Source organism: Lagopus leucura, unplaced genomic scaffold (assembly GCF_019238085.1).
Source record: "Lagopus leucura isolate 7727_CA_CO unplaced genomic scaffold, USGS_WTPT01 Super-Scaffold_73, whole genome shotgun sequence".
NCBI lineage: Eukaryota > Metazoa > Chordata > Aves > Galliformes > Phasianidae > Lagopus > Lagopus leucura.
The window spans coordinates 16,209,666-16,347,841 of NW_024962252.1; the positions used below are offsets into that span (position 1 = coordinate 16,209,666).

Here is a 138,176-nt window from a genome sequence, read left to right on the forward strand (position 1 = left end):
GTAACAGTTTGCAATAAGGCATGAGCATTCACAGCTGTCCTTACCTATTAAGTTTTAGCACTTCAGAATTAAAATGAAAGCTAGCACAACTCTGAAGTGAGTACACCTGTCGGAAGGCCTCTTGCCAAGGCTTTCATTTTGGGTGCCACAGAGGTGTTCCTTCTGGTTTCAGGGGAAATAAAGCCATCTTGCTCCTAACAAAGTCAGTGGGATGAGGTGCAAGTCCCATTTTTTTTTTTTCTCACTTGAGCTAAAATGCCATGTGCTTATTGAAATGTGAACAACGTTGGGTCTTTTCACATCTGTAAATCTGACCTGGACTTTTAAATGAGCTTTAAATAAAGTTGCTTCCCAACAGGTGTACACATTTATTTCCATGGTTTATTGATGTGATATGATTGCACTGAGTGTTACTTTCACAGCCAAAACAGCTTTCTATATCTGGAAGATGCTTAAATAATTAAGACTCAACCTGGTAGTTTAAAAATAAATAACAGCCTCTGCAACTTCAGATGCAAGAGGAGATGAAGCAGAACACTGGGAATGCCAACACAAGGGCCAGGCTGGAAGGCGAGCAGTACCCTGCATGGAAGAGAGTTCCTTTCTTCCTGCCTGAGATGTGGCCAGCACAGGAGGGAAGATGAAGCTGGAGAATTTGGGCATTGCCAGCGTGGTACCACCTCCCTGATCAGCTGCTTCTTTTCCTCACCTGACCTCTCTAAAGTTCTTGTGCTCTTATCAGTCAGAAAATAAGAACAAGGTCGTGGCATAGGAAGCTTTGTTTCAGAATAACCCTGTTAGGAGAACTAAGTAAACAAATGGGTTGTTTGTTCATGTTTTAAGAGTTTTAAATTTGCTGAGTAGTTTTATCACCGAGCGAGGAGTTAGGGGCAGGCCAGTGTCGTTTTGGGCTGCGTATGTACTGAGTCTTGGATTCCTTAGTGTTTTGTTAGAAAATCTGCAAGTTTTCCACAAGTGAAAACATCACCCTTGGCCTCACTGCTGAGTGCTGATGGAAATGCTATCAGTGTGTTTGCTCAGGATGGACTTCATAGACCTCGTTATCAGAGCGGGATCGATGAGGCTGGAGTTCAGAAGAGAGACAATTAAACATTATCGAGGATTCAGACAGAAAGATAGCAAGGACAGGCATATAATGCAATTTATGCCTTGCATTTGGATAACTTATTTCATCCAGAGGTCCCCGACCAGGGGATTTATGTGCGTCTCAGGTCTATCGTAGTCCTGAGAGAAGAGGCAGAATGCTGAGGACTGTGAAAAGCTGAGCCATGAATGGCTCATCCTAGGTATCTGCAGCAGAGATGACAAGGGGCCTCAGCAGACACAGTTGTCCTCACTAAACCAACTTGCTACTTTTGCAATGATAAGCAAAGAGAGCAGGCTAAAAAGCTGCTAGTGCTTGAGAATGCAGATAGGAGGGCAACAGCTGGAACAGCCATAAGTAGAACTGAGAGTCAGTGAGCTTTAGCACTGCATAAAGAGTTTGGAGTAAAAGGTCCATTGGTGTTTTGCTTGAAATTAGCCTGGATAAAGTGATGGAAGTGTGCATTGCAGGGAAACAAGCCTACATCTCTTTTTCTTTTTTTTCTGGGGGACGGGGGAGGTGAGGAACCAGAACTTTTCTAAAATCAACTAGATATCCATGCCATGCATATTTAGTAGTGGTTCATCATGCACATTATAATGAAGAGGTCCCCACTGAGATTTGAAACAAATCAATTTTTCTTGATTTGAATGAACAACCATCACTTGTGACAGTCATCTCAATTCAAATTCTCAGTTCTGCTTGAGTTTGCTTTGGCTTCTGTCCAGGCTGACTGTGGCAGTCCCATGTTTTTTATCAGTGAGATAAGTGGTATATGATTACTGTTCACTTTAAATCAAACACCAGACTAAAGAACCAGGCATGGAGTTTCAGTATCTCTTTGCTCAGAATATGGCAATTTCTTCTGTGCAAAGCACAAATGATTTATGCTGTAAAATTTTGTCTAAGTCTTTTGATTACTTGATTGTTGTGCAGAAAACTTCTGGATGGGGTTTTCTTGTCAGTTCCTTACTTGGCAGGCACTATAAAAAGTGGCAGGGCGAAGCTGAGGGTTTGAGACTTCAGCACAGAACTGGTGTGAACACACTGGCTCTATTCTGAGGGATGATTGTGTTACCAACTGCTGTAACTTTTGAGAGTGCTTTTGCTTTCTGCCATCAAGGGCAAAATTCTCCCATGCAAGACTGGAGACAAGGTTCTGCCCCATATTTCTAATCCAATTTCATGCATTTCGTATTAGCAAGTTACTTTCCTGCATTTCCTGTTCTTATATCTCCCTTCAGTGTTCAGTGCTGTAGGTAAATGATTATTTTCTAAGACTGTATCAACTCAGCAAACCTGTGATGTATGTTAAGAGCCAGGCTTACCCCAGAGGCAGAACAGATGGTGTCCTGCGATAGCAAAATGTTTCATTTCTAGCCAAACAGAACATATGTTAAATAATTGGAAAGTTTTCTATGCTGTTGTTGATAGTATGCTTTTCTCTCTCACAGTGCTGCATGTCAGAGAGAAAATTTGGGGAAAATCCACTCTTGTCAATGCTGCTTATCTTAGTTACATGCATTTTTCTTTGGTGTCGTCAGTTGGCTGCTAAGCTTCGATTGCCCTGAGCTTAGAAAATAACAAGCCCTGGGGATCTTGCCACTGTACACTAGCTGTTTTCCCCCTGTGACACTGCTAGATGGCTGTCACTGTCAATAGGAGACGTTAAAGGTGTTTCTGATGAGCAAGTAATAAAGGAGCAGGTAGTTACAAAAGTAATGAAGATAAGACACAAGGAAAAGAACAGTCAGTTAACCAAGAGGCACACATACTCAGCTAGCTGTGTAGGCAGTGCCCACACGTCATTCTGCACCAGTTGGTCCTGCATTAGAAATGGCAGTCAGAGGCATCTGATTTTCAAAACTGCTCAAAGCGTGCCTTTGTCTGGTGCAAATCCAGCCTCTAGTGGGGCATAAGGCACTGAGCCTGTATGGAGTCTTGCTGGTTGATGGAGGGAGTGGGATGTGGGATGGGAGTGCAGAGGATCATCTCAGCCCTAATTGGAACTGCAATCAAAGGATGAACTGCATTATTTTATGTTAGTAACAGGATGCTTACTCCTTGACTGTTCCTTTTATGGGATCTTTTTGTTGGCTTACTGTATGGATTGCAACATCTAATCCTTCAAACAACATTTATTCTTCCAAAACAACATCACAGTCCACTGCAGCCTGTCTGCTTTATCTTTCATTACTATCTCTACTCAAAACTAGTGGGAATGGCATCTGGACTTGTTACATCACTCAGTATAGCAGAGCTGGTAGGAGTACACCTCTATTTCCACTGAAAGTCTCAGATGTACTGGTTAAGAGGAGCAGCTTTAGACAGCATTTGTTTGGGAAGGGGAAACACGAATGTAACTTTTTGTTAGGCTTCCTTATAGATGGCTGTAGGCTAAGACAGCTTTCCATAGGAAGTGAAGGAATGAAAGAGTGAAAAACAGAGAATAAGAGAATGAGGAGGTGAAGTGGGTTGTCCTCACTGCTGAGATAAGGTTGATACAGATACTGGATCATTTACCATCCGAGACACCTATTTGACCTCAAAGCCCTAGGAATGGTTTGTTTTCCCAGTTTCAAAAAGGCAGTTCACCAAACATCTCCAGACATTCACTCCTTATTGCCTGGATAATCAGTCCTGCCGGTTGGAGACTTGCTTTACAGAGAGCACAGGCAATCGGGTGTGCTCCCACATAACCTCAGGTAGAAAACATCAGTGACTGTACCTCTGAGAGGGATGTGATCCTGTCTGTGTGCCGTGCTCCCTGTCCACTTCTCTTTAACCATAGCCAGTGTAAACCGTTTGAGATAATTCTGTTGTTGAGAGAAAATACTGACCCACTGCTTAGAGCTAAGAGCAAATCGTACCATCTTCATGCAAAAGAGGCAGGCAAAAGTATTTTTGTAAATACTCTAAATTATCTAGAGCACATACATAAGTCTGAATGGTTGTTGTTCCTTTTTGGAATTTTTCATGTATTAGATTTTAATTAATTTTTCAAGTATTAAATCCATTCAAATTGCCCTGCTGCTAAAATTTGTGCCACCACCTCTTACCTGAACCATCATTAAATATTAGGTCATTACTGCAGCCATCTTATTGAGTAGGCTGTTTCCTGACAGCCCTTAAGTTCTGCTACAGTTCCTCTCCCTTTTTAATCTGTTGTATTTACAAAAGATCTTCTCCCTTAAAGAAAACCATTATATCTGTACATTTATCCTCTAGAACTACTGTGTGTGATTTTAATAGCCTGTTTTATTCTGGAATCACCGTGCAGACCAGCTTTAGGCCTCCCTCCCTGGTTGCAAGACATTGAATCCTCAGCACACAAAACTGCCTTCTGCATATCTTCTTCCCAGGAGATGAGTTCTCTGCACACCCAATGCGCTGTCTCTGTGGCTTGCTTGTTGACTACTCAGAGAGGAAGAGTAGTAGATCTACACATAAGAGCAGCAACTTTTATGAATGCATTGGGATTATGACACCCAGTTCTTGATGATGTTGGTTTTTTTTCTTTTTTCTTTGTCTTTATTTCTCTAGCATAAGTACATATTAAACTAAGTTCCTCTTTTGGGACAGTTTTGTCTTTTGCACGTAAGGTTAATCTTTTCAGTGATTTCTGAGGTAAAGGGTTCTATTCTCAACTTACCTGCATCAATATGTCTAATAGCTGTATTGTTATTATTTACTAACTGTATATACCATGTTCTTATCTGATCAATTATTAAAAATTCTCTATGGTATGCAATTCTTATAATTGCCTTTTTCTCATTCAAAAGGTGGAGATTCAGTATTATTGGCCTACCATCTTCTAATTTTATTATTGGAGTAATCTTATGCATTGACTTTCTAAAATGGAAAGCTGTAGCAGCATATATCCAACCTCAGACTGCTCTTGTGTTTTGAAACAGAAACCACAACTTCTTTTCTGCACTCTGAGAAGCTGGCTGAAGGAGCCCGGATACACTGAAACTGGCAGTTGAGTGTTGCAGAACTGCAAGGCAAATAACTCGTGTAATGTGTGATTATCTCCTGGAGTGTGACAAAGCTGTAGGCTTGCAGGAGTTTGTTTCTCTGGCTGCTTTGTTTTGTTTTTAAGAAAGATATTAAGTATCGTTAGGTTTATTTTCCTTCAGCTCTGCAATCCCAGATTTCATGAGCCTTCAGCTCTTGTCAGGTTCCTGCCTGAAGGTCTCCTTGTTGTCACATATTTCAATAAAACACGGTAAGGACCAAACATTTCTGAGCAGTTGCTGTGGCTCAGTTCCTGCTGCATCCAGCTCCAGTGTGGGGATTGCTGTGCAGGGATGTCCCCAGACCCTTTTGTCTCTGGTAGGGCTTCACTGGGACAGAGGGAAACAGCTGGAACTCAGAAAGTCCTTTCTACTGCCATTCAGTGAGTTGCCAGGCATCATTTCAACCATGGAAATAAACTGTTTGTGCTCTTATTTCCTGTTGGAAGTGAGAAATGAAGTATATTAGCATAAATCTCCATAGGTTGAAGCTGGCATGCATTGCTCTCGCTCTGGGCCAGGCTTCTAGCTACTGTTCATGCACAGGGACTTTTTTGCCTGCAGGGACTCACTTATGGTGCCTGAGCCCTTATATGTATTTTAACTACACCTAAATTAGCAGTGTGTATAACAAGGGCACTTATAGCTGCTAACAGCTCATCTTGGCACCAGAAGCTCATCTAGGCATATGTATGAGAGTGCCTCAATGCTCTTAATTACAGTATCATAACAAATAAGCTATAATTAGATGAGTTAAAAATTGTCTGAACTCCTACTTATTGGTGAAATGCACTACATTCCGGATGCAGTTTCTGCTGAGAAAAAAGACTTTGAAGCTGTAGCTTAGCATAGGCGGTATCCTCACACCCACCTCACCTTTCACTTGAATGGAGATTTCTGTGTGAACTTAACCACGCATGAATGGTCTTTGTAAACAACTCTGTTGTCTTTTTGTTGTATACCAGGAGAAGCTGAATGGGGTGTGTTTTTTTTAAATAATTCCTTTATGTATGGACACCCACCAGCATTAAACCTCAGGATTTTGTTATTTTATACAGCAGTTTCACACTGTTTCACACGCTCCCTGAATACGTTTCTTCCATGCTTGGGCTGTGCAGAGCATCCTCTGTCACTCAGGAGGAATAAGCAATTCCTCCCTTTATTCTGTGCAAAGACGCCGTGTCCCTCATCCTTTACCTTTTGCACATAGCAGGTGCACACATCAAAAAGTGTGAGCAAGGTCCTTGCTTTGAACTGCTGCCAAACAATACACCGCCAGCTCCAATATGTCTTGCTTACTTCAATCTACTTTTATGAGGAAAAAAAAGCATCACCAAAGCCTATTTTCTTTTTACTATATGCTGCTCCTCCTCATGTCATTTTGACAAGGTAATTGCCTTGTTACATGTCTTGTATGGATCATTGATTGTGTCTCCTTCTATAAACATCACAGCTTTGCTCTAGCTCTGTAGCTGGAGCACTAACCCCACAGGAAAGGCAGCTCAGAGTTTTGACTTCTGGCCCAGTTCTCATGACTGCAGCAGCAGTGCATTAATCATCAAAGGCTCTCATTTGAAGTCCCCATTCTTCAAATAGTTTCTTATTTGTCTCTTCACTCTTGGCTGGTTTTCGGCTTCCACCCACATGGTAAAGTCTTGTCTAATAATGGCAACAGCATGAAGTCCATTAGGATTAGGACTACAAGCAAACTCACCATAACTCACCCTTTTGTTGATATAAGGTTGTCTTCTTTAAAGGATAGTAGGAAAGTGCATTTTGTTTAATAATAATACAGTTCTGACACTTGGGCCTGTGAGTGCCTGGAGCCATGGCGCTCTACCCTAGATGTTCCTGTGCTGTGTCTGGTACAGTGAGGTACTGCTTCCTCTCTGCAGAGCTCCCATGGGCCATGACCAAGGGCAGGGCTGTTAGCTGCCCCACTGCTTCCAGCAGATAGCTTTGTTATACTTAGATCCTGCATTTATTTCAAGACACAGTACTTGCCTTTCCTCTGCCCTTTCCCCAGCCCTAATCTCTGCAGGACCAACTGGAAAGTCGCCGTCACGTTATCCCACGTGTGGTGATGGCTCTGGGGAGCAAGCTTAGCATTCCCACAACCAAAGCTTTGGGGATGGTTGTTCAAGGACAACACAGAGGGCTACAGAGGCACTGGAAGGCTTTGAACTCTGCCATCTGTATGTTAGCACCACATCTTTGTTCCTGTGTTTAATATAGCTCATATTCATCATAATGTAGTTTCTTGCTACACTATTGCACTCTACAATGTGTAGTATGGATTTTGTCATGAATCTGTGGGAAAAAAACATAGGCTCTCAAAATGAACAAATGTGTGTAACTTCACTTTGTAAAACACAATTCCTGGTTTGATATCACAGCACAACATCCTATACCTAAAAGAACACAGCGAGAACCAAGAAAGAAGGCTCAGAGGAGGTAGGCAAAGATGATGTTCTTAGGAAGTTCAGGAAAGAGTGTAGGAAGTGACCACAACTATTGGGAAGAAATCATAGAATCACAGAGTCAGTAAGGTCAGAAAAGACCTCTCAGGCCATCTAGTCCAACCATCAACCACCATGACCACTAAGTATGTCCCCCAGTGCCTATGTAGAAGATGAACTTAACACAAAGGGGGGTGGAAGGTAGCCATTTTTATAGCTAATCAACTACAGTTCAACAGTATCAGTTGAGCAGGTCAACTGCTTGTGTAAATGGTCTTCCCTAAGATGGTCAGTAGAAAGCATTATCTTCCTGAGCCAACCAGACCAGCATGGGAGAAGTGTATAGCTGGCTGAGCCCAACACGGACTACCAAAATTAAACAACCATCAAAATGAGGTTTGAAGAGAACAGCCCACCTATTCTTTCCCAGCAATTGGGAACACACAGAACTGTGATGGAAAACACGTAGGTACCAGTAATAGCAATCGTGTTTGTATTGTGAAACAACTGAATATTAAAATTGCTGTATTATACATGTGTTATAATTTCAGTATAGGGGTGCATCACTCTGGATAATCAAAATCCTGCATAATGTCAAATAAATAAATTTGGTATTGAAACATTACATTCTATTCATGCAGAATATCTGAAGGAACCTGCTCAGAAAGCAATGGGATCTGGCATGCTGCATGAACGTTTGTGCAGATGCAATGGAGGATGGGACTGAGAACTGTGAGCAGGGGAAGACAGTTTCACCCTTTTCTGCTCAAGTGGGCGCTTCGCTGGGTTAAGGAGCAGTGAAACTGCAATGTCAGTTGTCAGTGCAGAGACAGGTGCTGTAGTACTTACTGCAGCGTGCTACTCACATTCCAAGCAGACTTCTCTGCTTTAATTGCTTGCAGTCTCTCAAAAATGGGCACTTAATTCATTTTCTAATTTTGCTCTTTTGTGCTTGTTGTTGTTGGCTTTACCCAAAGAACGCTTACTTCCCTGCATTATCTCTTCTTTCTTTGGCTGAAATTGCAAGGAGAAAGAAAACCATGCTAGTCAATCTCATACAACTAGAGCTGAAAGAACAGAACCCTATAATAGCAGGTATTGACTGGACCTCAATTAATTTTTCCATTTGTCAGTGAAGCCTTCGAGCAAATGAATGCTGTGACTGGCCCCTGTGAGTTGTAGCAAGTCCACATCAGGTGGAAGCAACGTCTGCACTTTGAAGGCTCTCAGAAATGTCTCTGAAGCTCGTTAGAATGTGCAGGGTAAGATCCCCACAGTCACACAGCAGTGAGAAACAATCACCTGTACTAAAGCTGTCCAGCTCTCTGTACTTTGGAAAATTCATGTAGAATTGTTGAGAGCCCACAGATCCAAATGTATGGGTAAGACGATGTAAAGAAAACGTTTGAAGCAAAAGAGTGAAGTATGTTTGGAATTATCTTTAGCAACATTTATTTAGAACTGAACGAAGCTTAACATGGCATAGGTTTGCTTATTTCATCTGTAAAAAGGAAGAGACGCGAGAGAGAACGATCTGGTTTAGATTTTCACAGAAAAAGGTCCCAACTTCTTAAATTGCCATTGATTTTTGCAGCAGAAAGAATGAGCCTCACATTGATTTAGACAAAAAAAAAAATTGGATTTTATGTGGCAAACTGTCCTTGGGTCATGACAAATTACATCACTTTGGGTAAAACTATTAAGAACACTGCATTTGTTATGTTCCCTTTTAAAATGCCATTTTATCCGATGTAACTTCCTATGAAGAAAAAAAAGAAACTGCATTCAGTTCAGTTTTAATTACCAAACAATAGTTCTGCATTCTGTACAGAAATAGAGAAGTGAAATTACAGATACCACAGATCATGACTGGAGAGCTGTCACCCTGCCTTAGTAAGAAATCAGAGCTCACCAGCTGAATAACAAAACACGCCAAAGTGCAAACAGAACACGTCATTTTAAAACTCCTTGACAAGACTGGGAACATTGCCTCAGGCACTTCTTTACATTCAGTTGACAAAGGCTCATTTGCCAAACCGTAGTCCCCCTACTGCTTGCAATTCCCAAGTGCCAGCCCACAAGCCCTTCTCAGAGCTCAGAGCACTTCAAATCAAGAATAATTCCATTAAAGCTGTGAGATACATTTTGGTGCTTGTTTCAGTACATGAAGACTCTCACCTAGGTTTCAGTCTAGGCATTCCCAGCCCTCCTTTCCTTCGCTTTCCATTACTGCCTTAAAACTCTTATCTAAATCAAAACGTTATCAAATGTAGCCCCACAGTTTTGGATCCGGCACCAGGGCTCAGAAGCTTTCCAGCCTTGTCTCTGAAAGGAAAAATGCATTATTCTTAACAACTTGTATCAAAGGCTGCAGTGCAACCAGTTGCCCAGTGCAGAGCCACAAGCCTGTGTTCGGGAGCATTTTGTTCTGAGATGGGTTGAAAATGAAATCTCATTATGTGAAGTAATGAGGATTTGTTTATTTGCAGTTTTGTTTCTCAGCTGTTTTGTTACTAAGCTGACAGTTTTGATACCAGAACTGAAATAGGCTGTTAATACTGAAGAAGCCTCTTGCAAAGCTCCTCCTCCTGGGGATGATAAAGACACATGGCCTTTCCCTTGCAAAACTCCATGGTGGTTGGGGTATGTATGAATTCCAGTGCGAGGGGGCAGGCTTGCCCAAATGCACTATTACCTGGGAAACAAAGGAGGGGCACTAAATTCCCTCTTTGATGAGGGTTTCAGGCAATCAAAGATGATTTAGGGCCCAGCCGTGCTGATGCCATCTTGTTGTCCCAGGTGTTAGAAGGGGATTCAGCCAACCACCACCACTGCTGGTGCCTGCCAAGCTCAGTGCCATGACATATCATTCTCTGCCCACCTGAAGAAATCTCAGACTTGAAGAAAATGATGAGTGCAGTTTGTACCACTGGTCCCAGCAGGAGCATTTACCATTTGCATAGAGCTCAACACCAGCAGGCAGGACAGGATACCTCTTTTCCAAGAGCATCAATGCAAAGTTAAAGCAGGTAACCATCACTGAGGTCACTTGGTCATGCACAGCATAGGAGACGAGTGAAACAAGCAGCATTTCCAGTGCAGTTTGCTCTCCAAGGGATGGTGTACTTCAGGTGTGGGCTGGGCCCAGCCCTTGCCTGGAAGTGATAGCTGTTTTCCAGGCTGTGAGTCAGGGCTGCCTCTTGCCTCAGGATGTGTCACTGCAGGCTGCACTCTGAGGTACTGCAAGGCATGTTTTTACTGGGAAGGTGAAGGTATTTGGGTTAAATCCTCAGACAAGGAACTGGCTTGGTTCAAGCTCCCTCCTTTCCCCAGCTGCAAGGCACTTGAAGGCACCACAAGATGCCAATAATATCTCTGGTGGAGACCCAAGACGTTACAGGAGATTTGTAGGGACCAATTGTTCATGTTTTTTTATATCGCTTTGGCCTTTGCCAAATGAGGTGCCCTGTGCTGCCTCAGGGCAGGAAACACCAAAGCCTTTCCCTGAGGTGCAAGGTGGAGGTGGGACAAGTGCATATTTCATGCAATAAGTATGGTTTTGCAAAGGGAAATAAGGAATGGAGAGGAGATATCTCATGAGGCTTCTGCTGACAGCCATGGGTCTAAAAGAATTAGGTATTATTCAGAGCCCACTGCTCTGCTAGCATGATGTTTGTGCACTAGTTACTGTTAGCAGAAGCTTTGCTTGGTGGGAGAGGCACAAGTCTCTACTGATGTTTAATTTGTCCAGAATTTTATTAAAAAATAATTTTAGTCATTTAAATCCTAACAGCCAGTGCTAGACATGGCCATCCTTATGCCCCAGCTGGGGATGTAGCCCAGCAGAACACTGCAGCCTGCTTCATTACCAATACTTGCTCTTACTTGCTGGGAAGAGCAGTGGGCTGAGATGGAGTATACATGAACTAATAGAAGTTGGAGCACAAACTGCCTCCATCCTTGTCTAGTATCTAATCTGTTGGTCTCACCCATTTGCAGGGCAGTTTTGTATTAGTAACACGAGCACCTCCTTGGGATTTTCTGTCTGCACCAACTGTCCCTTCCAGGCTGATGCCATGCCCTCCTGACCAAGGCAGTTGGCTGCAGCCTTTCGGCCTGGCACTGGAACGTGTGAGGTTAGTTCACCAGACCAATACAGAAGTCTCCTTCTTCACATTGAAACTATGTGGTCATGTTGTCACCTCAGGAACAAACTGACCCTTGTGGTCAGGAGCTAAGTTCCTCCATCAGGCCAGGATTCATTGCTCAGATGAAATTAAATCATAAAAGCATCCATCCATTCTACATACAATTCTTTCAGCATCAGCATGGTAAGCTTCTCTCCGCAGGTACTTTCACAACATCCTCTTCTTCTAAAAATACATACTTCCTTCCTGTGTCTCCATTCTTTTTATGAAGTATCACTTAAATTACATATATTTATGGTGTTGGCAGTTCTTTTTAGTTAGCTGGGAAAAAAAAAAATCAGAAAAGAAACTCCTTCCTTGGTCCCTTCCAGCCCATATTATTCTATGATTCGATGGAAGTAAAATTGAAAAGCGATGGAAATGATTCAGTGAAGAAAACAAAGGAAAGGCACTTGAAAAACAATAGCCACAGAGCAGAAATTAGATAAGGTTTAAAAAGAGATAATAACAAGGAAGTTCTGCCTGAAAAAGCAGAGGAAGTGTTGACTAAACTGTAAAACTGTGAAGAATACAACCATTCATACCAAACCTGTTTTAACATTCTCTTTTGAAATACCAGTGGTGAAAAATAGAACCATAAATATCTTATTCTAAACCAGCAATAGAAGCTGTAGCTCAGCTTTCTTGGAAACGCTTCCCAGCAGTAGCAAAACAGCCAGCCAAAGGCAGAGTTCCACAGACGGCACCGAGGCTGAATCCTGCTCCCAAAGAAAGGCACAAAACAAGAAACAAAACATACCAGGGGCTGTCGCGCTCAGGCCATGGTACAAAGGGCAATCCTTTATGTGCCAGCAGAGCTTTACTTTCCTGGGAAAGAGGGTGCCCTGATGTGCCTGCCAGCCCTGCAGAGGGGGCACGTAAGGGCAAGCACCAGGAGAGCCACCAAGCACAGTGAGAAAAACACAGCTCTGCATGCAGAGTGGAGCAGCAGCTAATCAAATAGCCCTGATTATTAGTGATTCCCTGTGGCTTTCTGTAGGGCGCTAATCAGCACCTTGGCAATTTTCCAGCCTGCATGATTACATTCCACCTGCTGAAATTTAAACCAAATTTGGTATCTTTCTTCATTTACCAGCCTGACCCGCCGGGTAGAAGCATCTGTGTCACAAAGCAACTGCAGCTCCCAACCGATGGGATGGGCACACTGCAGGGTAGGAAATGTCCTCGTGCCTGTTTTCCATGTGTTAGTAGAGCAAGTCAGTTAATATTTTTGTTGTAGTTTCAGACCACGGGGATGGAAATTGTTCTGAAGGTACAAACTAGGGTCCCAGCACCACCTGCTCTGAAAGCCCTAACTGCAAGTGCCATCTGCATTTAAGGAAGTGTGTGTGCAGTCAGGCAGGTTCTCAGATGACAGTTGGCCTTCACTGCTTATGTGCTATCATCCTGCAGGATTATCATGTAAAACCTGTTAGCTGAAAGGATTTAAACAATGAGACTTATGTCACAAGGGCCACAGGCTGAGCAGACATGACAGAGCTGATGGCTGCCCATGGGAGCAAGCTGCTGGGAGCTGTGGGCTGTGCTCACCTCCAAACCCAGGCACCCACCCCCTGCCTTGCTTCCACTTTGCACTTCCAGCCCCCAGACCCACGAGCAGAATCTGCTCTACTACTGCCACCACAAACCTGGGTTTTGCTCTTGCTGCTGGAAAACCTCGAGCCGGTTATCGCACACCCAGTTACTGCGCTTCAGTTAGCAAACATTTCTCACTCATCACGGTGATTTACTTTCAGAATACAATAAGGTCAAATCCTTCTCTCAGTTCAGTTTGGACTTTTGAGAGCTTAAGAGGGGGAGGATGTGACCCTGAATCTCCCAGCAGTCACAGTTGGCACTCTGAGCCTCTCCTCATAAATGCTCTGGGATCTCAAGTTGTTCAGCCATTCTCCTATTGCAAATTGCTCTGAAAGTTTAAAAAAAAAAAAAAAAAAGAGATCCGTTGAGGCAAGCTTGGCTGAATGTTTCATTGTTCCTTTGTTTTTAAGCACATGGAAACTGATTTACTTCTGCTGCCGACCTCTCAGAGAGGAACAACTGCTGGAAAACTCAGAAAACACAGAGGAAAACAATTGGGTTTTGAACACGTATGGCCAAAAGCCCCCAAAGAACCACTTCTGACAAAGAAAAAAAGATTGATTCCTATTATACATAAACTTTTTTTTCCCCCAAACCCGTAAGAACAAATGCCCTTTGTTTTCACTTTTGAAAATGGTGGCATTAATAGCAGGGAAAAAACAGTTCTAATGCCTGACTTGGGGAAAATGTATCAGCACTTCCCGTCTTTGTCAATGAGGCATTCCTCAGCCCTGACAAACACACAGGCCTGGGCAGTGCTGTGCTGCTGGGTGCACACGTACTGCTCCTGGAAGCTGTGTTCCCCTTTTCTACTTCCAGTTGTCAAGTTCTCTGCTTGCTCAGGGGCTGCTGGATAAGCCTGTTAGATAAACGCAAGTGCTTTATTGGTGTAGAAATATTCCTAAGCTGATCTGGTGACAATATTTTTACAATGCCAAAAAGATTATGCCAGCTCAATATCTTTTGCCAAGCAGCAACTGCAGGAGCTGAACATACGATGATAGCTAGAAATGTATCTTTTCATGGTTCACAGAGGGTTTTACTGAAAGCAAAACAATGAGCTGCAATGTGTGCACACTCCTTTGGTTGATTCTTTACCCTTTCTTCCAAGATCCATGAGAAATTTAGCCTTCAGCAAGAGGTGATTTTGGTTTTGCCATGAGGACAGCTCAAATGACTCATTTTCACCTTAAAATCTTCAATTGTTCGCTAATCCTAATACCAAAAAAGACAACAGTTTAAGAGAAACAACTTGCAGTGTTTTGTGACCTAATTATGTCCTCTGGCTGCAGGAAGAAGCTTTAATATGTGGATACCCTGCAGGCTCCTTTACCTTGCCAGAGAGATGTACATAAGTATGTATGACAACAGTGCAGTAACCACAGTGCCCTGTTGCAGTAATTCGAAGTTGTGTGGCATTTTCTTAATCTACTATGCAAGGAATAAGCAAGGATGAGGTCTAAATGTAGTAAGGCCATGTATCTTACCTTATGAGTTTTGAAAAAGATAAAACATTTAGCAAAATAAAGCTCCCTGACTTTTGTCAAAAGGACTTCTACCCTTCTCTAAAATGCACTTATAACAGTTCTGCACAATTCTAAACATTCAAAAGGGGATTTGTCAGGCACAGCTTTCTCTCTCTAGCCATTGGATGCTAGTATCTGGTATAGTGGAAAGGACTGAGCAGCAGGCAAATGCGCTGCACTCCTGCTCTGCTTTCGTCTTGTTAAAATGTTCAATGACATTTTTCTGAAATTAATTCAGTGTATCTGCAAGTGACTTTATGGAGATTGCCTTATGTGTTTAAACAAACCCTGACTGCAGATGTAGGTTACATAACATTGGCAAAGAATGGACAAGCTGCTAAGAATAACAAAAGATAATCTATTTACCCATTTCACTTGCAAAACCCTCCTGCTGTATAAGTTCCTGCCCTCACTTACTGTCAGCATAATGTTGAGATAACCTCAGAGCTGCAACTCTACATTCATACCAACACAGGTGAGAGAACCAGAGTTTGGCTGCCTGCCTTATTTTGATACAAAATGGACATCAGTTACCACCAGGCAGTGAATCAAACTTCTGCATGGTTCTCCAGTCTTCATGGGTAAGACATCCCTGCTCTGAGGTGCTATCTTTCTGAGATAAATGCCGTACAGCTGGTAGAAGCTGAGGACCAAACCATGGCCAGTAGCACTGGAAACAGCTTTCACTGGAAATAAATATGAACGATGAGAACTTGAAGGAAAACTGGAAATGCATTTGTGTTTGGAGAAACCAGGAAGCACAGCACTTCTTCAAGCACAGCAAACAGGTCTAGTGAAAGGGCACCTAGTGGGAAGCTGAAAGCAAGCATCAGGGGGAATATATGGAAGGGAGGATGTGAGGGCATCAGTGGGGTGGGTATACAAACAGATACGGTCTGTTCTGAAACATAGAATCCTAGAATTTGAATTGGAAGGGACTCTTAAAAGTCATCTAGTCCAATCCCTCCACAATGAACAGGGACACCTACAGCTCTTTTAGGTTGCTCACAGCCTTGTCCAGTCTGACCTTGAGTATCTCCAAGGATAGGGCTTCCATCACTTCTCTGGGCAACCTGTTCCAGAGCCTCATCACCCTTACTGTAAAAAAGTTCTACATGTGTAATCTAAATCTCTCCTCGTTTAGTTTGAAAACATTTTACCTCGAGTACTGTGTCCAGTTTTGGGCCCCTCACTGCAAGAAAGATATTGAGGCCCTGGAACGTGTTCAAAGAAGGGCAACAAAGCTGGTGAGGGGTCTGGAACACAGGCCATATGAGGAGAGGCTGAAGGAGCTGGGAATGTTCAGCCTGGAGAAGAGGAGGCTCAGGGGAGACCTTATTGCTCTCTATAACTTCCTGAAGGGAGGTTGTAGTGAGCTGGGGGTCGGCCTCTTCTCTCGTGTCATTAGTGATAGGACCAGGGGGAATGGTTTCAAGCTACGGCAGGGGAGATTCAGGCTGGACATGAGGAAGTATTACTTTTCAGAAAGGGTGGTCAGGCGCTGGAATGGACTGCCCAGGGAGGTGGTGGAATCGCCGAGCCTGGGGGTGTTCAAGGAAAGACTGGATGTTGTGTTGAGGGACATGGTTTAGTAGGAGCTATTGGGAATAGGTGAACGGTTGGACTGGGTGATCTTTTAGGTCTTTTCCAACCTTGGTGATTCTATGATTCTATGATTCTATGATTTTCCCTTGTCATATCACAGCAGTTGAGCAGCTAAAACCAAATTGTTGATGTGACTACCTGTCGTCTGGCGCAAGGTCAAGACTCTGCAAAACTCTGCCTCAATTCCAGGGAAGGTGGTAGAGAAAAAGCTCTTGGAAACCCATTCCAGACATGCAGAGAAGAAGAAAGTATGAGCCATCAGCATAGATTTATGAAGGAGAAATTGTCCATAACCAACATAGTAGCCTTCTACAACAAGTGGCTTGGTGGATGAGGTGGAAGCTGTAGTCATTTGTCTTGACTTTAGCCTGTCAGCACTCCCATAAATTCTCATAGACAAGCCAAGGAATTATCAGCTGAAAAAGGGCTGACATGCCAATCTCAGAGAGCAATTATCAGTGGCATAAAATCCAGGTGGAGGTCATTCCCTAATGGTGTAACCAGACACTGATACTGAGGCCAATATTGTTCAACATCTTCACTGATTAAGTTTGCAGAAGGGACAAAACTGGGAGGAGTGGCTGATCCATCAGAGAGTTGTGCTGCCATCCAGAGGGACGTTGGCAGGCTGGAGAAATAGATGGAGAGGAACCTCATGAAACTCAGTAAAGAGAAACATAGAGTCCTGCCCCTGGGGAGGAGTCACCCTGTGCTGCTGTACAGGCTGTATGGAGGCCAACCAACTGGAAAGCAGCCTTGAAGAAAAATGTTCTTGGGGTCCTGGTGGACAACAAAGTGACCATGAGTCAGAAGTTCTGTCACGTGGCAAAGAAGGTCAAGATGTACTGCATTAGGCAGAGTGTTGCCAGCAGAACAAGAGACGTAATTCATATTCCACTCTCCATGGAGGATCAGCGAGGTGATAAAGCCACTGGAGTATCTGTCATATGAGGAGAGGCTGAGAGAGCTGGAACTGCTTTCCTTAGCAAAGTGTCGAGGGAGATATTGTTGGTATGGAGGAATACCTGATGGGAGGGCTTAAGAAAGACAAAGTCACTTATCAGTGGTACCCTGTTACAGGACGAGAGGCATGAACTGAAACTTGAAATTAGAAAAAACCTTTGGCACTGTGAGATTGGCACATGTTGACCAGGGAGGATTCAGGACACATTCAGGATTCAGGATTCAGGATTCAGGATTCAGGGAGGATTTTGGACACATTCAAAATCCAACTGGGCACGGTCCTGAGTGACTTATTTCATCTGATTGTGCTTTGAGCAATGCTTTGGACTGGACGAGCTCCAGTGGACTCTTCCAATCTCTACAGTTTTGTTCTTCTATTCTGTCATTTCTAAATTGCTAGGCAGTTTGAGCTGCACTTTTGTTATCAGAAAATCAGTTTCTGTGCATGCTTTAGGGAACATGCAATGATATTAGATCCCTTCCGTGCATGATAACATCTGTTTGCTATTTCAGACAGAACATCTGGATGTAGCTTTTCAGATATTTTACTAAAAACTGGACTTGGAGACAGTGTGTATGAAGAACGTGTATTATATGAGACTGCTGCTTGACTTTCACAAGGTTGAATCATACATTTCTAAGGCTGTGCCATTCGCTTGGAGCTGCTGTACTTGACCAGCTCTTCACCTGTGAAGGGCTCCTTGGTTCCTCTACAGTACACGATATGCCTTCAAGTACTGCTACATATAACTGCAACAGCATAAATTCTAGTTCTGTATAGAGGTCTGCTGGCAAAACCAAGAAAAAATATGGATATATGAAAGTTAAAAGTCTTCATAGCTATTTATGGATATGTCATATTCCCTCCAGTGCAAGTTGGTATGAGGGACATAGGTTGAATCTGTACTAGAAAATGAAACAGTCCAAGGAGGTCAACTCACCTTGAGGCAGCTTGTGGCCACACTATCAAAACCTCTGCCCATCTGAGCAGCACGGCTGCATCCTGCCCACCTGAATAACTCTTTGGGCCATGCATGGTGTAGGCTAGCAAACTGCTGGTCAGATCAAGCTGGGACTGTGCCAGGGAGTAAGCTAACCACATGTTTATGTGCATATTAGGCCTGCCGAGACTGCTTGCTTTCCTAGGGACATATTGTAGCCTAAAACTTTGTTTGCTTCATGGGGAAGGTAAGGTATCTTTAGAGTTCAAAGCAACCAGAATGGCTACTGTTAACAGGCTATTACAACAATGCTTCCTGAAGTGTGGACTGTACCCACTAGTATGACTAGAAAAGATGATTTGGAAAGCTAATAGAGATGGTTAAGGTGGAGTGTGGGAGCAGGCACTGATCTCTTTGTTCACAGTGACAGGATCTGAGGGAATGGCATGGAGCTGTGTCAGTGGAAGGTCAGTTTGGGTGTTAGGAAAGGTTCTGCACCAGAGGATGGTGAGCATGGAACAGGCTGCCCAGGGCAGTGGTCACGGCCCCAGGCTGCTGGAGTTCAAGGAGTGTTTGGACAGTGCTCTCAGACATTGGGTTTGAGTTTGGACTGGTTCTGTGTGGAGTCAGGAACTGCACGCAATGATCCTTGTGGGTCCCTTCCAACTTGGGGTATTCTGTGATTCTGACTTATGGTGATGAAGACTTCCTTCATACTAAACATGGCCAAGCGTGAAACTAGAGTGGACACATTCTGTAGTTGCAGTGCACTGCAAGTTGGTGGTTGAAGGAAGCTGGTGATCGAGATGTTTAGCTGCTAGATGAGAAGTCTGAGTGGCCCATGCTCTCCTTTTGCATACTCTATTAGTGACTGCTTGAATATTGAAGCAGCTCCCAGTGCTCAGGGCTTCTAATGCAGTCCCTGCCTTAGGTTGCATTATCTCCTCTTTATTTTCTTTCCTTTTTTTTTTTTTTTTTTCTTTTTTTTTCCTGAATGTTCTCTTTGGCCTTGGCTGTCTCTAGCTCTATTTTATGCCTCTTGAGGTAAGGCAAGCAGAACATTGCACAGTAATGAAGATGTCAGTATATTACTGATTTATACAGAGGCTTAAAAATATGTTCTACTCTTTTTGTTTTCTATGGTAGTAAAGTCCAATAGGGAGGATAAGCCCTTGTTGAAAAAGCGAAAGATGCCACTATCACAACCTGTGGATTTCCAATGCCTGTTGCTTCCTCCCAACATCTGTTCCTCTGAGACTCTGGGCATTGTAGGTTTGGATGGTGATTCAATTTATACAGGTCTTTTGGTGCTCCACAGTGTCTGGAAGGTACTTGCAGAGATGCCTGGGAAGCTTGGAGATGCAGTCCAAGCTTGGAGAGGAATCCAAAGCTCAGGCACTTGGAGAAGGCAGTAAATGAACAAGTGTCTGATGCCGTGGTCCATCGTGGAGAAAACTGTCAACATTAATGGACTTTGGCCACTCCTGTTCTAGATTAAAATTTACTCTAAGCCTACAAAAGCTTTTGAGTTAGGATCACTGCTATGAGTGACATAAAGCTTCAGCTGCCACCATACAGCAGTGAGACACAGCCACTGTCATTCATGGTGCTGTCCTGGTTGCGTTAATCCCAGCCATCCCACAGCCTCACCCTCTCAGAGCTCCCTTTTCTCAACAGCAAGTTTTGATGCTTCTCCGAGGCATCTGAAGTTACCATTTCTACCCAGAAATGCTTAATTCCTTTCCAGTCTATGCACGTCACACAGAAAGATGTAGATGAGGATGGAAACCACAGCTCTTCTCACTGAGAAAGCATTATTCAGGATTGCTGAAAAAGCGTTCCTGGTTGCACACCCCAAACCTGTTCCCCATTAGCCACACGCACAGAAGCTCCCTGCCTGTTTTGCCACATGCCGAAGCTCATGAGGTAAGAATCTAAGAGCATTCACTGGCAATCATCTGTGGATGTCTAAGTGTCAAAGAGTGGCTTAGAGTTGTTTTGTTTTTAATTTTATCCTTTCAAGATAAAATTTTGCAACCAGAAAGGCCTCTGGTCCTAATTAGCACACCAGCCTCACCTTCTGAGGACCATCAGGTGCCAGACACCATCACCGTGTCCCACCATGGAATCTGCCCCGGGTTTTTCATGTTTGCCCATTCCTGGGTTCCCTCCCAGCTATCTCCCCACTCTATCTGGTTGCATTTGTTGGGTTCTCTTCTTCTTCTCACCTCTCTTCTATGGCCAAAAGATCTCCATAGCTGCTACCTGCTTTCCTGTCTCTGGATGAAAGAAGAATTTCATCTGCCTGCCTCTTTGCAGACCATTTATAGCTGTGCCAGCCCTGTCTTCTTTTGTCCACAATGAAAGCTCAGTTTGTGCTTTTGAGATCAAAGGCCAGATAAGCTGAGCTTGGGACTCTTCAGCATCTCCCTCTTCTTTTTTTTTTAATTTTTTGGTTAACTGTGGACAAAAAAACAGGCATACACAACCTTGTAACATTGTAACCTTGTAGCATTTAGATACCTTCTTCCCCCTCAGTTTGTACATCCTTAGAGTGCCTAACCCTTGAGCCTTCTTTGGGAACAAGAAATAATAATGGGGCCTTTCAATGAGGGCTACTGGATGGCTTGCTCCATGTCTGACTCCACAGGTCTTCCTGCCTTTCTCACCTCCCTCTGGCATCAAGAAGAGATCACCGTCTCCTGCTTTGCTTCCTGCGAACTCAAGACTGCTGTTGTGCTGCTGTGGGAGGATGTGCAGCTGTCATCTTCCCAGGCAGGAGGATGGAGGCAGAGCTTGCACAAGAGCAAGGGAGAGGAGACTCAGTAGCGGAGACATTCTGCCTGGAGATAAGGGAGGGGTGTGCTGGAGGAGAAGGTCAGGCTGCTAAAGAGAGCAGCAAGGATGGAACCAGCTGTTTTCCCTGAAGGCTGTCTTTTTAATTTCTGTGTCAAGTTTGAGGTCTCATGGGAGCACTCATGAGAGCAGAGCAGCTGAGATCTGCTCCCCTGCCTATCCAGAGGGAAACCGCCAAGCAGGTCACAAAACCAGAAACCTCATGTTATGGAGTGTTTTCTCCCCGTGTAAAGAGCTTTGGAGAGCAGCTACTATGCCACTGGCTCCTGTTGCAGGGCCTGTCACAGCAGCCTATACCCAACTGGTGATGTGCCATGAGGACACAGCACTAGCATTCAGTGACTTCAGTGTTGTCTGTAATGTCTCCTGGAGGCAAGACACATGGAGCCTGTTTTAACACTGCACAGCTCGCAGATGTCTTCTCACGGTAGGTATCAAATGAACGCAAGAATGGCTGATTATAAGCCCTTCCTGCCAATGGGCTCCACTGGTAAAAGCTGTTACAAGGATGTCTCTAGTACAGACCAGATTTGTTTCTTCATGTTAAGAGATAGGAGATGCATGTGTGAGGTTGTCACTGCACCACCTCTCTCAAACTCTGAGCACAGTGGAGGAAATGTGATAAATATAGAGCAGCTGGTAGACAGAATAAATCAGAATGTTTAATATTAATTGCAATTAGAGCATTAGACTCAACACATCACATCATCTCCTGGGTTCTTCAAGACGAGTGTTAGTGTTATTCCTCATGGAAACAGAATGATGACATCCTAAGCAGGAATGCACCTGGGTCATCCCCACCTCCGGACAGCACAGCCCCAGAGGATGCATTCCTCTGTGCTCAGAACAGCTTGCTCTGGTCTGTCTTGAGAACAGCTACAAGGCTTTGTGCAAGCCTGCACACAATCTCCTGCAGAGTCCTCTTCTGGATACTCTGGTGCACATCTTGAATCCTCCTTTCTGTGCCATTTCTTAGAACCATAAAATGGTTTGGGTTGGAAGGGACCTTAAAGATCATCTAATTTCAACCCCCGTACTATAGGCAGGGACACCTCCCTCTAGACCAGGCTGCTTAAAGCCCCATCCAGTCTGGCCTTGAAAGCCTCCAGGGAGGGGGCATCCACAACCTCACAGAGCAACCTGTTCCAGTGTTTCACCACGCTCACAGTAAATAATTTCTTCCTAATATCTAGTCTAAATCTACCCTTTTCCAGTTTAAAGCCAATTCATCTCCTTCTCTTTCTACCTGCCCTTTTAACAAGTCCCTCCCCAGCTTTCCTGTAGACTCCCTTCACGTACTGGAAGGCTGTTATAAAGTCCCCTCACAGCCTTCTCTCCAGCTGAAAAGCCCTAGCTCTCTCAGCCTTTCCTCATAGGGGAGGTGCTCCAGCCTTCTGATCATCTTTGTGGCCCTCCTCTGGACCCTGCTCAACAAATCCATGTCCTTCTTGTTTTGGGGGCTCCAGAACCGGGGGGGAGGGGAAGGCTGTCAGGGTGCGGGATCGGGGCAAGGGAGTCTCACAAGAGCAGAGTGGAGGGGCAGAATCACCTCCCTTGACACTTCTCTTGATGCATCCCAAGGATATGGTTGGCCTTCTGGGCTGCAAGTGCACACTGCCAGCTCATGTTGAATCTTTCATCAACTGACACCCCCAAATCCTTCTCCTCAGGGCTACTCTCAAGCCATTCTCCATGCAGCCTAGATTTGTGCTTGGAATTGCCCCAACCCAGCTGCAGGACCTTGCACTTAATTTTGCTTTTCTGAGGTAGGATGAGAAACGCAGTCTTGTTCTAGCACCAGGTTTGGATTCGGGACATTGTGCCAGCTCCCAGCAAGGCCAGATGCTGTGCTGTGGGAAATCAGAGCCACAGCTGAGGGACACAGCAGGCTGCAGGCCATAAATGAAGGGGAAGAGACAAAAATCTGAAATACGTTATTTTGTGCCATTCTCTGAGCAGTCTTAGACAGGAGCTTCTTGCTGGTTTTTTTTCTAAAGTAACATTTGCCACCCAGAAGTGAACACTTTAAGAGCAACCCCTGCCCACCCTGCAGAGCCCACTGGGACGTGCCATGCCCAGGAGCACCTGGGCGCTGCACGCTGTGATTCACACAGAGGTGGTTTGCTCTGGGCAGAGCTCTCAGTGCAGCTGAACTGCCTGCCCCATTTCCCAGCCCGTGCAGGCAAATGCTGCCGCCACGAGGGCTGCCGGCTCTGTCCCCAGCTGTCATACCAGGACGCAGCATGACCCGGTGCTCAGCACAGCCGCAGATCCCTGCAGCCAGAACCCAGAGAGGGTTTGGATCTGATACGCCGCTGTGGCTGTGACTGTTTTCCCTCCTCCTTCCTCCAGCACTGTGATTTGCACTTCCCAGCCCGCTGAGCCTAGGAGGCCACCTAGGGCTGGCGCCGGGCTTAGCAACGAGCTCGTCCTGCGCCGAGATCACATCCCAGGCAGGATCGTGGCTCGTTCTGCGCTCCCCCGGGACAAGCTGCAGGCAGGAGAGGCCGCTCTGCGAGGCCCGAGTTCCACGGCGGGGCCGGCCCAGGGGCAGCTCTGCGCCCAGCTGTGCGGAGCAGGCTGAGGACAGCAGTGCGAGCGTTGGCCTCCGAGTGCCCGTGCTGTGAGGAAAGCGGGGATTAGCTATGCGGCCCCGCATCTGCGTGCTCCTGTGGGAACGGGCTGAAGGCACAGAGCCCAGCTTACCGAGTGGTGTTAGGGGAGGATAAAACGGAGCTGAAAAATGCCAGGGAGCCGGAGGTCAGCGTGGTGCGGCTGCCCCGCGAATCGCTGCGCGGGGAGAGCGGGCGACTTCTGACATTCGACCTCTTCAGCTTCACTCTCAGACTTCGCTCCCGCCTCCCGCAGCTGCTTTCACCTCACACGGCCTCTCCTCCTCCTGCACAAGTTCACCGAGCCACTTCGCGCCAGCAGCCCTCTGCGGAGCCGCCGCATACCAGCGCTCCCCTGCAGGATTCTGAGCTCTCCTGTCAGCAGCCTGTCTGTGGGTGCTGCCCTCTGAACCATTCTGCTTTCTCACTGGCAGGATGATCACAGCTCCCGTAGGTCCACATAACAGGGTAGTCTGGGGAAGATATTGAGATACGGGAATAAACCGGAGGGCTAAATTAACAGGTGCATACGCATATGGACTTAGAAAACACTAGGGAGCCATTTCTTACTTAACACAGGCTGTTCACCCGGTTGTTCAGTTCGCAGACAGCTAAACCTTCTGAAGGAGCGCCCCTCGAGCTCTGGGAGATGAGGCGGTGTCGCTGTGTCACTGCCTCCTCCAAACCCCACACAGGGCACGGCGCTACTCGGCAGGGGCTGCCTGCTCCCATCCTTGGCTCTGCCTGCTCAGGACACATTTCCACCTCCAGTTGGACTCCCGGCAGAGAAAACAGGTGGTGCGTGGATGCTTTGGCATCGCTTTGTTTTTTCCCTCTTCACTCACAGCTGTCTATTGTGACCCAGGAACTTCCTTGCTTTTGCCCTTTTGTTGCACCGGCAAGGGGCAGGTGAGCTGTTCCTCCCCAAGCAAAGATGCTTCAAAGAAATTCCAGCAAATCATCAGGTCTTTCGGACTTGGTGAGACCCATGTTCCCTGCTACCTTGCTCCAATGTCACATTCTTGTTTCTAGACTCTGGTACGCCACAGGCTCTCACACTGCTCAGCACTATGCTCAATAGCAACCTTCTGTTACGCATTGCTGCCAGCTGGAGGACTATTGCACTTTCGTCCCTTCATCTGCTTTCCTAAAGAATATCCCCAGGAGTGTGTTTTTGCGTATGTTGATATGCATAAGAGGCAGTCAGAAGAACGGACCAGCTCCTGGAGGGACTGCAGCAATTCCTTTCTGCTGACATCCAGCTCCAGCTATCTAAGCAGCTGCTGGAGCTACCTCTGCTGTCACTCAAATTTGCTGCAAAACCAGAGCTACGCACAGAATATAATCCTAATCCTCTAGTAAAACTAAACACGGTGACTGTGAACATTTGTTTTGCAGTTTCAAGCTGCATGATTTTTCAGGAAAGAGGACAGCTGTCCCAGAATATTGTTTATGATGCCAAGACTTCAAAGAAATCAGAACAGGGTCTTCAAGCTGAAAAGGCAGGAAGGAGTCAGATTACTGCAGTTGAACTGGAGCCAGGACATCGTGATGCTCACACAAAGTGCCACGATCAAGACACTACGAATGTTTTTGGGCAAGGAACCGATCACATTAACTTGGGGTGTTCAGTTTTACTCTCATGGCTTTCAGGAGGGTTGCTATATCCATGATAGCACCTCATGATGGTAGGACCCCAAATCTTGTGTACATAGCTCAAGGGATTTCTTCACAAAGGTACCACACAGCCTCCCCTGGCCACATCCCCAGCCAGCTGCAAAACTTGCCCTTCCCTGCACCAATGGCTGGGAGCTTTCACATGTCCAGCACCCAGAGCATCTCTTCATCTGGGAAACATCAGCTGCTCAGGCACCAAAGCCATGGACACCTGGGCAAACAAGCAGCAGCCTGGCTTGATTCTTCCTGTCCTGCCCTAAAGTGTGCATACAGCACAGCGGATGCCTGAGGCCACAGCTTCTAAGAGTCAGGACAACAGTCAGTCATCCAGAGGACAGGAGCCACCTGCTAGGCCAGAATGGTGACTTAATGCCACATTTAAAGGACGCACTGATACGTTACATTGATATGCTACCAGTAGTGAAGCAGTCATTTTCCTAAGGGTTCTTTCAATTGCAGCACCTCGTGCTACACAGTCAGACAGATGCTGCATCAAAGATGACACAATTTCTGTTACAGGAGTGATAAAACCTTTGCTATCAGTCCTCAGGAAGTACAAGAGCTCCTTTTTTGAATCTGAGACCGACTCCAACTCATGCAAGTGACAAACACATACTGCAAATTTTATTTTATTTCCTTATTACATAAACTTAATTAGCATATGCCTACACCTTGATTAAAACAAGTTCACCACCACACAAAAAGCATTCTTTTTATTCTCTAAAGCACACCTGTGAACACAGAACAAATTCTAATGTCAGTACATAAAAGCCTCTCTTTAGTGCACCTTTTCAATGCAGTTTCTCCATTAGTCCTTGGTAAAGATCATTACACCTCAGATATTTATATGCTCTTGCATTAAGCTTTGCATAATGCATCCATAATGCAATGCACTTTTAGGAATCAGTTAAGAAGCTAAATTAAAAGGCCCCGTAAGTTTGCTTTATTTACAGTTGCAATGGCTAAATTTTATGTATCTTACAGTCACTGCCAGCACTGCTCCCAGTTCAAAGGACTCACATGCTCCATGATCTCCTTGCATTACTTTATAGAGGAGGTAAAGCTGCCCATACTTACAGCTCTGTAGGTACCTCAGCTACCTGTATGAAGTATAAACATGCTGCCAGAAATATATTTAATAGTGAATGAGGAATGAGGAACTCAACCATCAGGAAGAACAAAAAGGTCCTGCAGTTGTTACTGACTGTGGGAGCAGCAGCAATGCAGACTCTCCCAGCAGTGAAGGAGTGCCAGAGCCCAGAGCAGTCACCTGATTCCTGCATAAGGACAGTTTTCTGTTCAGCTCCCACTTCCTCCTCTCTTACATCAGCTCTTCCCTCTTTCTGCTGTTCTGTCAGATTATAAAAAGTGGGGCAAAATTCTGAATCATGCTAGGAAAAAAAAAGTTCTGGGAAAAGATGGAGGTCTTGTTGTAGGAAATGCAGGTTATGAAAGAACATGGCAGCACTTGTGTAAAACTGCAGTTACCAGGAGACAGGGAGTTGTGTTATCTGACTAGAGATAGCTCTGTTCCTCCAATTCTACACTGTGCACCCAGATGTAGAATTGCAGCAACTGAGAACTGCTGTAGAGATTAACAAATGGGATGCACATGCATTTTTCTGTTCTTTAGTACTTTCAAAACCAAAATGGAAGGAAGAAGTCTGGGAGTCAGGTAGGTTAAGGTTTTTTTTTTTTCCTTTCTTACACAATAAGGTAGATTACTCAGCACATTCCAGGTTAAAAAATTACAGTAAACATTCAGTAACTGGAATGCATATAATATACAAGTACCATTACATTTACAAAGTTGTTCAGGACAATTTTCCTTTTCTAAGCATAAAAAAGTTAATGAGCTAATTCACAATAACTTTAGATACAATGCTTATTAAAATACATTGATGTTAATCATAAAAATATTTTACTATTTACATGTACACTGTATAAACCTTAACAATAAGAATATGCCCACTTTAGGATGCCTTAAACGAATATTTAGGCATTGGCCCATTTCAGAGTGCAGTATCCCTGTTTTGGTCTTCACACCATGAAACTGTATCAGATTCACAGTACCTTTGCTAGTGCTTAGCTAAAAGACTTAAAACTTTCTATTATTTAACAAACATTCATTACAAAGGGTCAGTTTTGTTTCCACTTGGTTTCTTGTTAAATCCTACCCCCAACAGTTCTGGACATTCTGCCTGGCCTAGCGCGATTTGGTTGCATTTCCAAATAAGGCTGTAATTCATTTCATCTGTTATCACACTATCCTGCTTGTAGTCTGGGTGCTGTGCGATGAATTCCCTCATCCACCGGGCGACTGTCATTAATTCTCCTGGGGGTAAAACAAAACCAAATGTCAGTTAGTACACCTTATGTAGCAGTAAAACACAACATTCCACGCACAATTAATTAACTTTCATAGGAAACGCATTCCTACTTTTTTCTTTTTAATGAGGCTAAAACTTCAAGCAAAATTCAGCTGACGCATCACTGACAGTCCCAAACTCTTCTGGTACAATCTTCAAAATTTCAAATCTTCTATAAAAGCAGCACAGAGAAAGGCATCACACTCAGATGCTAGAACAGGCGTTACCAACAGATCGAATAGCAAGGGGTCTTCAAAACACTTCAATAGAAAAGCTGTCTGAGACAAACCAACAGACACCACTACAATAATTACGAAGGGCAGTGAGGCAGTGGCACAGCTGCCCAGAGAAGTTGTGGATGCCCTCAGAGGAACTCAAGGCCAGGCTGGACAGACCCTGAGCAGCCTGACCTGGTGGGTGGCAGCTCTGCCCATGGGGGGGGGTTGAACTGCATGATCTCTAAGGACCTTTCCAACCCAAACCATTCTGTGATCCTATATAATTTTCCATCTAACTCAGCTGCTATCTCTGCTTCATGTGCCCTTAATCACTCTCTTACTTTTTCCCTCTGGCAGCTCCTCTAGCAGAAGACAGGCAGGTTCCCAACTACAGCAGCTCCTGGCTTGCACACACTGCCCCTGCTTCACTACGCAGGATACTGCTGGCCACAGGGCAGCCATCAGATGCCCCAGGGCCCCCAGCACCAAGTAACACACACTGCCTGTAGGAGACCTGTGTCCTTGTGAAGGAGCAGCTGTGAGCCAGCTGGACACCAGCATTCAGCCTACTAAATCTCACTCCTGAATGCAGTACATGCAAGCAAACTCCAATGAGTATAAGATAAAAGTAATTATGACAGTAAGACATCAAGGTAGGCTGACAGGATGCATCCCTAAAAAACAAGTTTTTAAGAAATGTGGCTGGTGTTTTATACAACTTCCATATAAAGAAGTGGCAGAACAAAATATATGCAAGAAACATTTGCTGAAGGTGTTGGACACATGAGCACAGAGAAGCACAGCTGGGAGATGAGCTGAGTACAAGAGATGCACTCCTCAACCATCAGCACCCAGAGCTTGGCAGCCCAGACCAGCATGGACACCTAGCGGTCAGATGGCCCAACCACTCAGCACTCCTGAAAATAAAGGATGCTGTTTCTAAGTGCATACACCTGTATTACACACTGTATAAGCCTTCACCTTAAAAGCAGCATATAGTTCTCAAAAAAAAAAAAAAAAAAAAAAAAAAAACAAAAGGATTAGGAAAAAGCAGAAAAAACGTGCAAGGAAACCTGCAAAGAAATATGGGAGGAAGGAATTTCAAGGCTGGAAGACTATACTTGTGAGCAGACTTCAATGTTCATGATTTTGCAGGAGAAACATTACCATGCAGCATAGGAACTAGAAGGCATGAAACCCTGAAATAATTGGAAATCACATTTGAATGTGAAACACCCATGGCACAGCGTTGAGCCTGGGTTAATTACCTCTTCAGGAAAAAGAATACAAAAAAAGTATCTCTGCATCTCTCTTTTTTCCAAAAGCATTTTTTAAATCTAATTATAAGCAATACAAAATAATGGAATATTTTGGAAGCTCTGCTACTTTGAGGGTTAACGAACCTCAAACGTTTTCTTCTTACCAGTTTACTTTCTCTTTGTTAAGTCAAGCACCAAATCCCTCATCTGTGTTACCTGAGGGACAGAAACCTTCCACAAACAAGCAGGCTTTGAAAGAACATTTTCAGTGAAAGCAACAATTAATTAAAACGTGTTACCACTCTCTAGAGCTGCTAAAGCATTAAATTAAGAGGCAGGAGAAAGACCTGATTTTTGCCTCAGTTTTAAAAACATCTTTAGCTAGAATGTTCTATCACAATCTTCAGTAATTAAAAAAGAATGCTACACTAATTTAAAACCAATGAATGTATCACAAATAAACAAAGTTTGTGTTCTGACTCATAAGGCTGTGGTCCTGGACAACCAGATGTGGAGCTTGGTGGCCCTGCTTGTGGCAGGGGCTTGGGCCTTGATGATCCGTGGGGTCCCTTCCAACCAAGCCATTCTATGAGCTTGGCTCCACCTCTCCTAGACCCATTTAAGAGCTGACTGCCAGTGGGAAAGGATCTCTTCTACTGGAGATCCACCAGAGTTTATTACATGAGCCCAGGACAGGGTGAGTGTCCTCTTTTCCTTAGTCTAGCATCATAATTACATCAGCCAAACTCCTGGACATACTATACCATCTGTATATTCATTGATTTTACATATACCATCTGTATACTCATTGATTGTACAACTGTCTAGCTAAACTGAGCATGGAAGGCACAAGAAGGATTTGTACTTCAGTATAAAGCTGCTAATGATTGTTAAGCCCAGTTCTGAATGAAAGCCCTTGGCCTGCATCTTCTGCTCAGTACACTGCTGCATTTAAAGAAGGAGCATAAGAGGTCATTATATCACCTGAGAAGGCAGTGAGCATGAAAAAGGCAGAAGAACCTGGTTTGAGTTCAAAGATTTTCACTACTTACAGAAGGACTTTCTTACCAGGGAACTAAAGACAAGTCCCCATGCTCTTGCATATCAGAGCTTAACCAAACTTAACGCCAGCACACTTTGGAGCCAGGCCCTTTGCCAGGCTATCAGACCCAGCCCCACATACTCATAAAAGTGCTGCTGAAAAAATATCTTGGAAATACAACTGCAGTTTGGGAGTAACGTACTAATTACTCGTAAGTTCTAAAATGGATCACAAAACATTTATGAACAGAATTAAACATGACCTAATTTAAGCCAAAGGACCTGTCAGTCCTTTGCTCCTAAGACTTAACACTTCACCAGAAAGTCACAGTTGCCACTAGTTCTACCCAACTGATAATTAGAGAACATCCTTATTACATTCGAAGTAGAAAAACAGCAGGAAAATCAGTGCCTGAAAGTGTCAAACATACCAGATGCTCTCTTTTTTATTAACTTCAGGTAGTTAAGGATGGTGCATCTTGTGTCCACATCCACCTCCATGTTTTCAAGGTAAGAATTCAAAATTGGGATCAAACCAGGAAAGACTCCTTCCTGTATGAGAGAACACAGTCAGCATGAAACATGCTTAGTCAATTCAAGGAGGAGAGAGCAGAGGGGAAGGCTGTGTGTCCCAGGTAAAGAGGCTATGACCTTCCCGTTTATAATTGTATCAATGCTCATTAAGGTGTACTCTTCCGTGTCTGTGCCCGTCCCATTTTGTGCAGAGCCACATCCATCCACGACATTTCCACCTTCATGAGAGACAAAGGGAAAGTAGTAAGTCAGAAGAAATGCAGTAATTATTGACCATCATGTTGTTAGAAGGCTTGCTGGGATACCTTTGCAAATATCCTTTCTGAAGTAAAACATTCCCTGCCGAACAGCATCTCTTTTCTGGGCCATCTTCATATTTTCATCCACCTAGCAAAGCAAATATTGCAGAGATCAATTGCATTATAGAAAGCAAGGACTCTCCAAACTCTCACATTAGTTTGGAGTCTCACTAGTTGAAAAATCTCTCGCGTTTTTAATTGCTTTACCACCTAAGACCAAACTCTGGAAATAAGCATTTACTGGTTCTGTACAAAACCATGAGAAGGTGACACTATAAAATCAGGTCTCCAGCAGGAGAGGTACTGTTAGAAAATGCTACGTTAATCTTATAAGTCAGACCGAAAACAGAATGCAGCTGTAACAGGTCCATCTGATTTTTTTGCGTGTATCCAGATGCAACCTAACTGTGAACAGACAAAAATTGCTATCCTCCTATCCACAGTCGGCTGCTTTTATTAACAAGATCATTGAAGTCTTCTGAAAAGTTATAACTGTTTCTAAAAAAAGTTAAAATAAACTCAAACACTTCCAGTAACATTGTAAGGGAATATCCCATATCCAAACATCTGTGAAATACTCAGATAAGCTGCCGGAAAAGTAGTTCCGCATTGCAGACTTCCCAGAAAACCTACAAACAACAAAGCATTGCTCCTAAGTTTACAGACAGAGAATCTGTCCAAGTTCTTTGGTAGGTGTATCCTGAGGGAATGAACATTGCTTATTTTGGACACTAGTTTTACTGCGCTGCCTGTAGAAGAAGGGATACTAATTGCTGAATTCCATGTTTCATCTTTAAGGATAATGTGAAATCCTCACTTAATTCCTACCTTTCAAAGCTTTGCTTTTCAAAAGCCCGTTCTCCTTATTCCTGTATTATGGAATTTATTTACACACTAGCTAACTGAACTACAGCAGTACTCAATCAGATGGAAGAGATCAGTGTAAGATTAGTCTCAAAAACCTGCATTGTTTCTTTTGAACTGAAAGAGGTGAGTTTACCAACAGTCGTACAGTTCTGTGCTGCATTACCTGCTAAATCGGTTGGCAGGCTCAGACAATTTGATTTCTTCATCACAAACTCTCTCCATATTCTTTTCTGCACCCAAACTCTGTTTCAGTCTTAACAAACATTCAATAAATTTGTTGTGCTTTTCAGACATTCCACATAACAATGTCACTAAGCGCTCTATTATTTTTGGAATCTGAATTCCCTGACATAAGTAAGAGAATTTCTCTTTGTAAGCTTGGTATGATTTCATATTGTAAGAGATCACACCACCTGTATGATACAACTACCATTAGTTTACAACTTCAGTATATTTCTCCATTTTAATTAAACATGTTAAGAAAAGCATCAGGACACTATGCAGACAGCACTGGCAGTGCTTTCTATTATACAGTCTGCCAAAAGCCTTCAAGATCTTCTTTAAGGTTACCCATAGCATTGCAGGACAATTCTGTTAAGCTAAGAGGGAAGTATCCTGCTTAGGTACCTCAGCTTCTCCTTCAGATACGAACAACAAAAAAGTAAGAACACAAGACACACACTGTAACCACATTAGAACAAATACCTAAGTAAGTTTATTTGAACTCCACGGTCTATTTCTGCTGTAAAACAGTGGAAACATGCCCTTTTTGAGTCTCAAAACATTTTTGTGACAATGCTCTTTATCAGCATTTCTGTAGCTGCTTGACATTGTTGGGCACCACAGGAATTCCTATGCCACGAGCAAGCAGGACTTCAGGGAAGCATTTTGTTTGGTGTTCATTAAACAAGCATGAAGCCACACGACAACCAAAAAGGAAAACCATAATGTCACATGGCCACTGCTCACTGAGATACAGCAGCAGGACTGTAGAAGGAGCATGCAACTGAAATGAAGGCAGTGGTTTGATGCCTTTCTAAATAAGGGCCCATCAGCCATTTTTAAAGGAGTCACGAAACATCAAGAGGCAGCTAGCAATGCCCCTGCAAGCTTAACTCCATTAGATGGCAGTAAAATATCTGCAACTGCAGAAGTTAAATTGAAGCAAATTACTGGCCCAAATGAAAACTGACTGAAAGACAGAAATGATTGTTCAGTAAGCACACACTCAGTAATTCCTAGACTGCAGACGGTAAAAATTAAACACGATGCAAATATTTTGCAATTAGCTTCAGTAAATTCCATCTTTCACACCTACCTTAGACAAAGGAATGAGAAAATCCAGTTTGTATGACAGAATCACTCGAGTTAGCAGTACCACAAATACAACATACGCAGAGTTTTCAAAGTCTGTTAACTGGACCTAGACATGAAAGAATTAGAGATGGAATTACACTAGTGGGAACATGCCCATAGAAACAGATGGCTATCTGAGAGAGTTTAGAATGGTTGGACTCCAACAATTCACACTGACGTGTATATTCATACACACTCTACAAGCAGAGACAGTGATGTACGTGCTGGAATGATCGTGCCTTCAAGTGCACAACACAGTGTGGACACTTCAAGTTCCACCCTTTAAACCAATGCCAAAGCGCACTTGTGTTCCAAAAGGCTACCTAATAACCTGTACCTACAGGCTCTGTGTAATTAGAAATGCATTATGGCTTTTAAACTCCTACTTAAGGGACTCAACTCAGACAGCTATAAAATAAAAGCACTTGTAAAACACAAAACAGTGACAGCGGAATTGTTCAGCACCAATAAAAGCACGGAGAAGTAAGGTCCCTGGAAACTAAACAGGTCTTTGTTTGCAGAAGTTTTAGTACAAGCCTAATTCTTTTCCCTGTCACCCCAAATCCATTAGCATGCTTTGCTGTGCTACAGTGGATTCTCCTGTCAGTTACATTCCACAGTTCATGTCTGATTAAACACTGCTGTCCACTTCATTTGCATCTAGCAACTCAGAGGGAAGAAAACACAAGTAACAAGGGTCTGATACTGAATGGCAGCATGTCTAGTACTTTTCCACTTAAAAGTAAATGGATTTTTGTGCAAATTGACTCCCTCCTTACCTCCATAGGCCTGAATTCCACTCTCCATCCTATATCTGAATTTGGAGGGGGTGGTTTAAATCTCATTGTCTGCCAGTTTGTAGACTGAATGTTCTGCAAAGCACAAGAAATTATCTGTTGCAGTTAAGATACGCATCATTATGTAAGATAATCAAAGCAAAACGAACCGTCTTAATAACTCCCCAAAAGAAGCTCAAATTAACAGAGAAATAGTTCCAAATTGAGTGATGACTCTCTAAAAAGCATAATACAACTATTCATCCTCTAAGCAACTCTGCTATACTTTCTTATACTATTTTATTTGAGGATTACATGAGATACTAGGCTGAGCTGAGATGAAACAGGTCTTTTCCTAAGGGACTGATACATCCAAATGTAAAAATGAGTAAAAATACCATACTATGATTACAGAATAATAGCTATGCTATACAGATTTTCATTAGTTTGTGTAAGAGAGACACATGCAGAAGAGATGTCATGCAAACGAGCTTTCAGGAAGTCATACAAAAAAGGCAATTCCCCATATCAACTACATACACAACTGGTTTGTGCCCTTTAATTTTGTCGCATTTAAAATATAAGGTACCATTTTCTTCTAAGTAAATGATTAAACACAAATACATGCTTATAACTGCAAAGTCATATGCTAAAAAACTATCTGAAATGAAGAAGTCAGGAAAAAGAATATTCTTAGCCAATATAACCATCCTTCAACTAAGCAGTACTATAAAGAAAGAGAAATTGTACATAGATATTTATTAAATTCCTCTAAATCAGACACAACCTCAAAATGGTCGGATTCATTTGCATCATCTAGATGTATTTTCTCCTCAAACAAAGTCAATGGGTCTCGAATAAACAAGTGTGCAATATGCTGTGCCAAAAGGTGGTCAATACCTACAAAATGAAAATTCAGAGAAACAATTCAAATGCAGCAAAGGAGGCTCTAAGAAATGATTTGTTTTACAAGAACCTAAAGTGAAAAAAATCCAACTCTGCAATACTACCTCAACCCACCACATCCTGTTAAAGTCAAAACGATGATTTTGGGAAGGAAGGAAATGATTAAAGAGAAAAAAAGAACACGGTCTTCTTTGGAAGTGGCAGCTGGATATTGGTGTGGCTGCCATTTCTGTTTTCTGATGTGCCTCTGTGTCACGTTTCCTAAAGCAGTTCTGTCTCTCCACAAAAGTAAAAGATTAGTACACAATTCACTAAGCTTCTCATGCTGGAATTAGGGACAGTTCCTTGAACAAATATATGTGTTTTTTACTCTTAAGGTTACGGTGCATAGATACTTTCTGAAAAGGAGTCACTCTCAGGAAATCACAATGATTGAAACAAAAACTAAAATATCCCCATACAGTGCAAGCACAATTCTAAACCTGCTCATAATGAAGCAATCACTTACCTTCCTTTATTAGGTGCTCGTAGATATCTTTGTCTATTGTCAAATCAATGTCATTGTATTTCTCACCACATTCAGATAGATAACTGTCTATGGAATCATATCTGGATTTACTGATTCTATAATGGTTGTTCTTCAGTGGCTATATAATTTAAGAATACAATATTTTAACAGCTTGTTAACAATGTTACCTAAGTTTTGCTCACTAATGACACTTATGTCAGAATTATTACGCTGTTTTAAAAATCCCTACAGCCTCAAAATTATTAAAAGCATGAATCTTAAATGGAAACATTTTCCTAATGTAATCAACATTACCCCAACTATCTGGAAAGCATTATTATACCTGTTCCAACACATACTGACGCAGTTTATTACACACACATTGCTAGAAATAGTCTTAAACTGGGTTTAAAGCTAAAGAAGTATTTCAAGTAGACTTTTTTCTTATCTGTCTCAGATGCCAATTAATTCTTACAGAAATTCCTGAAGTTCTGGCAATTGCTCCCTTCATGTAGCTCCAGTTTACATTACTGGATTACTCAGCATCACCTGCTGTTTAACTCAAACCAATTTCTGCCTTTTGGGTCTAAGCACAGAATGGAAAATTTAAACACGGACAATTTTAGTAAGCTGTGGAGGAGCAAAAGAGGAGTTTAACTGAAATTCCATACCTAACTGAAAAGGTATTTGCTTCTGTAAGCTGTACAACCAACATGACTGCTTACACAATCTCGTCTGTATTTACCACAACAACTGTCAAATTCCCCCATCAGGGACTCTGATGACCACAAGCAGAATTTGGTATTGATGAAAGTTTAACATTTTTCTCTGAAGAACAGCAGATGCCTCCTACCCATATCACTTACCTCCAGCCCCCTCTCTTCTCGCGTTCGATCATCCACAGATGCAGATATGACTCCCCAGCGACAATCAATATCGGACACATAGCCTCTGTAGAACGGAGATGCAGCACTCAAGGCCATCTGAAAGAAAAAAGCCTAACATGAAAACAGAAGTACAGGCCAAGGAACCAAAACCAGTGCCTTAATCCCACAGGAAAGGGAAACGTGCATGAAGTACACATTTCAGTTTAGCACGCAGACAAAGCCCATACCACAAAGTCTCTCAACTCCTATCCCCATAAAGTGCCTGCATTAAATGTCAGCATTTCTGAAGTGGCACCTAATGTTCTCCATACTTACTACCTCAGCATTTAAGGAACAGAAAGTTGATGAAGAAGAAGAAATTTCATAACAAGATCAGCAAATACGGTGCTTCTGCACTCATGAAATTCACCCAGCAATCTTTTTATTTTTATTTGGCAGGCACTTCAGCAGCAAAGCTGCAATACATTTCACTCAGAGTAGGAGCTGTTCACCATCCAAAATAGGCCAATATTAATTTTATTAGAATACTTGCTTCTACACGCTTACAAAGGGACAGATGTAAGTGAAACAGACCAAAGCCAAAAATTTACGAATTGCTCGAGGAGTGACTTCAGCTATTTTCCATGAAAAGCTTCCCCCAATGCACTTCAAGAAGTATTCAACAGAAGTATTTTTCATGTGTTTAGCAGGGTAAAGTTAGAGACATAAGCTCTGTGGTATCACATGCTTCTCTTTCAAACACTCCAAAGCAATAGCTCAAATTCATTAAACATATCTGGACATTAAACGAATGACACTGTTGATGTGATAGCATAGCAAGAGAAATCAACATTTTACCCAGAATATTAAATTTGTAGCTAGCATTTAAGGTCTTAATTCAGATTTTATTTTTCACATGTGGTGGCTTTCATACAACGAGGATGTGATGTGACAGAAGTGCATTACTCACCACAATGGGACAGATTGTAGCTAGTTGATCATAGAGATATCTTGCTTCAGAAATGCTGCAAGCCTGGAATGTTACCTAATGAAGGAAGGACAATTGCTATTGCAGTTTCTATAATCTTAGTACAAGCATAATCTTCCTGGAATCGGAGCCTACAAAACTGTAGAAGAATCTTAATATCAGAAGTTTATGTGCTTTTTCTTTCAAGACACTTGGACAAGCTTTTGCCTCATCTACCAGCAGCATCTGTATTACAAGCTTCCTTCCCCACACTCTCCATGTTTATTAAAACACTTCAGATGACAACACCTCAGCTCTGAAGCCAGACACACAAACGCTTGCCAGAACCAAAGACAACTGAATTAACATCTACAACACACGTGGGTTGATAATGTGCATTCAGGAACCACACCAGGAACCTACTCACTTAAAACGACAGTCAGATGTAGATGTGAAATTTGCTTTATGTGACAGCCAATCCTGTTTCAATTCCTGTTCTAAAGAACTGCCTTCAGTATGTTTGTGTTTGATCCCGCATCTGGGAAAAAATAGACTTTTTTTTTTGTTTACTGTAACTTTTGTTGAAAGAACGGTTTTGCCTGCATTGGAGGCCAGGACACAAGATGAAAATGAACACAACACAAAATGAAATATTATTTACCGTTACTGACGTGGAAGCTGTTATAAGGAATTAACAGTGCTTGGTCTTGGTTGTAAGGAATTAACAGCTAACACATAAGCAGCTGCTTACAGCACCCGACAACTTTGTTTTCATTCTCCTTTTGACAATAACAAGAGTACAGAATTTAACCACTGATTTTAAGCTTGATAAAAAGCAAAACTGTGTTCTATAAACAGAGATTAACTTTTTTTTTTTAAAGTTCAAACAGTGACTGAAAGCAGAGGCTGGATTTCTTTGTTGGTCTTGCATCATAAAAAGAGCTGGCACAAAATAGGCTGCATAATATAATATTGCATGTGTTTACTTCACACACATTTCACTATTTCATCATATTCTCCCTAGTTTACCTACAGCAACAAGTAATCATGCTCAGCTGTTGTCCAAAACACTTTATCTGTTCATCTTTTTAACTTTCTTAGCCTCAAACAGAAGCGTTTTGAATGTGGTTATTTCTGCCAGTGTGGTGAAACAATAGGGGAATTTCCTTTAATCCCCTGGAGACAGAACACAACCCTATTCCTCACCCTGCTTACAAGCTGCCAGTGCTGGCAACAGGCAGATTTTAACAACAGTCAAATACATCATTGCTGCTTAAGACATCATCCCCACTGGGCTACTGTGAAAGAGAAACACTGATGCAAACAAACAAAACTACAAAAAAACCCAGATTGAAAGAATTAAAACAACACTTGGATTTAAACTGGACACTTTGAGTCCAGCAAATGAATAAAAAAAAAGTAAAAAGAGGGAATGTATTAACAGAGGAAATAAAAGCAGCAGTATGTCCCTCATTAAGCAGGAACAGGAGGCAGCTGCCCACGTAGATTTGGTAGGCTCATGGTGTAAGAAGTGAGAAGGTAGCTTCTTGATAGGTAGCTAAAAATATGCATTAATGAGGAAATTCGTATGCAGTAGTTAAAGCTGTTTGGAAAGAAATATATACAGAAAAGAGCTATTAATTTCTTAAAGGTGCTCCAATGACCTCTTGTCACTCTTCGCTTTTACTGTTCTAAGAATTGGGAAGAGAAAAAAATACATGGTGAATAGCCAAAAAAAACCTAACCAAATGACATTTCTACTAGGCAGTTCAGTTTGCATTTCCACCAGGCTCTTTGGATACGCCTGAAGGAAGAAGACAACAGAAGACCTTTCACACTTCAAAAACAGAGTTTCAGGAGAAGGTCCGTGACAGGGATGTGGCCAGTTCAAGTAAATCCTTTTAGCAAAATAACAAATTATCATTGAACATTTGCAGAAAATAGGCATAGTGCAGGCAAACAAATGTGCATTTTAAGAAGGCACAAAACTGTTATTTTACTTCCCCTTTTGCCACACTGAAAACGCATCAACTACATTAAGCTACAGCAATGAGACATAAGGTAACTTAAAAAACAAACAAACAAACAAACAGTTTAGGAAAGATGACATTCAGTTACATCTCAAAAGTAGATGTATTTACCTGAAGACAGCAGTTGCCCATTCCAAACCCCATAGCGTCCATATATATAAAGTCTGGTTTCGCTGCTTTTGCTGCTTCTCCATCATCATTAGGAAATGTTTCTATAAACGGTGATGGTGTATTCTTATCTTTAAAGACTGTGTGGAGAACACAGATATTCAGTAACCCAGAGTAACAGACTGAACACTGAATTTGAAGAAACGATACATTGGATTCACTCACTCGGTACATTTATGACAACCTTCTCTCCTCTTCGGTGCCGAATGTTTCTGGTCAGCGTACTGAGATAAGAATATATAGTTTCACAGTTAATTTCTCATTAATATTCAATACTTCAGAATATAAGCTTCCTGTTTGCTTTGAGCCTTTCTTTTGAGATCTTTCTTTCCCTGCTTTACAGACTGTAACAGACTCTAAACTGAATTTTTCTTCACTGAAGTCAGTCCTATTTTGAGGGACTGATGGGCAGAAGTAATGGGCTGCTGATCTGAAGAAAACAAGGGTGAGTGAAAAGGTACTGCTTAGTTTTCAAATGACATATTTGATTCTCCGAAGTCTCACCCTGTGCTCAAACCCCTTCCTGGACCATACAAGTTGTTTGACACTCTGCTCCACTTTGGGTGAACCTGGCTAAGTTCAGTACACCGCGATGTTGCTGAAATAAAATGCACTGCAACATACCTGAACAAAAGCTGGATTAACAGTGAGCAAAGTGGTTAACCACAGGATTTCTAACTGGAAACAATTTTGCAGGAACCAAATCAACACCATTTGTCTGATAATGTCATGAAACTACTATATGAAATCCCTTGAGCTTAACAGTTTACTTAAAGTCACTGATAAAAAACACACAGCATCACAACATCTCTGTCCAAGACCCTGGGATACATGCAGCCAAGCAGCTTTCTTTCAAAGGTATGCCTGTAATAATTCAGTGAAGAAAAACATCTGGCTTTCCATTCACACTCCCCAAATACTCTTACCTAAATCTAGGATGTTTATTGATGGCTTCATCTGGAAAGAAGAGGGATTTTGAAGCTCCTCCTTCTACTGGCGTTGGCTTATATTCTGGCAGCGTAAAACCAGGACACCCTAACCTATGAAATACAACAGTGAGAGTCCAAGTCGTTAAGAAAACAGACTGATTTTAAAAGTGTCAGATGACCTAAGATAAGAATTCTGGTATACGAAGGAATAAAAAGATTTTTAAAAGCTTGTCACAACTTGTGATTTTGGAACTTTGAAGAATCCTCAAAATGGGAGAAACAATAGTAAGCAAGGAAAAGATACACCTATTAGGCATAAAACGCTGAGAGATGATAAAGAAAATCAAAATAAAGTCTTTTGCTTTGGAGTCCTCCTTGCAAGTTTAAGAACCATCTGAAACAAGAATAAGTAGCTTTTCAATACCCGCTGAGTCAAATAAAGTAAAGCTGCATACAATTAATTCCTCCATACAGCAGAGTAAATAAATAGAGCCGGAATTACCCAGAAAGACTTCAATATTTGGCTATATGAAAACAGTTATAATCAAGTTCCTCAAAATACCAGTAAGGATATTCATATTCCTGTAAAAATGACTTATGTTCAACACATATTTCACTACTGCTTTCTTCTTAGCTGAAGTATCCAAGCTGTCCCACAACATTTAAATCCAACTTTATCACTTACACGATGAATCAGAAAGAACGCTGTAATTGCATCGCTCCAGTCCAGAAAGAAAAGTTTTCTGCTCCAGCAACAAGGGCTCATAAATTTAAAAGCTGGGATAGTCAGTTAGCTTCTAAGTTAGCGTTATTTCTGTTGTTTTAACATTTAAGCAATTTATTTTAACTGAATTCATCTGAACAAGCCTACTCTTGGTCTTCCTTCTAACATTTTCTTTCTTTTCAGATGCACAGATTTTTTTCTATGCTATATGCACATCAACAGACACATTTGTATGCTACTGTAGAGGTTATAATAACAACAGAAAAAAAATCTCATAAGCTAAGTTAGCAGGATTACAGTTAAACAAATAGAGACTTGGAATGGCAAGACAGCATAAGGCAATAACATGGAAGTATATAATCTAGGGAGAACAAATCCTGATGGATGAAGCTAAGAATCATTCCAAACATAAATCACACGTACACTGCACATTTTATTGTTCACTGGTGTTCGCTTAAGTCTTGTGTATTGCTTCTACAGTCACATAAAAACTGTCTGTATCTACAAGGTGATGAGTCCCTCTCTTTCCCTTTATTAATTGCAAGACTGGCTCTGAAATCTTCGTATACGATATTCACTGACATCATCTTTTCATTATGTTGCAGGGCAAAATGCAATTCTGTAACATACTGAACTACTGGACTTTATATAAGCCATCATGTCTAGTACAGTTCTCATATAGAGGAAGTGCATTTTATCAACAGAGAGTTCTTCAGATAGAATACATGAGGGCATTTTCATACCTGATACTTGCTGCTAAGTTACATTCTGTGGTGTACACACACTCAGTAAGAATTCAGGGCCATTTCATTCCGTACTACACAAGAAGCCAGGTGGCAAACCCAAATGCTTCTATTCTAATGCAAAACTTTTTTCACTTCTAAAAACAGCTGAGCAAAAAAAAGCAGCCGACCAACCAATGAACCCCACTGCTTTCAGCCTAACTATTTTCATTTATTCGGCTGACCAGAACTAACACACTAAATCCTCCTTTAGAACCGTGTTTGAAAGGAAGGTCACAAAATACAGTTTCTCCTAGGCAATGAAGCACATTCTGAATGCATTTCATCAAGAGTCTCTTCACAATGAAAGACAAATAAAGAAATGTACCCTTTGGGAACTCAGGAGAGGTGTACTGCTTTCTAGATTTGGTAAATACAGGATTATAGAAGTTTTAAATCTTCATTTTGTAATGATAATCACATTCTTCTTCTATCGTGTTCAAAGCCTTAAAAGGAAGGATGTGTGTGCTTCAGTGAATAAGTAGTATGAAAAAAAAAAGAACAGGTCATGTTAGCCACATTTTACAAATGCTATTTATAAACATCAAAGCTTGGAAAATAAACAGAGAGAAGCCTTTTGTGTATGATGTGCCATACCAATCCAATACTGCAGGCTATTCTACGTACAATACTTCATGTTATGAATAATCAGACATTCTATTGCAAAATCATCATAAATTAGAAGCAACCTAGAAGTACAGAAGACGTTCATTTATTTCTGACTCACAGCAATAAAAAGTTATAGAAAGCAAGACTGTTAATTGAGTCATATTTTGCTCAATTTAACTGTACAGCTTAGGACATGGCTCTGGGCAGCCTGGTTTAGTGGTTGGCAACCTTGCACACTGCATGGGGGCTGAAACTAGATAACCACTGTGGTCCTTTTCAACCCAGGCCATTCTATGATTCTATGAAAAAGCATTTAAGTAGAATAAGGAGGAAAGGAAATTCAGCATTACACATCTGAAACAGCAATCTCACCTTGGAAAAGACGTCACAGTGCAAATAGCCTCATTTTCTTTCAGCACAGAAGCGGCCTCTTGCCTCCTTTTCCTCATGTTGTCTTGAACAGTGTTGAATTCAGACATGGTTCCCCCGTATGGCTGCCCAGGTGTGCCTTCAATCATATAGCTTCCATATTCTGGTCGCCAGAGTGTTGGGTGGCTTTAACACAAACAGCCTTATTTAAATATTTCTACAACTTTACAGAAGATGGATTATTAGCATGAGTTTCAGACAAATGCAACTTGAAAGAAAAATCTCCTAAAGCTGATTATTTGATGGAGTACCATAATGTACATTCCAATGGATCCCACCACTAGGAGACAGCTAAAAGAAGTTAAAGCACAGTTTTGTGCTAGAAAGTTTGTTGTATAATGCAGCAAGCAGAATCTGCTTAATGTCATCTTGCAACCACCTTCAGTATATCTCAATCTTTTGTTTCTTGGGGCTTTAACTTGCCACAGCACAAAGCAAGGAAGTTATGCCCTATTTCTTCTTTCTGCTGCTAATGGAAACCTGGTCAGATATCATGAATTTATCAGGTTAAGAAATGAAACGAAGTTTAAGACACCAGCAATCACCCTGAAAAACAGCTTGCTTTCTTGACAAACCACCTCCACAGAGTCCAAAGGCAAGCAGCATTTCCTTGCTGTTCTTTCACATAGCAGTGGTTTCAAGCAAAAGACTTAAATACAGAGGTATTTCTTCTTGCTGGCATTCTGGTCCCTCTACTGAGAAGCAAAAACAGGCAAGCCTTTCTGGATGACATAGGTTAAGGCGCCTGGGGCACAAAGACCTTTCATCACCACAGCAGTTTTTCTAGCTTCCTCTAAGTGCTAGCTCTTTTCAGTCAAAACACTTTGCTATCTCTGATCTCATTTCTCTGCTTGGGAAACAAAGATCTGTTGCCACCAATTAGAAAGCTGCATAGAACTGCAGTTCTACGGCTAGCTTAAGTGGAAATATGATCTAATTACTGTTGCAAATTCCACAGGAGAGCAGAGGATGGAAAAGAACTACCCTGCCATTTTATGTCTATCTTTCTAAATCTATCAAAAATGGGACAGCGCTTCCAAAGATGACAGCTCCCTTCAACAGACCTCATCTGCTCCTGCAATCAGGGATGCACTGAGAGCGCACGCGCTTCACTGGGCAGGAAGCTCTGGTATGCAGGCACTCCGTACACATGACCACAAAACCAGATCAAGACAAAACAAATACCTAAAACTGAAACTTCTGTATGCTCATCATTACGTCCTTCGTTTTTACAAGGTCTAAAATCAAAGGTCCATGGAAAACCTGCAGATGCACTCAAAATCTTTCACTGCTTGCATCCCACTGGAATCTGTGAATATTGATACCTGTGACTTACTGCTTTACAAAAAGCAGACTTCAAGTTAAATCAGTTGTACAAAATCCTATACAACATCACAAGAAGAGGAAAAAAGCAACAGGAAACAGCTACTTACTTGGGGTTTATCTTCTCCCCCGTGTCTTGCAGCGTCTGAAGAACTTCTTCGCCACTCAGCACTAAGCGTACTTTCTTATTCTCATGGTCAAATTTTACTAACATATACTCCACCTTGTAAATAATAAAAAGAAAACGAGCAGTTAGTGGTAGAGTTTTCTTCATACACGAACTCTCACTGGCACATGATTTCAAGCATCAAGCATAAAGAGATGTCAAATTTCACACTGAAGTTAACAGAAGCTTAAAAAAAACCATGGCTACCTATGAATATGGTAAACAACACTGGAGAAGATAGCTGCATGCTTATTTCATCTTCAGATCAACTGAAGCTTCTTGAAATTTGACTGTTTTTTTTTTCTGACCGCAGACACTTCAGAGAAAGATTCTGGCTTTGTAAAGCTAAAACCCCACGCAAACTGCTAACCACAAATGTCTGTCATCCCACAGGTTAGTCTCTGCAGCTGATAAAAACAAAAAGCCCTCATTCTACAAACAGGACATCCATTTATAGTTCCAACAAGTGACTGGTTATCAAGGGTGGTGCAACAGAGTCTCATTTACACTATGGGAAGTCCACAGTTGTAACAAACAGCATCAGGCTGCTATTAATGCAGCTCTTAGTACAGCACAGGGGCTTGCTTCAGCTTCTCTTTCACAGCCTCTCTTCCCTCCCTGCCTTCCTAACCTCATCTCACTGTGCTTCAGGACCTCCGCCTGCCTCTATTCCTGGCTGCCCCCCTCACTCGCTCCAATGCCATGCACGTAGAGACCTCAATCCCTCAAGCTGCTGCTGAAAGCAACTCCAGTGCTGTGCCAAAGGTCTGAAGGAAACGGTTTGCCTACCAGATTGCCTGAACACTTGGAACACTCTCATTTCAAACTTTCTAATCTTGATGCATGTTTGCTACCAAAATTCCTTCACAGACTTGTAGAGCACTACCAAGCAGAGCACCCTGACAGCTGCCTGGACATTATAACCCTTCAACCCTTACTGACACAACTCTATTTTCTGACGTTTATTTGGAAGGGGATGCTTTACTTGCCAAGTAAAATCAGAAGTCATGGATGGAAATGCATCACAAGGGTAATGGCTTCAAAAAGTCCTGACTGGACCAGCACTGATACACAATGCTTTGTGTTCGCAGCTCTTAAACCAAGTCCTTCACAACTAATGTAATGCAAACATCCAGTTCTAGTTATAAATTCAAACTATGCTTCCACAGGTAGAATTTACCAGCATTTGCACTTAGTTATGATTTCTGACCATGATTCACCCAGAGGTACTTTCTGAACAACTCTACCTCAGTGCCAGGAGATTCTCACAAAGCACTGATTCTGAAGTGCCAGTGTACAAACTGGTAACAACCTCTTTTTATACAGAGATGCATCTGGGAAAACAGTCTGGCAAAGCACAGGAAAGCCTGCGGAGCGTTTCCCATCACACTAAATGGATTTGTGAGCTTCCTAGTCTTTGGCTACTTTGGCATTCATAGAAGAGTTGTTGCTAGCTACAGTGACAATGAATGTAATACTCTGCCAGGGTTTATGATTAAATCTAAACCAGACTTATCTGAGAACGTCTGTAATTCTATAGAATCTGATTATACACAAATCCTGGAGGGACTCATCGAGCAATTAGGCATGTTCTCAATACTTTGCAAGATCAAATCTTAATCCCCTAAAGATAAATAATGATTTCTAGTTTCTGTGCTACACAGAGTTTCTCTGTGGTTTGTGTGCATTATGCCACAATAATCTGCTCAAGATAAGACAACAGCCAACTGGAATGCACTCAAGCATTGATTTAGTTTTTATCAAGTGACACCTGACTCACGATTAGTGGCCATACAAAGGGATTTCTTTCACACTTCCTGGGTTCCTACCACAGTCAACACCACCTCCTGCTTTGGAAAAGCTTCAGCCAACTTACTTCACTCCTAACTATCAGAGGTACTTAAGTGCACAGTTCAACTTATAATACCTAGTCACAGACCTGTCTTCACGCCTCCTGTGCACCTGGCCTCCACACTGCCCTTATGGCACCCTTCAGGAGGGACTGAGAACAGAAAAAGGGTGAAAGAATTGCAGCTGTACTTCAGAGACGCCAAAAGGCCAACATTTGTCACTGTGTATAAATACACTCCTGTGATTAGCCTCCTATCTTAAAAAACCCTATTGTAATTTACCTACAATAATCTGGTAGTGACAATACTGCTGTTCTTTATGAACTATATTATATACAGTTTAGAAGCATCACAAAAGAAAATAAACCAGAAGAATGTAAAGCAGCATTAAGTTAAGAAGGCAGTAAGAAGGAAATCACGTTTCGTGATCTGAGTACAGCAGTGAATACATGCCACTTACGCACCTAGCTTTAGAAACAACTGCTACTCTTGCCCCCAGAAACACTGACTAAATCTTCAAAGCTGTCTTAACACACAGAAGATCTGGCATTAAAATTAATGAGAAAGAAGAACTTCAGACAGCTGCCAACAATTAGAAGTTGCTACAGAATATCTTGCCAACAGACAGACTGACTGAATGGGCATTCTGAAAGAATTTAATTTAAGCTCATCAAAAGATTTAGCCTACAGCTAAAAAAAAGAAACAAATTCACAGTTCACACACTTTTACATTTAACTTGAACTCTTCATTCACAGATTTGTCTTGCTTTTTATCCACAAAAATGTTCAGAGTCGTGGCCAAACTGAAAGCATCAGCACGTCTGTAACTGCTTTGAGTTTGAAAGTCAATTGTGTGAGTTTCACCTCAAACTTACTTTGACAAACTCTTGCAGTTCTCTTTTCTCCCTAGTTTTAACTAGCCTACCAAGTGAGCAGCAAAATACACACTAGGTCAAATTACTAAGGCACGTAGCTAAGAAGCATTACTTAGGTCTACTAGAGAAGCGCACTCTGCTGCTGTAAGAAAGGCAGACACCATAGATTCATGCACTCAGGTGGTGTTCCTGCTCTAAAGCATCACATGTCTCTTTTCCCCATCTGGAATGCACAGTATGAAGATACCAGTGAAGACGAAAGGCTCCTCCCTGCAGTGGGGTGCACAACACAGTTCCAATACACAAAACCTTCTGACTAAGAAGGGTATGTTCACCTTGCAGAAATGCTGTGGACAGATCACTGGGAAACAGAACTAGAAACTGGCGAGGAATATAGAGAAGTGAAAGTGGTAAAATCCCTCCAGCAAAACTAGAAATAAGTTCAAATTCAAATGGCAAATAAATGTCCACACCAGTAAATTAATTCAAGTATAAAAGAGCTACCCATGAGCCAACATAAAAGAAAAAATACCCCTTGTCAGCTTCCTTCAACCACTAACTTGCAGCAACACTGCAACTGCAGAATGCATCCACACCAGTTTCACCCCGTTGTTTTCTAGAGTGGAGACTTTCAGCATCACAGAACAGTCACAGAACATCCCAAGCTATAAAGGATCCACAAGGATCACTGAATCCAGCTCCTGGCTCCACACAGGACCATGCAAAATTCAAACACTGTGTTTGAGAGCACTGCATAAACACTCCTTGAACTTGGCAGCCTGTTCCATGCCTGCTGTCCTCCAGTGAAGAACCATTCCCTCACCCAATCTAATCCTCCCCTGACACAGACCCATGCTGTTCCCCAGGGCCATCGCTGTCAGCAGAGAGCAGAGCTCAGCACCGCCCCTCTGCTCCCTGTGAAGAGATGCACCCGCCATGATGCCCCCCACGCACTGCCTGCTCTGAACACAGTAAGGGGCCTCTGTGCCCCTCATACATCTTGTCCTCCAGACCCTTCACCAACTTCACAGCCCTCCTTTTGACACTGTCAAACTGTTTCATGCTCTATCACGGCACCTAAAGCCCGCACAGGGCTGGAGGTAAAACAGCCCAGAAGGACAGCCCCACCCCTCACTTGGTGGCTGTGCTTCTGGGCCTGGGGCACCTTGCTGGTAGGACAGTTCCTAGAACACAGTTGCTCCATTTGTCAGGTTTACTTCTTACAGCTGCCTGCTGGAGAAACGTTAAAACTTTTCAAAGTTCTTTCATGTTGCCTCTGTAGATTCGACTGCAGGCAAGACTGCAAACCAGCCTTGGCTGGGAAGGAGCCAAACCTCTTCCTACACAAGAAGCCAAGTAGCTGCTACTGGACTTGCCCAGCAGCAATGCTGAAGTTAATTGTTTTTTGGAAATGGGCAAGCATGTCTAAAACCGCATGCTACAGTTCATGTACTTTTATTAATTACATGTATTCTTTCTTCACAAAGCATACCACTTCAGTTTTAAGACACACAAGTCAAGCAAAGTTTCAGCAGCAGTTCGCAGAAACAAGAATTGATGCGCGTCCAACGAGTATCGGTGTACAAACACACGCCTTGGCAGGGGCCAATTTTCCACTATCAGTCCCCTTCTTAGGGCACTCAACGTAATACTGTTATGCTAAGTACACCAAGACCAAAGCCTGGTTGATATTTGAGTGCCAAAGCCCCGCTCCAGAGCGTTTGACAGACGCTTTTAATGTACAGTGTATTTGCCATGAGCAATTTCTGTATATAAATATTCATGGAAGCATCCAGACTTGCATGTTGGTAAACTCAGAAATAAGGTGCTGAAGAGGCTGAGATTATGCAACTGAGGGAAAGACTGGATGTTGTGTTGAGGGACATGGTTTAGTGGGAGCTATTGGGAATAGGTGAACGGTTGAACTGGATGATCTTTTAGGTCTTTTCCAACCTTGGTGATTCTATGATTCTATGAAATAATTTTGAAAGAATTATGTATATAGAATATACATAAGAATAGAATAATAACAGAATGTATAGAAAAAGTTTTGAGAGGAAAGGTAAGTTTGCATGCTCTCTGCCTTGCTCTTTCCTCCTGGGGAAAAACAACCTCTGCATTCACCTTTTCCCTGGACTTCTCTACCCAGGCTAATAAACTGACACAGATGAGTCATAGGAGACACAGAACAGCCTGGGATGACTCACAGACCACCACTCTTCCTCGAAGACAACCTTACTGATGTTTTATTCCCTAGCAGTGCCTTCACTGGGCAACCACTGACATAAGTATTTGGAGCAATTACTTGAGTCGCCTTAACGCCAGTTCAGTAGCTGCCTCTGGATTCATACTTCCCCCTTGGCCTGGAGCTTAAAAGAAAAAAAAAAAAGAAAAAGCAATCTCTTCCTGAGTACCGAACAAGGTCTCCAGACTTTTGTTTACTGTTCCCAGAAGCCACAAAAACATCTACAGTCTTTTCATGTAGTATACCTCACATATTTATGCACACATTTAAAGTTAACCTTTATTCCCAATAGCCTCAAACAAACAAAAAGCCCAAGCTCTTTTCACTAGTTATTAAGCTCCATTGTGGCAAAAGATGTAATTCCTTAGAACATTTATTGGTCACTTACTGCATCATTAAAACGCCACACTTCATTAAAATGACAATCTACAGAAGAACAAAGGTTTAATAATCTGACTGCCCATTAAAAAGCTCTACTGCAGGTCTACAGTGTTAACACAGAGAATTCTGCTCTTCCTGTAAGTACTTGTGATACATGTGATATTTTTTAATGGAGTTACTTTCTCACCATTGCTGTCATAAAACATAGGCACAGTAATAACCAGCTCATAACATTTAATGAAAGGTTTGCAGGCCCACAAAGGAGAGTCCAAGTCCTGAGGGAGAGAACTTGGGAGGAAAACAACTCTGGCATCGCAGATGAAGTCTGTGCCCCCATTTCTCAGCAAGCCCTGAGATCACTCACACAACACAAAGCGCAGCCAGGCTCATGGGACTGCAATCCCTATTTTCTGCCATTAAAACACTTCTTATTTATTTAAGTTTGTTACTCAAATGTATTTCCTAAAATGCATAATTTTGATCAAGCACCCTTGGAGCAGCTAATCCAATAAGCAGCCTGCAACTCTACACAAAATCAACCTACAGCAATCGTGCTCTTAAAGAACAGTAACAAAAAACCCAGTGTCACTGATGTTTATTACACTGAAAGTACAAAGCTGAAGCACTTCTGTGCTACACAAAAAATGAAGATGCAGAAGCAGACATAGCTGCAGAAAATGAAGAGGCAAAACAGACCTAGCTAAGGCTTCCTGCCTGCTCCCCTCCCACTTGTTGACATCAGGTTTGCAAAAAAAAATAATAAATAAAATCTTCTGAATATTAGGTACCTTGCATTTCTCTTCCCGTTTGTTTGCTCATCTCTTCTGCAGTCCCATCTGTTTTAAGCTGAGGAGGTAATGCAGGCAAGGCCACGGCAGCAACCACCAGGTATAAAGAAAGTTATACACAGCAATTTCCACAGAAAGAGCCACCAGATGCATTTCCCACGGTGTCTGTAGAGCACTGCAGAGACGCACCATGTTTTATAAGGAAACAGATCAGCACCTACCACACATGAGCAGTCTGAGGGAAGGTGCACACTATTTCCAGCAGGACTGGACAGAGCTGCGAGCTCTGCACTGCTGCATTCTCAGCACACCCAACCACATTGGCTCACAGCTGCTACACTACAGCTTGAGCAAGTCTTGCAATTTGGTCACAGAAGAACTGAGAAGGAAGCAGCTGAAGCAAATAATTAATCAGCAAGGAGGCTAACAGCTACAGTTGTGATACAAGGATTAAAGCAGGGCAGAAGTGTAGTTTCACAACTGTCAGCCAAACCAACCAGGGAAGGAATAAACAAGATGACTCTTCAAGGGCACCTACCTTGTTCAAATCAAGATTTAAGGAGATATATTTGCATTCATTGGTATATTCATTAGTGTACTCAAACATTCAAAGCTTTCCAGCTTTGAGTATTAAATTCATACCCCAGGAACACTACCCTAATAAACAGCAAGTGCAGCTATGAAAATACAAAGGAAACCCAACTACCTGTAAACAAATAATGCCACTGTCCCTTTATTTAGTCAAAGCTCAGAGGGAAGTATGAACAGGCAGACACGTGACATATAACCCAATCGTTCCTGAGTGCTGCCTCTCCTCACACGGCAAGCAGGCAAGCGCATTGATTAAGACAACTACCATTCAGATGCATCCAGACACACTGCATCTGGCAGGGAGCCATCATGAGGAATTTCTGCATGAGAGAAATTCAAAAATGCATTATTTGGGGGAATTTCGCAGGGGGAGGGGGAGACTACAACTGATTGTCTTAAAGCAACATGAGCTCAAATGTTAAAACAAAAAAAAAAAAACCCTTTTTTACGGCGATAATACATTGGTGTTATTGCAAGCACAAGAGTTCATGAAAAGCTTTAATTTCTGCAGAGCATTTTGAACAAAGTGAGATTATGAGCTCCTCAGATTAAGACCTGGCTATTTGTTTTTCTTAAAAGGAAAATCTATTACTGATAGCCAGGAAAATACAAAAGCAATTTATTGCTCTTTTGTTTTGTTTACAACATATACAGTAAAAAGCTAATTAGAAAGTTGCAGACAAATGTTAAAGAAACCCAGTGAGCCACCTGAAAATTGTCTATGTGGTTTGGACAGAGGGATGGACATCTTGCAGCATGTGGAGTTTTGTAAATAAAAGCCTTAAGAAACTCCTTACTCGTCATCCACATAGGCGTCCATCTTAGTTCCTATGCCACAGGATATCTAACCTTTGTCCTTCTAAGATAACTGCTTTACATCTGCTGCTTTTCTGTTCCATTAGCTTTCTGACTGGCTGGCCATGAGCCAGCAATGTGCCCTGGTGGCCAAGAAGGCCAATGGGATCCTGGGATGCATTAAAAGGAGCGTGGCCAGCAGGTCAAGGGAGGTGATCCTTCCCCTGTGCTGTGCCCTGGTCAGGCCTCACCTGGAGTACTGCGTCCAGTTCTGGGCTCCCCAGTACAAAAAAGACAGGCATCTGCTGGAGAGAGTCCAGTAGAGGGCCTGTATCTGAGTACCTCCTTGCATGTCTCTCACTGGGCCTCTGCAGTCTTTTAGAGCAGTAGTGACCAAAACTTCAGTTGCATGTTTCAGAGACAGGAACGACGCTTACTTCATACAGCAGATGAGCTAGATTAATCATTGTTAAAAAAAATGCCCTAGACTTTGTCTCTGGTTTTAAATAAGTCACAAATATTAAACAGGAGCCTCAAACCACATGCATCTGAACCCAAATTCATTTCCTTCAGCTGTAGCGATGACTTTACCAGCCTGAAATTCTGTAGGCTCTGGTGCAGTGTCACTGATCCCAGCACTGTGCTGTTCCTGTCTGGAAAAAACAAAAGCCATGAACTGCAGCAAGACATTAATACTGTAGCTAGGTCCTTGAGAAGAATTATTCAAAAGGATGAGGAGTTCTTTTTACAGTCTGGGTTTTTATCAAGAAAAAGCAGAAAACTTTAGAGATCTTCTCCTCAGAAGTAACATCTTTGGAGTCGCTTTGCCAAAAACCCTCTGACTTCTCTTCCAGCACCTTCGGTGAGAGGATGCTTTGCTGCCTGCATTAAGAAGTGCTGAGCAGAAAATGTTCATTTCCATTCTCAATTTACAAGGTATAATTTAAAAAGAGTAAATCAAAAGTAAAAATAGGAAAAGAAAACAGACCAAAAGAAGGTAAAAGACTGAGAAAGCAACATTATGCAGGAAACAAAAGAAAAGCCACAACAGAATGAAGTCAGGAAGACTACCACTTGCAAGAAGTACGCTACACGTTTCATAGTGTCTCATATAATTCAATACCAAATATAGTAAAATTCACGTCTTTAAAATTAGTCCCTGTCAGCACAAAGACAACAACTGAAGATGCACAGTGCGCTTTATGGCCTAACACTGACAGCAGCAAGACTCAAACAATGAAGAAATGGTCATGTCCAATTTCTTTAAGCAAGACAAGTCAGATGCCATCTAACTTGCATGTACTTCCAAATAAAACCATCATGTGTTGCTCACCCTTGCTCTCAACAGCTTTTCTTCTGAGGGGATCTCCCTCCAAACACTTTCATATACTCTTTACAGGTTTTTGCTCCTTCAACTTCCCTCTTCCAGCTCTTCTTGCTTGCATCATTTTCCCAGCCCAGACAGGCATTCAGCCTGCAGAACATCAACCTGTCCCATTCAGGGATGAAACAGATGGCAAAAAAACTTGAATTATCACACGTAAGTACTAATGGATGTGTATCCACATATGCAGATCTGCATGAGATGCTGTTACTCTGTACACACACATGCCCACGCAGCACAAAGTGATGGAACTGAGCCTAGCCAAGAGCCACTCATTCCACTTGTCTGATCCGAATGTCCGCATTAAGCTGCAAAGTGAAATTTAAGCAACAGCTGTCAGCTAGAGGAATGCAAACAGCAGAGCAGAGGCACTGCACAGCACACTAGCACACAAGACAGCTTTCAGCAGGAAAGGTGGGAAGCAACGGAGTAGGTTTTGTCTTACTCTCAAAGAAAATTTTTAAACTCTTGATACCACAAATATCCTTCTAGCAGCACAATCCACTTGTCTCATGTAGTGCCCGATACCTCTGCTAATATACAGTAATTAAAAGTTTTTGCATTTGCTGCACACAGAAAAAAAAATCTAGTGACTTTTCTCTGAGAACACATGGTTAACCATGCATTGTTGTTGGGGAGAAAAGGAAGAAAACCTCAGGAGAATGTGAGACAGGCATTAAGGCAAGGATCATAAAGAGAGGTTTAATGATGGATAATGAGGCAGTTTGATGTTTTGTATTTTCCACAGCCATGAGATGCCAAGCATTAACAGGGAGTTTTAAAGTAGATGAGGCAGAATGGCAATTAAGGGGCAAAAGACACTTACCTGCAAACACGGCTTCAAAGAGATGTTTAGAAAGATTTTTTTTAAGCGAGTCTTATTCTGCAGTATATCTACATCTTTCTTTTAAAAAAAAAAAGTTCAAACAAAATCTTCATGCTCGTAGAAAACAAAGCCCCCAGAAAACAGACCTCAGAAAGCCAACATCAGTTCAGCAGAGACCCTGGCTCTCCTAACACCGCAAGCAAGAAGCTGGCTGTCTCAGAGGCAACAGAGCCAATGCTTTGACCTCTCCAGTTCTGTAGTCAGAGTACAGAGCAGCAGTGGGAGCTGCAGTTGCTCAGCTTCATTCTGATCAAGTGCCACCACACCATTCTGTCAGCCCCTCTCTTTAGCGCTCTTGACTGGCAGCAGGAGGCAGGCAGCCACACAACGGCTCCCTGCAGTTTCATCTGGCACCACTGGAGTCTACAGCAGGTTACAAGAATCCTAAAGGATCACCAATGCTCTCTCAAGGAGTCTTACAGCACATGCTGTGTGATAGAACCCTGATAATAATACGATCAAGACTAAGGTTGTCTGCTAGTGAATATAAAGCCATCATATTTCCTCCCCACAACAGTTTTAGGGAGATTAGGGCAATGTGCCCAATACTTGCACTGTCTGCAGTGAAAGACAAACTTGTGTGCTACAGAAGTTGGGTTTTGCTCGCAAGTAGTCCTCAAAAACAAAGTTGAAAAAAGTATCTTCTGCTGAAATATATCTCAGTAACATCTTGTTAACACAGAAGTAATTTTCTTTATCCTGATTTCATTGCTACCATTGAGGCCTGTCATCCTCCTCGATTTCTGTCTACACGAGTTTTTAAGACAGTAACATACCTTCAGGCTGTGACTTTATACATGAGAGTCAAAACACATAGAAGGCAAGTTAGTGATAACTGCCCAGCTGTCAGCTGGACCGTGTAAGCGTGAGTCCACTTTCTAATAACCAGAATTTGGAAGAAAAAAAATATGAAAACAAACTTACTGCTTTCCACACTATCTGCCTACAGCACAGCAAGCTACACAGACGTGATTCTGCTTTGCACAACTGCAGAGTGGCACAAACTCAACACGCTAATGCATGCCTTAAGGCTGCATAATACAAAGATTGTACAGTACAGAATAAAGATGCTACACCTGAGGTTACTATCATTTGCTAAACCACAGCTAGGCGATGAACCCAGTGACTGGAACATAACAATGCACATTCAACAACAAGCAGCTGCTGTTGCTCACCTGTTCCTCCACACCTCCTAATGCTTGCCTCACCTTAACCACAGCTTGCTGGATTGCTGTGAAGTGCTGCTGTGAGAACAGCCCACGCTAAGATATGATCAAGTGACTGGTGTTTAGGCCAGGTCCTGAGCTTGGACAGTGGTAGCAACTCAGGGAGAGGGTCCCTGGGGAGGGATGCTGGGCCAGCATGCCTGCAGATCTACCTCACCTACTGTGGATATGGAACCATACTTGAGAACACAAGGCTGACTTACACTAGAAGCGGGCACCTCTGTTAAAGGTTCATGAGGAAACCCTCAAGTTCAGTGCTGGAGTAACAGGAGTACTCTCTGTTCCATTTTTACTCCTGAACCTACAACTTGCGAGGCTCTTTGCTGCCAGCACGGCCTCAGCCGTGCAGCAGCCACAGGAACACCAATGTCACACAGAGATATATCCAAGCATTTCAGTTTGTCTCGCTAACCCGCGAGCAGCCAGAAGAACGCGCGGAGGACACGAGGTCTTGCCGTGCAGGAGAACGGCGTTTTCCACCGGCAGCGAGCACCTGTAAGCGCCAGGCTCTGCTCCCAGAGGCCCGGGGCTGCCGCCAAGCGCAGCTCGGCGGGGCGGCGGCACAAAGCGCGGATGCGGCGGACGGGCTTCCGTAGGCCTTTACAGCCGGACAGCGCCGAGAGGCTCCGCGCCAGGCAGGCGCAGGGCAGCCCCGCGGCGGCCGCCTCCAGTAGAGCTCGCAGGCGGCCTTCCCTTCCCTTCCGTTCCCCGCCCCGCCGGTCCGGGACTCCGCGCGCGGTGCGGCCGAGGCCCGTCCCGACAGCCGAGCGCGCAGGGCCCGCCCGCGGCAGCACGACCGCCTCCCGCGGCCCCTCGCACACCGACCGCGGAGGAGAACGGGGCCGCGCGCGCAGCCTGGAGAGCGCGGCAGAGCGCTTCGCTCAGGGCGAAGAGCGCTCCGGGAAGCGCCGGGCGGCCGCGCTACGGCATCGCCGGCGGGGAAACAAAGCCGGGGCAGCGCGCGGGGCGGCCGCGCCGGGGGGGGACTCACCTCGTCGCCCCACTTGAGGACGTCCTTGTGACGGTCGCGCAGCGCGCGGTAGATGTGGAGGAACTGGAGGATGCCGTGCTTCCGCACGTGCTCCGCGTACCGCCGCGTCTCCTCCCAGCTCAGCGGCGAGCCCTGCGACAGCAGCCCCATGCCGGCCCCGGGTAGCGAGGGAGATCGGAAACGAGCGGCAAGCCGCAGCACGAGCTCGAAACGATCTGCGCCGAGCGCCGCGCTGCGCGGCGGGTCCGAGCCCGGCGCCGCACGTGACGGCGGCGGCGCGTCAGGCCGTGACTCAGCACTTTCCGCCGGCAGCCCCGCCCCGCCGCTCCGCCCGGCTCCTGCGCCCCGCGGGCAGCTCCGCGGGCACTGCGGAGGAGGTGGCGGTGCTGGGCCGTCAGGGCCGGGTGGTCCGGCCCGGCCCTCCTGGAGGATCGAGGGATGCGAGACGTTCACTCCTGCCGGACAAAGGCCGGGAAGGAGCTTACGCTGTTCGTTCCTGCACGTTTGTCTGTGTAAGCACCTGGCTGCGGCGAGATGGGAGCTCGGGTCCTATTGAGACAAGTCAATAGACAGTTCCAGATTCAGAAGGCAGTACCTCGCCCTGCCGAGCCGGTTGTGCTCGGGCCGCGCTTCCCGCGCTGTGGTTGTGTCCCGTTGTGCCGAGGGGAGAGAGGCCGCGGCTCATTGCCTCGGGGCGAACCGGAGCCACGTTCGTCACGGGGAAGGCGGGAAGTGTCACGCCGTGCATTGTAGGCTCGATACAAAACGGAAGAAGGGCTGTGTCGCTGCTATCAAAAGCGTCATCTAAATAAGGAGAGCAAGAAGCTGAACCTTAGGTGAAGGGAGAGACTTGCTTCTGAGAGCGCTGTCCTTTCTGGGCACCATTAAAAAGCAAGGGATGTAAGGAAGTTTGCAAAGCAGATGAGGGCTCAGATTTGGCAATTCATTCTGCCTGAGCCCTGTTTTTCATTCTATTTTCACAGCTACTTCTTTGTAGGCCTTTGGGGAAAGCACGGCTGGCATGCAATAGGATTGCATAGTTAAGGGTTTTGAGGACTAGTAAAACATTCAAATTGTGTTTTGAAGGAGAAGAAAAAAATCTCTTCCATTAGTTCCAAAATTCCCATAGTCTTTCTGATTTTTGAAAAACGGGGGACTTAGAAAATCTTCACGCTTGGCAACAGAAGTCTGATGAAAAATATTGCTTATGCAGAACCAACTTCTATATGTTTGTGCTGTGAGAGGACAAAGTGACTGCATGTGTGGCCCCTTGTATTTGAGGCCACTTGCGCCAAAGGACGGAGATTCAAATGTTAGTACCACCACACTGTCACCCAATCTCAGGTTTTCTATAGGTTTAGTGTCCAAATGGGTGCAGCTGAGAAGTCCCATCAATACCAAATGCTTCCAAACAGTATGAAATGACTCTGCCAGTGGCCTCTTTCCTTCTCTTGGGGCAGTTGTTCTGATTTTGGAGCAAATGTTATTATATCAAAGCAAACTCCATTTGTTATCATATGAATCCAGGTGAACCTGCCTGGGTTATGTAGCATTTGTGCTCACTGTTCACATGGCTGGTACAGTGCTGTGTTCTGAGAGAAGTTTTTGGAAGCTTTAGGTATTTGTTATCATCCCAGAGTGCCTTGAGTGTGCTATTGTGTGTAATTACACACGGTCCTGTACATTTCTAGCAACATAGACTAAATTTCCAAGCTAAGCTTTACACTAATGCAAGCTGCTATTAAGCAGTCTGTACTCTTCAGCTGACCATGAATGTTGCTCTTCATCCTGAAATTCAAGAGCTCATTTTCACTGGTTTTCTCTTGCCACTAATATACAAATTCTTGAGTTGTTTCAGTGTTGTCTACTTTTTTACCCCATTGTGTGCTTATCAACTATTGAGGTAGTACACTATTCATGACAGAAAACCAAGCTACTTTCCTTTTGCACCAGTAAAACTGATAAAAATGTAAACTGTTCTCTCACACTGTGATCTTTAGCTTCACAGTGTAACATCTCAGCTCTGTTTATGAGGTGTTTACTGTCTTCAGCTGAAGCTCCTTTTTCCTTCAGTTCTAAATGTTTGTTTTGGCAGCGTTGGGATATATGTAGCCTTTTCCTCTGCAGAGAACTGTGCACAGACGAGTATAAACTATTCTAAGGCTGACAGGCATCACGTGCAGAAGTATTCACTTCTGCATAACATCAAATATGACTTCATGATGCACAAGTATTGTGTAATATTTGCATGTGTTTGTAATGTTGCATAATCATTTCTAGTGCACTTGATGTGATGTATAATGGCTTCCAATACACTTTATATTAAAAAAGAGAAAAAGAAGCTTTTCCAAACATACATGGTTGATGTGGTTGATGCGTTTAACCCAGTACCAATATTCCCAGCCCCAGGATGTGACTTTCTCCAGACAGTCCAAAGGAAAACCTGTATTCGTTTTTGAAGGAAATTGTTTACTAGAAAGCCATTTTATTGGGAAGAAATACTTCCTTCCCAAAAATGTCCTTTATCTAAACTTAGCAATATGGAACTTTAATATGCAGACTCAGTCCAAATTCACTCTCCCTCAACAAGATCTGTGTTATAACTGGGCCAAACCACTCATTTACTGAGTAGCTGCTTTTCAATCCCAGCTAGGGACTCTGTTCCTCATTTCTGAAGCTGTACCTACTTACCACACAGCAAATTATCATTTATTTGAGGATGTAATTTTAGTACGCTTTCAGTGTTTGAGTGTTGTTTTATTTTTGTTTGTTTGCTTTTTATTTTTATTTTTTTACCTGTTGGGCTATTAGAATATTTTTTCTAATTAAATTACATATCCAGTTAAATAAATATCGGCTTTTCCTTTCTTTTTGTTCTCCCTGCTCTGATTTAAAACAGAAACTTAATGGAAGAGCCTTGTCTTATATGAAAAGGAACAAATTAATTGCATCCAAAAATAAAAAGGAATTTACCTTTTTTTTCTCTTTTTTTTCCCCCAGACATGGAAAAATAATTTTCAGGTTAGTTTCAGCTGTGTTATGATAATGTTGAAGCAGCATGGTAACACCCAGAGAGGGCTGTGCCAAGAAACAAATATTTTAAGAAAAAAAAAGTACTGAAGTTAAAAAGTCCTGGGTGATCTTACTGATCCTTGCCTCGAAAGCCATTAGAAAAGCATTCCAAAACTATCTACTAGACTTTCTGCTAGATGAAGATCAGTAGAGATCTTGAAAAGTTTCCCAGCTGAAATAGTTAAAGAAAAAGGCCTGTGTGTTTTTAAGTTGAAGATAATAGGGTTGTAGAAAGAGAATATATGGCACAGGACCTGTAATAGTGAGCAGTTGGCCTAGTGTTTGTATGTTCCTGTCTTCCTAGAACCTCCCGAGAGTACAACCCACTTCGTATTTTGAGTATCTGCTAAGCTGTTAAAATCAGCTGCCACTGAATCTCAATAAAGTAGCTTGGAGCTTTAAGAATAAATAATAAAATAAAATAAATAAAATACTAATATAAAAATAAATAATAAAATAAATAAAATAAAATAAAATAAAATAAAAAAATAAATAAAAAACTCGTGGAAAGAGGTTAAAGACTCAGGGATGAGACCGGGCATAGAATCATAGAATCACAGAATGGTTTGGGTTGCAGGGGACTTTAAAGATCATCTAGTTCCAACCATCTGCCATGGGCAGGGACATTTTCCACTAGACCAGGTTGCTCAAAGCCCTGTTCTACAGCAAGCTTTGTTTTACCAGCTGTCATTAGAAGTAACAAGTAAGAAGTAGATGTCTTGTGATGAGGCTGTTATTACAAGGAATAAAGAAAGGTTTGTTTTTCTTCATAAATCATCAGATAAAATTTTTGGAGTAGCATTGTTCAAAGTGATTATTGAGTTGTCATTTCTGAAATTGTGTTATTCTGTGGATACAACGAAGAATTCATTTGGAACAATCTCCTTTCAACATTTTAGAGTAGTGTGTTTGGTAGAAAAAAAATACTGTATTTTTTGATCCAGGTCCATAAATTATGGTATGCACCTGTATGCAGTATCAACAGAGATGAGGAGCAAATGTGGTAACTGCCTCCTTCTGAGTTAGGAGGCCTCCAGGCATTCCCTAAAGCATTGGAGAGACCTGTGCTCAGGCAATTGTTTTTTGATGCAGAAAGTTTTCCAACAAGTAACTCAAACTAAACAGATTATTTGGGTTAATACAGGTCAGGCTCAAAAGGTTATAGTAAATGAGGTTACATCAGGCTGGTGGCCAGTCATTAGTGGGGTTCCACAGGACTCTGTTTTAGGGCCAGTTCTCTTTAGTGTTTTTATACATGTTTTCAGTGCAAGACTTGAAGATATGCTAAGTAAGTTTGCGGACTATGCTAAATTAGGAGTTCTCTCAAGCATGGAGACATCATGTGGAGACGTCTTAACAGATTAAAGGGAGAGGGAATCACCAATAAGATGAAGTTTAAGAAGGGCATGTGTCACATTCTGTACCCGGGACAGGGTAATCCTGCATGTACGTACAGGCTGGGGGATGAGAGGCTGGAGAGCAGCCCCATGGAAAGGGAGCTGGGGTTCTGGTTGATGACGAGTCGGACAAAGCCAGCAGTGTGCCTGGCAGCCCAAAGGGCCAACGCACCCTGCGGTGCCCCAGGCCCAGCGCTGCCTCCGGGAGAGGGGAGGGATTGTCCTGCTCTGCTCTGTGCTGTGCGGCCTCACCTCCAGCACTGTGTGCAGGTTTGGCTGCCACAATGTGAGGACATAAAGCTTTATGCTTTTTAGTTGCAGAGCGTCCAGAGGAGGGCTATGAAAATGCTGAAGGGTCTGGAGAAGAAGACGTATGAGAAGCGCTGAGGTCCCTCGGTGTGCTCAGCGCAGAGCAAGGAGCTGAGGGGAGGCCTGATGGCGGCTGCAGCTCCTCACAGCGCAGAGGCAGCGCTGAGCTCTGCTCTGTGTGACAGCGACAGGGCCTGAGGGAACAGCGTGGAGCTGCGTCAGGGGAGGGCAGCTGGGGGTCAGGGACAGGGCTGCACCAGAGGTGGTGGGCATGGAACGGGCTGCTGAAGTTCAAGGAGTATTTAGACAATGCTCTCAGAACAGGGTTGGAATTTTGCATGTTCCTCTGTGCAGCCAGGAGCTGGACTCAACGATCCTTAGAGTCCCTTCCAACTCAGGATGTTCTATGATTCTTTGATTTCTGAGAGTCATCCAGTGAAGGTCTTCCTGTTCTGCAGTGAAGAAGATGACTAACAAAGGCCTACTCCGGTCAAACTGTAATACTGGTTCTTCTCCAAACTAGGTTCTCAATTAGTGTCTTCTCTGTACAGTATAAAATGACACTAGATGCTCAGTAACAAAGCTGAAGACAAACTTACTTCTAATCCACTCCACATGCCAAGTTGTTTTCTTTGGCATGTCATGTAATTTACAATGAATATCAGATGAATTCCTTTTTAGGCATAAGAAATGAGGAACAACAGAGGCATGACCAGAAACAAGGAGTGTGTGCAAAGTCCTTCCAAAGGCTTTGCTGACAGCACACTTTTCCGAAGGACTGATTTCAGACATGTGCAGCCTAACAAAGCAACTGAATTATTTGGGTAGAACTGTCAGACTGTACTCTTTTCTTGCAGTCAAAGAGGACACACCAAAAAGTCTTAATTCCACAATCAACTTCTGAAAACAACTCACAAAACCCCGAACATTAGCTGAATATTAATTGAAACATTCACAAGTTAGTTGAAAAGTAGAATAAATGCATAACATTTTTCTCTTTAGCAATTGCCTTTTCTTTCCTGCTATTCACAAACTGTGTTATTTTACATAGAGAAGTTTGGCAGCTGTGAATAAAATACTGGTCCATAGTGGGGAAAAAAAAGCATAATTTCTAAGTAAGATGCATTAGTGACCTGGATGAAGGGAGGGGGTGCACCCTCAGCAAATTTGCTGATGACATGGCTGGGAGCAGTAGCTGCCTCTCTAGAAGGCCGTGCTACCATTCAACAAGATCTGGACAGATTGGAGTGTTGGACAGAGAGGAACCTGATGAAGTTCAACAACAGCAAATACAGAGTCTTCACAGAATCACAGAATGGCCTGGATTGGAAGGGAAGAATAACCATATGCCTCAGTACAGTTAGGGCTGATTTGCTGGAGAGGAGCTCTGTGGAAAAGGGCTTGGAGGTGTTGGTGGACAGCAGGTTGGTCATGAGCCAGCAGTGTGCCCTGGTGGCTGAGAAGGCCAGTGGAATCCTGGGGTGCATTAAAAAGAGCACAGCCAGCAGGTAGAGGGAGGTGATCCTCCACCTCTTCTCTGCCCTGGTAAGGCCACATCTGGAATACTGTGTCCAGTTTTGAGCTCTTGGGGTTCAGAAAAGGCAGGGTTCTCCCAGGCAGAGTCCAGCAGAGGGTTACAAAGATGATTAAGGGCCTTGAGCATCTCCCTTATGAGGAAAGGCTGAGATACCTGGGACTCTTCAGTCTGGAGGAGGCTGAGAGGGGAATCCCATAACTGTTTATAAGTAACTAACGTGTGGGAATCAAATGGAAGGGGGCAGACTCTTCCAGACCCTACAATTCTGTGATGCAACACATCATACCTGGATTTTAACACCATATTTCAAGAAAGGAAAGCAGAACCTGTGTCTGCTGTGCCAGGAGCCTTGAAGGGAAGAACAGCCATAATGCTGTGCAGTTCTCCCACCTTGGAGTGTGCCATGGTGGGCAGCCTGAGTTCAATCATCCTGCTTTGGGATGTTCTGTCCAGCGGCAACCTGGAGTCACAAGCTCGTCCTGTCCTGGGAGCAGCTCCATTTGTCCCCTTGTGGTGAGGTCTCCTTCCCAGGGAAAGCAAGTATCTAGGAAATGTATAGATACCTAGCATGAATCTCAGTTTCTTTTGGACCAGCAGGCATTCAGGTCATGTCCAGCACAAGGTACTGAACAATCACAGTATTAGATCTGCAATCTGTAAGTATCAGAGACTTCTCAAGACAGGATCTGATTTCCTATCCAATTTGTGCATCTGTTCATTGCCTGGCAGCTCATTTTGTAGTGCAGTTCTTTCTCCCTTAGTCATTCAATTTTGTTACTGTGGTTTAAATTATGGTTGATTGATTTCTGATAGGAATAGTCAATATTTACAAGATTGCTCATTCTGGAAGCCTTTGGCCATGTAACAATGAACCAAATGGGAATGATCCCCTGTTTTAAATGGCCACGCATACAGGTATTTTGTATCTTTGATAAAGCAGCAGCAGAAACTACCTAACCTTCAGGAAGAAAATGAGATAGCAGAGTAGAATTTGATAAGATAAGAGCTTTTCAGAAACTCCAGTGAAAGCTTTCCAAGCCTCTAAATAAGTCCAAAGTCCCAAAAAAGGATCTGATTTAAACACTTGATCTTTTTGTCAGATTGAAGCAGGGGTGGTTGCAAGAAGATTATACAAAAATTACCTTATATTGATTTTTCCCCAAGTATGAAATCCCAGAGAGTATTTTAACCTAAAGAACTACATCCGGTAAGAAAGACTGAGGCAGTCAGCAAATACCCTTTGATATTTTACTAATAACCAGGACATCGTTTTCCTTAAAGAATAAGTCATTGTTCGCAAGGAAAGAAAAATAATAACTGGTGTTTATATAATATTACTGCATAGCATTGGCTGCAACTGTGAAAGTTGTTGAAAAGCAATCTCAAACTTACACTGAGTGCCATCCCTTAGTTTCTGTGTGACTTGTGGCTCTTTATGGCTAATGGGGAGAAATATATTTTTAGACATAATATTGCACAAAAGTACTTTTTTCAGGAATACACTGAAAACCAGAATACCTTAAAGTCTGCTAATAATTACACACAGAATAGTTTCCGGAGATCAGTTGCATCTTCCTCAGCTGCAGGAAGCTGGAAATGCTTTTTTTTTTTGAAATTTCTCTAAGTGGAGTAATTGTGACAGTTTTAAAAGTTGGTCTAGTGCTTAGTGTTATAGCTCTTTATTTTTAAATACATTTTTACAATTTATAGCCTCTGAGGAACTGGAAAGTGGCCTTAAGCATAAATAGTCCTAGTGTGCAGGTAGACAAACTGAGGAGCAGAGATGTCAAGCTGCTTCAGGTAGGATCCAGGATGCTTCCTTTAAAAACATACAATAATTATTGCTTTACTTTAACTGTAGATTATCAGCTATAGGGGCTGCTCCAGTTATCTTAGGGTAAGAGGCTAAATTTCTCATGAAGTATGTTGTGAAATTAACACATAAGAAAGAATAAGTGGCAGGAATCTGTGGACAGAGGTAGTGGGACCAGCAGGTGGTGAACTGGGCAGTAGCTTGCCAGACATGGTCTGGCATCCTGTTCTCTTCTGTCCCCTCTGTATGCACTGGAACAGTCATTTGTGCATCTGTGTAGCTAACTGGAGCTCGGAACTACAGGGATGTTTAGTGGCATCCCTGCCCTATGCCAGCTTTGCAGGGGAGAGCACCGTTCTGAAGAGCGCTGCTGAAAAGGTCAGGACTAATGAGAGACCACTTGGGTAAAGCTGTGTGTTCCCTACCAAACCATTGATGTGAAGCTTGAACCTTTTGATGGTGACCTTCTGATCTCCTGGTCAGTGGAGTGGGTAAATGATGTGTGCTGTGCCCTCGCTTTCTCTGACCGATTCCCTTGGGAGGCTTGACAAACCAGATTCCCCTTGCTATTCAACTGTTGATATTAAAGTTACGATCATAAAAGAATAACAATATGCAAGTAGGTTTTAAAATAGTGCTACCTTTGTATGTTTGTGTTTGCATTAGTAACATTGCCTTGTGCAAGGTACAGCGGTTTTATATTCCAAGTTTCAGCTCAGGCTCTGTACTATATATTTATACCTGACATATGCAATTCATGAAGATTTTAAGTGTGAAGAAATAGTTAATACTTAGCAGGTGAGGTAAGAGTTGGAACCCAAACCAAGCCTTCCATTAGTAAATCCCTAAAGTCTCCATTGTGTTTGAGGCTTATGAAAATAAGTGCTTGGATTCTAACCCTTGCTAATACTGCCAGTAACAGTATGTGGTTACCCAGTAGTTTATAACCGTATGTTCTTTAGTCTTTGCCCAAATCCCCATTTCTGTGAAAGAATGCATCAGACACAAAGATAAGAGTAGAGGAAATGTAACCCTTACCCCATATAACCTGTAAATACTGTAAAGTTTTATCACTGGAACTGTACTTTGCACAGTTATGTAAAAAAGACAGCTTCTGCCTGCCAAACACGCCGTGCTCCCATGCTTCGTGGTGCTTACAGCAGGACTCCTGTCTGTTTAGCTCATGGGATTAGCTATGACCACCCGGTTCTTTCCAGCTGTAGGGTCATATGTCTCCAGGAGGAGGTAGTAAGGGCACTGCCGAAGCAGCAGTGCTGCTCTGATCCAACATATATCCATGCTCAATGCCAAGGGACAGAGGAGGCTCCCCTTTGGCATGCATGCACACAAGTTTTGGTCCCATGGATTATCCCATGAGAAACCTTTTTACTTCTCAAATTTCTCGTGATTCTTGTCCCACCAGTCTACTTTAATCTTTCTTTTCACAAGAGCTGTGTAATACTGTGTAATACTCCATCAAGGAAATAGCTTTAACCTAATCATGAAATAGTTGCTCAAAATCGCAAGTAGAATCCTGTTTATTACTGGAGGTAACAGAAGATTAAATTTATTAGTGAGCTAATGCATGTTCCAGACATCTCAAGAATCAACAGTGCTTTCAGCTAGGTTACCAAATGCTAGTGAAGCAGAAACATGAATGTTTCTGGCATTTCCATTTTCAACAAACAAACCTACTAGATCAAAACAGGAAATCTTGGCCTTCTGTTGAATGCTTCAGGTAGTCAAATAATTTTACGTCTTATTTGTATCTTTCTGTGACAGCTCGTGTTTCTAGAAAGATCTTTTCTCCTAGAAAGTATGTATGGGTGGGCTCAGCAGCACTACTTACTCCCTGTAAGAAGCTGTGTTACAAGGGAAGAGTTGGGCAGGTTGTTGCCTCGGTGTTGCTCCCATACACAGTGCAAACATTGCTGTTAGATGTAGCTATGGACAGTGGGTTGCAGTAGCTTTGGTAGTGTTACCACACGCGTTTCTCAGCATCTGTTGCAGAAAGAAGTGCTCCTAATTGACCAAGGAGGTTGCCTGGAGGCGAGGATGAGATTCTTGGAATACAAAGGTGCTACAGATGAAAAGAAATGCACAGCTCCCAGGGGTTACCAGAGTGCCTTGTGAAAACATTGGACACTGCTGCACATTTTAGATCACTAAGCTTCTGAAGTTTTCTCCTGAAGTTCTTTGTGTTCACCACAGATCATATTGTTCTCAGCGCTCAAAGGCAGGCTGATTAATTACTGATGGGCTGCAGATGGCTGTTAAGACAAGTCTATAGGGCAGGTAACAGAGAATTAGTGTCTGCAACAAAGCTGTCACAGGCGAAATTACACGTTTGGGCTTGAGATGATCTAACAGCTCATTTCCAAATAGTGGAAAAGGCTCTTTGCTCTACTCATTGCTCTCCTCACCTTGGCCCTTCTCTCCTCACTTGCACTGGCTTGTGTTTTTTTACCCTGCACCAAGCCAATTCAGTTTACTGGAAAAAGGTGAATCATTTTGTGATGTTGTGTGGATTTGACTCAAACCATGAAGGTATGTACTGAGGAGCACCATAGCTAATGCTAGTGGATAGGACTGCATGCTGGGTCTGGGTCTCAGAAAAGGAAGATAGGAAACACAGCCTATATCTCACAGGCAAGCTGGTAAGTAAATCAGCTTTCTTGTAATGTGCTCTTACCCCTGAATAGCAAACATCCAAGTTCTGTTCATGCACAATTCGCTTTTACACCATTCCATATATAGAAGTTGTTTTTATTTGCTGTTATGGTTTAGCCTTTCACAGAGTGAGTATTACAGATCAGCCAGCGTCACAGCAGCAAGAAGGCTTTGCTCTGCAGGAATGTGGTCAATAAAGTTTGAATATTTTCTAAACTCATTTTTCAGCTCCCTGCAAGAGAGATAACCTGATAACCACAATCTCTCTTGCCATCTCCACAGAATCTAGGTAGGCTTTCTTTCTTTCTGGTTGTTTTTTTTTTTTTTCCTCCTATCTTAGATTTCTGGAAATACATCAACTTTTCATTTTCCTCTCAAAACTTTGTAAAGAAACTATGAAGCTAGACAGCAAACAAATAAATGTACTGTCCTGGAGAGATTTTATGTGATTGAGACAGAGGAAAGGAAGGAAAGCTAATGATTGTCAGCAAGTGGTAATCACTCCATTGTTCAAAGTATTTTTCAGATTAACTCAGACATTTTCTGTTTCTTCCGAAGTCAAATTCAGTGTTTCCACTGGCTGCAGTTGAAGGAGTTTTAATCTCATAAATTCTGAACCATTCTCTTTTTCACCTTAAAATAATAAAATATGGTATTATTTCAGAGCTAGGTCAGCGATCAGATATGCGGATTCATCATTCATTTTAACAGTAATCTGACTGTTTCCTCATTCTTCTGCTAAGCCTGATATAAAAGGAAAGGCACCTCCCAAGCTATCGTCTCCTGAAAGGTCATATAAGGTTTTCTTTTCCTCCTTTTGAGTTTGATGGGAAGTAGAGCTTCAGGCCCATTAAAACCAAAACACAACAAAAACACGCTCCTCACGCAACAGCATTTTGAGATGAGCACCACAGTGACTTAGTGCCTTTGGTATCCTGCATCAGATAGGCAGGTGCAGTGGGCAGGTATGCTAGAGAATTAGGTGCAGGGCAGCAGATAGTCTGCACATGCCTCAACACTGAGCCTCAGTGAAATGGCTGGTAGGGATCAAGGTCCACATCTGGACATAAGTTACCCGAAGTAGCCAAGCTATTCACATGGTACTGCTGATACAATGTAGGACCTCTTGAATCCCTACACCCTCTATGTTGGTAGGTGGCTAGATGTGGTATGGTAGAGTACTCAAGATGGCATCAACTTAGGAAAACCTAAATCTTGTTTGAAGAAATCCTAGAGCTATTGTGTGAAGGAGCCATGGTTGAAAGATGTAGCCTGCAGAGTGTACTTGTTTGATTTTCTTTACAGATTGTTCTCTGACACCTTTTCCAGCTTATCTTCTTTTTGAGAAACAGAGTACTTGTGTTGCTTTCTTCCTTGCATCTCTTAGTTTGGAGGTATGTCTAATCCCATTCATAGGATTGTAAGAAAGGGTGAATCTTTGGAATCCCACCAAATACCAGCCTGCAGCTGCCATTGCCACAGACAGCTCTTCGCCTAATGCTCCTGGTGCCACAAATGTGGCCCCTGTGCTTTCTCTTGGGAAGCAGGAGGACTGGATGTTTTGCCTTATTCCCTCAGTTTTGACCCATCTGACCACCTTAAGGATCCTTCTAAAAGGAATCTGTCCTTCTATGTGCATGCATGTCAGTAATGGATATGGTGTTCAATTCTGTGAGAGATCAGAGGCAATTGCAGGTTTTCCGTTTCACATTTCGCTATGGTATCTTGAGGCATTTTTCTGTACTCTGCAAACTTATGCTGCAGCGAGTCAGAAATGCAGACAAGATGTGCATCTTTTGGGGCTGAGCTGAAAGATTCTGTTCCCTGAAGGGTCTTAACTGTGTTTACTGCAGAATATGGAAGGCTTTAGAGTTAAGTTGAAAAGTTGACAGGAGAGCAGAATTAGTGCCATAGTGAATGCAGCTGGATATCGCACAGCCTGTGGAAAGGAAGACCTGAAAAGATCTGAAAGGTCCTGCTTGGTCTTCATTTTTAAAATTTTCTTGTCTTGGACTACAGAGTCTAAGCACTCAGCTTCAGCTGAATTTTACAAGGAGTTGAACTGCCAAAATAAAACTGTACATTTTAAATTTTCTATTCAGAGCCTTGCTGAGAAAGGGTTCAGTAAGCGAGGCAGAGTGCAGCTCTCTGAGTGACACTGCTAATAAAAATCTCACCTAGACTCTCGTTAAGAAACCTCTGCTGTTCCTGTACACTGAATGAAGCAGGGATCTCCTGAAAGGAATGCTACTGCAGTTGTACCGTTTGAAAGATGTACTGTAATGCATAAACAGCAGGGTGCCACATTAAATTAATTCTAGCATTTCATGATGTTGGAGGGTTTGACTTCACAATGCTAATTCTCATTCGGTGCAGTGTTGTGATTCGTAGATTTACCAGACCATTTGAACACATGCTTTGAGAGGTGGTTGTCTACAAGGAATCAGTCCCAAAAGGACACACTATAGGTGTGTTCCCACTGCCTTTCACACGATACTTGTCGACAAAAGAAACTGTTTTTTTCCTGGCTCCAGAAGAAGTTGGGATGAGATAAATCCAAAACTGCCCAGCTATTTGCTCTCGTGCTTTCTTTGCTGTAAATGGGTCCCTCATGCAGGTCTAGCAGCCATCCAGTAACTGAAGTGGGCCTATGGGAAAGCTGGGAAGAGACTTTTGATAAGGGCATGCAGTGACAGGATGAGGGGAAATGGCTTTAAACTGAAAGAGGGTAGATTAGATATTAGGAAGGAATTCCTTACTGTGAGGGTGGTGAGGCACTGGAACAGGTTGCCCAGAGAGGATGTGGATGCTCCCACCCTGGAGGCATTCAAGGCCAGGCTGGATGGGGCTGTGAGCAACCTGGTCTAGCGGGATGTGCTCCTGCCTATAGCAGGGAGTTCGGAAATATATGATCTTAAAGGTCCTTTCCAACCTAATCCACTCTGTGATCCTATGACTGTAATATTCTGTGACTCAGTTCTTCCTGCCTAGCTCTCCCTGCAGGCTCCTTGTGCAGACTCTTGCCTTGGGGCCTATGTGGCAGGGCAGGGCCTGGGCAGCAGCAGGATGCTGTGCAGGGCAGGCGCAGCCCTCAGGCCCGTGACCAGTGGCCTTCCATCTCTGCACAACAGAGCAGGAATTTCTTTGAGGAGTCTGAGGAATTCCACATAGAGCACAGCTCTCACCTCTCCAAATTTTAAATTTCCTACCAAATTTGTAGAAGAATTCACTTCCCAAAGGATCATCTGTAGGAGCTTTAACATAGAAAACATGGCATGTTTCCTACCTAGTCTTGTTCTCAACAAGTGAAAAGGAGGCTTATTTCTTGCCTTCTCTTAGCAGTAGCAAACATTTTTGTTAATTTTAATGATGGGCACTTTTAGTGATAAGAAAGATGAAAACTTTCAGCTTTACAAAGTCAGATGAGGATCTTCAAATATGAACAGCTGGATACCCTTTCCTGGAACTGGTGTTGTGAGCTTTGTTTTATGGTACCATCAGAGAATGTTTAACAAAGCTCAGTCAGATTTTTTGTTGTTGTTGTTCCTGTCCTGATTTTATCACATTTTCTTTCCCTAAGGCATGCAATTTCATTTTCTTGCTCTAAAATAAGGATATTATCTGCTTGTATTTTTGAAGGAAGCACATCTCATTTCTGCATTTAATGCTTGTCCCACTTGCACACTGACTTCTCCAAGACCTACAGATCAGCAGCAGAATCAAAAAGATAATTAAAAGTGAGAAAGGGATCAGAAGGCAGTAACTTGTTCATGAAGAAACGTTTGCATTAAGGATATATATTGCCTAAGCATATATATACTGTAAATTTTCTCATGCTCTTGAAACACTGAGAGATCAACCAATAGATACTGTGATTTTGAAATGGAACGGTATTATTTTGAGAAGCAATACCAAAAGTAATTGTAATTGCCAGAAATCCACAGAAATTGTTAGTTTTTCTCCAGAAAGTGCAGAGCAAAGAGAGAAGCTGTCCTGGATAAAGCTGTTCTTCAGTTACTGACCCAGCAGTAAGATCGTTACTTCTGAAAGTTTAATACTATTTTGTAGGGATTCAGTAAGCTGCTGTTTCTTAGCAAAGGCTGGCAGTGCTCTCTGCACAAGCTGGCTGACTCCACTGGCACCAAACTGTTGGTCCTGTGCCCCCTGAAAGCTTTTTGTTTTAATCTCAGACTGCTTGGAGTGGAGAGCAACTAACATTTGTGGATGGGTTTTCCTGCAGTCGTTCTTTGTGTATCTGTGTGCCATACTATGCTTACACATAGCCATATATAACCATGCTTAGATGGTTATTGTGGCAAACTACATTTGGAATAATCTAAGAGGATCAAATCTTCTTTAAGAAAACAAATGAGCAGATAGGTCCTTTTTATGAATTCATTTAATTTTTTCTTCTGACATATCAACAAATGAAGCCAAAGAGATATGGCTGGTCCCATACTTGAGCTATGTCATGCTATTTAACTGTACTAATAAGAAAGTGACTCAGCATTCATATGATATATTTATATGATACATTCAGATATTGAAATGTAGAATCAGGTAAAAAGTTTGGACAGCACATGAACATTTCACCCTGATGTTAATGTATTATCTCAAAGAAGGTCAAAGGGCAGCCTTCTGGAACGCAAATAGATTAATATTTTATCCTTAATTACCTTTAAGCTGTCTGCTTGTTTTCCAGTTGGCACCTGTTCTTCCTAAATGACTTTAATTTCAAATTGGAACCAATAGATCAGATTTGCCACAGATTTTGCACTTTCCTATCAAGAGTGGTAGGAAGCACTAGAAACCAGAAAAATGGATGATTGTGACAATTGATATTTTCTCTTCTGACTAGTTGGCTTATTTCAATTCCTTGAACTGTAAATTATTTACAAAAGCTTCAAGCAGAAAATCCAGGAGTGCATCTTGCACAGTAGTTTCAGGGGACAAATAGCCGTAGAAATTAAACTCATGGGAAAGTCAAGTGACTTTCTTTTTGAAGCACATTCCTGTTTGTGAGAGAAAGGGACTTAGAGCTGGAGGAGGCAGCTTTGAGACAAATCCCACAGAACTCACACTGTAGCAGCAGCTACAGATCAACGCCTGGGTCAGTGAGCAGCATGGCCCAAATCTACTAATTCATTTCACAAAGAAATCAGAATTTGTCCAATCGCTTAGTCTCTACCAACTCTACATGCTGTTACCCACATAATAACAGTCCTCTCCAAAAATAAAAATTCAAGGCCAAGTTACATTTCACATAGACTTGAAAACTCAATTTATCTGTAACTAAATTAACAGAAGGAAGTCCTTGAACAACTTTTGTGTTAGTTTCTACTTCTCTGCAAAAACACGAAGCCTTGCTGTCAGGCTATGAGAGGCTCACGTACCATGTGCCCTTCCATAATGTGAAAGGTCTCTCTCATTTCTGTCCAGTCATTCTCTGTTGGCCCTGTTTCACATGAGCAAACTCGCTAGCAAACCAATAACTTCATATTTGCACATTATGTTGGGCATAAAATGCCCAGAGCCACGTGGTGCTGGGACAGGTTGTCATTGCACAACTCACTTGTGCTATCAGCATGAGAAAGCTGGCTCTCCTTCAGCAGACTAATAAGAAACAGTGTTGAAGTCATTAGAGAAAGTCTTCATTTTATCAGTAATGTATGTCTTTCTAACACAACGTACGGAATGCATTCATTTTTCTATTTTTTTTCCCCAGTCAAAATTCCCTAAAGCTATCTCAGTTTTCTGCAACTTTCACAATACCTAGCAACTTGGACTGGATTATTTTTTTGTGTCCGGAAAGAAACTCTATAGTTGTTCCACAGAATTCTTGTAGCTCTTGTGAACCTGCACTGTAGACCTTATTAGGCATTTTGTGGGCAAACTCCAGGCTTGCAGAAACAGAGGTGTGTGGCAACCCAAGCTGAACTCTAAAAGGAACGTGTGGAAGAAAGTCTCAATGTCTTTTACAAGTTAATAGATTTTTTTTTCTTTTCTTTTTTATTCTGTTTTCCATCACAGAACATCTTAATAATCTCATCTTGTTGAAACCCATATCTTGCATGACTTCTCTTTGATCTTCTGGCTTTCATCGCTTTGTTTCTTTAACTTTGCTAGGAAAACATACATTGATTCCTGCAAAAACTTGCAAAAGACAGGAAGGCAAGTGAGCTACATTCACCATGGTAGAAAAAGGCAGCTTGCTGGTACTTGCTGTCAAGCAACAAGTGGTGGTTCTAGCTGCTGTGATGACACCAGCACTGGGGTGCATTGCTCAGGATGCTCACACACTCACAAGGTGTGTGGGGATTCTGAACAGATGGAGTGGGCTGAGCTGATGGAGTGGGCTCAGAAAGAGGCAGAAAATGGCCTGAGGTCTGGAAAAGCTGTTATACAGAATTTTTTTAGGCCATTAAAGTGATAAATAGAATCATAGAATCATGGAATATCCCGAGTCAGAATGGACTCATAGGGATCACAGAGTCCAATTCCTGACTCCACACAGGGCCTCCCAAAATAAATGTAATTTTCTGAATTTACTTTTACACTTTAAGAAGATAAATCAACTTGAAACTCGCTGCCTTTGTTTCAGTACATTATCTAACTGAATGAACAGTTGTGAGTTTTACACAGAAGTTATTGTGTGTAGCTTTATGCGGTTTATTATCTGGGACCTTAAATATTTAAATCTGATGTATGGGCATGAAATCTAGAACAGACCAGTTGACACAACAAATAATTTACTGAATGCAGCATCTTCTGTGGAAATATGCACAAATTTATCTTTATTTTCTCGCCTTTACCCTGTACTTCTTGATTTTTCAGCCTAGCATCCCAAGGAAGGAACTCTTTGGTGATCGTGTCTGTTCATCTGTCCCCCTCTGCTAACTTTTAAACTGACTGCCAAATTTTAACACTGCAATAGTATGGCACATAGCTCAAAGGCATTCGGATTAATTTCACCTAAGTTTAGACTCTGGATATCGTATCAGTATGTAGTATCATCTGAATTGTCACCTTAGGTTGTCCTTACAGTTAGTGGAGACCAGTTGGCACTTCTCAACTGGATTCAACTGTCCTGATTCAGACATCTATTTTGGGATAGCATGAATCACAAGCCAAGAGTGCCTTTCTGTACCACTTAGTTGGGATCAACAGCTGAGATGAAGAACAGCCTAATAGTGGAGTTTTCTATGAGACATCTGAAAACTGGCTCTATGTAAGAAATGAAATTTATATGTCCACTGAGGCCAAAGCTGTGGTGTGTGCCCTCCAGCAGTGGCTAGCTGGTGGTCAGCTGCTGTGGGTATCAGGCTGGTAGCTGGCATTGACCCCTTGTTGGGAGCTAGGGGAGCTGATGGTGCCCTTCATCCTGCTGCTATCTAGGGGATGTGCCAAGGAGATGAGTGCACTGCCAAGGTGAGGAGACAGTGGTACAGAGCTTTGGGTTGTTGTGATGGGTGGTAAGAAAAAAGACACTAGTTGGTAAGAAGCAAGTCTTCACTGGATTTACTTCTCACAGAATTAATTGCTTGTTCTCATGAAATCACCTCATTTCTGCATGCTGTGACTGCTCACATGAAACCACTTCTACAACAGCCCTTTCATCATGCAGAGGCCAAGCCCTACCTCTGATCAACATAGGGTGCTAATTTCCATTTTCAGCTTGACAATTTTTGAACTTCCGTGTTTTTCCTCACCGCCACTCTTCCTTCTCAGAAAAAGTCACCACAGATACCTGCAAAACTAATTATTTTCTCTGAATTTCCCCGGGCCTGCTAAAGTTCTGATGATGACTGAGTGACTGCTCTGCTGAGGCTGCTCCCCACATTCATTATCTCCGTTTCCCATGGCTGTCCTGCTCCTGCTCCACATTCTCTGGGTCAGAGCATCTCTTTGCTGAATGCAGTAAATGTCTTACTCAACAAACCTAAATCTGTAAAATGCACAGTAATGCAAATAAAGAAGTAGGAATACACTACTGTTCTGATTCTGTCCTGAATGTTGGCACTACTCATTCTAAAATGCTGGGCCTGGGATGTGTCGTGACAGTGTACCCACTGCAATGTTTCCTGGTTAATCTCAGTCACTTGGCTGTTTGCAGAAGACTGAGAAGCAGCATCGCTGCAGGAGAGGCAGACACACTGGCAGCAACAGCATCTCACAGGAGGAAATGACCAGAAGGAGACATTTCTCAGGAGCCTGTTAATCCCTGCAATGTCATTGAATGACAAGAGTCATTACTGCCTTAATAACCTTCATAACAAGTTGTGCTTTGTCATGGTGACTTTCTGTAAGTAATAAGGCAGGGCATTGCTCAAGGCTGGCATTAGTTTAGTTGCCTCCACAAGACTGTTCTCATCTCAGGATGTCTTGCTAATGCATATTTAGTTAGTAACTTACTTTATGGGCACAATTCCATTCATGTGCACATTTTCATTATCAGCGAAGCATAGCTCACTGCTCTGTTTTTCAAAAGGCATAACAGAGATAGCTCAGTGTTTGCTCATAGCCACAGGGCGATTCAGTGACTCACTCAAAGAGCGGTGCGAAAGGCAGGCAGTTTTTGTGTATGTTTCATTATAGGAAAACCAACATAAGTAATAAGGGCTCGGTGAAAAACTTCAGAACAAATGAACCGGAGCAATCACCCCCAAGCTGGTGCTGCTCAGAATTTTCTTTGGATTTGTGTGCTGAATGTCAGACGGTGGATGCTGCCTCCTCCTTCCACCTTCAGAAGCTTCAGCCTCTATATATCTCCAGCAAGGCCACTGCCCAAGATTCATTTCTTTGGGTATCTTTGTCCTCCGGGTTGGACAGCAGTGGTAAGTATGGTAGTGACGTGCAGTGAACTTGTTGCCATCCTTTTGCTGAAAAAGGATAGGTCTTTTGATCACAGCGAAACGAGTCATTTCTCAGTTCTTTCCAGTTTGCTGCCAGTCATGTTCCTGGTACCAATACTGACCATTCCTTTGTCCTCCCTTTACTGCTTTGTCTCTTGCATACTTTCACTCCTGCCTCATCCAACAGTTTCTTTCTTTGCCATAGGTCATTGGTCTGCCTTTCAGGGGCTGTCTTGCAAAACACAGCTGACGCCAGTGTTCAGTCAATAGCAGTAAGTCAGGTAGAAGGAAGCCGAGAAAGAGTCTCTGAACTATCTCTATGCATGCGCATCTGTTCTGCACCAACCTGTTAAGGCTCAATTAATGTAAGTTGTTGCTGAACAGTTATTTCAGGTTGCCTCGTGGTTGGAAAGACTAATATGCATGGAATTCTGCAATTAAAAGACACAATGGCCTCAAAACAAAATTGCAAGCCAAAGAAATCTTCAAGCGCAGAGACAGATAGACAGTATCTAGAGCAGAATCCAGTTCCATGAGAATGCCTTTGCTCTAACGTGTCTATTATAAATGTGCTTTGCTATGCTTTGCCTGTGGAGATCAGCGGCTCAGGCAGTGGAGATGAGTGGCTCAACTTAATGCTGGTGCTATTTCAGAAGCCTTAGACAAGTGGCTGTCACTGACAGGGGAAATTACAGGGGAAACCCTTGCCCTTTTGGAACAGCTGGGTGCCAGCCAGGACACCTTCCCAGTGCTGGACACATAGGGGTGAATCTTGACTCTAGCCAATACAGTCAGTAAAGTCTGAAAAGCAGTTCAGCTCTTCCTAAAGTAGGACCTTGTGAGTGACTGAATAAGTCACTTGATACGGCTGCACTGGCTGCTTCAAAGGAGCAATGGTAGATTAAAAAACATTTAGGTTTCCCAACAGATAATGCCTGCAACTGCTCAGTTTCATAACCTGCATGACTTATCTGGCTTCTTCTAAGTGGTCTGTCCCTCTGAAGAGATAAGATCACACAGAAATTTTCAGAACACTTGTTTCTCACACAAACTGCTCCAACTTCTGGCAGCTTGACCCAAGCTTGCTTTGCTTCTGCAGGGTGAACCATTCTCCTTTTCATCATTCCTTTCAACAGTGTCAGTCCTGGAAATGCACCTATCTCTTGTTTCAAAGGGTTTTTTGATAAAGAAGTATTCAGACCGCTGCTAAGAGCTGAGAGTGCTATTTATTACTCGCATAACACCATGAGAGAGCTCTGACTTGAATTTTAGTACAAGAATTATGATATCTGCTACCAGTTTTTTTCTAGTTTTGCTAAGATTCTTGGAGTTTTTGGTGTTCACCTAGACTGGGATCTCTCTTCTTCCTTCAGAGGAGCTGATCTGTTTCTTCTGATAATGCCACCAAGGTGTCCTTTTGCCAGGACAGAAGAAAAGAGCCTGTCACAGAAAAGTCACTGATGGCTCTGTTGGCTGCCTCAGTTCATTTGCTGTTGTTGCAGTGAGTGTGATCTAATGGAAAGCAGAACATTCTTATTATAGCAAGCTATAATTCACTGGCTGAACACTCAAGTGTATGCAGTCACCAGCACACAAGCTTTAGAGTAGCAGCTGGACCTAAATCTGTTTGCTACACTGTCCTCCCAGCTACATGGGAAAGAACTGTTTTTCCCAGTTCCTAAACTTCAGCAATTTCCATTTTGTGCTGAGATGAAAGCAGAAAATATTCTTGTAAACATTGTCCTGGAGCAGCCAAGAGATCAGCATTTAGGGCACTGGGTTGGGAGGCAGAAAATACATGTATGCACTCTCCTTCTCCGGTGGGGATAAATATTATGAAGTCCCTCTGGAATGAGCTCTGGCAGGGCAGACTAAGGAACCTTCGTATAGATTGGAGGTAGGGACCACAGATCTGGAACATGCCAACAGAGCTCCCACTGTGAGCCCAAAGGAGTTAAGCTGTTTGTCCTCCCTCGCCAGAGCTGTATCCTATTTGCTGTGGGAATGATGCTCTCTTGTGGTTGCCAGAATTGCATCCCACAGCTAAGAAAACTGTAACTGAGGAAAATGTTGTCTGCCTTCCTGTGTCACTGGACTGCGATGTTACTGACTCGGAGTCATTCAGCACCCCATCACTGAACGCCTGCATGTTTTTCAGGTCGCTTTACCACCCTGTTGGGCTCCTCTCAAGTCACAGTCCACTCCCAAAGTGTTCATGCAGAGATAGACAGGAGCTGAAGTAAGGAGGGCAGGCTGCCACTGACATTTTTTTACATGATATAACTGTCGTCTTTGCTTTTCCTCCTCTTTTCCCAACCCCAGCCTTCCCGTCTGAAATAAGAGTTTTACTCATAGAATCACAGAATCGCTCAGGTTAGAAAAGACCTTCAAGACCATCGAGACCAACCACGACCTAACCATACCACCCTAACTCTAACAACCCTCTGTTAAATCATGTCCCCGAGCACCACATCCAAATGGTTTTTAAACACATCCAGGGATGGTGACTCAACCACCTCCCTGGGAATCCTATTCCAGTGCTTCACAACTGAGCACTTTACTTTCTGTAAAGAAGTTTTTCCTGATATCCAACCTAAACTTCCCCTGGCACAACTTGAGGCCATTTCCCCTCGTCCTGTCACCTGTCACCAGTGAGAAGAGACCAACCCCACTCTCACTGCAAGCACCTTTCAGGTATGAAAGAGAGCAGTAAGGTCTCCCTTCAGCCTCCTCTTCTCCAAAACAAACAGCCCCAGTTCCTTCAGTCTCTCCTCATAGGGCATATTCTCCAAGCCCTTCACCACCTTGTTGCCCTTCTTTGGATCTGCTCCAGCACCTCCACGTCCTTTCTGTACTGATGTGCCTAAAACTGAACACAGCACTCGAGGTAAGGCCTCACCAATGCCGAGTACACGGGCAGGATGACTTCCCTAGTGCTGCTCACCACGCCGTTCCTGGTACAATACAGGGTGTCAGGATTCCGGCTTCCCTCCTGGATTGCCCCTTTTATTGTCACCGGGGTCCCGCTAGGACACGCCATGTCCCGCACAGCGCAGCACGCGGCTCGTGTCCTTCCTGCTGCTGCCCTCCTGCGTCCCGGAGCCGCCATGGCGCCGCGCGGCGGGAGCAGCGGTCCGGCTTCTTCCTCAGGTTTGATTTCAGTTCGCTGGAATAAGCAGCGCATCGCTGACATCAGCCTCGGCTAAGAGAAGCCGAAGGGGTTCTCGGCTGTCTTATCGAAGCTCTGGAGCGCTGCCTTATCGAAGATGTTCACCGTGCAATCATCTTCATTTGAAAGATAGCCGTACCGGATGAGGGACGTGGCTAGTGGTGATGGTGCTGACAGTTGGACTAGATGCTCTTAGAGGTCTTAATAATTCCATGACTCTAGGATTCTGTTATTTGTCCTTTTTCTGCTTTAGGGGATATTGCAGAAGGCAACATTATTCAGATTTTTTTTTTTTTTTTTTTTTTTTTTTTGTGCTTAGATCAATTATAAGGAATAACCTCATGCATCAGTGCAGGTTAGAGGGTGGTTTGCTGGAGAGGAGCTCTGTGGAAATGGGCTTGGGGGTCCTGGTGGACAACAGATTGGCCATAAGCCAGCAGTGTGCTCCACTGGCTAAGAAGACCAGTGGGATCCTGAGGTGCGTTAAAAGGAGTGTGGCCAGCAGGTCAAGGGAGGTGATTCTGCCCTTCTGCTCTGCCCTCGTGAGGCCACATCTGGAGTACTGTGTCCAGCTCTGGGATCCCCAGTTCCAAAAAGACAGAGATCTAGAGGAAGTCCAGCAGAGGGTGACAAAGATGATTAAGGGTCTGGAGCATCTCCATTATGAGGAAAGGCTGAGAAATCTGGGTCTGTTCAGCCTGCGGAAAAGAAGACAGAGGGGGAATGTGGTTAATATTTATAAATATCTAAAGGGAGGTGGGAGGCGAATGGATGAGGCCAGGCTCTTCTCAGCACTATGTATTGATAGGATAAGGAGCAATGACCTACAACGCGAACATGGGAAGTTCCATACTGACATGCAGAAGAACTTCTTTATGGTAAGGGTGATGGAGCACTGGAACAGGTTGCCCAGAGAGGTTGTGGAGTCTCCTTCTATGGAGATATTCAAGACCCATCTGGATCCCTACCTGTATGACCTATTGTAGGGAACCTGCTTTAGCAGGGGAGTTGGACTTGATTATCTCTTGAGGTCTTTCCTAGCCCCACAATTCTGTGATTCTCTGATATGTACCTTCAACAAATTCACTGTTTGGCTCAGAATAATCCTATATACAAATGGCAGAAGACAAAAGCAGTCTTTTTCATTTCCTATGGGTTTTCGTGGCTGTGTTCATGTTGCTACATAGGTATTCTGCTTAATGATAAACAGTGTCCTTCAGATGAGACACAATGCAATGTCATAGGTTTGGGTTGTATTTATTTTGGGAGCATTTTGCAGAAAGAAGAAACACATTGATTTATAGACCTTTACACATTGGCATAACAGACACCATAAATCTGTGCAAGTCCTACAGGTATATTTTGGATAATTTAGGGGAAAAAAAAGCTTTCTCTAAGTGAATATTTCATTCATACTGTTTCACTGGAAACAGGAAAACAGGAAACAGGAAAATGATGGCATAGTCATTTCTGAAATACAGAATATATCTGGAATACAGAAAAATAAGTAATTTTTGGACCCTTAAGTAACAAGGCAAATGCAGTAAGAAAGAACACAGGCAATGTTTACTTTACTCTGGCTTTTTTGTTTTTGTTTTTGCTTTTGTTTTGTTTTTTTACTTTAATTATGCTGCCAAATAATGCATTTGGCAAGACTTGCTTCAAATCTTTGCTTTTTACGTCATGGTTTATTTAGAAATACTTTTTAGCAGTTTTTTTACCACATAGATTCATGACTTGACTCCTGTACTTTGCTTCCTCAAAAACACCCCTGATAATTTTTATCTGCTCTACTTTAGCTCCCAGCAATCATTTACATAGTTCTTTATTTTTTTTAACCCCTTAACACCACTTAACATTATTATTTCCACTCCAGATACATGGACTATTTTGAAGATTCCAGCCAGATCATGAAGGATTTGCTGGAACAGAGACAAGTTCAAAGTAGTGATACTCTGTTAGTTTCTCTCTCTCTCTGTTTTTTTTTTACAGACAAGCTACAGATGATCATTTTGCTGTCTGCTCTCAACAGATCAAGGACAGCATGTAGCTGTAAAGGACTGAGTTGGAAATTTGACATTTCTTCCCTGTTCCCCTCTCTGGATGCAGGGAGAACTCATCTAGAGGTGAGACATGGCAGTAGCACATTTTATGGCTTGGGCTCAGCAATACCACAGCAGCCTCATTTGCTGCTGAGGTGGGGACCTATGTGCTATGAGCTTTGACAAGGGGTCAGGGGAGAGACTTGCTCTTCCCATTCTGCACAACAGGAACAGGTCATAATCCCTCACAGGCTGCTGTGAACTTGATTATGTTTTCCCTTACAAAAAAATGGCCAAACTCTGCTTTGAGTAGGTGAATAACATATCCTATATTAAGTCTCCTTTTATAGCTTATGACTCTATACAAAGCAATTTCCTTAAGCTAAGCAAAGCAATGCTCTCCTTTTCTTCAGCAGCAGCACTAATCACACGAAAAAAAGAAATCTGACACCATTAAAGATTTAAGTATTTAAAGATTTTAAATACCTGAGGATCGCTGGAAAATGATTTACAGACAACCATCAACATTTCATGCTTGCTAGACAGAAGTTCTGCATCTGTGATCCCTCAATCTTTTGCCTTCTGCTTCACACCATTAACGAGATGAAATATAAGTTGCATGCTCTAGGGATCTACTTATTCCCTAAGAACTTTTGCACCACTGTACTTACACTGGTAAATTACCAGCCAGGTCGTCATTGAGACCTGACAACATTATATCCTACTACTGGGCCAAAGACAGACATCACCACTTTGAATAGACCTCTCCCCTGAAGGAAATGATGCTGATACTTAGCTTTTGAATTGTGTTCTTATGAGGATTTGAGATAAGGAAGGCTAATGTAAATTTGGAGCTAAGAAGAGATAATGTAGATTTGGATAATAGATTTATATAGGGTAAGTACAGTGAGTTATATTAATTATAATTTACAATTCAGCGCATCTTTTTGGATAAGGGCTTCAGCAAATTTGAGGCAGCCAGGACTTGCTGATACATTGGAATACCAACAGAAAGGCCACCTACTCTTGGACTGTCAGGCAGAGGATATCTGGGGTGCCCCGCAGTGTTGAAAATGGCATAAAATGCTACATTTAGGCCAATTAATCCCCTTTTACAGATCGCTCACAGATCAGCATCTCACATCAGTTGAGATGGTATTTACACCACCTGGGACAACTGCTTAAGGCTGGCTGTTAGGACATGGGATCTTTGGAAAAAAAACAGCACGTGAGTCCAGAGCATGTCAACTAACACTAGAGAGGTACATTAAAGCACTTGAGTCCTGACTTTCAGACTTCTAGACTTGATGTGCAGGTGAGCATAACCGAAGGCAGATATCTTGTCAGATGTTAGGAACCTTGCTGATGCTCCAAAGGTGCGTGATCCACAGAATTACACAATGTCCTGAGGATTGTCATGTCAAACACCTGGATCCATACAGGATCACCCACAATTCAAACCCTATGTCCGAGAGCATTGTGCAAACACTCTTTGAACTCTGGCAGTTCAGCGCTGTGCCCACAGCCCTGTGCAGCCCGTTCCATGCCCACAGCCCTCTGGTGCAGCCCTGTCCCTCACCCCCAGCTGCCCTCCCCTGACGCAGCTCCATGCCGTTCCCTCAGGCCCTGTCGCTGTCACACAGAGCAGAGCTCAGCGCTGCCCCTCGGCTCCCTGTGAGGAGCTGCAGCCGCCATCAGGCCTCCCCTCAGCTCCTTGCTCTGCACTGAGCAAACCCAGGGACCTCAGCTGCTCCTCACACACCTTGCCCTCCAGACCGTCTACCGTCTTTGTAGCCCTTCTTTGGACACTGTAATGGCTTTATGTTCTTCTTATATTCTGGTGCCCAAAATTGCATGCAGGTCACGTTCTTGTTCAGCAGTCTCATCAAGCTGTCTTGGACATCCACAGAATGGCAAATCATGCTTTGAAGAAAACTCTTCTTGTCAAAACTCAGGGAACACTTTTCAATACATCAAAACCTCTCAAAAGGTACAACTTAATTGCCTTTTAGAATAGTGACTAATTTTTTCCCCTCAAAACTTAGATGCTTTTATTTCCTCTGATGTTACTCATACAATGAAAAGGAAAATATGCCAGATTGCTCATCACGCATCCACTCTGTTATCTTTTCTTGTAAGGCATTTGAATGATGAAAAATGACTGTGAAATGCTTTGTTAAAAGGAAAGGTTTTTTTCCTTGTGAAAGAAATGAAAAAGATAGGATACAAGTGGTACCAGCGTCATCCTGCATAGCTCACCATGACCATGGTTTGACAGCCAGCGTATGACAAACATGCCAATTAGCTGGTATGGAAGAGGTGATCAGCATGGGGCTTGGAATACAAAGGATATTTAAACTGCAGCCAGGGGTTAGCCTGATAGAAAGACAGTCGCAGAGATACAAACGGACTTGACAGCAAAATTAATTCATTGTATGTGTCAACAGTTTTATTTGAAGCATACAATGAAAAATACTGACATGCTGTTTTATTCCACTTAACAACTGCTGCACCACACATTTTAATTTTTAAGTAGTAACATTCTCACATTACATATATAGATTTTTCTGTTGAAATATGTTCCCATGTGTTATCACAGTTCATCCTTACAGTGTATAATTAGAAAACCTATTTGTATAGCAGTATGTCTAACACTTACAAGCCAGGGAAATGTTTTACACAAATAAATTATCTTTTTTAACTTGTTGACAACAAAACTGCCAAGGCAGCAGCCAGTGTAACACCCAGTGTATCTAAAAGTGTGTGCTCCCATTCTTACCAACTGAGATTTATGATGTATTCCTTGTAAATTTACTGTCTAGATTTTTACTGAAAATTTAATTTCCATTGAGAAACCAATGAACACACTAGTATTTTGCATGGCAAAACACATCTGATGTTATCTGAATCTCTCACTCAAGCTGTACAGAATTGCATGTATTTTCATTTGTCTTTTTGGGAACTACTGGGAACAGAGCTCTTAGCAGTGCCACATTTTAAAAATAAGCACCTGTGACTCCTTGTTCACCCCTCTTTTTCCAACAGGCATTCCAGATTATGACCTTTTCTTTACCACAGCCACCAGCAAAGAGGTTTTCTTTGTTTTGTTTTTTTTTTTTTAATTAGATTTGCAGATGAGCTTTTATGAACTGTATGCATCTGTGCACCATAAGCATCTGCTTTGGTTGCTTGTGAGAGAACCACTCAATAATGGACAAAAAAAAAAAAAAAAAAAGAAAGAAAGAAAATAAAAAGGGACGAGATTCCCCTCCTGCATGGAGGAATCAGAGTACAAATCTGTTCATGAAAATATTTTTGATTAATTATACAAAGCAGATCTTTGACAAAAGGATGAGAAGATTCATAGCAAAAATGCCAGGAAACTGTTGAAGGACTATTGGCTTCAGCTGCATTCTCCAAGCAGGTAGATTCAGAGCTTGAAAAATATTTCCTGGCTTGGGTAAGCCCAGGTTACACTAACTTGAAAATTCTATTCCACTGAGAATGGAAATTACAGTCAATAGAAAACTGCAACTTGGTTTTCATAAGAAACGTTGGCCAATTTCAGTTATGTAACAAAAGCTGCTTGTGGAAAGGTGTGTGTTGAAGCAGATATTTCCTTTCAGCATGTATTTCTCACACATCCTTGAGAAATGGCATCAAAATCTTAATCTCCTGACTATGCTAATGGGCTCCATCTTCTGCTTTCCACTGTCTGGATCTTCTTGCATCTCCAGTCCTGTGTGTTGCACAAAAAAACGCAAAGCCTACACAGGATTTCACTGGGGAAATCATGTCTATGTATGGTCAATGTAGGTATTTGAATGGTAATATAGAATGTTGACCTGAAACCTCCATGTTGGCCTTTATTATATATTTTCTTATGTACTCATGCATTTAGTTCTTGTAATTTATGTTTCCAAACATTAATGCATGAGAACATATATAATACATATATTATATATATATATATATATACACATATATAAGAGGCCCCACTGTATTCAAAATGGGATATGTACTCATACAATTATATTTATGATTGCCAGGTTTGCAGCTACAAACTTATTTTTGTTACTATGCAAAAAGTCCCCCCAAACCCATCATGGGTTTTGAAAGAGTTAAAGCTGTAGGATCAGTGAATCTAGGCTTAAGAATAATATAAAGGATGGCCATCAGTCATTTAATTAATCACGTACTTTTTCCTGCAAGAACTGCCATTTAAAAATCTCAACACGCAGCACTTTTTAACGCCTTGTATTTTTGGCTGATGCTAATTTTCACCACTCCCCTCTCTGACCAGCTAGAAGTTGGCACTTAAGCTTAGTGGACTCTTGACTCATCCACAGATGGTCTTACAGGTTAACTTCAGGAATGGTCATGGTCTCATCATAGTGGTTACGAACTATGCACAAAATCTCCCTTTCAGCATTGCTTTTCAACAGGAAGCTCCTCACTCATAACCTTACAACACACTCTTCCATACATCTATAGAAGCATTATTAAACAAGAAAACTAAATGTAATCAAATTGTTTAAATCACAGACTGAAGAGAGATCATTTTCAGATTTCAATTCCTTGGAAGCATGGATGTTGTAGACTATATATGCATGGGCACAAGGAATTTTGAAGACAACATTATTATTTCTTTAAATATTGCTATAGCATTAAGGAAGATCCCTGTAGTGTTTTAGCAACCTGTGTCTCGTATAGTCGGAAGTTCTACCATACTTAATATCACTGTAAACAGTACTTCCTAAACTGCATTTAAGGTTTTCTTTTTGGGATACACAATATTTCAAATTCAACTGAGATTTTCTTATTAAATATTTGGAGATTGAAAATATGGTACCGAACAATGAAAGAACACCGTCCCATAACACGTAACATACAAACCACTTCTTACAGTTCTAACAAAATGAGATTGTACATAAAAATGTCACAATTAGCTCAGTACGTTGGTATGATCAGAAAAATATTAAGTTCAGCTGATACTGCCACATACTAAGGACCAAATCCTGGCTCAATGTGCAGTTGAAGCCTAAACAGATGTTTACAGAAAACAATGAAAATACAAAGCCACACTGAAGTGCCATAATGACAACAGTGTCTTTTATTCATCTACCTAAGATTCTTTGCCTATGGTATGTACCTGGTTTGTGCAATGGAAGAAACACGTGGCCAGCGGTGCTTGACTCCTGTCCTAGGACACTTCCCTATAGATTTACTGTGGCCAAGGGCGGTGAGGGCTGAGAGGTCACTCTTCCCTCTGGATATGACAGTTTTGTAGGCATCTATATGTATTGTTCTGCCAGAATTTGGCCAAGAGTTTTAAATCCTATACATCTTATTCAATAGTCCCAGTGAAGTCAATGGAACTTTTTTTATTGTGAGTAAGATGAAAAGGATTTGGCCCCCAGTGTTTTTAACCCTTTAAGTAGTACGAGAGTGGTTTCATTGCACTTAGCCCATCATTCACAAATAAGTTTATATCCAAGACCAGAAGATTGGTGTTGAAGTACAGAAAGCGTCGGTTCACAAAAGAGAAAAACATGCAGCAACATCTGACTACTAACATCATTTGGGACCTGAATTCCTAAAGGGAAAAAAGAGATGCTTGCATGACAGAATTTTATCCCATATTTATCTGAGGCAAAATGATTATTTATTCAGTTCTTAAATACCTTCTTAATGGGTACCGTAGAAGCATGAAAAAACTAGCATATATATACAGATATAAATGAATTTGTCTCTTCATTGATCTGGGTGTCTAAGCAACTATAGTTATAGTATTACAATTTGTCAAAAAAATTATTGGAGCGGAAGGATTTTTCAAAGAGCATCTTAAATACTTTCGTATGGAACACGAGATCATGACTTTGAGAAAGGAGAAATGTTGCTCTCATCCATTAGAATGTTTTTGACTAGAGGGGGCAGGACCAGTATATCTGTGTTTAAAACACAGTAATCCTACTCTGTTACACAATGCCATGCTTTCTTCTGTGACTGGATTTGAATTATTACTCATTTGAATTAGACAAGGATAACTATATGCAAATCAAATTAACCAAAACAAACTGACTGGTACTCTGATTACAGGTCTTTGTAATGCAGTGTATTCTAATAGCATGCAATACTCAGAAATTGAATTTGGGATTTAAATTTCTGCAGTCTGCAGGATGCAGATGTGGAGTCTTAGTTAGAACTGGAAAACAGGATCGAGTACCATTCAGTGTAATTGCAAAGGACAGCGTGAATTACTTCATCCCTAACAAACTGTGTCATGCTCAGTATGGAGTTGTAACAAAGCTACAAAGTACTGAGTAGGAGAGTCCTTTAAATGCTTGTCTCAGCAAAGTCTGTACATACAGGCAATTTTACAGCACTTCTCTTTTGCAAATGAAATAAACTGTTGCACATGTTGAGTGAATTGTTACCCTTTTTGTTATACTAAATCATTTTATTATCTAACTTTACTTCTTCTCAAACAGAAGGATGTAAGCATATCATACGGACAGCAGTCCTTTAGAATCAAATTCACCAGGGACTCTGTGGGCTGCATATCCCTTTGACTACACGAATACCTCCAGTGTCCATTGAGATTAGGAAAAAAGTTCTTGGAAATTACTCTGAGTTAATCTAGCCTTTGGAAAATGTGCCCAAGAGCTCCTCAAAACATAAATAGGGCTCTAGCAAAGAATTCAAAAGGAGATACTTAATGATACATCAAGAAAAATGTTAGTTTGTGTGATGTTGTGCCTACACCTGGTAAGAAAAGTGTTAAGATCTCTCGGTTACTATTAAGGAATGTCTCTTTGATTTCATCCAGCTTCCCGTGATTCATGGCTTTCCACACATCTATCCTACGCTTAAAAGCAGTCTTCATTTAATCTTTGTTCATCACCTCACAGGGAAATTTTCTTTTTCAGAACAGTAGAGTAGGAGAGATGCTTCGTGCACTTTCTCCATCCTGAGATACCATTTAGCCCTCGGTGCCTCCTGGCATGAACTCAGTTTCCAGATTTTGTCCCTGTTGTGGCACCTCCTGGCTTCTGGCATGGGCCTTCTCACAAGAGAAGACAACCCAGAGGTACATTTCTACAAAGGTGGGGTAGAGTAGGGAAAGAGGAGACACACTGGATGGCCTTCATGTCTTCCATCCGGAGCAACAGGAGAGTCTCCCTGGCATGAGGAGGAGAAGGTGTTTGTCTGCTCCACAGTGTACACATGGAGGCCAGGAGAGCAACGTAGCACCCAAGGAAGACCTCGGGGCTGGACATAATGCTTACAGAAGCTCATGTATTTTGTGGATTCTGGTCTTGAAAGCCATGTCACAGCATCAGATAAGAGAATTAAAGGCTCTCATGCAGAAGATAGGGATCTCTTACTAGCTTCTGAAGAAGAAAAAATTTTGACAAATTTTCTGTGAATATCAGTGCTCCAAAAAGTAAAGTATGCACATGCTATATGCAGTTTTTTTGGTTTTTTTTTTTCTTTTTTTTTTTTTTTTTTTTTTTTTTTTTTTTTTTTGTTTTGTTTCTCAAAATATAAAAAGCTTAAAAAATAACAAAACTGACCAATTTTATGTTGACATGGCACATTTCTAATTTCTGTTGAGATTTATTGCTACCAACATTTGACTTTCATTTTGAGTTGAGAAAGCATTTAAAACTCAGTATTAAAAAAAGCCTCACAACAATCTTCTGAAGCAAATTTATCTCTATTTTACAGGTAAGGAAATCAAGGCACAAAGAAAGTGTGATTTGCCACAGATAACACAGTGAGTCAGTGGCAAAGTCAGGAACAGAATGAAATTCTCTCTGCAGTTATGGCTTAACTCTCTTCCTGCTAAGTAAATTCATCTTTTCCCTAATAGGTTGTTTTATAGCACATGTCTTAAAGGTCATGAAAACTGGCAAATTTGCAGTGTTAATACTGTTGCAAAGTCAATTGTTTTTTTTTTTTCTGTATAAGCTCATAAATGCTACTTAAAGGGTTAATTATACTGCTATGCTGGTAAACATTTGTACTGGTTGCTGGTTTGACCAAGATTTAAATGCTGACTGGTACAGAAGAGACTGAGCTTGCTCTGGACTCCCTTGTCTTGGTGTTGGGCATGGATATAGTACAACAGGATACTCCCACAGTGGCTTCAGGCAGCTCGTCGTCCTCCGTCCACTCATTGAGATCTGGGTTATAGCACTGAATACACTTCTTATATTTTTTCTCTATCTCATTCCAGCCCCCCACTAAGTAAATTTTCCCATCCAGCATTGAAGCGCCGGCTGTGCTAACTCCAGTTTGAAGGGGTGCCACATAACTCCACTGCCCCGTGTAAGGGCTGTAACACTCCACAGGAAGGACGTCGATCCTTTCCCCTCTCCCCCCCAGCTGTGACCCACCCATGACATAGACCCTCTCCAGCAGGGACACGGCACAGTGCCACCCCCGAGGGGTGCTAAGGCTGGACTTATCCTGCCAGCTATCATTGCTGGGGTCATACATGCACACCGAACGAGAGTAAGCATTATTAATGTACCCTCCCGTGACCAGGATCCTACCATCCACCACGGCACTGGCATGGCAGCACCGGGGCACCTCCAGGGGTGCCTTCATCTGCCACTGATTAGTTGCAGGCACGTAGCACTCCATCGAGGAGAGACAACCCTCCAAGTTGCGACCGCCCACTGCAAACAGGAGGCCATTGAACACATTCAGGCTGAAGTGGGTACGCTTCTGATTCATATTTGCCAGGTGAATCCAGGTGTTGAAACGAGGATCGTATCTACAAGGGCAAAAACAGAGAGTGTCCATCTCACGTGCAGCTCTGGTACATTCCACAGTCCTATGCCTGTCCCCCTACTGCTGTGGTTGAGGAACGCTAAATCAATAACGTGCAGCTACTTTTTGAGCCCGGTAGAAGTCAATGGAATGAAACTGCCATCCCTGCTTATATTTCCAAATACATTTAGTTCTTTATTGGAGGAAAATGTGTTTATGCCATTCACAATCAGTATTATTTAAATAAAACAAATCTGACTCTTCTGAAAACTGAGTTTGTGTAATAAACTCTTCATAATCAGAAAGTGATACTTTTAAAATACAGTAGAAATTGTAAAATTTTGCAATTTAAGCCTACTGAAAAGCTGTCAAAATTGATTCAGAGTTTTAAAAAGCATTGAGCGGTGATTTGTATTAGCACCTTCTTAGTACTTTCTAAATGGTGTTTCCTCCTGCCGCTTCTGCCAATTAAGATCTATGTGGAGAGAACATCTTTGCTTCCTAACACTCTATCTATCTTAAAGAACATCCTCTGTCTTTGACTATTCAGTAAGCAGTTGTGAAGTAGCAAATAGAAAATTACATTTTCTTAGGGCAAGGGGTTTTGTAAGGTACATTAATAGACCCTTACATTTTTCCTGCTGCGTGCTGAGTGGATCAGCGAATGAGGAAAAGACTATGGGGGAGCAAACAATAATTGTTAGTTGTTATATATTATTATTGGTAAAACTCTGAAAGCAAGTGCACATACATATTCATATTAATTAGCATTGCCAAAGTTAATGGTAGAAGGGGGATTGGAACACTGAGCAGACCACAAGAATTTCACCACTCCTCCACACAACCCAGGTATGCACCAAGCACACGACTTGATAGAATTTGAGGCATAGCTCAGAGGCAGAAGCTTGGAGAGCAACAGTGTAATCTCCTTTAGGTAATATATTTTCTTCTGATAAATTAGATTACAATAGAAATGATCTAGATAACTTCCCTTTTTCATTAATTTTATATCTTGGTGGTCCTCTTTGGGAGAAGTTATCTGAATGGAATGTTCTTTTCTGGGAGTAGAAAAGGAAGCACTGTTGGGCTGCATGTTTGTATTGTGTGTCCATAGTCTGTTACTAGATAGAAGGTGAATTTTTTCAACTCCTGCTTCAAGCTACTATGTGCCACTAACTTTTAGGCTAAGCTATTTAAAAACCATCACCATTCATTTGACTAGTACGTGTTAGATTATGCACAAGTGATAGTATTTGCTATCGCTTGTGCAGTTCTTGGATGACTACAGATAAGAACTGTAAGCAGGGTATTGTTTGGAGTGTCTTGTACAAGAGACATTCAGCCTTCATTGTTTCTAAGCTCTTCATAAATCAAAAGCTAAAAGATATGAAATGCATCTTGAGAGATGTTAAAAATACAAGTGGTGGTGCATAGAAAGTCAGAATTATAATATTTTTCAGAGTTTTCTGTGAGGCATCATCAGCTCTTGGAATTTAAAGTCTCATCAGATCTAATGCATTGTAGTGCTACTTCAGAACCTCCCTTATTAACTTCTCACTTCCTCACTTCTCATTGTGCATCATGGTGAAGCTATTGTGCATTTCAGTTGCACTGTTTTGTTCACTCAAAATTTAATGAAGAATAGCACCTATAGCTCCTCCACCCCATCTTTCCATGTGTCTGATCTGATCACGCTGCACGTCACAGTTCAGCTTGGCCTATCTCCCTGCACTGTGTGGAGTAAATAAGTATGGTTAAAAACAAACAAACAAACAAACAAACAAAGGAGTTACCTGCAGAAATTGCTGACCGCATGCTTGGCTTGGTTCCTGGCATCATTCTGGTCTTCCCCGCCGGCCACGTAAAGAAATCCATCCATCACCGTCACGCACTGGTTAAAACTTTTAGCGGGCATTTCACTAAGCTTCTTCCATCCATTTTCAGGATCTCTGTATAAGATGTCTCTGCTGAGAGACTTCTCTGTTAGAGCAGGGCGTCCCCCAACGGTAACTAGCACTCTGAAACCTCCACGAATCCTTGTTCTTCTAGACTGAAGTGTATTCTGATGATAGGGAAGCAAATGATAGTTCATGGCATCTACCAGGAGCTTATGGCAATCTGCATCTTGCATCATTCTTGGAACAGTTTGGACATAATTGACAAGGTCTTGAGCTGAGATAGTACCAAAACGAATGTTACCTAAGAGATCAGCAGCAAACTTTACTCTTTTTTGGTCAAATTCCAGCCATTTTATTGCAATCTGGAATGCAACAATTTCAGAAGGCAACTGCAAGTCATCATCTGCAAGAAGTTCATTAATCTGATCAAAAGTAAGTTTTAAGAACTGATCTGTTTCTGAAAATTCAATGAAGTTGTCTCTAATAAATTTGTGTGCAGCTTCCTTGGTTGTTTTCAGTCCATACGTTTCTGCAATATTGGCAATGTACATACAATTCTCAACACTGATTTCTTGGGTTAGAAAATCACAGCACATCTTTACAAGGGTGTGAATCTGAAGATAAATGGCTGTGGAAATAATACTACCTATCGTATAAAGTGAAAGAGTGAGCTTTCCAGTGTAAGCATAGGTGATAACAGTAGCCAGACCCAATGGAGATACATCATTGAGGTCTACTCTCTGAGTGGACGGATCTTTCTTTAAGATGTTGTGAAAGTAGTCACTGATTGAAGCCATCACCACCTTATGAACACTGAAAGATTTGGTTTTGGTACTGATAGTCAAGTCACAAAGAAAATTTTCCAGTCTCATTCTGCTTAGACCTTCCAAGAGGTTTGGGCTGTATGACGGGTCAGAAACTTCAGACGAGACGCAGCTGAAACCATTGCCTCCATCCAGGAGTCCATTCAATCCATTTAGTTTGCTGAGGGGGCCATCTTCCACAATGATAGTCATTTCACTGATACCTGCTGCTTTGTTCTTCTTCACGTTCTTCTTCTTAGGTGCCATGACTGCAATGAAATATTACAGCCAAGAGCTCGCTAAAAATAAATTGAAAATGTTTAGAGCTGCACTGCAGTTGTGAAATTTAATACCCGAGTGATTATGCAACAAATCTAATCGTTGTCAATACATACAAAGGCCACAAAACCAAAATACACAGGGTAGTCTATCTGCCTATTAACTGTTGTACTCTCCTGGATGGTAATGCAGCTGCTTATTTGTACAAATGGATATTCAAATTATGAAGAATACATCACAAGTAATTCCACAATCCCTCTTCTTTTTAATAATGAGATGAAAATAGTAATTATTGTCAACACATTCAAAGAGTTAAACTCTCTTCCTAATAAACATTAAATGAGTATGCCAGAGTGTACAGTTCTGAAATGAGCCAGGTTCGAGATCCGAAGTATAAGAAAAATATGGGCCCCTACTTCTGTTCATCCTCACTGCAGGACTAATACAGATTTACAGGTAAGTGAATTCAGAGTGTAACCAGGAAATACTGAGAGTGGGGAAATTCTTAAGGAGATGGTAACATAAAAGATAAAGTGAATTACAGGTACGATCTTATGTTGATTTTAAATTTAAAATCTGTTCCAAATTGCTTCAACTTTTTATAATTTATGAGGCTGATGATCTTCTATTTCCCATGTCAGATTTGCAAATATCTTCTACTCACAGACCCTCTCTCTGCTTCTTGTTGTCTGTAATTTGAAATGGCTATAATGTTATTTTTAGGATTTTCTGGAGATTGAGGGAGAAGAGATGCTGTCTAACTTTTATCTGAAAAAGTCACGCATATTTTGAATTTGAATTACACTTATCAACTCTGGACAAGTTCCAGTTCTTGCTGAAATGAAGAGCCTGGTTTTTGTCAAACACAAGCGATGTGATCCTTAACCAGTTCTCAAAGGAGCTTCCTAAATATATATCTATGTGTGCAAACACAAACTGAAGGAAAGTGCTGATCTTCATTAACAGAGTTAAAACGGAATTGCTGAGATCAGCGTTCCAGTACATACAACAGGTATAACATTTATCTTTGATACAGCCATTGATTCTAAAACAACTCACTTAAGCTGGTTTTCTTTGTGACCTTTGTGCTCATAGCAGACGGAGCACAGAGAAATGCTAATTCACGATAAAACATTCTGGATCGTTTCAGATCAACTTAAAAAAAGTTTGACCACATTTCAATCTGAAGTCTCAGCACACTGATTTTCCCTTAAGTGCACAGCACATAAAAAAAATGGTGATTTAATTTTAGAAAGGAATGGTTGCTGCCTGTGAGTACCAGGCATTTTTTTCTTCTTCTGCTGGGTGACGACTGCGTGCAGAGCAGGAGAGGGAGAAGGCCATGTGTGCTGGAAGTGTCAGTGTCAGCGCATGCTGACGTCAGCTGCAGTCCCCAAATGTCTGGGTGCCAGCACTGGGGTCAGCTGCTCCCCGCCTCCCCCCCTCCGGCTGCATTCCAGAAGCTGCATCTGTTGAGAGCTATCAGAGTCACCTCCAGGAATAGCAGCCTCCCAGCAGCTTGCCATTTTAAGACAGGTTCAATCGGAGGTGCATCTGGTGCTTTAGTCCACTTGGTTGTTGAATGCAACTTTTTGCAATAAAACTATGCTGTCTGCCCTGCAATGTATAATCGTTGACATAGAATAAAAGCAAAACAGAACCATTGGGTGTCTTTGGACATACTAATAGCCACAAGTTTATTGCTGGCAAGGCAATGTATTATTTTGGCAGACAGACTTGTAGTTCTACATATTTTTAGAGGCCCATAACTTAAACATTCCAATAAATACGTCACTTAATGTTTATTGCTTCACTTGTAGAGCTTATTTAAATACTGTATTCCTTGTAGACCTTATTTAAATATTCAAAGCATGTGTTTAATTTGTTAAAAAAGGTCCACTCTCCAAAGTTTTTTTCCTGAAAATTACTTTTCCATCAGCAGCAATTGCACTGGCTACCGCAGTGCATAAACGCACAAGCAACAGGAAATTCAGAACCAGCGAATCAAACCAAACAAACCTGTTACAACTCCTTGTTGCTGAGCTTTGAAAGCCCTGGATGATTTTCTTTCCTATAGCTGTTTGCCTTCACCTGATTTACTTTAGATTAACAGCAACTCATGCCAAAGGACGCTGACGGTCCCCAAACAGCACACTCAAACACACGACCTTCCCCCCTTTAATATGCTATCTTCTAAACGCTATCAACGTGAGGAGTTAAAAACCCCTTACCCTCCTCAGAAATAGGTTGTCTCAGAGCTGTCCAAGATGCTGCCAGTGAAATTGACTCTTCCTAGGAAAAATGAGAAGACAAAGACAGGAAAGGTGGTAAAAAGAAGAGAGGAAGATCAGAGGCCACCTGGTAAGTCCCAGCTTGTGGTTTCTACTGTGACCCTTTGCTGTCACAGCGAGCAAAAGAGACCGCAGCCTGAGCTCGAGTGCTCTTTAAAATGACCCCTCCTCTCGGTGCCTCGCTCCCTGCCTCTGCCCAGACACAGGCATTAAGTTTCCCCAGTCTGCCCAGCCTTCAGAAACCAGGGGGGCAAACGCGGACAACTGTCATGTTCAGGGTCAAGGCAGGAGGGGAAGGTGAAGATGACATATCCACACCAGGTAATGCTCGTGCCAGGTAAGCGTAGGGAGACCATCAGATTACCCTGCTTTGGGTGCCTGGGCTCCCTGAGCACTGCTTGGCGATGGTGACATCTGAGGGTGGGCTGTGCAAAAGCCAGTGTGCTCTGTGAAACAAGCATCTGAAATAACCAGCGGGAAACAGAAAGAAGCTGGCACTTCAGTTCCATGTTTTGTTGCACTGAGCTGCTTACCTCTGGGCAAAGGGAAGGAAATGGACTGATGGGGGGATTCACAGTCATGTCCTGTTTATCAGGTAGGTCACTGCTCCCACGAAAGCTTGCCTTGGCTTTCAAGGATGCTGGCTCACATCTCCTGATACATTTCCACAAAGGTTTGAACTCTGAATCCTTTGAACCCATATGAACCTTATTTGTGGGTTGGAAAATACGCTGTAGTATTTTACCTTCACCTTTGGCTAATTTGAAGCCAGGTCTCTACATCCCAGAGGAATTTAATACCATGGGAGATGGAAAGAAGAGATAGGAAGAGATAGAAAAGTGACTGCATGGGAAGGGAGAGGCATCGGGGGTGTGGAAGTCACGGAAAGAGAAGACTTTCTTTTGACTAGACTTGGTGCAATACTTCATCTGGTAGATTTGTTCGATTAGCCTCTGACTCAGATGGGCTTTTACAGCAACTGCTGCAAAATAGCACATTTAAACAACAGCACATCTCTGTGTCAGTGTAGTTACCAAGTTATAAGACAAAAAACAGAGGCAGGAGTTGGATGTTGTCAGACCAGTTCTAACAGCTCGCACTCAGACTTCCATCAATTTTTATAATTAAAGAAGTTCTGAAAAGCCAACATTTTTCAGAGAAAGAATTTCTTATCTGACATTTTTTGGTGAGCTTATTTGATATCGAGGACATTTATTCTCCAGGAAGAATACACTGTCATGTTGTGTAGAAAAAATATATCATTCTAATTTTAATACCAGCTCTGAAAAACGTATTTGGAAACAGTAAAATAAATTCAACTCTTATTTAGTCTTTAAAATACATTTCCAATATCCCTACATGATTTGCTGCAGTAGAAATATCACACAGACTACAATGAGGAATACAATACAGCACTAAGTTCTTATTTCCAGAAAAGGCTGAACAAGCTTTGAGCTGTGCTGTGCAGGACAGAGATAACCATCATGGGGGGGCAGGCCTCAGCATTTATGTATATTAATGCTGACACAGTCAAATAATTTCCATCGTTCTGAAACTCTGGTTGTACCTCAGGGCAAAACCATGAGACCCTTACTCACTCAGCCTCCAGACCAGAGGCTGTTATGTAGCATCCAAGCTGATCTTGGAACTGTCATTCTCATTTTCCATTCATTTGCACACAGCAAAGTCTCTTCAAAAGCAAATAGTAGCAGCGTTGGCTGCGGGTTGTGATGCATCTTTAAAATTCAAACTTTAAGATTTTTTTTTTTAATTCTCAAATATTCTTCACATTATTTCCTCGATATCTTGATAATAATCTCTTGTCATTCTGATTATTTCCTTTCCAATGAGATAGAAATTAATTACTATACAAATAGTTTGATAATGTTCCATAGAAAATGTAAATCCTAGCAAACTAGTTACGAATTATGGCCTTTTAAGAGACAGAATGGTGCATTTTGGCAGTGATGTTAAGTTTGTAAAGATATATCCTTTTAGCTATGAGTGAATGTTGGGGGAAAAAATATTTAATTTTCTCCATAATCAGTTGTGAGCGGCTAAGGGCAATGCTATCAATCCATGCAGCAGGTCCTGTGTTAAGATTTTAACATTCTTTAGGGGAAAAAACCCCCAAAATTTCAAGAGATTTGTTTGTAGAACAGTAAACCACTATAACTGCTGTTATCTGCACAGACATGAACCAGAACTGGCAATAGAGAAGACTTCTAAAATAGGGATTTCTAGGCAACCCTCAAGGCAATCTTTTATACTCCATGCAGCACCATTGCTGCACACTTTCTGGTAACTGTAAAGCCTTGTTTTTAAAGTTAGTGTGTTCTGTTCTGTTGGCGGAATGCTAGCATCACAGCTACGGCTATGTGGAGATCTGCCCTGTTCCACTAAAAATGTTAGCAAAATTGTGGCTCAGCTTTAGATCCTGATTGGTTTGTTGGCTCGGAACCCTTTGCGTATAGTCAGCCAAGCATTATGCTTCTCCAAAGCCCGTATTTAGATCATGACGATAAGACAGTGAGGCCGCACAGCATAGAGCAGAGCTCTCCCGGAGGCAGCGCTGGGCCTGGGGCACTGCAGGGTGCGTTGGCCCTTTGGGCTGCCGGGCACACTGCTGGCTTTGTCCGACTCGTCATCAACCAGAACCCCAGCTCCCTTTCCATGGGGCTGCTCTCCAGCCTCTCAGCTCCCAGTCCGTATGAATATCTGGGGTTGCTCTGTCCCAGGCACAGAATCCAGCGTTCACTCGTGCTAAACTCCATGTGGTGAGTGGCTGCAAGCCTTCCACTGTGTTGAGATCTCTCTCTGCGAGGTCTCGTGGAGAATCCATCCCGCTGCGCCCCATGGCCAAGCAATCCCCGGGCCCAGCAGAGCATCCGGCGGGCAGGGAGCCCGGAGGCAGCATCGGAGCGGCCGGGCGCTCCCCCTGCGGGCCGGGCAGCGCACTGCGGCCCCGCCTCGGGACGGGAGGGCGAGGCCGGGGCGGGGAGGCACCGCCCTTAGGCTACAAGTGGGGCGAGCGGGGGAGGGACGGGGCTCTGGGCCGCGGCGATGGCGGAGGGGCGGAGCGCGGTGCGGAGCAGCGTGCGGGCGCTCAAGTCGCGTCTGAGCCGCGCGGAGGAGCCTGCGGAGGTAGCTGAGTCGAGGCAGCTGAGTCGAGGCTGCTGGGCCTGTTAGAGCTTGTTAGGGCGGTGTCAAGGAGAAAGGCTGAATACTGGGTACAGCGCTGCTGTGCCTGGAGCGCGCTGTGCGGCAGCGGCGCTGTCGGGTCCTGCCCTGGCTGGAGATCCAGAGCTGAGCTGCGGCGGTGCTCCGTGCTGTGTTCCTAAGGGCTTCTCGCAGTGAGAGAAGCGTTCCGGGTGCGCTCTGATGGAGCGCAGTGTGGGATCTGATACATCCTGCGTTCATGGCCCTGGTATGGGGGAGAATAGGGCTGCCCTCCTACCTGGGAGGAATTAAGCTACCTGTGGGAGAGCAGGGCTGCTCTGTAGCTGCAGGGAGCAGATAAGGGGCGCCTGCACTAAGAATGCATCCGTTCAGAGTGGTTCAGGGCCACGTAAGATGGGCCCTCCTCAGGTTTTGAGGCACGGAGAAGGAGAGAAGGCACTCCCTGTGGGAGCGATGCAGGAATCTGGCAGGCTGTTTCCTAGTGAATGTCGTTTGACAAAAGATAGTGTACTCCAAAGGGACTGTAAAGATAAGCAACCAAACCAGAGCTTCTTGAAGGGCTGAATTCTAGCTGAAAATAGAAAGCACGCTTTGGTGGTGGGTTGGTCGGTTTGCAGGGTGTTGGAAGTTGATGCAAGTTTGTGAAAGTACTTGGAGGCAAAGAGTGCTTAATTTGTGTTGTCCTTGGTGGGTAATAAACTTAAAAAATCTTCATTACTATGTTCAGATCTACTGTGTGTGTTTATACATGTTGAAAAATGTTTTTATTGGCCACTAATGATTTGTCTTCCTAATGCTGATTCTATAAGCTTTTTCTGTCAAATGAAATACCTGTGTGCAGGAGGTACTTCAGGTGTTTGACCTTGCAGTTCTTGTGCTACAGAAATGATCAGATTTTAGTCTTTACAATTTGTTTATGATTGATAGAATCCCTAGAGTTGAAAGGTGCCTCTCTGAGGGCCATGTATTCCCCTGTGATGAACAGGGGCACCACAGCTAGATCCAGTTGCCCAGGGCCTGATCCAGCCTCACCTTGAAAGTCTCCAGGGATGGGGCATCAGCCACAAGATGAGGTGACCTGTTCCAGTGCCTCAGCAGCCTCACTGTAAAAGAATCTTTTCCTTATATCTAAACTTTAGTGTTGATATGCAGTTCTGAACAGAAGGTGGGAAGGGAGAAGAGAGAAACGATTCCAGAAGTAACTTCTTAAGGGCTTTTAAAGCACAGACAGCTTAAGAGACAAAAATGTGGATGGTCCTGGTGAGGTGGATTTGGCTCTGTAAGCAAGGAGATGCATAGTTTTTACCTCGTATGAGCTAAAAGCAAGAGCTGTGTCAGCTGGGTCTAATGGTGGTGCTGTAGCACTTCTGCAGGCCTTGGTAGAGCTGTGTCTGGTGAGATAGAAATAGCTATAAGTAGCAAGGGATAAGGAGGAGGGAAGGGAGAAACTGATAACTGGAAATTGGCAGGCATGAACTGTGCTAGTAATAAAAGGCAAGTCTAGTAAGAAAACATTTGTGGCATATTTAAAGGTAAAGAGGAATGTTTTAAATAAGTGCAGAAAGATTAATAAATTAGTATCGCAGGTAGGTGTTGGTGTCACTGAATATTTCTGTTCCATGCTTCTTTGTCTGATTTTGTCACTGTTCTTACTAACTACCAAGTACTTGGGTATGACAGGAACCAGGAAAGATTCAGAACATCAGCTGTTCATCTTAAAAGCTTTGCAGTGTGTCAGGTTTGATGGCTATTCTGGAGAGAAAGAACTGACCAAAAAACGCGCAGAACTGGTGATTAAGATATTGAATGAGCCTTAAGAAAGTAGAGGAGTTCATCAGGTCTGAAAAAAGAAACCATGAACAAAACCGTTTCTTTGTGCTGTTGTCCCACTGAAGACTGTGAAGCATTTTAATGAGCAGCTGTGAAATGTTGCGTGTAAGGTGCAACTGGTGTAAAATTAAAGCTTGGTGCTATGATCAGTGCCACTTGACGAGAGTTCGTGTAGATGTGTACCACCAAACTCATTTTGTATTCAGCTGATACTACCTGTCACAAATATACGTAAAATCTCTTAAAGCATTTGACTTGCTGCTATGATGTTGGTTACTGTAGCAGTATTACATACCTGATGCAATACGTAAAACGGACTGAAATTGCTCTCAGCAAAAATAAGTGACAGCCCTCATCAGAAAGAAATGTTTTTTAGGGGGGGAAGTGATTACGCATCTCTTCTTGACTGGATCTTACTCAAATCTTTCTTAATTTAGAAGACAGCGAGCGTTGCAGTAAAATGTTACAAGTACAAAAGTAACTTTGCATCAAATAACAAAGAATTTGAGCAGCCTTGATCACGTGCAAGGCTGTGCTCATTTGAGCAGCATGCATTTTAACATGGCTCAGTGGAAAGTCACAGCTAGAAGCCATGAATATAGGTCATTCCAGATAGGAGACTGTATTTTGGAAAGCACTGACTCAGAAAATGATTTGGAGCTCTGATGTGTTAACGCTTGAGCATGAAATTGCAGTACAATGCAGTGGCTGATGGAATAAATGCTATCTTTGGGTAGTTAGCATTTGTTAGTTTATGTTGTTACTACTGCCATATTATTTTAGGAATATTACAGGAATATTATGTCTTGCTCTGGGAGCTGTTATTAAAAAAAAAAAAAAAAAAAAGCTGTTTCAAGCTGAAAAGATTTTTTTTATCAGTGGCAACAGAATGGCTGTAGTTATGGCTAGCACAGCTTCTGAAGCTCAAGAACTCAATCTGTTTGGCCCTAAAGCTGTGGAAAAGGTAATCTTATACCCTGTTAGTTAGCAGAAAGATAATGAGAGTCAATGGTTGAAAGCAAAGCTATACTTTTTATTTATCTGGAAACAGGGTTATTTAGTGAGGACAACTGAGCGTATCATACAAGTGCCTCACTTGGGATTGCACCGGGTTTTCTAACATCTTTAATCACAGAATCATAGGTTTGAGTTGGAAGAGACCTTGAAGATCATGTAGTTCCAACCCCTGTGCTATAGGCAGGGACACCTCCAGGTTGCTCACAGCCCCATCCAGCCTGGTCTTGAGTGCCTCCAGAGAGGGAGCATCCAAAGGCTCTTTGGGCAGTGCTCTTTCAGGAGGTCTTGATGTAGATTCACAACTTGCTGGAATGTGATGATCTCTGTTAGTGAGAAGAACAGGCTAAGCAATCATAAGGAACCCTTTGAAGGCGTGAGGAAGAGGAGGGAGGAAAAGAAAAGTAGTTGTTGTGGTGAGATGAAATGAGTCACTGGGCACTGGTGGCCTGGGGGCCTGTAGTGGGCCCCATCCTTCTGAGGGTCTGGCTCAGCCAGAAGGGAGGTGATGCCAGGGCTCTGTGCAGGAGGTGTGCTGGTGGCAGACATGCCTGGTGTACTTGGCCCTGTTCTCATCACTGCTCTGCTTTCAGTTTTCACTCCAGAAAGCTGGTCACGTGCTTCTTGCCTTTGCCTTCTGCTTCCAGATGCCTCCTCTCCTTCATCACAGCTTGCTCTGTTGGCATGTGTGTGCTGGCTGTCCGTTTGTCTGTGAGGCTGTGCTTCTGTCCATTCATGCTGTGTATGCAGGTGGACAGAGCTCTCTCCTTCAGCAGTCCCTCAGATGCGTGGCTGCAGGTCTTGCAGCAGGCTGAGCTATGCCCTGCTCTCACGAGTCCCTCTTCTAGGGACTTTTAGCACTTGGTAATTGCTTTGTGCTTTCTTCTTAATGAAACTCTTGTGTTTTGTCTTACTTCTGCAAATGTGATATCCATCTCAGGAAAGCAAACTGAGCAGTGTGGACTTTGTCTTAGAAAACACTGGAAGTTTTGTCTTTCATTAAGACGTGCTGTTTTCAGACCTGCTTGTCATCTGGGTACTTGTACAACACAGCCTATTCTGAAGCTGTATGAGTAGTAATTGCTTGCTTCCTGAATCTGTTTCAGAGATTCTTCTGAAATGAACTCAGCTCTATAAATTAACCCCTCGAGAGAAAATGCTCCAAATCCCCATTGTCTCTGTAGCTTGATGACAACATCTTTTAGCACTGTGGTGTGTCTCTGTGGGATTTATTCCCAGTGATTTGTACTGCTTGATTATCTAGTCCGCCTACAGAGTGAAATGTACCTGCTCAGCAATGGGTTACTTCCTTCTGGTTGCAAAATAAATTGAACGAGTATAATGTTAATAATGAACTAAATTAGCTAAAATTGACACTAATAACTTAGTTTTTAATGCTTGTAATTAGCATTGTCAGCAATTACTGAACTTCGTAAGCATCTTTGCAGCGTGTATTTTTTTCCTGGTGGGGTTTTTTTAGGATAGGTCTTCAGCTCGTGGGCTGGATCTGTGAAGAGTCCAGGGCAAGGTAGCCATCAAGCTTGTAACATCCTGAGGAGGATGAGCCATTCTCCTGAGATGGAAAACTGGTTTTAATTTCTTGCTAGGCTGTGCAACATTTCTCTTGAAGTTCTTCAGATTTCAGTAACTGTACTGCAGCACAGGTGTGTGAGAGGAAGAACTGCATGCCAGATACACTGATAGAGCCTCTGCACGACAAAGTTCAGTGATACTCTGCTTCCAGTGTACTCCAGGAATAGTGAGGTTTATCACAGAATCCTTAGAGTTGGAAGGGACCTCTGAAGGCCATTGAGTCCAACTCCCCTGCGATGAACAGGGAATCATTGTAGAGAAAAACAACCCTGTAATATAGCTTGTAACTTTTTCATAAACAGTGCTGCTCACTTATTTTTAATACCCTTTGCCTCCTGCTATTATTCGGAAGCAGTATCTAATCTGCTAAATGGCAGTTATTCTGGCATTTGTTACTTAAACCATCATTGCTATTACTGAAGTTCAAAAAGTTTTTGGATTATTATCTTTGCATTCCAGCAGGCTCCTGCCATTGCATTTAGAAGTGGTAATGATCTGAAAACCCAGATAATTGTTCCAGGCTTTGCTGGAGCCCTACAACATCCTGTAATTTCAGTAACACATTAATTTTGTCATTGCATAACACAGCTTCGTAGGTGTTTGTGAAGGATAAGGCAAATTGTGTGTACTCAAACACAAGACTCAGGTGTGCTGCTGACCCATCATCAAAGAAATTCATACTCTGTTTACAAATGGAACTTCTGTATTTCTTTTTTTAAAAAACCCTCTCAAAAGAAAATGGGCCATTTAGTATGTATTTGAAAAATACATTCCTACTTATAAAAACAAAAAAAGCAAACACACAACAGCAGCATTTAATCAAAACTACATGCTCTGCTGATGTGAAACAACAGCTGTTGTAGCTTGATTTGGTCTTATTAGCATACAAACAGCAGTTAAGGATTCAAAACCTGTTGTTTTTCACACTGAACGCCTTGGGGCTTGGTTCCTCTTGGCCTTGAATGGTGAAGGAGAGTGGAGGCTCCCTGCTTTCTGCAAGGTCCTGTTTCTCCATAGCGCAGCCTTTGAATGAGCTCTGTGTTGGAGCAGGGTCACTGACATAACAGGAGTGGGCCGTGTATGCAGCATGTGCTGCTGTGTTATTGATCTCTAATGTAATCGCTGTAGTACTAAGTTCATACTTATTGGATTTTCTGGTGTTACTGCAGTTTGGGGTATAGCAGAACAGCACTGGTTCACAGCACAGACTTCTTATATTGCACTCCTATACTACACATACGTGCTCACATTTTCCTGGATTTACTGGATGTTACTCAAGCTTTATTGTTTAAACACAGCAATGGGGATGAGGAAAAGCAGGACAGGATTTACAGTCGTATGTCTAAATATAATAAAATTTGAATATTTCCTTCCAGATTCTGAAAGTACTTGAGCTACTACGGGATTTGGATATATCACTGGATATTCTAACAGTAAGTGACCAGTAATAACCTTACACAGTGAATGACTATGGAAAAGTTCAAAATTCAGGGATGTGCTGTCCCAGAAGCAGTGAGCAGTGTTACATCTTGTAGTTCTGACTCTTAGCCATTGTTCATTTAGAACTCTGTATAACAAGCTCTGGAGACTTCTCCAGAGACTGTGCAACTTGACAAATGCAGCATTGGAGCAGCAATGTTAGTACTGAGCAGATCTGAATGTCTAGAGGAAGCTTTGCTATTTAAGGCTGGTTTCCTTTTGCTTTACAATTGCTTTCAGATCAGTGCTTAAGATGAAACAATTGTGGGTGATTGATTAGGTCAGTTGCCTAAATGTGTCTCTAACTAGCTGCCCTGGGTTAGCATCTTGCATTTAAAGAGCAGGTGTCCCAAGTTATAGTAATACTTCTCTTTTGTGTCCTTACCCAAACTACATCCTGTCAGGTTTTGCACTAGAAATTCTCACACTGGTTTAGGAAGCTCCTGGTTACTTTGGCAATATGTCTGTATGTTGGAAAGAGGAAAAATGTGTGTTATGAGAGAGCTCCTTGCAGAATAAGAGAAAAATATGGTAATTATTTGGCCAGCTTATTTAGGCAAAGGCATTCACCTGCCTAAGGGCAGATGGCTTCTGCTAGGATACAGCAATATTTTGGTATTTATTTTGGAAAATGAAGTAATCTTCATGTGAATTGTAAATTTTTTAAAATGACAAGGGACTTCCATAGGCAACTGATGTTTCCAGCATGCTTGCGTGCTACAGTGTGATAGACTGCGATGGAAGCCTTCAAGAGAAGTAGAGGAAAGAGTTATTAAACAATTGAAGGTCCCATGTATTTATTTAAAGCTCTTCTAGGAATGTAAATGCTGCACTGGCATGGTGCTGTGGTTTGACATGGCAGGTGGCTGAGCACCACACGAGTGTTCACTCACTTCTTCCCCTTCTTCCCAGTGGGATGGGACTAGTAGGTTGAGATGAAACAGTTTATGGAAACAGAGAAAAGGAAAAGGGGATAAATAATTGAGTGTATATATAAATAAAAATGTATAACTAATCTATCTATATATATAAATGTGTATATAACAAGTAATGCACAAGCAATTGCTCACCACCCCAACCGATGCCCAGCTAGCCCTCTGAGCAATGGGAGAGAGGTGAACTACCACCCTTCACAACTTATAGGAGCATCCCTTAACTAGTAAGCAAGAGCAGTACTAGATTGCTGTTGACTTAAATTCCAGAGTTTGCATGCATCTTAAAAGTGAGAGCTTATGAATCAGAGATAGCACAGGATTGAAAAATTCACCCGTGGTGACTATATAGCCAAAAAGTTTGCAGGATAGTTCTGCTCAGACAACATAGAACTCAGCAGAGCAAGATCTGAAGGCTCAACAATGATGTGAAAATAACTGAAGTATAGAACAGTGAACGTGGTGGATCTTAAATATCAAGGGTTTATTCTGTAGCTGTGACTGAGGTTACTCATATGAAGTCTGCTTCTCAGGCACCTCTGCCTTGTAATACTCCTTTCTGAGATTGTTTTTTGATTACAATACAGTGCTCATATGTGCTGTCTAATATGCTACACTGTACATATATAAGCCTGAAGAAGACCTGAATTGATTAAATTAGTTTACTTTAGCAGTATCCATTTTGTGGGCGTAAATGTTCAGACCAAGTGGAAGTTCTGATATACGTACATTTAACGGAGAAAAGTGGCTTTATGAACTAAGGCTGTTTTTTGTTCCCCATATTTGGTTGTAATTATATCCCTTGCTTTCAGTTCTGCTTGTAGTGCAGTGCCTGTGCTTATTTAGCTGCCATAAGACTACTGAGACTTCCATGCTAATATGGTTTGTAACAGTTTTAGAGGTGGTTTTACTTGGGATGCTCTCTGTGATTGGTTTCACTCATCTTTCTTGTTCTTTTCTCTAACAGGAAACTGGCATAGGCAAAACAGTTAACAGTTTTAGGAAACATGCCACTGCTGGAAATGCAGCTAAATCCCTGGTAAAGAAATGGAAAAAGCTCATTCCTCCAGAAAACAAAAGGTAGGTGTGAACTTGCTTTTTTTTTTTTGGAGGGGTTAATTATACTGCAGTGTAATTTAATACAATAGAACTTGGAGATCTTAGAAAAGTATTTGGAATGACAAGTATACATTGTGACAAACCCATAAACAGAATCACAGAAATGAATGTTACTTTTACAGAATAACTAGAGAACAAACCGGTGACTGCTTTGATCCATTAGCCAGTCAGCACTCAAACTTCAAGTCCTGTAAGAATTATGCCATGTGATGTGATTTAATGCTTTTGTTTTATTAAATAAAAAGGCTGTTTCTTCAAGGATTTAACATCTGCTTGGGGTATATGGGGTGTAATTCCCTTTGTGTTGCAATGGTCACAGAGAAAGAAAACAAAACATTGAAAAAGATGAGACAAAATCTTCAGTTTCCAAGGAAGGAGAGCCTTCAGAGAAGTCCAAAACATCTGTACCAGCCTCCCAAAGTTCCAGTAGCTCGTCTGTATCTAGAAAGTTGAACAAGCAGTGTAACTGTATTGAAGAAAAGCACCGAAATAGAGACTCTGAGTCTCAAAAAGACCGTGATAACAGAAGATGTCATGGCAGTGGTTCTAAACATGCTTTCCTGGAGACAAGTCCTCAAGCTAAAGAGAGTGACTGTAAAAAGAGAGCCTCCAAGGACAGGAGAGCTCCAGAAAAGCAGCGTTCCTGTATAGCTGGTAAAGACTCCTTCCCAAAGAAGGAGAAGCCTAAGGATGCTTCCAAACAGAGAGATGCTAAGATTGTGACGAAATTGAAAGAAAAACTTGCTGTGAGAAGCAAAGCCGAATTATCTGGTGATGAGGAATTTGAGCCCCCTACTATGTCTTTTGAATCTTACCTGAATTATGATCAGGTTACAAAAAAGAGAAAGAGGAAAGCTTGTTCTACAAGTGAACGTCCAGAGAAGTGCAGTAAACAGAAGAGCAGCTCATTACCACAAAAGACTTCAACGCTTTCTCATGCAAATGAGGGAGAAGAAAAAGTACAAAACTCTGAAGATGATCAGTCAGGAACTCCCAGCAAAAAGGTAAACCACTGTGCAATTGAGATGAAAGCAGACCAACTGCAGACAAATAAGTGTTCCAGCCTCTTTCAGTGAAATTCAGCTATGTTTATTTCAAGAACAGATTGTGTGGTTTTGACATAAATTGCATTGTATTGGCCAATATTTATGGGTAATTTGGGCAGAAAAGATTTGTTGTGTACTGACAGTTTTAATCAATTTGTCTCATTTTTCAGCTGTTTCCTATCTGGCAGTGGTCTTTGATCAATATCTGCTAGTCTGCTTTTTACCCACAGCTTCACTCTTGACTGGCTTAGTTTATGGTTGCAGCAGATGTTTGTGCGTGTCACAGCTGTTCTGTAAGAAGCTGCAGCTCTTTATTAGTTAGATCTGCATTGGGAACAAACAAACTTCTAATGCATTAAAGTAAACTAAGTAAACATGCTTTATGATTTAGGTCTTTTGTAAGAAGCTGCTTGTGCAGAGGGAATTCGAGGTCTCTTGGATCTCTTATCATGATTGTGATGTGAAAGCTTTGGGGGTTCTCTGTTTTGTGAAGGATCTGCAGTACAAATGTGACATCTTCTATGCCAATGGAGAAATATAGAGGCTTGTGCATGATACTCCAGCATAAGCTTGGGAATTGAGGGAAAGCTGAGCAAAGAATCTTGCTTTTGTTTTGAAAAGTTATTAAAGATAGCTGCAATAAAGTTTGGGGGGATGCAGCTTCTGGGTTCTAAGTGCCTGGCTTACAACCAGGAGATGCCCAAGACCTGATTTAGGGATTGTCCAAAATGGTGGATGTTGGTGGAAGCACGTACCAGATTCCTGAGCTTTTAAATCACCTTTTTAAGGGGTATATCCAGGAGGACTTCAGACTATGTGGCTTATCAAGCACAGTATTGGAGGCTAGGGAGTACCGGCTCTAAAGCCTGTTTTTTGCTTTTTTCTCCAGCGTGGCATTTAGCTTGCCTTTAAGCATCTAACCTGTTTTTGTCATCTTGCAGTTTTGTCTCGTTCACTGCATGCCTGTAACCTCAAGTAGCAATTTATCTGTAAGCCTGTTAGCTGAATACATTTGTTCCTTTCTTTAATTGCTGATTATGCACTGTCTGCAGATATCCCACTAAGTTCCTTCAGTGATGTAGTATGGGTGGTAGAGCATGGAAGTATATGCTGAAAAGCAATGCAGTGAGTGAATTTTAGTGCAGAGAAGCAGTAGTTTCGGTTACTGTAGGTAACTTTTGGTCTCACTTAATCTTTTTCTGTACTTTATTTTAAGCCTCAGTAAACCCATATTTGTAACAACAAAGCAATGTTTTCTTGACTGTGCACAGGCCAAGGTGGGATCACTCCAAGATCTTCTTAATACTCCACTGCCTAAATTTCTGCCAGGCATCCTAATCTCCTCTCCCCCATATGCTGCTGACTTTAAAGGTAAGTAGTGTGCAATGCTCAGAAATCTGAAACAGCACGCTTTTACATCTCTAGCTAGGGCTGTCTTCATCTCCTTTCCTAATAAGCTGTGTTAGCTCCTCTCTCTGTGATGAAGAACCACCTTTCTTTCAATTACTTTTCTGCGAAACTAGTTTTGAATCTGAAGGGAGATATAATGGCTTCCCTCCTACAGCTTTCTAGATGAAGAAATGCTGTAAAAGATTACCATGGAGGTACAGGAGATGTAGGTCAGGTAGTCGTTCTACAGCCTCCATTTATCTATCTTTGCTCCAGTCTATCTATGCCTTATCATGGGGGCATAGCCCTAGTAGGAATTGTCTTAGGGAAAAACCAGTTCTGTCTTCAGCAGAGGAGGTGGCTGCATCCTTACTTGTAGGTGACACAAAGAGCCAGTGGTTTCCCCTCACAGCTCCTGTGAGGTTTCAGTGAACTTCACATCCCTGTGGTCTTGAAGTATCATTGCTGTTACACCTTCTGGCTTGCCAGGGTCAATAGAATGTGATGCACTAGTGGCTTGAAGCCACCCAGATATCAATACAGCTCATGTAATTCTAAGCATCCAGATGCAAAAATTGATACAAGTTGTCCTGAGCTAAGTAACGTGAGCCTAATGTGAGTTTGTGCAGCACAAATTACACTTTGCATTACACTTTCAGCATAGTTGCTGTCTTGCTGTTAGATGTTAGTTGCTGTCATGAGGGCTCTGAACTACAACACAGGTACATTATATGTTACAAAACAAACATGAATATTTGTGTGTACTAACAGCCATTTTTCTGAAAGCTGGATAGTTAAAGCCTTGTAATGTGCCTGAAGGTAGAGGAAACCCTGGCTGATGTCTTCTTGGTGACTCCCCTAGAGCCTGTGGTGGAAGCACACCAGCAAGTCGGTGAGATAGTTCAATTCACAGGACGGAGACTGAACTCCAAGATGCAAGTCTACTCTGGCTCTAAACCAGTCTGTCTTTCAAAGATGCTTACACTGTATGAGCTGTGCATCCGTGTGCTTCAAAATAATATTGACTGTGAGTATTGTAAGAGCTTTGTAGCAGGCTGTGCTGAATGAGTATCTGATTTCTTTTCTGTCTCTGTGCCCAGGCTGGCCTTCTAGAAGATAGACGTCCCTCCCTACAGACAATGGCAGAGCAGACCAAAAGGCACTTATAAAACTGGATTTGTAATCATGTTGAAATGTAACTTTGTTTTGAAGGCTTAACTTCAAAGAAAAGATCTAATTGTTAGTTAAAATACGAGGTCCTGTAAAGCCAAAAAAACCCACAGCACCTGACTTCCCTTCACAATGTCTGTTTATGTAAACTAGAATGAGTGATCAAGAAGTCGTTCATTCTGTTATGTATGCAGAGAGGGGAGTGATGCCTATCAGTAAAGATGGGGCAGCAACTATTCCAGGATGCTTATTCCATCCTCATGTATTGCTGCCAGTCAGTTTGGGTCTGTTGAAGTCAAGTATTTTCATACTCTGACTTAAAAACTCATGTTCTTCTGTTTTTGCTACGATTTTATTTTTAAACTGCTTGGTAAGTGGTGCTACACACTGAGTAAAACACGCCAGCTATTCTGAGTGCTGTCCTCTGTTGTAGTGCTGCACGAAGTAGGAGGTGTTCCCTTTGAGATCCTCGAGCCTGTCCTAACACGTTGCACACCAGAGCAGTTGTTGCGAGTAGAGGAATGTAATCCGGTAAATTCTGCCTTGTTAATTTCAGGGAATCACAGAGGAGACTGGGCATCTGTCTGCCTTCCCTGCACCCCTTTTGTTAGAGGTTCTTCAATGGCTTACACTGTGTTTGTTTTTTTTTTTGTGCCTGATATACTTATTTCTTTCTTAACTATTAGGACTTAAAGCATTTGAGAGAATTATTACTGAAGTCTAAATGAAAGTCACTGTGGGTAATAAAAGTATTTTTATTTCCTGAAAATAAGAGGGGGAGGGGGGAAAAGCCAACAACAAAGACATAATATTTGGCAGGCACAGTAGGACCAAGTGTTTTCAGGTTTAAAAGCAGCAAAGATTGCAAAGCACATATGAACTGTCACCACAGGTACTTCCCAGTTTGCATGTGCTCGGTCTCTCATGTACAGTGCTAAGCTTTTGGCTCCGTGATGTGTTTGGACATAGGTGTTCTAAGTGTGTAGCACTCTGTGGTGCAACTTGGTCACTTCTCTGCGTGTCTGAAGTTGAGAGCTGGTATGGCCTGAGCCTGTGCTGGAAACACAAATGTAGTCTGAAAGCACAGCTCATTAACCCAGAGAGCCCTGCTGGAGCTACAGGATGTCTAAGCTGAAGGTGGCATCTCTCTATGGCACTCTATGTCATGCGAGAGCACATCTGGTGGGATCTGTTCTGCACTCCATCAGGTGATCTGGCTTTGTCTACAGTCTCAGCTAAGCAGGTATGCTTAGAAATGTTGCTTTAAAAATCTTGATTTAAAATACCTTGTGTTCAAACTAAGACGTTTACAGAAGAGTCTGACCACCTGTGGAAGAAACACTGCCAGAGGGATTTTAAAAATGAGAGCCTCCTGGAATATGAATGTTGGCGGGAAATGTACTTGAGACTCTCCAATGAGAGAGAAGAAAAGCTGAAGATGCTTACGAAAAACATTCTTTCAGCTCAGTCTGAGAAACCGAAAGGTAATATCTGTGGGCAGCTTTTCAGTTCTCAAAGCTCACTCTCTTCTGTTCTTGAGACTTACTATGTGAGACTTAGTGACATGTTTGCTCTAATCACTGATGCTGTATATCTAGGAGAAGGCATCAAGTAAGGATGCACACAAAATGAGTGCATGCATTGATACAGCATGTTAATGTGTAATATGTGCAGCACATTGTAGACAAGCCTGAGTTTACTGGTTAGACTTTTAGAAATTGGTGCACAGTCATATTCTTAACTGAGTTTTGAACATAGAAAATGGGGGGGGAAGTCACATTTCCTCTGCTGCTTGCTTCTGCATTAGGCCGGCAAGTAAAGATGGCTTATGTGACCAGTGCAGCAAAGCCACCCAGAAGCATTCGCCGACAGCAGGGAATCCATGGAACAGCAGGATCTGTCACCCAACTTCATGTCATAGATAAGTGGAAGTAAGTGTTCTGTACTGCGCTTTTAATTGGAGATGAGACATCTATGCCAGTACAAAAACTTGCTGGCAAAATGTTTTTGAAGTTATACATAGCTCTCTGTTCACTTCCTTAAGCAGCTTGTGGCTAGAAAATAACTCCCTTTTAAGTCTGGTCTGCTGCTCTGTTGTGTATGCGTTGTCATTGCATATTTCTGTGTGTTGCTGATGAATTCATCCTCCCAGCTGAAGAGTCAGTGGCCACTGTTTTTCTGTAGGTTACGTTAATGCTGCTTGACATCCTAGGGAGATCCCCAGTGCTGATGTTTTGTATTTGTAAACCTGCTTAGTAGTCTTGCATATTCTTCTATTAGCATAAGGTCCTGGAGTGATGGGGCTAACCAGAGAGAATCTCAACAGCCATTAACGCACTTGACTGGGCTTTTGCTCTGGAACAGACTGTCCAGTAGCAGCAGCTAACACTAATCTCTGGAGGAACAGGAAATTAGGATTCCTCAAATATTTCTGTTGTTTGTTTCTGACCTCTTAGTTCATGGCAGTTCTACAGCTAAAAAAGAGTTGTGGGGTTTGTCCTGCCATTTCTCCTGGCCTAATGATTTCCTCTTACACCCAAGAAAATGGCTGTAATAGGGAGATAAACCAGCTGTGGCACCAGCCTCAACTGCCTTCTCAACTACATGAAGACATTTTTTTGCTTTGATCTGCTCTTGTCCAAGAGGAAAAACATACCTGTATTCAGGCAGTGTGAATCTTGCGCTGTGGTCCCTTACTTTGCTGTGCCTGTGGCTGAGCATTGCACTCTCCCTTTTCTCCGTAGTGTCCGGGTGTCCCCATGCTGACAAAGCTGTTATGCAACTAGCTCTGTCAAAATGATCATTTCTGTGTGAAAACTGTTCTAATTGTTCTTGGTTACTCTGAATTTGCCAACAGTCATGCAGGCTGCTGAATATGTGAATGTAAAGTGACAACTGGGAATTGGGAGTATAAAACTTCAGCTGTTGCAAGGATAAGGCTTGCTCTAACTTACTATAACAGTGTCAGCAGAATTGCTTTCAGATAGCTTCTGTCCTTGTGCTGCAGGGCCTGTAGTCGTGCTGAGTAATTGTTTCTGTGCCTAAGACTCTGAACTAGATAAACAAACTGACCTAGGCTTACAGGGGAGAAAAACACCCAAAAACCAAACAACAAAAAAGCCACCTACAGAACACTGGGAAAGTATATAAGAACAAAGTCTGCTGATTTCAGGAACTTGATTTACTGAGCTGTCTGCCTTACTGTTTGAGATGGTGCTGACATGGGGCAGGAACAAAAGCCCACATGTATGAAATTATTAAAACAAGCTTTTATACCAAAGACGACCTTTTCACAGCTGTACCTTTGGGTGATTAAATTAGGAAGGTTCTTTCTAAATCCTGTTACCAGTGAGAAGATAGCCTGCCACCAATATAGTAGGTTAAAGCACTTTGAATGCAGTTTCTGCTTTCAGTGAACTTGTGGGAGGTTGTATCTGTGACAGATTAGCCTTCTGGTTTGGTGCTTCAGGTACAGTAATGTAAATGTCCTTTCTGCTCCAGCAACTAAACGATGTATTTGCATATCATAAACTAGGAGGATCTGCTGTTGTGTGAAAGAAGCTGTAAGTAGGGTTGCTGCTTTGCCTTTTTAAGAAGCATGAGTTTGTTTAGGCAAGATGTATTCACTTCTTTGAGCACGTTCTCTGAAAATCTTCCATCAGTTTTACTGTGTACGTCTGAAATCTTCACTTGCAGGAGCTATGAGGGCCATGAGGCAGGCATGCAGATCCCCAGCAGGCTGTTTGCATTTTGCCATGTGGTAGTTTAACTGGCAGCAGGCGTTAATGACTGGCCCTGAGGCATACAAGGCTGCCTGGATTGCTGACATGCTGGCAGCTAAATGCTGGGTTGGTTTAACTGTCCTGCACAGAGCTGATGCCTCCTGTGGTTACCTCAGGCCTTGTCCTGTTGACTGGTATATCTAACCTAACAGTTAGGGTTATTGTGCCTTTTTCTAGGCATTCCTAACTTAAAAACAACAACAAAGCACAGCTGAAAACTCACAGTGTCACTTTGCTCTTGTTTTCTGACAGAGAGCTAGTTCACTTGTTCAGAAAGACAAATAGGAAAGAATTGAATGTGGACCATCATGAGTTATCATGGTGTTGCTAAATATTTTGATCCATCATTGTCTGATCTTTTAAGGGTAAATAAGAGGCGTATCTAACAGAAAATCTATGCAAGGGTGTAAATGGGCTGGATGACCACTTGGGACTCCTAACCTGAGTTATCCCATGACTGTATATATAACCACACTACTGATGATGAAGCAAACTTGTTAAAACACTGCCAGCATTTTTCTCCAGATGAGACAAAGCCACTAGTAACTTAATTAAAATTTTATTTTATTTTTTTAATTTCCTGGCTTTAAAAGAAAAAGGTCTCCAGAAAGCAGAGATGGAAACAATAATTCATCAAATCTGAACTCTGCTAGCAGCAGTGGAAGCTCTAGCTCAAATGGAATGACTCAAGATGGAAAGAAGCCTATTAAAAGTAAGTGGAGAGATTATCAAAGTAATTGCTTTAACTAGCTGGCTATTCATATATGCTTAATATTATGCTACTATCACATAAATTACTTGTATTATGCTGTAATCCTTACTGGTCTCTCTTGTTTTCTTGTTATTGAAGAGATTGCACCGATCATGAAGAAAACTTTAAAAGCATTGAAGTGTAGAGCTGCACGGCGATAAAACGAGGATGTATATGGGAAGCTCATAGAAATGTCTGTATATTGTGCTACAGTTAATGGAAGTAAAATTAATGTTAATTTCCCAATTTACCTCTGCAAAAGTAGTTGTTGTGTGTTGCAGGAGCAAATGATTTGCAATAAAAAAGAAACCCTGGTCTCCTTTCATATTGCCACTTCCTTATCCATGAATGAGGAAGACTGAACTGAAATAAGGTCAGTGTTTGCTAGTAACAAATTGGTTCATATGGACTTCTATAGATTGTGTTTATCAGTTTTGTATGAATTTGAATAAGCTTTTGATGGAAGCACTCAAGCCATGGATATATTTTGCCGAGGTTAGTTAGCACAAGCATTTGAGAAAGGGAAACTTAATATATTTCATTACTTAGGACAGAAAATTGTGTTAGTTTTTTTTTTTTTTTTTAATGAACTTTAAAGGAGAGGTAGAAGAATGTCTTAAGTTTGAATTGCTTTTTTTTTTTTTTTTTTAAAGGAGGCTGTATATACTTCTGGGGCAAATAGGGTAGACTGCAACAGTGACTTAACGAAAAGCTGTTCACCATTCAGCAGTTGCTTCTAGTTGGGATGTTATTGGTATAAGTTATAAAAAAAAATACATATAATTCTCATTGTGTGATACTCTAAAGGTGCTAAGCCATGACAGTAGTCAGTATTTTGGGAACAAATTAGATGAGAGAGAAGCCAAGAACTTTGTCAGCTTGATGTTATGGTCATCTTGTTGGGATCTTATTGGCTTCAGAGTTTCTTTAAGTCTGGGCAGTCTGGTGAAAAGTTGTTTTTTACTCTGATCTGCTACTCTGACTCTGCTGTGAAGAGGCCTAACTCAAGACCTTGAGGAATGGGCCCTTTGTGTTCAGAGAGAAAAGATATGGGGTCTTAAATAGCTGTCCTCTTATGAGCTGCAAGCTGCTGCAGTTTGGGACTGATCTTTGAACGGACTTGCTTTTAGGAATGAGAATTCCTGGTTGCTGCTCTTAAAACAGTTTATTTGCATGAATTTAAAGTCCGATTTTTTGCCTTCGTGGCATGGCTTCCACATGATTGGAGGCTGACTGCAGTCACTAGATATAAGATAGTTTTGCTATTAACTTGGTTCTTCTGTAGGTCTTTGCATTCTGAGGCACATAGCAAGACTGTTGTGAAACTAGCAGCTGTCTCTTTCTCAGGAAACCTTGTGTGAGTTGCCTCAGCATCCTGTAACTTTTTTGATTTAAAAAAAGAAAAAAAGTACTGCTCCAACTGCATCTTATTGGTCTGATAAGGTGTGTGTGTTCGCCTATGCATAAAAGCTTGTGCAAATGCTCTATACTAGGATTTTAAGTGAGCACATAGGTAGTGTGTCATGGTTTATTGGTCAAAGGAACAGAGACATAAATAGGTTGCTCCAAAATGAATGCCTCTTATGTATTTCCATGGAAATGACAACAGATACAAAGAGCACAATAATGCTATGTGATAGAGCAAATTCTCAGCTTACACAATGCTCTTTTTCAACACAGTTGCTACCATTAGATGTGCATTTTCATCATCCATTAACAAGAGTGTGCATTCTGTGCTTGTTCACGATCTGCACCAGTGGAGGTGACCCATTGTTGCCTCTACTGAAATGTGCCACCCACTGCCTCACAGTGCTCACATTCTCACTTCGGTCTCCATAAATGTTCAGCAAGTGTCAATGAATGTCAATGGGTGCAATTTTTTCTGCATGGGGGAAAATTCATTTCCATACCTTTGTTTCATATGCTTGTCAGACACCATTTTGCCAAACTGCCCCTCTGCTGCCATCTGTCACACAGCAATAGAATATAATGGGATATGTTCAGCCTCTATTGCCATACCACCACCATCTGCCTCTGATGTCACGAGGCCAACATCATAAAATAGGAGGTGTTACTTTCAGAACAGCCCTAGTAGATTCTCTTTGTGCATTGTTGCACTGAAAGGAATGAGAGATCAGAGCAGGAATATTGATGTGAAAACCCCTGGGGGAGGAGTTCTGACTGTCTCAAATAAGTGTTGACTAGTGTAATGGGACTGCAGTATCAGTCTTCCGTGTCTGTAAATATATTTCTGAGTGGAAATGTTCAGGATTCAAGCCTGGCTGAACAGTCAGTATACCACATGTCATTCATGAGTCTGACTCTGGTCATCATACAGTTGCTAATCAGTCAGTGGCAGAAGTTTAACTCAACTGGAGGCTTGTATTGCACGTAGTAAATACATCTTGCCTCTCTCTTCCAGCAGTCTAGCTGCTTTTCTCCATGCCATGAGCAAGCTCTGTTTGTTTCTGGCAAATGAAATAAGTAATGGGAGAAAACTATGTTTGCAAAAGGAAAGCCCTGCTCTTGTGGAAAATACCACAAATGAAGGAGATGTCTTAAACTGTCCATTTCATGGATAAAACCCACGTTCTACTTCCTGCCAATGTTTCATAGCATTCAGAATTATTTTCCGTCTTGTTAGTGGTTGAGCCCAAGAAGAAAACATCAGCCTGACTGTTTTTCTGTTTATAAAAGGGTGTATGATCTGGTGCTTCCTACCTTAGGGTAGGAGGAGAAAACAGCAAAATTCTGAGGTGAAGTGGTCGTTCTTATGAGACTGCCCTCAGAGGAAACGTGAAACTCCAGGAGCTGAGCAGGGACCACAGATGCACATATTCTAGGTTAAATCCTGTCCCAGAGCTGGGAAAGGGCTTAGGATTTGGCATAACCAATGTGGTCCTAGATAAGAAAAACTGAAAACAGAGCTCAGAACTGCCAGGATTCTGAAGTGAAATATAGCATAAGGCTATCATAGTTGTCCAGAAATAAATCATTCCAGTGTTCAAGCAATCAATGCTGTGTTTTTTTTTTTTTTTTTTTTTTTTAAGGAATAGAAATCTAGTTTTGGCATCCAAATGACTTTTGGATTCAGTAGAATCACAAAATGATTGGAGTTGGAAGAGGCCTTTAAGATCATCTAGTTCTAACCCCTTGCTCTAGGCAGGGGCACCTCCCTCTATACCAGGTTGCCCACAGCCCTATCCACCCTGGCCTTCAAAGCTTACAGGGAGGGGGCATCCACAGGCTCTCTGGGCAGCTTATTCCAGTGTCTCACCACCTTCACAGTAATTTATTCCTGATTTGTAGTCTGAATCTACTCTCTTCCAGTTTAAAGCCATTTTCCCTTGTCCTGTTGCTACCTGCCCTTTTAACAAGTCCCTGCCCAGCTTTCCTGTAAGCTCCCTTCAGGTACTGGAAGATTGCTGTAAGGTTCCTGTGGAGCCTTCTCTTCTCCAGGTAAAGAGCCCCAACTTTCAGTCTGTCCTTGTAGGTGAGGTGCTCCAGCCCTCAGGTCCTCTTCATGGTCTTCCTCTGGACTTGATCAAACAGCTCAATGTCCTTCTTGTCTTGGGGGACTTAGAACTGGATGCAGTACTGTAGGAGTGATCTCATGAGAGTAGAGTAGAGGAGCAGAATTGGTCACATTTCTCTTGATGCAACCTGGGATACAGTTGGCCTTCTGGGCTGCAGGCGCCCATTGCTGGCTCATGTTGTTGTCTTTCATCAGATGGCGCACCAAAATCCTTCTCAAGGCTGCTCTCAAGTCATTTTCTGCCTGACCTGTTTTTGTGCTTGGGGTTGCCCTGATCCAGGACCTTGCACTTGGCTTTGGTTCACTTCTTGAGGCTGGCATGGGCCTATCTCTCAAGCTTGTCCAGGTCCCTCTGGATGGCATCCCTTCCTTCTAGCATGTCAGCTGCATCACTCAGCCTGATGTTATCTCCAAGCTTGCTGAGGATGAAGACAATATTCAGGTCAGAATAGTGGAGAACAGTCTCTATGGGGTGTTCAGTTATTTCCCCCCCCCCCCCCCCCTTTTTTTTTCCCTCCAAGACTTGAAAATCATCTTTGTAGACTAAACTTTAGATGGTGCGTTTGCTGTGAGCAGTGGTGGGGCCTATGGAAGTGTGCCACATTGTGTTTGTGAACTCTGTCTACAGATAAAGTTGCCTCCTCTTGTCCCTGATGACAAGACTAGAAAAAGTGGTAGCTCAGGAAAGGGCTGCACAGCTCTGGAAGTTTTTACATACCTGTTGTTCTGCAGAGATGCAAGTAGGAGAGAAAGTTCTTTGCCTCTTCTCCAGTCCCTATCTCTTAACTGTTTGCAAGGTGGTGGAGCCTGCATGAGAGGAGATGCTGCTTGCTGAAGCCTGCAGAAGCAGGAATATGAGCTGTTTGGGCAGAAAAGGAGGAGCAAGCTGCTGCCTGCCTCTGGGAGAAGGAAGCAGTCTCTTCTGCAGAAGGCAAGAAAGCTGCTGAGACATGGCAGGGGAGATGATCTCTCTCCTTGAAATGCTGACCTCTGAGGGGAAGAAGCTGAAGCCTTGTCCTCTTGCTACCCTGCTCCTTACAGTTTCAAAGTTTCTTTTTCCCGATGAGGCACTTTCCCTTCTTGCAGTTCTTTACAACACACAGTACATTCTCCGCTTTTCTCTCCCACAGAAGTGCTCTAGACAACTCTCTGCAGAGCACATCTCCCATAGTTACCTGTGTTGCTGTGCTTTTCAGTGCTTTCAGACCCTTCAGGCTGGAAGTTAGACAATTAGTCTGTCTGAAACTTAGATAAACGCTAAAGTGGTGCATTAAAGTGTGACTTCTCAGAGCATTAGTATTGTGCTGGATTGGGGCTGACAGCTGAATTCTGGCTTTCGGCATTTAGGAAATCAAGGGGAGAATGAAATGCTGCATAGTTCCAGGGGCTTGAGCACAAAGCAGCTTCTGCAGGTTTCCAGAAAGCCTCAGCTTGCTTGTGCTACTGAGAGGTGAACAGTGAACCTCAAGCAGAGTTGCACATCCTTCTGGTTAAAATCCTTGGTGCTGCTCTGAAACCGCAAGGTGAATGCAGCAGGGACATCCTCACGCCAAGGAGCTGGGGACCCTGTGCCATGAGGTTTTGTTGTTTTCTAGGTGTTCGTTGCCCGGGTAATCAAGTGGCAGTGTTTCAAATTCTTGCCTTTATTAGGGTATGTGGTATCATTAGGAGGCTGGCAGCCATACTGAACTTGTTGTCGTAGTACAAAATGATCTCATGCTTTAAGGGGGAGAGGAATACATAAGGAGATAAGGCGTGCCTTGCCTCTCAGACTTCCCCATCCACTGTTTGGCCTAGTGAACTGGGGTGATGTGCATAGATCATTCAAAGTAATGCCTCCTACTTATGTCCATGGAAAGTTCAATAGATCCAAAGAGCACAGTCACACTGATAGAGCAAATTCTCAACTACAAAATGCTATTTCTCAATGTAGTCACCACTGAAAACGCACAGCTAACAGCAGTGATGAACAGCAGCGTGAGCCCTGCCTGAATAGCGAAAAGCACATCTCTTTGGCCTGCCTAACAAGGGAGGCTTAGGGAAGAGCTTCCTCAACAAAAGCTCAGACTGGCTCTACTGTTGAGTTATTTAATCATTCAGTGTTATCAAAACTTTCAGTGCTATAATGACAGTGTGTCTTGATTATAATCTGTATTTACAGTTTTGTGGAAGAACTCATGCATCATGTGTTAAGCATTTGTCTCAGTTGTTTGAGTAAGACTGAGCTATATTTTGCATTTAAGTAAACATTGAAAACAGTGTAATTTTCTCCAAATTATGGCATTTATAGCACAGAGAGAGTTTTGTGAGAAAAAATCAAGTATGTGACAGACTGTGTTTTTGGTGCTGCAGTGACTGGCACAGTGTTTAGCATTCCTCATGGTTCCTGGTAGTTGTTACAACCCACTGAGATGCTGAGTTTGCATGGGACAGGGCAACCATTTGCCCTACTGAAGTTCTCCTGGCTCTGAACAGGAAGCTTCATTCTTTATCCATCATCTATTCATCTGCTGAATTAAATTTAATTAAAAAAAAATAAATCCTTTATTGCAGGAAATCCTCATTGCTCTCTATAACTTCCTGAAGGGAGGTTGTAGTGAGCTGGGGGTCGGCCTCTTCTCTCGTGTCATTAGTGATAGGACCAGGGGGAATGGCTTCAAGCTACGGCAGGGGAGATTCAGGCTGGACATGAGGAAGTATTGCTTTTCAGAAAGGGTGGTCAGGCACTGGAATGGACTGCCCAGGGAGGTGGTGGAATCACCGACCCTGGGGGTGTTCAAGGAAAGACTGGATGTTGTGTTGAGGGACATGGTTTAGTAGGAGCTATTGGGAATAGGTGAACGGTTGGACTGGGTGATCTTTTAGGTCTTTTCCAACCTTAGTGATTCTATGATTCTATGATTCTATGAAAGAATTGCTCTAATTCTCAGAGTGGTAATTTCCAGCTGACCTGCCCAAAGGAGAGTGGAGGCTTTTGTTTGGGGGCTGATCCTGCTCATAGATGCCCTGCTGCCCCTTGCCCTCCATATTGGGCTGATTTGTCCCTCCTGCTGCCTCAGGTATTGTTGCTCACCTGAGCTTAGAGGTTGCTTAGCTTTTTTGAAGGCTGCACTCTGATTTCCAGGCAGCAAGCATTATGCCAGCAGGAAGATGACCACATCACCATGTGAGTATGGTCCTGAGGAGAGTTCGGAGGTGGTTGGGGCCTTGTAGGCACCTCTATAACTTCATGAAGCCTATCTACTGCCTCTCATTGTCCTTTCTGGGACAGCAGGGCTTGTATTGTCTCCTTCCTGAGTATTTCAGCAGATCTGGGCTCCTGCTTCCTCCTGAAGCTCAGCACAGTTTGAATCTGCAGCTCCCTCCAGCAATTACAAAAATCATGGTCTGGATCATTTCCTCGCAACAACTGCCTAATGAGCAGGCTGATATGCAGCTTGCAAGTTTTTCCTCAAGATGGATGCCAAACCACAAGTGTGGGCAACTTAAAAGTCAGAGCAACATCAGGCTAATCGGAGATTAAAAATAACACTCAGTTTTTCTGGTCTCCCATCCAACACGCTAATGGAGCTATTAGTGTTGCCAGCTTTCCCCATAACACTAAGATGTTTTACCTCTTTTCTGCTAAAGCCTGCTGTCATTTCCAGCCTCTCTTCAGGAGCTGAAATGGGAATTAATCCTTGTGGTGCCTTTACCCCTTCCCTTCTTGTTCCACCTAGCCTTGATGATTGCCTGCCTGCCTGCCTCTCCCTTGCATTGTAACCCTTCGTCCTCCAGCTCTGATGCAGTGCAACAACTTAATGCTACAGAAGAAAAACCTTTGTGGGATACCCTGGTGTACATTCCACCTTCCTCATGTTGTGCACACATTTTTCTTTCATAGCCCTCATTTTCAGGGTGTCCCCTTAGTTCCCACATTGAAACCAATCCCTATTCTGAATCATGAATAATGTTATAAATGTGTTTGCAGTGGCATTTCCCTTTTGCAGAGTGCTCCTAGAGGCAGCCTCCCAGTTCAGGGACGTAGCTGCCTACTGCACAATGGATCCCAAAATAATCAGGATACTGTTGATGTGCTCAAAAACAGGGTATGTTTGCTATCTCTGAGTGCTTGCTCATACTTTTTTCAGGCTGCTAAATAAGTTTTCTTCACACTTTGACTGACCAATTTGACGTTTGTGTGAAATAGGTGCTTGTGTTCCCAAGCACAGATGCCAAGCTCAAACTCAGGCTTAGAATGTCCAATTTAGTGCTTGAAAATGGGACTTTTCCTCTGAAGCCTGTATGTGTGGGCTGCAGGGGACCTGGAGCTGTGGGTGAGGCATGAGGATTGAGCATTGCCCCTACCCCACCTTGCGACTCTGGTGCCTTCTTATAGTTTTTTAGATAGGCTGCTTTTTTTGGGTTGTCCTCTGTGCTGTTTTATCTAGTGGGGACAAAGAGCTTCAGAGCAGCACCAGCCGTGCTGATGGCACAAGGCTGGTCACAGACAGCTGTATGGAGGCCTGGTGATCTCTCCCAGGAGGCTTGGTGGCCTATTGGTGGACTATTCTTCTTCAGGCACACAGCAGCACCCGTGAGCAGAGGTCCGACCTCACTTCAGTTGAGCATCATAGAATCATAGAATGGCTTGGGTTGGAAGGGACCCCAAGAATCATTAATTTCCAACCGCTCTGCCACAGGAAGGACCACCAACCTCCAGAAATCATGCTCACGTTCCTCGAATGCCACATTTGGCACCCCGCAATTTGCAGGAAATGTCACATTTCCTTAGGGGCAAGGCAGCATTTCCTGGGGCATCTGATCGTGTACTGCCACTTTCCGCTTAGGAGAATGTAAGCACAGGAGGCTGAAGGAGAGTGACACTGCTTGCCAGACATGCCACTGTGCATTTGTGTTCAGACTGTGAGGCTTGTGCTTCTCTTTGCAGGAAGCCCCACTGGCTCTCTGCTTTTCCTCTTTACCTGTCTGAATGGCAAATAGTATTGGAACATCCCCCGCTTGTGTGAGACAATGCTTCTGGCAAAATGGGATTCAGGAAGTCAGAGAAAGCTGATGCTGGCAGGCCATGGGGGTGGTTGTGCTCACTTTATGGAGACATCGGTAGGAGTTACCCACAAAAAACTCCCAGATGTTGAAGAGCAAATGTGAGTGGAGAGGTTGACTCCTAAGCACTGCTGTGGGCAGATGGGGGATGTGCAGGCCTGGACTCAGATTGCAAGCTGTACCACTTTTTTCTCTGCTAATATTTAACTTTTGCAATTTATTCTATAGCATATATACTGGAACTTGAGACATACAGGAACAATAACAGCCACTTAGACTGTCAGATAAATTGTTTTGCAGTATTCATGGTCTGTGGAGTCCAATAGTTGTACAAAAAATCCACTATCACCAAACTGGAAAAACAAACCTCTGTGATACACACCTATTATTTTTCAATGTATAATGATAGCTGTAGTCAGACTTCAAAATTGCAAGCACTCTGGTCAAAGGTAGATAAATCTCTTCAAAACACAGCAGACATTGCCTTGCTATTTTCAGACCCCAGCAAGAACCAGCCAGCAATTCTCTGCCATATATTTTTTTCTGATTACAGACAGCAGGTTTCCATCCAGATCATGGGCTCAGGGTGATAAGGAGAAAATGACAATGTTGTAGCATCCGGTTTGTTGAAAATTGATGATATGGATGTGTACATTTTTTAATTTGTGGAAGATGAAGCATGGATGCTGTGTAACTTTTTGAAGACCTTTGACTGAAAAGAACATTTTCAATGTCTTACAGAGCAGAGGGAGGAGAAGTATTTTGGTCCAGGTGTGAGTTTGATGTTAGTGACAACAATGTCTATGCAAGTTTTGTACAATTGGAAATATTGAAATACGTATTTGCTGTTGTTTTGTTACTTACAGTTCTTAAACAACTTTTTTTTTTTCACTTGAAAGAGAGAGAAGAGGAATGTTTTTGCCTTTATGCCTCACAGCTGAAAGCAGACATCTGAACCCAAATGAAACGCATGAGAAGGAACTAATGCGGTTGTTTTGTCACTTTCAGTCTGTGTACAGTAGGGTTTCAGTCTTTGATGGACTGGTGAGAGGAGTGGAAGGATGAATCGCTTGTCACCATGTAATCTGTCAATGTATAACTTGTCAACATATAATCTGAGTCAGCCTCCGGAGAAATAAGTACATGCTTTGCGGTTGCATTCATAATGAACTCAGTGAAACGCAGATACCTTGTACTAAGCCAGAACAATTTAGCCACAAAATTAAGCTAATTGAAAAGATGTCTCTGATTTTGGGATGAAGATCTTGCAAGCAGGTAGGGGCTTTGTGTCAAAAACTCATCACGGTGCCACTGTAGGAAGCATAGAGCCTTGAAGCTCCGCTATTGACGATATTCACTCGCTTTGGCAAATCCCCTGCATTGCAGCACAGGTTGCAACATCTCTCAGAGCTCCAAACTACTTTTCCACACCTGTCCCTGCCTGCTGTCTGTAATTTAGCTGCTCTCATGAGCTGCTTTATGAAGCTTATGTAATTAAAGTTACATCTGCGGAGGAACAAAGAGAAAAGACGGGCAATGCAGTCTAACTCGGAACCTTGACTTGACTTTGCCTAGTGCATAGTTTTAAGCATCTGCTTAAAAAATCATTGACTTTACCAATAAGTAAAATCAGATAAGTATCCGTGTATGTTACTGATGGTCCAGAAAAGCTGTGACATACTAGAGTGACAAAGACCCCAACAGTAGCGGAGAATAAAATAACCTGAATTTCTCACTCCTGCTCTTCAATTTCACATTGCAAAGTGAAAGATGGCAGGAGCTTGTATGCTGTTAGCCAAAAGGCATGGCTGCCCCAGATAGCGCTATAATACAGGAACTTCTTACTTAAGAGTGCAGAAATCCATGATGGGATTTTTTTCCTGCTCTTCCTGCTCCCAGTGAGAGAAGAAAAGTATGCTGTAATCCTGGAAAAAGAGTCAGTCTTGAAAACTACAACTCTCCACTAAATACAGTAATGGGAGCGCTCACCATGCTCTCTGCTTGTTGTTTTTTCCCCTGAGCTCTAAATATAGTTCCCAAATGTGAAAGCTGTAAATTCTTACAGTCTCATAGCAGTGTGAGCTCATCACAACTGGCATTGCCAGAGCTTCTCTCCTCTGTTGCCTTATGTTCCTGAACCCTTCATTGCACCAAGTTGAGTTTTTTCCCAATTTAGCAGCGAGACACATTCGTAAAAATAGGCTCCCAAATTGCTGAGCAAACATTTCCAGCTCCTTTCTGGAATAAGATCTAGTGCTCTTGTAAGTAGAGGGTGCATTGGTTCAAAAAACAATGTCAATAATAATTGAGAAAAGAGAAATCTTTCTTTCTGTATTTCTCATACCGATTTGGATTATTTCTCTGCTGCAGCCAATGCATAGGAAAGTCAGGGTAAGAGGAGATGAAGGAGAAGAGTGTTTTCTCAGCAGCTGAAAGGTTTAGGCTGAAGATTGGCTTGGGATGGACAGGTTGAAACCTTCTGGGAGCTGCTCTGTCTGCACTTGACTGCCAGGGAGCAGTGCTGGGTTGGGTACTTTGGAGCTGCACTCTCTGTTTGCTAACCACGAGCACTGGGTTCAGTTTCTGGTGCAGAGATTTAATGAAAGTGAAAAAGAGGAGATAGAGATTACACAGGTCCCTGTTCTCTGACTGTTCCATGCATGCCATGCTGGAAGTTACTAATGGAAGGTCTGGAGCTTATTCCCTTGCTTTCAGTGCTCTGCTGGTGCAAAGCTATGGTGGATGTATGAAGAGCTACCTGACAAACCTTCAAGGGATTGCTCTGAAACATGTAAGTAAAGAATCACAGAATCATTAAGATTAGAAAAGGCCACTAAGATCAGCTAGTCTAACTGCCAACCCATCCCCACCATGCCCACTAACCATGTCCCTCAGTGCCACATCTGCACATTTCTTGAACACCTCCATGGATGGTGACTCCACCACTTCCCCAGGCAGCCTGTTTCAGTGTCTTCGTGCCCTTGCTGAGAATATTTTTTTCCTAATATCCAACTTGAACCTCCTCTGGTGCAACTTGAGGCCATTACTTCTCATCCTAAGAGACATTAATTCAAAGCAACTTTTGAATAAGGTGAGGGTTTCTTGTTTCATTATTCCTCAAGATGTCTGGCTTTAGATGAGATGTTAGTTCTTGTTGTGATACTGGACAGCCAGTCCCCAGGGAAAATCAAAGCCTGTAAATGTACAAAAGTGGCCCATTTCCTCCAGAAGAGATTTTGATTTTTATGTATTTTCATTTTATTTCTACTGTGGTTTCTACAAGGTGCAATTTTTGCATCCTAGAATGTTTTAAATTATCTCTTGCAATTAATTGCTATCAGTACTACAGTAACAAGAGCTAGGAGTTAATATTCCAACTGGGGCATTTAAGGTTAAACTTCTGATGGTATGGTGCAGGTTGCTTGCTGTACTGATTGGTTCCAAAGGGACTGGTTGGAAACAAAGGGCATTTAAAACTCACAGCCATGTTTACCATCTACAGCTAAATAAGATATCTGGAGGCTAACCTAGAAATGTGATGGGGTTTGTTAATTTTTATTTGTTTTACGATGCAAATAAAATAGTGAGCCCATCGTCACAGAAGCAGAGAAGATGAAGCAATATTCTTGGCTACGCATTACTGGGTAAAACTTACTGAGGCTGCCCCCAGTTTGTTGCAGCTGTGAGCCCTTGATTATATGGAATTTATCCCAGTGTGGAAAGCTTATCTAAAAGCCTTTATTCCACGCACGACCTATTTTAGGCCTCTGTGAAGTGCAGAAGTTTGACATAACGGGTCAGGTGTTTCTGCTACAAACACAAATCCTTCGTGAAAATCGCTGCTGCAACGTTTAGCCACTGGATGTCCTCGTTTTCAAAGGTCTGCAAAGGTTGATCAGCCGGAAAGAAACATGTTGACGTTTGCAGAGTGTTGCATAAAGATGTTCTATGTGTGCTGCGTATTGCCAAACTCCAAGCTTGCCACCCATAAAGCAAGAGAATCAGCAACAGAATTGGTTTCACTTTTTAGGGCTATTAAACTCCTACAGCATTCAGAACGTGTAGTTTGTTCCATCTTTCTTGTTGACTGAACTATTTATTTCTGTAAAAGCTTGCATTGCTGCACTCTTGCATACTTAAAGCACAGAGTAGCTCACTACATTTCTTCCTCCTTGCAATGCTATGTTTACTAGACTTGGTTACTGTTTTTGCTGCGGATTCTGACCGGAGCTTGATCTTTCCAAATTCATACTCTTTTTGAAGGCTGTACCCCTCTGACCACAGGGGCTGGCTCTGCTGACAACAGCATCAGCAGCAGTGTGAGCCCAGGGGCATCCCTGATCCGATCCCACAAGGACATTACCAGCAACAGGTAATGACTTGCTCCTGCTGCCCTTGCCCTAAAAGCTGGCCCTCCCTTTTGCTCAGAAGAATGCTTCCTTTCTCCTGCAGCAAGTGAACAATCACCGCTCACCTTTCCTTTGCTGCAGGCTCCCATGCTTGAGCATCCCCTGCAGCTAAGCCTGTTTCTTGTAGGTCTGTTGGTATCATCCTCCTTGCCAAACATTCCTATCTTTTGATTATTAGTTGATATGGTTTGTCAAACACTTTCCAACAGCTTATAAAAATCAGAGCTAGGGGGAAGGCTGGCAACAGGATATCTGTAAGTACATGAGAATTTCATGTTTGTTCATGAAACGTGAACGTGTTCATGAAAAACTACCTTGTTGGTTTTTTTTTTTTTTCGGTCTAAAGTTTCAAGAAAAAAAATCTACTTAGCTTTTTCAGCCTTTTATTTTCTTTAATTTAAGCTTCTGTTAAACCACCTCATCTTTCCAACAATGGAAAGCCTGTGCTATGTAAACACGTTTGAAATCATGACAGCGAGTTTTGCCAGAGGACAAACTCGGTAGAAAAATTAAGGCTGGACATCTTTCCCTTATAAAGGATTCGTCTGTTATAAACAGACATATTTATGCTAGATGCATTCGCTTCATGTACCAGCATGGTTGTTCCATTCTTCCTGCTGGTGCATGAGGCATCTCTCCAATAAAGATCAATCTCCCATAGCTGCTGAAGTCTTTTAAGGTGACTGGCCAAGCGTGCCTTTATTTTTCTACTTTGTAATGTCCTTCAGGTGGCATGGCATCTGATGAGTGCTTCAGAAAGAGGCTGATATGTTTTCCAAACACAGCTCTGCAAGACTGGTGGATCTTTGTGGAGACTCATTCTCACAGGTCAGAAGAGGAACCATGCCCAGAGCTTCCCGTGTGGATAGAGACCTGAGAGGCACCAAAAGACTCTGAATCTGGATATTTGTTCCACTCAACAACCATGCTGGTTTCCAGGTTCTAAACCAAACCTAATATTCAGATAAGCAGAGAGGGAGATTTGGAATGCTAGAAAATAGCTAGGACAGAAGGAAAACACCCATGGCAGGTACAGGTGATGTGGTGCTTGACCACAGTGTCATTGTATTAACTCCAAGTACACCCTGCTGCTTCTCTAACAGGGAAACTAGCAGAGCGTGGTAGGAACATACTGCCTTGTGCACACTGAGTGAAGGAGAGCAGCTTCAGAAGAGGCTATGTGAGGAAAGAGTCACAAAATCACCAATTGACAATGGCTGGCAGGGACTTTTTGGGTCCATCTGACCCCTCTTCAAACAGGGACACCCAAAGCAGGGTGCCAAGGGCAGCATCCAGTTGCCATCCTGTTGAAGGAACAGATTTATCAGTTCTTTACTAGTGTTCTCTGTGCTAACTGTGAAGAAGAAAGAGAGCTGGAACCCATCACAACTGTTCTGATAACAGTCCCTAAGCAAGGTGGAAGCCTTTCCTCCTGCACCCACGGCCATCCCTTAACAACTGGAGCCCACTGTGATTTTTGGGTGGCTTTTGGAAAATAAGAGATGTTGCTTTTGGCCACTGCAAAATTGGAGAATTGATTTGGAAAGCTGGAAAAAGAAGTAAAAGGTTTTACAAGCAGCAAACCCTAGATTTACAGTGAACAGAGAGGATTTTTCTGTCCCTAGTATGAGAACTCTGATGCAGCTTCAATGAAAATCAATAATTGATCTACATCCATTTACAGATGCATCAACACTTATGTAGGCTGAAAAAACCTTATCCCTGTGTGCACATTTTGCTTTTAAGCAGCTTGTTCCTGGGCTGCCTGTGAATGTATCTGCTCTCATCACACAGGGAATGTTTGGTTCCTTCTAGGAGCAAGCTGGGGCCCTGTCTTTTTCTGCCAGATGCCAATAAGAGGACTGACAATGCCAAACTGCTACACAGCTTGTTAGATAAGTGCAGAGCCCTTTAAAGCTTGAGGTGGAACCAGGATTTACCTCTTGAAAAACAGCAGCCATCCACAAAGCCAGTTCTACGGATAACAGTTCTCCATTCTCCCTCACAACAAGCAGTGTAGGGCTGAAATCAAAATAAATCTCTCTCTTTTTCTTTTTAGATTTTCTGGCATGGGCTGAGGCTCAGCAAACATGCTGTAATTCTCTCTGCTGCTTAGTGCCACAGATCATAGACTGTGCAGCCAGTGCAGATCACATGCTTTTGTTCCCTATATAGAGGTAAATCTGTGCTGTGTTATGACAAATTAAAGAGGAATTTCACTTTTGCTTCATCTGGTAAATGAGCAAGCACCTTGCTCTGACCAGTGCTTACAAGGACCACGTCCCTGGGTCAGGGGAGCCAAGTTGCAGAGCCAAGTTGTCCACCTTCCTGAAAAGGAACAAGTAGTGTTACAGAAACAGGCTGGTTGAGATTGGCAGGCACCTCTGGCCCAACCCCTGCTCAAGCAGGGACACCCAGAGCAGGGTGCTCAGGACCACATCCAGATTGAAGACATCTAAGGAGGAGACTCCATAGCCTCTGGGCAGCCTGTGGCAGTGCTCTGTCACCTGCACAGCACAGAAGCACTTTCTGGTGCTCAGAGGGAATGCCCTGTGTTTCATTATGTGCCCGTCACCTCTTGTCCTGGAACTGGGCACCATAGAAATGAAGCTGGCTCTGTTCTCTTTGCATTCTCTTTTCAGGTCTGTATAAGTGTTGATGTGACCCTCTGAGCCTCTTCCAAGCTGAGCAGTCCCAGCTCTCTCAGCTTCTCCTCACAAGAGTGCTGCAGCCACTTCATCTTTGTGGCCTTGAACTCTCTCCAGTATGTCAATGTCTCTTCTGCAGTGAGGGGCCCCCAGATGAGCAAAGGATTCCAGATGTGGCTTCACCAGTGCTGAGGGGAAGGAACACTCTGCTGGTGATACTTTGCCTAATGCAGCCCACAGCACCATTAGCCTTCTTAGTGGCAAGGGCACACTGCTGACTTATGTTCAGACTGGTGTCCACTGAGTTCATGGACAATGTGGGATTTTCAGCTGCTAAATAACAGACTTGTTAGGCACATGTACTGCTGAATGTATGCAAACTGATTATTTTTTTTTTTTGCCCAGAGGGATCTTGTACAAATTTCATGGTTGTTGCAGCAAAAGGCGCAATGGTGGTCTTTCTGCTAAGCAACTCTCTTTGCTAAAAAGACTTTTTCTAAAGCAAGGTGGTCTGGATAGCAAGATTACTGTGTGTCTTTTCAGTGTACTGCATACCATATTCTCTGGCAAACACATTATCAGAAAGATGTGATCATTTTAGCTGCTGCTTTCTTGAAAATATCTGAATCTGAGTCAGACTCATGAGGTAGAAAACATCTCTGGTAAGACTGTGAGCAAGTAGAAACTAGATCTCAAAAAAGGCGGTGCTGAGCCAACTTGTGATAGAGATTATCAGCTTCTCTCATCATTTGTGATGACAGAAGGAGAAAAGGCTCCCTTTACTTCTGAGACAGATTTCAAAATGTGAAAAAGGGTTTTGTTTTCAGTTTGAGGGAATTTCAGCAGAAGAAGACGAGCAGGGAAGCACACAAAGGTCAGAAACTTTTAGCATTTGGATATCAGTGTGAGGGAAGAAGAGACTCATGCAGGATTTACCGTGTTTCTGCAAAAGCTAGAAAGCACCAAATAGTTTTGTTTCTGGCTTCACTTACATCTGTTGTCCTCTCCATCTTTCCCTCTACTCACTTTTCAGCCCTGAGATTCATTCATGGTGTAGTGTAGAACTTCCTTAGTCTCACAAGGGTCCTGTAGAAGATAAAGAGAGAGGAAGGCTAAGACAAAAACTGCATCATCTAGCCACATCTGCATTGGACCCAAGACTAGGTGAACCATGTCTGTATGGGTTCAGGCTGAAAACTGAAGATATTTAAAAGGTCTCAACCAAGTGAGCCCACTTAACTGATTTTGAGATGAGAGCTCAAACCTGTCCCAGTGTAGCAGCAGCGTGAGCAGGTTACAAAACGTTGGTGCCTTTAAGCATGGATGTTAATAGATTTTTACTTCTTCCTCACCCAGGCAATGATTTCCATGAGTGAAAAGACATCCCTATGGAGATGACTGGGATGTGTTTGAGGCATTGCCTTCATGCCATATAGCTTCAACAGAGCCTATCACCATGCATGGGCCAAGGGATGCAGTAAGGAGCTCTGGGCTGGGACCAAACAGGCTTTCCTTAGGTGAAACAAGTATCCAGCATCAGGCAGGCAAACCCAGCTCTCTCCAAAAAAAACTAGCACTGTACAGAACAAGATGGTGGATGTGCAGGCAGCAGGACTACCAGTGTCATCCTGCCAGCTGGGGCTGCAAGGAGCATGTGCCAGGAAGGAGGCCAAGGTTTCACATTCCCATATGTCTACAAGGCCTGTGGGGCATCTGGGTGAAGCACTGAAAACTGAAAATATAAATGAATGTTATAAATCTTGAATAAGATGTTCAGCTGTAAGGTCTGTGTGTGCATGCGAGGTGAATAAACAGTGGTACTTTGTAGTGAGCGGTATCCACCTTCACCTCTGGTTGATGGTACTCCCATGTGAGGATTCTCACCAACGGGCAAGAGCAAGTTTACATTGCACGACAGATAATGATTGGAAGAAGTCAGTTTTTCAGGCTTGTGTCCAACAGAATTGTAAGATCTTTCTCTGGTACACATATTTTCAAGTTTTTTGTAGTCATCTCATCTCTTCATATAATCAAATTAATTTGAACACGTTCTTAAAATCCAACACAGTCTTTACTAAGCACATTGATATCTGAAGAAACCTTCTCTCATAGGAAAGCGAATGATGGTCTGACAGCAGTTCCTTGCCTTTGGGAGTTCATGAAAGGTATGCCAGAGTCCCACTCCATCTCATCCTGCTCTCTGTTTACTTTCTGTTGGCCTGCAGAGCATTTGATAAGTGTCCATAAACTTCCTAATTCACCACAGTATGTCTGTTTGCCAAGATTTACTTGACCTGAATTCTTTTGATAACTATTGTTTGTGACAGTTTTAACACAGGTTGTAGAGAAGGAGATAGCTGGTGACCTGGACATTCGTGCTTTACCATTTTGCTGCAAACAGTAAGCTCATGGGATTTATTTATGTATTTATTTTACAATTTGCTTATTTTTAATGGTAGTTAATTATTTTCCAACTATATATTTTCTCACAACTAGAAGATTGAACTGTTGTATACATGTCCTACACTGCTAACTTACCTTTTGGTATTCAGCATGATATATCTTCAGAAAGCTATTTGAATATGAAGACAGTGGTGTTTCTCCTTGCTCTGCTACATAACACCTAGTCACTCAATTGCACCAGGTAACATATTTTTCTATTGGGCATTCTAAATACATTCTGCTTATATTTCCTTTATCCTTGATCTGATTCATTAAATAAGTCACTTTCATATTCTATCTGTTTCTTTTTCTATGGAGAAATGTCAGATGTTTCATTCTTTTTACTGAAGATCAGGAACCATTTTCTAATGTGTTTTATGATTTGAAGAAGAAATCTATGGCAAAAATAGTTAAAGTACAACAGTCTAATTAATGTGCACTCTATGAGCTAAACAGCTATTATAGGAAATTAGTGGGGAGTATAATCAACATTAAAACTTGCCTTTATAATTCCAAATGTGGAATTGTATGTGCATCTGTAATTGCAGATAAGACCCCATGTGATTACCCTGAGGGCATTAAACTTCCCTTCCAGCTAAGATGAGAGGAAGAAGGAAATTATGAACCATACAACAACAATGTATATATATATTATGAGCCAATTAAAATATTTTTTCAAAGCTGTCAAATTTTTACTACCCTCAGTGTTAGCTGCTTTTGCTTCCCATCACTCAGTAAAATATTCTCAAGATCCATTGATCAATACCAAAGTAATGGCCCATAAAGATGGTTTTGGCATGAGCAAAGTTACTTGCTGCTGCCACTGCACTAACAGTTCTGCCCTAACAAAGACAGTGATGAGTACAGAAGATGTATGGGGTGCGGCTGAAGTCCCTTAGTATGTTTAGCCCAGAGAAGAGGAAGCTGAGGGGCAGTGGGCATGGAACAGGCTGCCTAGAGCAGTGGGCATGGAACAGGCTGCTAGAGTTCAAGGAGCTTTTTGGAAAATGCTCTCAGACGTAGGGTTTAATTTTGGATGGTCCTGTGTGGAGGCAGGAGTTGAGGTTGATTATCCTTTTGGGTCCTTTTCAGTTCAAAGTATTTTGATTCCATGATTCTGTGAAGCCTGCCTGGGCCAGCTCCCCAGCAGGCAGTAATGCTGCACAGTAATGCTGCAGCTTCCTGTGCAGTAATGCTGAGTGAACCTGGCTTTGAGCTCACTGGGAGCTGGGTTCCTCCTCATCCAGTGGATGAAGAGTATGGGATGAAGGTGTGGCTTGATGCCCACCCCAAGTTTCCCTGTCAGGTCTGAATGCAGGGTAGGGTGACTTACCTCCTCCTGGTGCCTGTTATTTCATTTTAATCCCAAACCCAGCAGGTTGGTTGTCTCTGTCGGGCATGGCAAACGGAGCACTAAACTGCACACAGTGAAGTGATATTTAATTAAATTATGGTGTTGATTCAAAAAAAAATCAAACACAGGTCTGAATTTGTGCATCTACTTGTTTGCTTGGCACTAAAAGAAGTAAAAATTTGCTGTGAGAGGTTGGACCTCTTCTTGGACAAAGCAAAATAGTGAAAGCCTGAGAAATATTTGGGGCTCACAATCTAGCCAACAGCTGTGACAGCAGAGCAATGGAAAGGAAAGGACAAAAAAAAAAGAAAGAATGAAAGGGAAAAAAAAATATATCCCCAGTCACAGGCTTCTCCTTACCAGCCAGAACCTATTAATTTGTTCTTCTGGCCAAAGAGGATGAAAGTTGGTGCGAAATAAGAAACCATAGAATACAATGGAACTGCATATTATTGGCCACTCCTTACAAACCAAACTGAAGCAAATAGGATTAAAGCAAAGTAATACCTCATGTGATTACAGCTCATTGTGTTCAAATAAAAGGTGACGTGAGTGATTTGTTTGGGGGTGGGAGTGGAGAGGAGGAGAGAAGAGATGCAGCAGCTATTGCTCAAAGTGATTGCTATTTATAGCACTACAAAAACACACTGAATGTCTTAAATGCACCGCTGGCAGCATGTGCCACTGAGGCTTTGCATTAGCAGATGGTAATTCATTGGAACTCATAGGGATATCTTTGTAACAATGGTACATTAACATTATTCCATACCAATTATTTCAGGCGCACAAAAACTTTGTGGATGTGATGCTTGTGACGAGGTAACCAGAATTCATTGCGGTCTTTGTAGCTACCATCAACATAGGAATGCTTCGTACTTCCACCCACCTGCTGCTTGTACAACCCCCTTCTAAACAATTCAAACAAAAACCGAGGAGTAAGTGTGGTTGGTTGGAGTCCTCACCCAGCGAAACTGAGAGGAGTATGTCAGTGCTAGAGAACTCCAGCACTGTAGCAGCTCTTTTTAGGCAAAGCAGCTTTGCTTGCTGGCAGTTTAGCAGTACTCACATGGATGTTCACAGGGTGGCTAACTCCTCCTCCAGTGGCATTAAAGTCTGTACTGAGAGCGCTGGTTAGATTACTGCAGCCTGGACTGCTGCTATCACCCGCAGTTTGTGTGTCTCTCCTTCTCCTTTCTTTGTGCCTTCCTTGTTGTGCCCCTGCTTCTTCATGCTCTGTAATTGCATCTCCTCCTCTCTGAAGGCACTGGGACACCTGGCTGCGGGAGGAAAGAAGGCCTTAATGCAGAAGTAGCTTCAGGAACTTGGTGTGCTTTTTTTTCCTTTTCATTATTTTCTTATTGTTAATTTAAGTGAGTCTTAAACTCTGAATTTTATGAACTACTTAAACTTTGATGATGCTAAAAGCTATTTCTCTCCATTCTCTCTTTTTTTTTCTCCCCCTCCATACTCCAAAATGCTCTTTAGTGTCCTGACTCAGTTATTCCTGCTTTTGCTGTAGCAGCAGTCATCTTCTTCACATTCACCGAAAACCAGGGCCTCAAGGAACTCAAGGAACATAAGGAATTCAAAACTTGACGATGGTTGCTTGAATTGCAAACAAAAGGAGTGTTCCTTTTGGAAAATCAGAGAGCAGTTGTGCATAACCGGTGCCAAGGAGGGGATCTGCAGTGTGACTTTGCTCTCACTTCTCCTGAATGATAACTGGGAAGAATGCTCCTGAGGTCAGCTTCACCTTATCTGTATTTTACATTTCATTGTCTGAGGTCCTTAAAATCACAGAAAAGTAGTTTTATATATATATATATATTTGTTGGCAAGCACATACAAGGACTGATGTTCTTACCCATATTCCCAGACCAAACTGGTAGTGGTTGTAGGATGTTTGTCTGATGTTCCAAAAGATATTAAGTTTTCAGTTATAACCTGTCTCCCAGATTTCAGTTCTGACACGACAGCACGTGCAGCAAGTACCTGCTGCCATTTCCAGCTGTGAAGGTGATCCCTTACACGCAGCACAGCCCTTCTGGCAGTCCTGTGTAGGTGAGATTGCTCCTTGTACATGTGCTGTAAGTAACTGGGGTGTAGCCAGCCCTCAGGAGTACATCCTCTTTAGAAGAAAAAGAATGTTTTTCTCCTGTGTTTATATGCACCTTCATGCACTTTAGCAGAGCAACGGTGATGGACACAAAACCTGGTGTGGGTTGCCTGATTGCAGTGTGAACAATAGAAAAAAATGTGAACCATGGCATCTTGGTGAACCAGAGTTCATCTGTTCCCCTCCAAAGCTGAGTTTGGAGAAGTCTGATCGTGTCTTCCTAAGGCTGAGTAAAGCAGCTTGCTGAGAAAGAACCTGCTGCAGGCATTCATTTCTCTAGCAAAAAATGTCTGTGGCATTGCCTCTCTTACAGATTCCATACACCTCAAAGGCTCAGGGCATTGCTGGGAGAGTTGTAAGACAAAACCTAGCTGTCTCGAGTAAATAAAGTCAAGGCAAACAGTATATAAAAGTACGGAAGTACTTTAAGAAGCAAAAAAGAGGAGAGAACTGGAGAAGAAAGAAAAGGACTTAGATTAAAAAAACCTTAAAATAAAATGGAAGCAAACCAAATGGCTATCAAATGGCAGTTGGAGCCAGGCAGAACTGGGAGAGGACAGCCCGTGCTTCCTTCTGTAGGTGAGCCACACTTTGGTGTGCCACTCATCTGTGTAAACCAGCAGGATTGCTGCTGTCAGAGCAGGCAGTGCTTCTCTTATCCCTGCGGGGCACAATTACCCCGTGAAGAAGTTTGTCACATATGTGCCTGTACAAATCCTGTCAATGTACTGTCATCCTCTGGTTGCTCACTGGGGCAATCTGATTCTGCTGATTCTCAGAACAGCAGAGATCAGTAACTCATTACACCTACCCAAACTGGATGGGTTTATTTGCAAGCTGAAATTCAGGGTGTTGCTTTCAGCTGTGAGAATACTGCTTCCTCAACAACAGTTTGCCTCCCGGCCTCCTTGATGCCTGTTTCCACACCATGAGTTTAACCACAGACTTGCAGTGGATCACACTCCTCTCAAAGTCCGCAGGTGAAGATCTTCTTTTCACGTGCAGGATGAGAAAGATCAATCACAGCTTTCGTTTTCATGTGCTATAAACGATTTGTGCACCCACAGTGGATTAAATGTATGCTGAAATACTGACCCTTTCTCTCCAACACACATCTTTAATCGCAGCATAGTCAGAATTCAGTACAGCTGATCACTTCCTGCTGATTTCTAAACAGCTCTTCAGCTTAGTTGTTATCAAGTCAGAGATGTTCACAGTCCTTTCCACTCTGACTTTTTTGTATTCTTTACTTAGATACACAGGGAGTTTCCACATATTTATTTTAATTACTGATTATATTGGTTCATATATTATTATATAATAATACACACAAAGGGTAACTTCTGAAAAGTTCATTGCTTTGTAGGACAGCAAACTGTAACAGCACACGCAGTCCAAAAATGCCCTAAACTAGGCAGATCACTGCAGTGTCCATAGAAATTAAACAAACGTAGCCTGCAAGACTTATCAGTTTGTTTAGGGAAAAAAAAAAAAAAAAGTGATTTTATGACTACTTATTGCAATAGCACACAGGGGCAGAAGGGCAGAGGCTGCTATGATAAACTTCTCCTTCCGCCCCGCTCCTGTAAATGCATGCAGTTATCATTATGCAAGAAAATAGAACTACTTCAAGAGAAGCTCTGATGTCAGATGCATGTTTTCAAGTCTATTTTACATCACCATGTGCGTTCCCAAACTGGCATTACAGAACCAACAGTGGAGACCCTCCGAGGCCATGGAGAAG

General features: G+C 42.6%; 3 protein-coding genes across 6 annotated transcripts; 1 reads left to right on the forward strand and 2 right to left on the reverse strand.

Moving 5' to 3' along the window:
• Positions 1–26,159: 26,159 nt before the first annotated feature.
• On the reverse strand, positions 26,160–56,923 carry GCLC (glutamate-cysteine ligase catalytic subunit). The gene is made up of 16 exons (XM_042878921.1): positions 56,685–56,923; positions 44,617–44,729; positions 43,127–43,309; positions 40,637–40,750; positions 39,876–39,934; positions 39,654–39,790; positions 37,516–37,590; positions 36,546–36,662; positions 35,680–35,818; positions 35,053–35,165; positions 34,269–34,361; positions 33,452–33,556; positions 31,273–31,354; positions 31,085–31,185; positions 30,865–30,985; positions 26,160–27,881 (listed from the first exon to the last, which is right to left on the reverse strand). The coding sequence occupies exons 1-16, from the start codon at positions 56,832–56,834 to the stop codon at positions 27,676–27,678; spliced, it is 1,908 nt and encodes a 635-aa protein (XP_042734855.1). The 5' UTR covers positions 56,835–56,923; the 3' UTR covers positions 26,160–27,675.
• A 122-nt stretch (positions 56,924–57,045) lies between these two features.
• LOC122184881 (elongin-A-like) lies at positions 57,046–115,207 on the forward strand. Of its 4 annotated transcripts, none has more exons than XM_042880214.1 (11): positions 57,046–57,196; positions 81,496–81,629; positions 106,593–106,705; positions 107,064–107,748; positions 109,062–109,161; positions 110,042–110,206; positions 110,783–110,880; positions 111,653–111,833; positions 112,157–112,280; positions 114,725–114,843; positions 114,982–115,207. In XM_042880214.1, the coding sequence occupies exons 2-11, from the start codon at positions 81,507–81,509 to the stop codon at positions 115,041–115,043; spliced, it is 1,770 nt and encodes a 589-aa protein (XP_042736148.1). In that variant the 5' UTR covers positions 57,046–57,196; positions 81,496–81,506; the 3' UTR covers positions 115,044–115,207. The 4 variants fall into 4 exon arrangements, with proteins under 4 accessions (XP_042736148.1, XP_042736158.1, XP_042736168.1 ...); XM_042880224.1 differs by lacking the exons at positions 57,046–57,196; positions 81,496–81,629 and adding exons at positions 95,812–95,918; positions 104,591–104,647; XM_042880205.1 differs by lacking the exons at positions 57,046–57,196; positions 81,496–81,629 and adding exons at positions 98,661–98,741; positions 104,591–104,647.
• Positions 83,969–95,755, reverse strand: KLHL31 (kelch like family member 31). The gene is made up of 3 exons (XM_042880192.1): positions 95,538–95,755; positions 92,120–93,326; positions 83,969–90,330 (listed from the first exon to the last, which is right to left on the reverse strand). Exons 2-3 carry the CDS (start codon positions 93,292–93,294, stop codon positions 89,598–89,600), a joined length of 1,908 nt encoding a protein of 635 aa, XP_042736126.1. The 5' UTR covers positions 93,295–93,326; positions 95,538–95,755; the 3' UTR covers positions 83,969–89,597.
• Positions 115,208–138,176: the final 22,969 nt, after the last annotated feature.

Excerpts from the sequence above, each read along its gene's own strand:
- LOC122184881 (XM_042880205.1), top strand. The coding sequence starts at position 98,661 with ATGGCGGAGGGGCGGAGCGCGGTGCGGAGCAGCGTGCGGGCGCTCAAG. Across the intron at positions 104,648-106,592 it reads TATCACTGGATATTCTAACA|GAAACTGGCATAGGCAAAAC; the intron begins GTAAGTGACCAG and ends TTTCTCTAACAG. Across the intron at positions 112,281-114,724 it reads CATGTCATAGATAAGTGGAA|AAAAAGGTCTCCAGAAAGCA; the intron begins GTAAGTGTTCTG and ends TGGCTTTAAAAG.
- KLHL31 (XM_042880192.1), bottom strand. The coding sequence starts at position 93,294 with ATGGCACCTAAGAAGAAGAACGTGAAGAAGAACAAAGCAGCAGGTATC. Across the intron at positions 90,331-92,119 it reads GCGGTCAGCAATTTCTGCAG|ATACGATCCTCGTTTCAACA; the intron begins GTAACTCCTTTG and ends TTGCCCTTGTAG.
- GCLC (XM_042878921.1), bottom strand. The coding sequence starts at position 56,834 with ATGGGGCTGCTGTCGCAGGGCTCGCCGCTGAGCTGGGAGGAGACGCGG. Across the intron at positions 39,791-39,875 it reads GGTTGTCATAAATGTACCGA|TCTTTAAAGATAAGAATACA; the intron begins GTGAGTGAATCC and ends TTCTCCACACAG. Across the intron at positions 30,986-31,084 it reads ATACAATTATAAACGGGAAG|GAAGGAGTCTTTCCTGGTTT; the intron begins GTCATAGCCTCT and ends TCTCTCATACAG.